A 135155-nucleotide genomic window follows, 5' to 3' on the forward strand; every position below is an offset into this window, starting at 1 on the left:
AAGATTATGATGTTTAAAAAAGTTGGGTTGGAAATGGTAGAGTAGAACACATTTAAGAAAGAAAGAAATTAAATAAACATTTTTTGGGATCAATAATATATGACCTCAGTCCATTAAGAAGGGATCATAACACAAAATTGTAGAGGTTTACTAAACAAATGCAGGAACTCCTTCATCCATATTCCTTGCATTGTATTTTTGAGAAGAGCTCAAACATGACTATCAACCCCAAACATAACATCAGTGACTGTGGGTTCCTTCCAGTATATGGCCATGGAAGCCTCGGCCGGCCAATATGGAGATGACCTCCGCTCCACCAAAAACGAAATTGCAGAGCTCAATCGTATGATTAGCCGCCTCCAGAATGAGATCGATGCAGTCAAAGCTCAGGTAGGTCATTCCGTTTTTACCTCTCCTACCATTGGTCATTGAGATGAAATGTTTTCCAAACATTTTCCTGAACACACGGTTTCCAACGTTCCGTTTGTAGCGTGCCAACCTGGAGACCCAGATCGCCGAGGCCGAGGAGCGCGGTGAGCTAGCCGTGAGGGACGCCAAGGCCCGAATCAAGGACTTGGAGGATGCCCTGCAGAGAGCCAAGCAGGACATGGCCCGCCAGATCCGCGAGTACCAGGAACTCATGAACCTCAAACTGACTCTTGACATTGAGATCGCCACATACAGGAAGCTGCTGGAAGGCGAGGAGATGAGGTACGTAGCTTGGCCACCCATCCACCTTCAAAATGCTTTTTGTGTTTTTCTTGTTCAATTTTTGTTTTCTGTTACAGGCTGGGCAACACAGATGCAACCATCCATATACAGACATCAACCGGTGGCTCTGGTAAGTATTTACATGATATTTTTCAGAACGTCCAGGTTTCAGGACAAACCTCGATTTCAAAAAAATAAACATGCTGTTTTATTTTGTGTTAATGTTACTGTGAGGCCTTTTTTATCTTTGTTTTCCATTTGTAAGGACAATCCACCTGATATTAAATTTTGTTTTTTATTATTTTACACTATTTGATTGATTGTTTTATTTTTGTGGAATTAGGGGCATGTTTTATATATTTTAAACCGGTTTGGGTATTAAAATGAGAAAAATAGCGCCTTAAAATTGGTTAATTGATTCGTCATTTAAAAGGTTCATACGAAATATTATTTTTATAGGTAAGAAACAACTGTTATCTAAATATTGTATTTATGTGACTTTTTTGGTATAATGTATAGTAAATATATTGTTATTATGATGATTTTTAAGGTATTTTGGGTTGTTTTTTGGGCTTACTTCTATAGAGCGAGCAGTAAGAACAACAGACTAAAATAATGGATGAATAAATAATTACAAACGATTAAATAGTATGGAAATCACTCAAAAAAACAAAGTACCCCTCGAAACAAATTACTTTCCCAAGTGATTAGAATACACTTAACACATGTAAATTTAACTAGTCTTTATGTTGTGAAAAAAAGAAAAAGAATACCTAATTTTCAACATGTTTTCATAGTATAATCTGAAAGGTCAAATGTATACCTATAACTTATATATTATTAAGACAAATAGTGAATATTGTTGCTCAATTTAAGTAATAGTTATCTCGTGTTGGTAATAAATGTCTGAATATGAGAAAAATGATCTGTTGTGGTCAATATCAGATTATACTGCTCAATTTAAAGATTGAAAAAAAAAAAACTGGAAAGTTTATTAAAAAGATGAAAGTGAAATAGAAATAATGATCTGATTTATTTATTTATTTATCTGGGTCAGGCTGGATCTCTGTTTGCAGCCCGTTTAAATTGTTCATGTTGGCTTTTCTTTTGTCTCTTTGTCATCAACAGGAGGTGGTGGAGGCGGCATGGGAATGGGTGGTGGCATGGGAGGAGGAATGGGCATGGGAGGAGGAATGGGCATGGGCGGAGGAATGGGCATGGGCGGAGGAATGAGCATGGGCGGAGGAATGAGCGGAGGCTACGGCAGCATGACCCGTATGAGCGTTGGAGGCGGCGGCGGCGGCGGCAGCAGCAGCATGATGACATCAAGGACCTCCACCATCTCTCGCCGTTGATTGCCGTCCTCCCTGGCCCTTTCTGTCTCTTCCTGTCCCTCTCAGGCCACTACTCAGGAAACACTTCCTTAGCTTTCACTTAACAATACATTTACTCTTCTTTTTCTTTCTTCACATTTTATGGTTTGAGCAAAAAACACACTCAAAGAGCAAGAGGTTCCATCACAACTCAAGCAGAAGCAAAGCCATCTGCAGAACACCAACAAAAGCTTTGCGCACCCATAAATCTGTCTCTTCTTGTGCTCGTGGTAGTCTTGTAGAAGACAAGCGCAGGCTTGTCTTTCATGACAGAGAAACGCTGCAATACAGCTAACATGCTAGACGCTGGAGGAGGTCCAGATGTCTTGTGTATTCCACATCAGCGACTCCTCATACATCACAGAGTTGCAGCAAATGCGTTTTGCATCAATTCTGCTTGACTATGAATGGAAAATTAAGAGTCTCATGGAGTCAACAAAGTTGTTCTCCACTCTGCCTGGAATAAAGGCCACATGATTTAAACTGATTTGGAATGTTTCTTGTCTATTTCTTTTAAAAAGTGAAGTTCATTCTGGGTGTTGGGGTATAAGTCACAAGCCAGAACGGAGACAGGACCCAATAGCGATCGTTTTACTCAGTTTTTATTGAGAAAGAGAGCAGTGCTTGCGATTCGATGATGGTCGGACACGGGTGGCTGATGGCAGAAACGCGGAAGTGGCACTTCGAGCGAGGATAGTCGTGGGTGGCAGGAAAGCTGGTCGGTAGCCAGGACAGGGGAGCAAGGGTGGTAATCAAGTACAGAAAAAAGGTCTAAATCAAGTATCAGGCAGGAAGCAGGGCAAAAAAGGTCGATGGCCGGGACGGAAGAGCAGGGCAGAAACGGGTCCAGAAATAGGTCGGCAACGGGTAACAGGCAGGAGAAAACAGAGCAAATGAAATGAAATGATCTGCATTTATATAGCGCTTTTCAAGTCAAGACTTCCCAAAGCGCTTTACAGTGTGCTTCACATTTCCCAATAGCGGCCGTGCAGCCATGTAAGGCGCTAACCTGCTTATTGGGGGTATTGGGGGTTCAGTGTCTTACCCAAGGACACTTCGACATGTAACACGGAGGAGCCGGGATTCGAACTCCGATCTCTTGATCCTAAGACGGGCCCTCTACCTCCTGAGCCACTGCCGCCCCAAGGAGCTTGTCGGAGGGCACGGTGCTTGCCTAGCAAAAGCGTAGGTTCGCAGGACGGTCTGACGCCAGTAACAGGGAGTCAGGGGGTTTAAAAACTGGCAATCAGCGACCAGGGCTGTTTGGGGCAGCCGCAGGTGCCCCGAATCAGTAATCATGATTATATATATATATATATATATATATATATATATATATATATATATATATATATATATATATATATATATATTGGCAGTATGGTCAACCTCTTGTTCAGGGATGTGCTGACTTCCTTGACTGGACATATCGACTGTCAGAGAGTCAGATTGGGCTTTAGAATTGCTGTGGAGTGAGTTATCCTTGTGGCTTTGAAAAAGCTTGTTGCTGACAGTGTGTCCTATTGTACCACAAGATGTCACCTCATAATGTAGTGCAGGGGGCACCACCCGTTTTGGAAGCTGAGAGCTTCTTTTTGCTACTGTTTGCCGTGAAGGGTTATTCTTCTGAAATACATTTCTCAAAAACAACCTATATTAATACTATGTTGTTAGTATACATATAAAAGGCATATTTAGAGAGGTTTTTTTCCGTTTATTTAATTCAATATTGTTTGTTATTCATCAAGTAGGTTTTTTTACGACTACGAGGCGGGAAGAAAAATGGTTCTTTATTTTGAACGTAAGTCATTATCTACGTCATTTTTAAGAGCAAGCCGAATGCTCATCTCAACACAGATCTAGACTAAAATCGGTCATTGATATTCAAAGGAGTGATTTAATGTGCCAAAAAGTATGTGTCACGTATGACTTTTGCGCTGAAGTAACATAATATTTGTACCTTTCTTATATACACTCACAGTTTTTGATACAATGTAGGCTACATGATGAAGTCAAGTAGTAATGCATTTTGCCTTGCATTCTCTACTGCTTTCTTTTTTTCGTTCTGTACGCAGTCAGTGGTAACTGAGAGACCATTTGGTTGAGTTTGGTTAATTTAAGACAAATTGGAGAGGTTCGTTTGAACAGCTGCTAAAAGCTTGTTTGAAATGATGCAATGCTGCTTCCTAGCGGTCAAAAGGAAATATCAAAACCGTTTAGCCACTTCTTTGAGAAAATCCCGATTATTTAGTCGTACAAGTCCAAGTTGAAAAGGTGTGTGTAAATACAATGCAGTGGTAAATTCCCCCGACTATAAAAATATTCAAAAATAAAAATCATATGTATGGGTAATTTACTTGACGCATGACGTTTGGTCGAAAAAGAACGACCAAGTCAACCTAGTACACAGAAACCCCAAGAGGTGGAACGTCACGCCCTGCAAGGCCTTCTCTGGTGGTCTAAAAAAATCATGTGATGTATGTATATTTCCTCCATAATTCAAACATTTTCTGTCAGCTTCCTTTTGATGCTTTCTTGCGAGTTGTCCAGATGTGTGTTTTGTCAGGACCAGAATGGAAACAGGACCCACTCGCGTCACGTTTACCACAAGTTTTGAATGAACAAGGAAGGGGCTTCGTGATCCAAAAACGGAAGTGGATCTTCCGTAGCGAGCGACGGCGGTGTCAGGGGCAGAGAGAGCAAGACATGGTCGGGGTCGGAAACAAGTCTTAAGCCAGGACGGGAGAGCAGACGTGGTCGGGATCAAAAACAGATCGTAATTCGGGATGGGAAAGCAGACGTGGTCGAGATCAAAACAGGTTGTAGCGGGAGATAAACAGGAGCAAAAAACGTGACAGGCATGAGTCAGGGTCGAAAAAAGCCTTGCCTTGAAAAACAGAGGTTCACAGACGGACTGACAAAAGAGGATTGACAGGACAGGGGAGCCAATCCTTCAACAAGCTGCAGCCGAAGCCACACGGGCGGGGCCAATTTGCCGCCATGGAAACCGTGATATGTTTTCATTCTCAAGCATTTAACTTATCAGATTTCAGCCTTTAGTTATTGCTAGGCTCAGAAATCTACCCGGAGGCCTTCACAAAATAATCTTAAGGGTGTGTCCCTTAAAATCAGTCTTCAAGAAAGCTGTAGGTTCCGCCAATAAGATTCAGAACACCTTGAGAAATGTCACCGGTTTCACAAACTATGCCTAGCTCTAGATCTCTATCTACCAAAGAGATCGGGCCAACGGCAGTTGAAACAAGGGAATATGTTGTCGTGTTTATTCATCAGGAATAGATCGGACAACTGGAATCTGGAAAAGGCTTTGTCCACTACTTTCAGACTAGATCCAAATATCGGGCCGAGTTAGTTTGTTCAGGTCGGGTCGAGCGTCTCTTGCTGACTTTTTTTACTATCCACCCGTCATTGTTGTTTTTGTTTATACAGTCATGTTTAACATAGATTTCGTTACAAAAGACAGGCTCGATGTGTCATAATTCCGCACAGCGCCCTTAATGGTTTTGAATATGAAAATGGGTCTGAATAAATATCTCCAAATGCTACTTTATGTGAATAAATAATGGTCAATTCTGGGTAATTTATTTTATTGGGTTTAATGAAGATTGGTTGTTGAATATCAAATGATAATAATTGTAATTTTTGGACTTGTTTTCAATGAACGCATTTAAACGTTTTTTTTTTTTTTTTTTTTTTTTTTTTAAAGTAAACCTAACTTTTGGTACCAAAAGAAAAAAAACCTCAAGTTATCTTAGTATTTAGTGCCTCCACGTGGTTAAAAGATGCATTTATTAAGGAAAAACTAAACAAATTAAAAAAAAAAAAAAAAAAAAAAAAAAAAAAAAAAAAAAAAAGCAAAAATACATGATCTATCGCAGGGGTCTCCAACGTAGTGCCCGTGGGCACCAGGGTACCCCCTAAGGTCAGCTGAGGTGCCTGCGGACCTTTTCTAAAAGTAGCTTACCGGTGCTGAGTCATTGTGATTTTCTAGTAAAATGATTTGTTCAGTGGTTGACATAGTCAAATGAACCCTACTGCCAACTGCTGAGATACGCAAACTGCTAAAGGTACGGAACCTTGCCTTTAAATCTGGTGACGAGGAGGCGCTGAGATCAGCGAGGGCTAACCTGAACCGTGCTATCAGACTAGCAAAGCGATCGCACAGTCAAAAAAATCCAGGACCGTTTCCTCAGCACAACCAACACCAGGGATATGTGGAAAGGCATTCAGGCCATCACCAGATACAAGCCAACCACCGCCCCAGTGCAGGACACTAGCATGGACTTTCTGAATGACCTCAACAACTTCTTTGGGATGTTCGAGGCACAAAATGGCACCCCTGCAGCGAAAGCGGTTCCACATCAGGACAAAAAAGCACTCCTCCTGGACTTAACTGACGTGAGGAAGAACCTGAGAAGGGTCAACACACGGAAGGCTCCAGGCCCGGACAACATTCCAGGGCGGGTCCTTAGGGATTGCGCCGATCAGCTGGCTTGTGTACTAACAGACATTTTCAACACCTTGCTAGACCAAGCCACTGTACCATCATGCTTCAAGATTGCCACCATCATCCCAGTCAAGATTGCCACCGTCATCCCAGTGCCAAAGAACCCCCAGATCTTATCATTCAACGATTACCGGCCCGTTGCACTGACTCCCATCATAATGAAGTGCTTTGAGAGACTGGTTAAAGAGCGCATCACCTCCAGTCTCCCCTCCTCACTCGACCCCTTTCAGTTTGCCTACCGGACAAACCGCTCCACCGGGGATGCCATCTCCTCTGCGCTTCACCTGAGCCTGACACACCTAGAGGAGAAGAACACCCATGTGCGGATGCTGTTCCTGGACTTCAGTTCAGCATTCAACACCATCATCCCACAACACCTGGTAGACAAAATGAGACTCCTGGGTTTTAACACCCCCCTGCGGAACTGGCTGCTGGACTTCCTCACTGACAGACCCCAGTCAGTGCGGATTGGTCAGAACATCTCCGATGTCATCACCCTCAGCACGGGCTCCCCCAAGGCTGTGTCCTGAGCCCCTTGCTGTTCACCCTGATGACACACGACTGCGTCCCTAGGTCAGCCACAAACCACATCGTGAAGTTTGCAGACGACACAACAGTGGTGGGCCTCATCAGGGACGACAACGACCTGGCCTACAGAGAGGAGGTGGAGCAGTTGGTGGGCTGGTGCAGGGACAACAGCATGGTCCTGAATGTTGACAAAACTAAAGAGATCATTATCGACTTCAGGAAAAACCAGCCCAACCATGCCCCACTTCTCATCAACAACAAGGCTGTGGAGGTTGTCAGCAGCATCAAGTTCCTAGGGGTGCACATCACAAACAAACTCACCTGGTCCGTGAACACTGCATCACTGGTGAAGAGGGCACAGCAGCGCCTGTACTTCCTGCGGAGGATGAGGAGAGCCCACCTGCCCCCACCCTCCCTCATCACATTCTACAGGGGCACCATAGAGAGTATCCTGACCAGCTGTATCTCTGTGTGGTGTGGAGGCTGCAGCGCTTCCGACTGGGGTAGTGTGAGGAGGGTGACGAGGACAGCAGAGAAAATCATCGGGACTTCTCTCCCCTCCATTCAGGACATTGGCCAGAAGCGCTGCCTATCCCAAGCTAAGAACATTATCAGGGACCCCTCTCACCCCCATCATGGACTGTCCACTCTGCTAGCCTCTGGGAAGAGGTACTGCAGTGTGCGGTGCAGGACCACCAGGTACCACAATAGTCTTGTCCCCCTGGCCATTAGACTGTTAAATGGTCAATCAAACACATAGTAAATCCAAACTGCTGCTAATCTATACATCTGTTGGTTTTGTTTGACTTTTTGCACTACTGGCAGTTCTTTATAGCTAGCCACTCCCTGCACATCTGTTTCTCTGCACTATTGTACTTACAGCGTTATTGTTACAGTGTTATTGTTACTGTTTACCTGACTTGTTTACCTGACTGCCCATTTTGCACATCTGGTTAGCTGCTCCTCTTGCACTATTTGCACTACTGTAAAATACTATACATAGCCATAATTATTTAGTATATTATTAGTACTAAATACTCCAACTCAATACAACATTTTATTTATATCTTTACATTTAAGGAAACTGTGCGGGTCAGATGTATCGACATTTCGTTCTGTATACACGTGTACTAGAATGACAATAAAGTAGATCTGAATCTGAATAATTAGCCCGGTCTTAACATAGTAGCACAATAGTAACAACATGATAATTTGTTATTTTAAAAATTCAGAACAAACCGAGTGCCCTTTGCGCTAATAAGTAACAAGTAGCTCTCAGCTTGAAAAAGGTAGGGGACCCATGATCTATTGTATAATCATGAATATTTTAAAATACTTTTAGGTTGAGAAATTACCATTTATTTTACATTACAACCTCACTCAAATTGGCAAATTTGACAGCCATCTTGCTGCTACAGGTACCCAGAACCATCAAATAGGCTAAGCATCAAAGCAAGTAAGTAGAACAAAGCATTGTGGTTCATATTTTTCAATGTGCTTTTTCTCTTTCATTCTTGGTTGGTCTAAATCAGGGGTGTCAAACATGTGGCTCGCGGGTCAGATTAGGCCCGCTAAGGGATCGAATCCGGTCCACGAGACAACACTGAGAGAAGCGCAAAAAAAAGAGCTGCAGGTCGAAATATGTCCAGTTGATGTTGTCAAAGCCAGGTGCCACTTACAAAGATGCTGTATATAAGAAAGGTACAAATATTTCTTTCTCCCTCTCTTCCTGTCTCTTCCTCCCCTTTTCTCACACTCTGTCGCTCTCCCTTTCACTCCTCCCGTCTCTCTTTTTCTCTTTCTTTGTTCCTTTTTTTCTCTTTCTCTTGGTGTCTTTTTACCTTATTTGCTATGTCTTCCTTTTTCATTTTCTCTCTCTCTTTTGCTTTCTCCTTCTCTCTTTCTTCACTTCTCTTTTCTCTCCTTCTCTCTTTCTATTGCTCTTTGGATTTCTTTCTGTCTCTCTTTCTTTTCCTTTCTCTCACTACTTCTTTTTATCTCTTTGTTTCTCATGTTCTCTCTCTCTCTCTCTCTCTCTCTCTCTCTCTCTCTCTCTCTCTCTCTCTCTCTCTCTCTTTCTCCCTTTCTCTTTCCTTGTCCCACACTCTCTCTTTTGCTCTCCCTCCCTTTCTCTTATTTATTTCTCTTTTTTTCTATTTATTTAATCTACGAGTCCGTCTTCCGAGAGAATATTTGTTCTATCGTCTGGCCCCCAGAGTTAAAATGGGTTCGACACCCCTGCTCTAAATAATCTGGTCTGTTTTTTTATAAAGCGCTTTTCAAGTCACTTAAGACCACGCAAAGCACTTTACAATGTGCTACACACTTACCCATTCACACACACTCACACACCGATAGCAGCGTCAGCCATGCAGGGCATGTACCTGCTTATCGGGGCATTAGGGACTCAGTGTCTTACCCAAGCACAATTCGACATATAGCACGGAAGAGCCGTGCACAACATCAAATAACGACATCTAATGGTCAAAAAATACACACTGTCCCTTTAAGCAAAATGTGATTATGTAAAGAGGGATAAATTACCGTAATCCGTTTTTTGGATGATTACAGTTAAATTACGAAAAAATCCAACACCATTCAGCCAGTTAACAGATCCAGTTTATTTATTATAAATAGCCAAGTCAAGTCTTGGAGGAGGACCGTATGACAAGAGCTTTAAACGCCTTATTTTTTTTGGAGGCAGGGGGAATATATTTTAGTATATTTTCAGAAATAAGCGCCATGATTATGTTTTAATACATTTTTTCTTATCTTTTAACGTGAAAAACCTCTAAATTGGGCATGCTGCAGCTCTAGACAAAAGAAAAACACGCTGTCAAAGATAAAGGTGAGGTAAAATCAACAATGCTTACAGCTACACACATATAGCTTTCATCTAACTGCAAGGTAGTTTAATCGAGTCATATTAATCTGAACCAAAGCTTGTTACTCTTCAATCTCCCTATATGGCTGTGTGACTAGGGTCATCCGGGTCAAACGTCATAATCTCCATGTGGATGAGACCTGTGAGGATGAAGAAGGGAAGAAACAGTTTCATCAAAAACTACAGTTCTCAAGTCCTAACCCTTTTCTTGTGTTAGGGTCACCACCAACTAGTTTTGGATTTTAATGTATAATGTACAAAAAACTTATACATTTGCATCAATTCTGACTGTGTTAGGAATGTCATTTTTGACAAAATCAATTAAAAAAAAACTCCAATTGAAATTGTTACATTTGTATTTTAGGGTTGGTTTTAACCCAGTGATATGAATGATAAAAACACTAGCCACAGCCAAAACCAAAATCTCACGTGGACTGGGCATATTGTGCATCAACTTTAAGTAACATCTCTGCAAAAAAGATATAAAAAGCATCCCTTTTTTGGCCACACATTAACAAATAATTGCATAGTAATGCAAGTTATTTAACACAGAGACTCTGAAGCAAATTTTGTTATTTATCAGTCTTGGTCCTTCTTGTCTGTTGTTTTGGTTCGGCAAATTCACAGTTACTGTTTTAACCTGTTGTGCTTTTCATTTTATATTTTTATCAAAATTCTATTGCTGAATAGGGGATTTTTGCCTCGTTCTTGAAGTAAATATATATGAGTCCAAAGAAACCCTATCTCAAAAGATTATCAAATAATGTTAAAATTGAAAAAATGCAGATGTGTTGTAATATAACAGGTAACAAAACAACCCTTTGTTTCTGTATATAATTCCTTCCAGTTTACTTTTAACATGTTTCAAAATGTAAGGGGTATATGTCCCAGAGACCCACAGTGAAAATAATAATAATAATTCATAGATAAGGAAGCCTGATAAGGTAACCATAAGGTGAGGAAAAAATATATGATGCATTGTTTTTAGTGTATTTTACAGCTGATATCAAACATGGGTTCTCCACACATAGGTTACCTGAAAACTGACACAAGAAGAGGGTTAAAACATCTTCAACAGTCTGACTTACTTTTCCACTCCCCGATGGTTAAATCAAGGTTCTCAAAGGAATCGTCATAGGGCTGAGAGTCGGGTTCGCTGTCCGGGTCATGGTATTCTGCCAAAAAAGGGTGCGCGAGTCCTTGTGTTGCTGTTAGCCTTGTGTCTGGATCCAGAAGCAGCATGCCCTCCAGGAGTGACAGAGCTATGTGCATCAAGAAGTCATGTCAAGTCAAGTCATGTTTATTTGTGTAGCCCTTAATCACAAAGAGTCTCAAAGGGCTCCAACGGACTTAAAAGCCGCTGGAGCTACACCTGAGGAGAGTGATATGTTTATAGTATTTAGAATTGAAGGTCCAAGAACCCCAAAAAGACCTTTAATCAGCGAACCCGGAAGCGGGTCAAACAGTCGGTTTGGCCGTATTCACCATCTGTTTAAGATTATCAAGTGACAGATGACTAAATTGGGAAAAAAATCCCTGGACAGTCACCATGTCGTTCATCTATAATTTTCAGACCTGTAATATGTGACGTATTTACATTGTCTTTAGAAATCTCATCCCGTATGTGTTGAATCTTAAAGAAGACCATAAAGTCGTGGGCTGAATGGGTGGAACTATCTGGAATAATCTGTTGCCACGTTAGCGATGCTACTGTGTTGAAAAGGATTTTGGGGTTATTCTTTTGTGCCGCAATCACCTTCGAAAAATGGGCTGTTTTTGCAGAGGCAAGGGCTGCTTTTTGCTTTAACAAGCTGTCACACCAGGTTTGACGGAAAACCTCGAGCTTGGTAGCGCGCCATTTTCTGTCAGATTTCCTGCAGTCTTGTTTAAGCGATGAAGTTTCATCAGTAAACCAAAGTGTGCGTCTTAGGTCGTGATTTAAGCCGTAAGGGCGCCACGGAATCCAGGACACTAGCCAGGGTAGCATTAAACTCAGTCATGAGTGAGTCAATAGAGCCTTTATATGAAAGGAAACAATGCAATTACTCCTGAAAGAAGATCAGAGAGCTCAGAAACTATGCCAGAGCAAATATTGCGGCAGCTAAAACCTTTACTTTCTTTAATACAACATTTAGCCAGCACCTAAAATGTAATTCAATCATGCAAACATGAGTGATTTCTTATACTGTTACCTGGTTAATCTGTCGAATATAACATTATAATAAAACTTTATCGCCGATTTGACAGGAATATTGTACCTGGCCAGGTAAATACAGCCAAATTTGGTTGAAATGGCAAACATCAGTAGTTGATTGGAAAAGACTACTGACAGAAGCTTTTGTAGCCTCCAAAACTGTAGCATGTACTCAAAAGGTATTACTTAGTTACATGTAAAGTTAAAGCACATTATATAAAGGAGTGTTTTTGAACCAGTGTGTGGTGGCACATTGATGTGCCAATGAGACCTTGTAAAGTGTGCTTTAGGATAGTGCCCATTTCATATTTTCCCTTGAACAGTATTTTTGCTTTTGTCCAGTTACTGAAACATTCATCCATATCGGTAGGTGGCAGAACATATAACAGGGAAACATATTAAATGACTTCATTGAGGAAGCTGCTTAGGTTTGCAGAAAAATAATAACAAAATGAAGAGCAAAACACTAGCACAAGATTTCACAGATTTTATTTTTATTTTTTTAACAGGAAATATTCTAGTTAAAAATTTTTATTTTAATTATATGTATTTTTTCTCATGTCAAATATAATTATTGTTATTTTTTTCTACCACAAAAAAATCTCAATATGAAAATATAATAAAATCCCAAACTAGAGAAAAATTATCAACCAAAACAAATTATTTGTATTACTTCCTGGGCCACAATGACCACATATTCCGCTTTACTGGACACAGTTTAGCTGGAGTCTATCTTGGCTGATTTTGGACAAAAAATCTGAGGACTGAGCTGAGTAGCACTGAACTACCGTAATTTAGGGACTACAAGCCGCAACTTTTGTTGCACAATTTCTGAGATACGGCTAACATATGCATTTTGCTTTTTACGGCCGCCAGGGGCCCGCAGGTAGAAAGGGTAAAGTGAGCCAGGTCGTGTCCAAGAAGATGCAAGTCACAACCGCCAATAAACACCATAGAAGAAGAGGTTCAACGTACGGTAACACACTTTCCCTGCGTGTGTTTGATATTGAAACTGTGACAACCCTTTCTGTGTACAATCTTTCTTTGAGAACAGCTCATGTTTCAATGTGGGCCGTTGCATCTTATAGTCAGGTGCAGGTTTACTATGGACAAAATGTTATTTCCTTTGTAAGGTGTCTCTTATATAAAAATATGGGTTATTTTTGTGTTAAATATCAGACATTGGGTGCGGCTTACAATCAGGTGTGAATTACGGTATTCCTTCATGTATCTACATTATTATTACTATCCATTGTGTACATAGTTTGTAGTCAAAGAGAGCAACCCACCTTTTTCCTCCAAAGACGGAAAGACTTCTTTGAAGGTTTTTTTCTTTTGCGGAGGGAGACCTTGAACGTAGGACTGTGCCTGGAAAACAAGGGCTCACATTCCTTCATTTTAAAATTGTGCCAGATATGAATTCAGGCGTACGGTAAAGATATAAAACTCACATCTTTACTTTGCATTTTCTGCACCAAGGTGGAGTCTGGTGTTCCAGTCAGACGGAGGATTTTTTTCAGTTGATCAATACTTGAGAAAGCGGGTTAAAGGAATCTCAGAGCGATGGAAATAGTCTATTATAACCTGACGGTAATTTCTGGACTATAAGGCGCACTGAAAACCCCCACATTTGCCAGAAATTTGAAAGTGTGCCTTTGAATCCTGTCCGCCTTATATACCAGAAAATACGCAACACATAGCGTGGTTTTCGAGTGCTCTCTTATGGTTAACATGTAAACAAAAGAGAAGCGCAGAACTTTGACAGCCGCTCAGACGCCAACTTTTGAACGCTTATTGCAAAGATTTTTGTTTATAGTTACGTTTTGTACAAAATAATAAACTCTTGTTTGAATTTGTATTAGCATGTCTTAGTTTAGAAATATATCTGTGTAGTTAGCAAGCTAATGTGATAAAAAAATTTTTTCAAATAAAAGCACCTAATAAAAGTCTGGTTATTAGAGATGTCGTTTACTACCTGACTAGCTGGCAAAAAGGGGATACTCCGGAGTGAGAACAGCACAGTAACCGTTTATGAATGAATTCATTTTAGGGGTGATTTATGTTCTATGAAATAATTTACATTTATTTAATTTAATTGAAATGTATTTATTTATTTTGTATGAATCCCTAGCTCAGACTGTAGTTTTAAATCCATGCCCTTATAGTTCAGTGCGCCTAAAATATGAAAAGTATTTACACAAAATACTATTTTGGAGGGTGCATCTTACAATCCAGTCTGCTCTATAGTGAGGAAAATATGGTGATATAAAAAGGGACACAAACAGTTTTACTCCAGGGATTTCTCCAGCGCTTTTAAGGCCCGGCACCCAGACGGATCTTTTCGAAGTAAAATAGCAACGTTTCTTACTTGTTTTCAATATATCACTCTACTGTCCTACATTCACTCGACAATTTCCAAAACTAAAACTCTGCCGAAACACGTAAGGAGCAGGTACAGTAATCCCTCATTTTTGCAGGGTTGATAGTCGAAACCCACAAAAAGAGGTACTTTACTTATTCTACTTACTTTATTTACTTTATTTACTTTATTTACTTTACTTACTTAACTTACTTTACTTACTTTACTTACTTTACTTACTTTACTTAACTTACTTCACTTACTTTACTGAACTTTCATTACATGACTTACTTACTTAACATACTACACTTAATTTGATTTACTTAACTTACTTTATTTAACTTGTTTTACTATACTGACTTCACTTACTTTACTGAACTTCCGTTACATAACTTTCTTACTTAGCGTACTACAATTAACTTGCTTTACTTAACTTACTTTACTTAATTTACCTCACTTACTGACTTAACTTACTTTACTTAACTTGTGTTGCATAATAAGACCTTTCAAAACAACAGATAAAAGTACTGTACTTGATAAACGTCAAAAATGTAAATTTGACCCAAAAATGTGAATCATATATTACCAGACGAAAAATTATCATTTTTTTTTTGGCTACTATTGTTTAGCGGGCTCTATTAAAAAATATAATCCACTTTACTTCACATGATTATTGACAACATCTTGTGGACTCTTTGGAAAACTGCTTTAACCTTCCTTAAGCATTTGAAAAAGTCCAACATTATTGGCGACAGAAAGCCTCTTCCTCTGCCTTTTGAGCCCGGTCGCAGTCCAGAGTGTTTTGTTGACATGATGACTCTTCGAGAAACATGAAATTTAAAAAGATTTGCACGTATGTCATGAAGCGTTTAGACCACAGAAAAGGGACAGAGCAATTGTTTAGCCAAATAACAATGCAGAACATTATGCAGGATGAAAATCCTTGAAGTAGAAGAACCTCAAAAAGTAAAGCGCAATACAGCGAGGGATTACTGTACTCTCTCCTTTTCAAACCTCCAGAATGAGAAGTAATGATGCAATGAGAAGTTTGTTTCTACAGTACAGCAATAGTTTCTTCATGTTTGAGGATATTGTCATGTCCAGGAAAAAGAACTTGGCCGGTGATCATCTCAGCCAGGATACAGGCAGCGGACCAAACATCCACTGCGACACATGAAGATAAATAACTTGCTGTGATATATTTCAAGGTGACCCTTTTGAAAAGACCAACATCAATTTTCCAACTAATTAACCCTCATTAGGGTCATGAAACAGAAGGCAACCTGTCAGAGCTGTGTTTGAGTAGCAGGAAAGATGAATTTGTTTTCAGAGTCTACCTGTCTGACTGTAGTGCATCCAGTTGAATATGATCTCTGGAGCTCGGTACCAACGCGTCACCACATAACCAGTCATCTCAGTCTCTGTCTGCCTTGCCAGCCCAAAGTCCAATATCTGAACAGATAAGACAAAGTTGCAATAAAGGCAATTTAAAGAACAAATATTTTGACCTGTGTGTAGTTTTTTTTTAATTTGAGTGTACCTTAAGCTCACAATTCTCATTCACAGCCAGGTTGCCAGGCTTTAAATCCTATTAGAGAAAGCATATTCAAAGAACTGCAAAACACACACAAGCTGTTTGGGCATAAAGCAAAACAATTTACTTGGAGTCTCATCTAAACAATTTTAATCCACTACCTCACTAGTCACTACAGAATAAATGTATAAAAGAGATGGCCACTCGGATTTTTTATTATAAAATATTTCTTTGAAAGCTGCTATACGGAAATTTGAACTTTTCTTGTGGTTGACGCCATCTTTTGGCTTGTGTCATCGTTTAAGCTTCTGTCAAGCTCCTTATGTTGCGCCTGCAAGTACTGTACGTGCAGTTCTTTGACCCCTCTCGAATAAACTCAGTTTTGTTCATCGTTTTGGTTATTTTGTATGCGTTTGGACTGTATTTTTAACAGGCATTTTCTTACTTTTACCATTTTTATGCTACACTAACAAAAAACTGCAATGACGATCATACAATCACTCGAAACCCCGACCCCTCTTTTCCTCCTACATAATGTGTAACATGTGCCAAAGAGCGTTGCTAAAGCAGATAGGCGCAGTGGGGAAAACTCGGCTCTTTGAACCCAGTTGGGCATTGTTAACACATATTTAACCGAGAAAATATTCTACTTTCAACTTTTAAGCACACCTCAAAAAACACACACTACCTGTAAATGATGTTTATTACAAAACAAAGGGTTAGTTTTATGTTTCATCCAGAACATGTAATACAATCCCACACATTTAAGTCCCAATTAAACTTTACTTAATCTGATATAAATAATAAATCCCGTCTGAAAAGCGACTCATAAGGAGTCATTTCTCCCCCAAAGCAATATGCGCCTCGTCCACTAGAAGACGTCATGGGTAGCTGTTTAGCCCGTCTATGCTCTGTCCCGAGGAAGTGCACAATTTTATCAGATTAGATTAAATTTATGTTGATATTGATCAGTGTATGCTTTCGTTTAGCAGCTTTTCAAAAACATTTCCACCAGCAAAGAATGTGCCACCAATGTAGGTAAATCTATTTCACAGACTGTACTGACCCGATGGATGATGCCAGCAGAATGGATGTACTGAAAAGAGGAGCAAAGAGTAAAACAAATTGATAGATACAAGTTCTTTTAAAGTAAATTGTAACATGTAATGGGTCAAAAGTCCATCTTTAAAAAGCATGTCGCTTTTAGAATTACATGAGTAATGTGTATGCAATAGAGCAGGGATGTCTATAAAGTGGCCCAGGGGACAGTTCTGGCCCGTGATCAATTTTTACTGGCCTGGGGCCTCTGTCATAAAAGTAATATGTGGCCCGCCAGTAATATTTCAAATAAATTTGTACCCCCCCAAAAAATCACTATTTCACCAGATGATGGCAGTAGCTCTTTGGCCACCCTGCCTTTGGCTTTCTGTGAAATTTTAGCCCACCCCATTTCCGACATTGGAGATTTAAATAAAAAAAGGAAAGTCGACTGTGAGGTCAGATGCTTCCAGGGCAAGTAGAAATTGGAGTATTTTTTCACCGAAATCTGAAACAGCTGCGTCTGCCTAATTTGCCAGGAGACTGTGACTGTTTTCAAAGAATATTATACCAAGAGGCACTGGAAACGAACGCTGTAAAAAGGTGAAGCAACTGAAACCTGTTTCAACGGCAAAGCAGCACTTTTTCATGAAACTCTGCGAGTCAAATAATAAATGTGACACTGATTGCCAAGTACTTTCATGGAGGGTGAATTTCCAGTATTAAAGCCTGTTCAAAGAATGCCAGGGTGAATAGTCAGCCCTCGCACCAAATCTGGCATGCTCTCTGAAAAGTTTAGACACCCCAGCATTAGTGGTAGGATTGGGTCTACAAAATCCAGCCCGACCCGACCCAGGCCTGCGGGTATTAAAGCTGGACCCAGGCCGAGCCTGACCAATTAAACTGATTTGATGGATTGAGCCGGAAGAAAATTCAATTTTTTTTATCTTATTTGTGAAGGCCCATTTTATTATACATTGTCACTTTAATATTGAGCACATTTGTTTCAACAACAGTCAAGTACACTTGCATCAACTGTCAATATAACCGATTTACCTTCAGTCCCCTTAGAAGCTGGTAGAAGAGGTACGTGGTAATGCGATCCGTTAATCTTCGCTTCTTCATGATGTGGCCAAGATCCTGTGCTACAAAAGGCATCGCCATATAACTAGATATTGGTAAAAGGGAAGGAAAAAGTCTTTATGAAAACAACTATGACTAATCAGCAACACAAAACAAAACATGCGTACGCTTGCACATGACACTGTGGTTAAACCTTCAATACTGGGCAAACATCCACAATGAACAAGCTGCAGCAGTTAACAGAAGAATGTGGTTGCTTCCTCACTCACAAGGTTTGGAATTTCTCCACCGAGGAATCAGGTGTGAAGACATTGAGGAGGGAGATCACCTTTGATAGAAAACAAAGGGGGTAGGAGAACTTTCACCACATTTTTCACATGATCTAAACTCTGGTATGAATCTCAGGATGGAAAAAAATATATCCCTCAAAATCTTTTTACGCCATTATTCCACACTTTTTTGATCAAAATATTTCAATGCACACCATCCATTATTTGCACCGTTTATCCTCAGTCGGGTCGTGGGGGTACTGGAGCCCATCCCAGCTGTCTACGGGCAGTGGGCAGGGGACACCCTGAACTAGTTGCCAGCCAGTCGCAGGGCACACAGAGACAGACAACTCACTCGCTCATTCACACATAGGGACAATTTGGACCAGCCAATTAACCTGACATGCGTGTTTTCGGAATGTGGGAGGAAACTGGAATGCTTGGAGGAAACCCACACAAGCACGGGGAGAACATGCAAACTCCACACAGGAAGGCTGATAGTTGGATCTGAACCTATGACCTCAGAACTGTGCCGTGGAGGCGCTAACCACTTAACTGCCGTGTCCCCTCATTGCACACCGCCTGTTAAATTCTTAAAGGTTAATTCCCTGGACCAATGACTGTATAAAGCAGGAGTCTCACACTCATTGCCCAGGGCCAACTGCGGCCCCAAGGATGATAGTTTGAGGCCCCTACCCTAAAATGAAAGAGAAAAGGACAGTGTGTATCATCTTCCCACAAGATATCGCAGTTTTTTTGAAAATGAGTGCTAAAAACACAATGGAAGAAGACAGAATACAGAAACTCTAAGTGACCAAAACGCACCTTATTACTTTTGAAAAGAAGAGAAATAAGTAGAGAAAAAAAGTTTGTAGTTTGTAGTCTTCCTTGGAATCGTTTTTGGTTGCACTACACATTACATCTACATATAGTGGAGAAATATAAAACACTGTCCCTTCAAGAACAGCGTAATGTTTTTATCAGTGCTGTTTTTTTATGGGAAACCCCATTTGGCCAAACCTCACCCAGATCCTAGCTTCCGCGGCCCCCAAAATAATTGAGTTTGAGACCCCTGGTATAAAGTTTTTCTCATCATTTGTGGTTGCAATGGCTAAGCAGGAAATAGAGGTTATTGAGTTTGTTATAAATTTGGATTTCTCCATTTTTTAATCAGCTCTTTAATGGTCGACGTTATAGTTATTTAGTTTTTTTAAATATAAAAATGTTAAAAAATAATATACAATATGAGAAAAAAGTACTGGGGGAACCAACATTGCTTTCCAACATCCCAACTTTTTCATTTTTATTTTGTAAAGTAAAATAGGACATTTCTAAAAATGAGCAAGGATGTGTGCAATATTATTTATTCTTTACTATATTTGATTGATTTTATTAAAATTTCTTTAATATAATCTTAAACAGCTTCATCAAACAAATTTAATATTTTAATATATTTCCCTGTACTACCCGATGATCAATTTAAATATGAACTGAAACCCAAACTCTAATGGGCTACCACCTACTAAAGGTATATGGAAGTTTGAATTTGGGTTTGTCTGTTGGACTCTGTTTTGTGCAAAAGTTTTGTGGAGTAGATCACGTGGGGCAGCTCTCAGGCAGTGGGAGGTGACCAGCTGTCTGGGGGCTGAGGCAGAGGAGGTTGACGCGCCATTCTTCCGGGAACGGGAGACCAATGGGACCCAGCCAAGTGGCGGAGGAGATGCTTTGCTGAGCAACTCGGAAGAAGAAGAGTCGGCTTTTGGAAGGAGAGGCGTGCCAGAGCTGTATTGATTTGTGTGTTAGAAATGAATCCACTCGTGAGTGAAAATGCCGGCTTCTGTGAACTTTCCATGCAGAAAAGAGTGCGCAAATTGTTTGGATGAGTGGTGATTGGGAAAGGTCACAAATTGGAGTCAGATGATTAATTGAAGTTTGTGTTGATTTAACAAGAAATTCCAACACTACTAATATGGATAAATATTATCCATATTATCCGGCTGTTCACTGGAAGAAAGCAAAGATACTGAACAATAGTATGCTTTTTTTCCCATGTTCAAATTGGCCATATTTTGTGGCTCACTAGACAAGGAGCCCCGGCACGCTGGTTAAAAACACTGCTTCACACAACCCGTTCTTTGTCAATTGTTTTGGCGAAATCCATTTCTCATCTCGCTTCAGCTGTACTCTGTTCGGTTTCTGTATAAGTGTATTTTTTTTTCCTCACGTGATTTTACTGTGCCCCTCCTTGTTGTTTTTGCTTTTTAGGTATTTTTTTTTATTGTTATCGTTGTATATGAGTGAATGTTTTGGATCTATATTTTTGGGGATTATGAATGTTTGAAGCACCCTGTCGCACACCACTTCAATTATATATGCATGTTAATGAAGTCATTTTCTAAATTTAAAAAAAGTTAAATTTGATTGGCAGTGATGTGGAATGAATAAGCAATCACATTTTGCAACATTGTTTCTGGGTTTATGACAAAGTTCTGGGTTGGCAGAAGTTTGTAAGCACACTGAAACAAACACACAGAACCATCACTTACAACCAAAATAGAATATGCTCTAGGAGTGACTCAATGTTTAATATTACCATTCCCTCGTATGTTTTTAATTTCCCCCTATGTTTCGGTCCGGAGCCTTCGCTCTGAAAATGCTGGTCTACTAGTGATCCCAAGAGCCAAGAAGAGAACCACAGGCTTGAGAGCATTCTTCATTAGGGCCCCGGTGTTTCGGAATACTCCGCCCTCTGAGAATCTATCTGCAACCTCAGTGGAACTGTTTGAATCAAGGCTTTAAAAAACACTTCTATTCTATAGATTATGAATGACTATTGAGCATATATGTGTATTATTTGTTACTGCAACATCTGTTGCAGCCTGGTCATCCTGGAAGGGGGATTACCTCATGTGCAGTCCCTTCCCGATGTTTCTTCATTTTCGTCATGTTGAGGTTTTTGGGTTTTTCCTTTGCCCTCATTTGGGTTTTATATCAGGGGATGGTGTAATAATAATCTGTAGTTCGCAATAATCTGTGGTCTGTGAAGCCCTTTGAGACTCTTTGTCATTAAGAGCTATACAAATTAACATGACTTGACCATGTTGTCGCTGTCATGTTAATAAAAACTTGTGGCAGAAATGTGTTTCTTAGTTCAATATACAAATTGGCCCTCAATATTTTTTAAGGCGTTTTTTTCAAAGAGTAATTTGTATTGTCTGCCAAATAAAAATGCATTGTTGCTTTCATGTAAAAAAGAAATATATATATATATATATATATATATATATATATATATATATATATATATATATGGATATATATATATACTTCCAAAATTCTTTTTTCAGGGGAAATATTGATTTATTTTTCATCCCCCTATAAAAACACAAATTCTAAGACGTACGTTTTCTTTAATACTTTCATACCTATATACTGATATACGTATTTAGCTTATAAGTAATGCTGACCTCATACTCTTGTCTTTTGTCCTTGAGGGAGAAGGATGAGTCTGGTAGTTGTACAGTGCATGCATTTTGAGCAATCATACCGACACCGACTAGAGTCTGCTGCATCTGTGGGAGCTGTCAACTGGACATTCTGTCATTAGCAAAATTTCATGTTAATGGTGCTTGTGTGTTGCCTGTTGATGCCCTTGCAACATCCATTGCAGCCTGGTCATCCTGGAAGGCGAGGTTACCTCATGGGAGCCCCCTTCACAGGGGTTTTTCAATATCCTCATGCTGAGGTATTTGAATTTTTCTTTGCCCTCATGCAGGTTTCAGATCAGGGGGTGTTGTAATGGGGATCTGTGCAGGCCTTAAGGAATATGCAAATAAGCACAACCTGACTTGTCTTTAATAATATGATGCTGTATGGGTCCCTTTTAGTCTAAACTCAACATTTTGTTTGCATGCAAATTTGAGTTGAGAAGCATTACTTGAAGTGTCCATTTTGAAAAATGAGTGTAAATGACATTGCAAATGACCAGTCTTCAGCTAATGAACAATCATGGCTCTGTATCAGATAGCAGGCGATTGGTTGTTATGTGACCCCATAGGCAACTTCAAACCCATCTTCACTTGACAGCATTTTCAAAATGATCGCCACCAGAAAAAGAGAAAAACATTGCTGATTTTTTTACTTGATTTACAAAACTAAAAACACAATGTTGATACAAATGCCATGTTTGGAATAGTGGGAGCCCATATATCTTATTGTAACAATAATAACAGGAAATCCCTTCCATTTTAAAATGACTAAGGGATTGAGCTAAATTGAGTGACAATACACAAATTCAAAATGGGTTGACTATTTTCATGCGAAAATGTACGTTTTTTCCTCTGTATTAGATATATCTAGCAACTGGGGCCTGAATGTAATTTGTAACTGTGTGTTGTTTTGGTGTGTCCTACCTTGGAATTGTCAGCAAGTGTGTTCTTTAGTTTATGTCTTTGAAACTTTTCTCAAAGGATCAAGGTTATTCTCAAGCTAAGCTTTCTTTTTTTCCTTTAAAAACAATATAATTCAAAAACATTTATAAACCGTTGTACTTATTTTTAGCATAACCAGGATTAGTCAGAAACCCAAACAGCTAAGTACTGTATACAGCATGCCATCGGGGCTGTGACAACAAACAGCACTCCCATCTTGGCCTGAAGCTAAAGTAAGATTATGGACTTTTGTTTGTTGAATTGTCAACAGAGTTAGCTTGTCCCCAAAACCAACTTATTTGAATAGGAAACAAATTGTAATTGATGTGCTTGCACCAAAACCCTAATCTCAATATCCAGCCTTGAGGACTGTACTTGCTCCAAACAATGGCCAGCTCAGAAGAAGATGGAATTTACAAAAGCAAACCTACATTCTCATGTTCAATGTGGCGAAGCAACCGGAGTTCTCTGTATGCCCGTTTGGTGTGGATGAGGGACTGGAAAGGGCGATAGAGCTTCTTAATAGCCACCTTCTCCTTGGTCCTCTGGTCTATGGCAGAGCTACCACAAACACATTACAGACAGGACATCAGAGACTGTAATTATCACCCGTGAAGAAAATGAGGCTGCTGATAAAGATTGGGATCTAAGTATGGATATAAAAATGTCTGCTTGTTTGTTTCGTTGTTTGTTTGTTGATTGGTTGGTTTGTCTGCGTGTATCTCCACCCAAGAAAATGGGGGGTGAGTTTAGATATAACTACGATCTTACCCTAGATGTGTTTTTTTGTTTTTGTTTTGTTGAATAAGGATGACTGAGCAGTTGCTTTCAAATTACAGTCTCCAGTTTTCTTCTTGAATTATTTGCATCTTGAGTGTAATCTTTAGGAAACAATGTATAAGTAGACAACTATATATTTAGGCTGTTCATAACCCCATTCCGGGATTATATTCTCCATCTGGACTCAGTCTTACTCTTTGGGTTTTCTATTCTTATGTGCCAATGACCACGCCAAAAATGGAAATGCCACAAAAAATGGTTTTACATCTCAATGTGGGTGATGCTTTTATGCTGCACAGCCATTCTAGTTATCAGTTAATGCTCTTTATCTTCAATCGATGAAAGATGTAATTGGTAAACTATTGTAATGGTGTACACTAAAGAAGAATGACATGGGTTTGCATTTAGAAAATGCAATTTCAACTATCTTATATGATTCTGTTTTTAATCGTACTGTGCATTTTTTCAGTAAGTAAGATCTGGCTGCGTATTAGAAAACTTATCATATCACCAAGCATTTGAACTCATCTGCAAATAAAAATTAATAAACATAACATTGAATAAATGATTGTATGAATGTACAGGGGTGTTGTGCAGGTGTGTTTAGAGAAATGCAAGTTTGTCCGTCTGTGGTTCATTAGATGCAGTATGTAGGCTAAGTGCTTCCCTGCTGGTGCAGGAGATTCTTGCTTATCAGTGGACCTGCTCTGACATGCTGAGTAGCCTGAGGCGCACAATAGCACTTCTGTTTGCAGAAGGTAGATAGCTGCGGGTGCAACAGTCTGATGAGTAGAATGCATATTTCTTTCCATGTACAGAATGTTCATAGAGAATTTGTGAGTCTCAGAGCTTTAATCATGACCTTTGGTCATTTATAACCAAGATTTACAAATAGCACATCCTTTATGGGCATAGTAGTGAATTTGTGTTATTAATGATTAACTCACAGAAAATTGAAAATAAATCCCTCTCTTTTTAACACATGTTACCTAACCTTAATCTTCAGTATATGTATTTGAGTTGAGTAAAGAGGACACCAAAATAAATATGAAATGAGGGATTTATGAATGATAGATTCTAATGCCGGTTCGACTCACCAAACTGTCCCATAGGCGCCGGAGCCAACTGCCCGCAGCCCCGAGTATCTTTGAGGGACTTCCCATGTGGTCTTCTGGATCTCCACTCTCTGGTAGCCTGGCCTAACTGGAGAGTCCATTCCTGAAATGTCCACTCCAAGTAGTCTGGTTTGTAAACAGCATGTAAGTGTAGCTAAAAAGGTGGGTTAGTAGGAAAGGTGGGAGGAGGAAAGACACACCTCTTTTCTCAGCCCAGTCTGGCAGACAGAGGCATTCTGGGGCCTTTTATCCTGGGCAATGTTCTTGCTTATGGGTCTATAAACACAGTTGAATCCTCGTTAATGAGAGGAATCTGCTTATCATGCAAAGGTACAGTAAAGTAAGCATCTGTACCAGCAGACTGTCAAAATCAAGCATAAACTAGCAGTTTGCACGGTTAATGTTGGGGGATGACACCATTAAAAGTGGGCTTGAGTACCAAATGAATTTAAGGGTACCTATCCATCCATTAATCCATATATGGAGACATAATAACGTACACTGACCTCAATTTTTACCCTTGCAATAATAATTTAAACATAGGCCAAACAAATTAGATTTTTTATTTCCTAACCTGCAAGTCTATTTTCCACAACAACCATTGACAAATATCAGGACACTAAACATCATATATACTACTGTAAGACAACTTTGACATTTTTTTTTTGAATCCGAATGATAAAAATCAATTAAAGAAAACTGATGGATTTGTATTATAAGAAAACAGATGCGGGGCAAGAATTTCTAATCTGAGGCCAGCAGAGGGCGACCACGCGCAACCTGGGAAATTATAATAACAATAATAATAATAAGCGGCTCTTTTTGTTCTTCTCGTTATTGTAACAATAAAAGGAAGACGGGAAGCTTACCAGTCGATGCCAGTACCACCAAAATGCGGTCTTTTTTTTCCAAACACATATATATAATTACATTTGCGTAACAAAACACGTACAAGATTTTTGAAATTGCGTTTGCTGGTTGAATGAAATTAAATAATGGTTGTGGTTGTTTCGCCCCCATTTTTGTGAGCAAATTAATTTAGGGTGACCTCAGTCCATTAAAGCCTAGGATGAGGAAAACATAAGACACAATTTAATTCGTGTGTGCCACGTGCGAAACAAAATGTTTCGATGACCCTTTCAAAATATACAAAGCTTTGTATAAAACCATACATATATTATCAGCAAATCCGACTATTGAGCGAGGGATGGAATACTTAAGGCAAGAATTAGAGAGTACATTCAATTACCGATCGTAAAGTCATCCTTTCCACTAGTTACTGTCACTGATAACCCCAAAAACCCAAGCCACAGTATCAAAGCGCTAGACAGAACGCCTCTAAGATTTTATTTTGAAATTACGATTTATAGTTTCCTGTCCCGCTTTGTCCCAGTACACGTACCTTGACAGCGCTTCATCTCACTACAGTAAATGATCAGGCTGGGCAGTGTACGCTCGCATCACAGCAACCTGCTTGACGGAAAGACTTTTGCATTAGTTTTCTTGTAAAAAGACGCGGTCCTACGTACTTTGGTTACTTTTTCTTCCCATTTTAGCAACTGACCGTTACCGTAAATATAAATGATTGAACCGACGAGCCGTTAATTGTTATTGAAGTGGATCTACCTTGCTCGTCTTGAGGTCAGAAGTGAGCGAATCTGCTTGTCTCAACGTTCTGGTCAGCCGAGTGAATTTTTGGGCTCAAAATAGAGGTAAGATCACTACATTTACTATCATTTTAAACAATACAGAATGAGTTATAAGAAAAAGAGTAACTTTTAGCGTTGCGGTTCACAGTTTCTGGTGCATCACTGAAAAGATCTTAGTTACAGAGTTTAAAAAGTAATTGCGTTACCACCAAATTACTGACGCCCAAAAGTATTGCGTTACTCTGAAAGTAACTATTTAGTTACAAATTCCCCTGTATATCTTAGTGCAGAAACTGACCCCCTAAAACGATTAAAAGTAGCCACAGGATAAAATTAATCCAAGAACGTGCACACCAACCTGTGGTAAAAGTGAACCCTTCATATTTCTTGCGTAATCATTAGATCTTAAAAACTAACAACGCTGAGACACTTCATATCAATTTTGTCTTGTGTCCTCAAACCATTCCAAGATTTCCTCCTCCATTTCTGGGTAATGCCTAAGTAGTTTCTTTTTCCCCCTCCAGGTATGGTGCATTGCGAAAATGATTTGAGTAAAAGTCAAATTCTGCTCTCTTTTACTGTAAATTATGTATTTACATTTGCCCCAAGCCGTGCTACAGTGCATACTATTCACTACTGGTGACACACAGCCAAATGTGTGCATTTAAAGTGACCCCTGATTTCAGAATTTCATTTTATAGTTGTAAATCTGGCTTGGATGTGAATGTGTGCGGTAGAGAGAATACCAATAGGGAGAAATTACAGTAAGCGTTTTCATACTCTATGCTTGAGACAGCACCCGCGTAAAGTTGTACTTTGTAGGTACATATTAACACGCCCACACATGGGTCGGTATTGTATCTAGCATTGTGTTGCTGGAATATTGTGGTTAGGATTACTCGGTTAGAAAAGAAGGAACTTTCTAAGAAGAGAAGGCATTGTATTTCATGATATGCTTTTAAAAAGTAGCGGATTAACGCACCGTGTCGTAACGACATTTGAGCTATATCATTTCATTAACAACGCATTACAGTACACATTACTTACAAAGGCAATTTCGTTCCATGAATACCGTATTTTCCGCACTATAGGGCGCACCGGGTTATAGGGCGCACCCCCCAAAAATAGTTTTCGGTCCTATATCTTCCATAGATAAGGTGCACCGGATTATAAGGCGCTACAATGGGAACGTCGACAAAACAGCCAGATGATTCAGTCAAACTGATTACCCCCTTAACATTCCCAAAGCTTGCAAAGAAGCAAATACGTGTCGTAGACATGTGCGGATGCGGTGTCCGTACGATGTCACTTAAATGCGTCATTTCAAATATCATTCGGAAGGTTGAAGTCTTGGGATTCAAGAAATGCCAACCATTCCTTAGTTTCTATTTTTTTTTTCGCTCGCAACTTTACTGTGCATATGACAATAAACACTTGGAATTGAGCTTAATTCACTCAACTCATCACAGCAACATCAAGATCGTTCTAAAACAAGATACGGGGAAAATATAAAGCCGCATAACTCACCTAAGTTCTCACGTTCAATAATGATACGCAATCATGGTCTTCTTACAACCGTGAGTGAAGTAAATCCAGGAGAGTAGAATATTTACAAATACAGACTAATGAAACATGTTTCTTTATGGCGTACTTTAGCAAGCTTGCTACGCCATTGCTAAACTCGGCCGATTGCAGGGTTTGTTTTGGCCATCTAGCCAATCCGAGGCTCCGAATAACTTCAGCCAATATCGATCGATTTAACGGATGATTGACACATCTTTTTCGGCCAATTGCAGGGTTTGTTTTGGCCCTCTAGCCAATCCGAGGCTCCGAATAACTTCAGCCAATAGCGATCGATTTAACGGATGATTGACACATTGGTTAGCCAATGAAACGCCGGTATATAAATCCCAGCATACACCGCGGACTTGCTACGCCATTGCTAAACTCGGCCGATTGCAGGGTTTGTTTTGGCCATCTAGCCAATCCGAGGCTCCGAATAACTTCAGCCAATAGTGATCGATTCAAATGATGATTGACACATTGGTTAGCCAATGAAACGCCGGTATATAAATCCCAGCATACACCGCGGACTACTCCACGTTCGGGGTAGAATCGAGTCGGCGGCTGTTGAGTAAGTTGCGAGACCCTGCGAATTTAATATTGAGCCATATATAAGGCGCACTGTGTTATAAGGCGCATGGTCAGCTTTTGAAAAAAAAAAAAGACTTTTAGGTGCGCCTTATAGTGCGGAAAATACAGTACTTTACTTTGTACCGTGTTACTCCCAGCACTGGCTGTTCATCATTTTCTAACTTGAATCCTCACCATTTTTTTGTCTTCAGTTTTGGTCTGCCATAGTAGTTGGCCACATACTGTATTGTGTTATTCACTTTTTTTCACAGCCCCTGAAAACAGACATAATTGATATTGCATCTATCTCGGGTGCTTATGCTTTTTGTGCACAGTGCGCGCACACATTACTCATTCTTTATGGACTCCCTCTTTTGTCAGCTGACAAAGGAATGTGTTAGGCGCGTGCACCGAATGCCTTGCTCCTTGTCCACCTGCTAACATTGCCTTCTGCTGTTCCATGTGCACACAGCTCCACTGACGCCCATTTGAAAAAACAGATATCTTATACAGACCCTTTCGTTTGTTTGTAAACATTGTGACGTATCCGGTGAGCGGGGCGTAGCCTGGAGGCAAAACAATACTTGAGCTGGTTAGAAGACAGAGGAAAAGAAGGCAGTCGTTGCTGTTAGGTCCCTTCATGTTATATGTGTTAGTGTACCAGAATCGGAGAAAAAATGGTGATCATAAATTGTTTTACAGGAGCTCAGCAGACTAGACTTGTGGTTAGATGCATTCAAGTGAAAAGACCGAATGCTCGGGTTTGCTCTACACACTTTGCATTAGGTAAGAGGAATTCAATAGTCAAGATTGTTGCTACCTAGCCCGTATTTCATATTATATTGTCAAAATATCTTGTTATTTTCTTATCTTCAGCTAACTGTTAGTGTGTAGACCTAAATGCCATACGTAAGCCTTGTAACCACTGCATGGGTCAAAAATAAAAATCGGAATGCATTTCAAACAATCGTTGGGCACACAATCAATTTATTAGATACATTTGCAGTGTTCTCGTTTGCCCGCGTCCCTGCGTCCTAGACGCATCATTTTTTGCTGGGGACGCATCGTGTCAAATCAACGTGCGTCCCCGGGACGCAACTTTTTTGGACACAAAATTGTCATTATTCCCCGATTACTTTTTTTTTATTAACAAAGATTTACCGCACTCCAAACTTTTCGTCAGGCAGATCCGCCATTGTTGTTATGGTCTCGCGCAGATCTCGGTAAACAAAATTTCGTTGCTTCGAGATGACGTCATTGTTGTGGCGGTTGTCGAGTGAAAGAGAAGTATGCCCCCGGAAAAACAGTTGGTATTCGGTGCAAATCAACAAAAAATTGGTAATTTTTTGAGTGTCAGTAATAAGTCGAAACATAATAGAAAGTGGTAACAACGGCAATAATTCCGGCACAAAAAAAACGGCGGAGAAATTCTTCAGAAGATCGCGCAGGCAAGGGAAAACGTGCGTTGAAGCGAACTATTCGACGAAAGAAAATAAACAAAAGAATACTTCTATCAAGAAAAGGACTTTTCTGCGAAAATGGACTAAATTATATTCCTGGCTAGCAATGAGGAGCATGATAATGAAGGATACATGTTCTGTGATGCGTGTACCCAGCAACACAACAACACCAGCTTATTAGGGTGCATCTTACCAAACAATTGGACCTTGAGAAAGCATTACAACTGTGGTGGGACAGCAAACCACGAAGAATATATGAAATGAAAAATCTGAAGTGATTAAAACTGCATGAATATATAGACTAATATTTCAGCAATATTATTTTGCATAATGTACAATATTTTTGAGACCTGAAAAATCTGAAGTGATAACTGCTTTGTATAACCAATTAAGTGTGATGATTAAAATTGAATGAAAATAGATTTATGTTATGTTTTTGTCGCCGATTTACAATTTAAACCTCGATAACACCAAATTTTGGGGACCCATAGATCTCTGTCGGGACCCATAGATTTTTGGGCATGCGAGTCCCCGGGACCCATCACTTTTCAGAGGTAAGATGAACACTGCATTTGATTATTCAGTCATTGTTTTTTATTCAGTAGAAGCATCTCTTGATGGCATTTAGGCTTCACGCTAACAGCTAGCTGAAGCTAAGAAAATAACTAGATGCTTTGCCGATATAATAAGTAATATGGACTCGATCGCAACAATCAAAACATTTTATTTCTCTTACCTGAAGTGTGAGCTGCAAACCCGAGCATCTGATGAGTGCGTCCCTCCAATCTTTTCGCTTGAGTGCATTTAACCACAACTCTCTTCTTTTTCTTAGATCATGAGTGTCCGCTGGGACCCTGCAAAACTTCAATTTAGGATTACTAATGTTTTTTTAATTCTATTCTTGCACACAAACGCACAACATGACGAAATTTTAACACCGAACTAGCAGAAACAAAAGATTGGTTTCTTCAGTGTTTTGACCGGTGCAATTTCCTTTTGCCTCCACTTTTAACTGGGATGTCCCGCATGACCTAGGCTATGAAAGGGTCTGTAATGCATTATCTATTACGTTTGTTGACGTTTACCTTCTGATAATTTAAGTACACTACACAATTTTCGCTTTTATCAATTGTTTACGTACCTATGTTTATCTATTCAAACTAACTGCTTCAGGGTGCATAAGAATTAGGGATTTATGAATCCGATAGAATCCTGCCTCAAGAGTTGTTGAACTCAGTTTGGCTCTGGGGCCGAATTCAGACTTTCTAAACTCAGGTGTGCCGCATCAGTAAAATAATGTCTATTCCAAATCTTTAGCTTAGTCACTTGAATATTATACTTTATAATTCAGCATACATTAGTAACCTACCCTACATATTATAATCACAGATAACAAGGGATCTTTTCTGAACACTACCACTTTACGCCAGGACTACTGCTTCTTGCCTGGCACTGCAGCTTGGTGGTTAGCGTGCAGCTACACACTGAAAAGGTTCAGGGTTCAAGTCTGCTACCGCAGCCTCACTGTGTGGAGTTTGCATGTTCTCCCCGTGTCTGCGTGGGTTTCCTCCGGGCACTCTGGTTTCCTCCCACATTCCACCCAACACACCAACCAACTACTTTAAGAATCACTTACAATTCTTGCAAATTGTTAAAGTGGAACGGTCCAACATTCTATGATAAGTCTTAAGACAACAAAACTACTGTATTCACACGTGTATTATGCTCACGCTTAATTTTTTATTTAAAAAAAATCGGTATAAAATTTGGTTTTACTTTTTCCCAGCTTAAACTAAGCATTTTAGGTCACGAACATTATCTTGGGAACTATTGAAATGGTCGTCGAACCTGCTGATTTTTAACCACCAAACCCACTGGGGTCTTGGAAAACACAGGAAAAGGCATTCGATTGTATCTCTTCATCACACTGTTTTTATTCACTGTACCATGTTTCTTAATAGGTCGGGCCTTAATTTAAATCAATTATTGTGCCTGAATTGGAATTTGAAAGACATTAAATAAATACATTGTAGATTTTATTTTGGTATTGTGTTCATCGTTGACAATATATGATTTTAATCATGGCCCCGTGTATTCATGTACCGTGAATAAAACAGTGTGATGATGAGATAAAAATGTGTTTTCTATAACCCCAATAGCTCTAGTGGTTAAGAATCGTCACGTTCACCCCCGCGATCCAGGTTTGCATCCCGTTTCATCAAATGTTGTGCAGATGTAGTCAACGATATTTTTTGACTGATCAATCATTGCTCAAATACGGCAATGTACTACCCTAAAGAATGTCGCACACCCGAACGTTTGAGTTCTTTTTTTCGGTAAAAAAAAACCAGTGCGCGTTATACAGGAAAAAATACAGTTAACTATATGTTGATGACTTGCAAAGAGGTGTGTTAAGCCCGAAAATCCATTCACCACCTTTCAAATATTCTTGTCCTGGAATATGCCACCCCTATTCCTGCTTTTTCTGTGCTCACTTATGATCAGTGTGTTCAAGCTTACAGAAATTTTGGGATAACTGTCCACCTGCGAACTGACGGTCCGTTCCAAAAGTGGTAGATCACATTACTCACTCTTGACTTATATAAAGGATAAAGAGAGCAAGAAAATGCAAATTTCAACCGTCAAAATGAGTGTTTTTGTGTGTGTCTCTGTGAATTTGACTCATTTCATGTATGTCACGTTTGCCCTGTCAGCTGCTTGGATGGCAACCAATCCACATACTTATGCAATTATTTAACAATTGTCGCCTCCTTCTGTTCAGGGCTTTTCACATTATACCACTGCACAGTTGTCAATAGGTCGCATGCAGGAAGTGGTTTGGTTACCATCTGGACCTCCAACCCCATAGACACACTACACACACAGCAGTAGGTTGAAAGGCACTTAAACTGGCAGCTGGTCACTGAAAAGTGATGCGCCACAGCTGAAACGACCATATTCTGGGCTATTTTATGAATCATAAAAATAAGACTGTCAAAGAATGAACAGAACAGTCAACTGGCTCTTATAAATTATAGTGTCTCAGCCAGACATGCTCCCTTTGAACTGCATCAGGACAACGAATGATGAGGGAATTGTAATGCTTTTGAAAAGAAGCCTCCCTTGCATCTGTTCAATCTCAGGTGTCACTGAGGGGGCATGTCAAATGTTTTAGTAGTTCATTTAATCAGCCATTCGGCTTCAAGCCATATTAATTCAAAGTGTTTAGGAATTTAGTTATTGTGGGCTTTTATTGATCAGCTTTTTGTGTTTAGGAATTTGTGAAGTGATGTGCTAAAGCACTATTTTATAACATATTTTTTTCAGGGCGTGAAGCACGCAGACTGATTTGCATTTTCCACATGTGAAAAAATGAAAGTCAGTATGTGTGCATCTCCACTAATTTAATGAAGAAGTTTAGAAATATATGTATTATTTCTGATCATTTGAAATATGAATGCATTTTTTTGATCCAGGTTCAGCATTTTATTATTGTTTCAAACAAAGTTATCTTTTATCTTCTGTTGTCTAATATGCTGCTGTCAGTCATAATTAGGTATTTTCAAATTGAATGTTTAAAAAGAAAGTGGATCATCATTAAATCCTGCAGGTGCATTTTTAAGGTTATTTACAAGGATTCCAAACATCAAACCCTATTTAGCCAAACTCCTTGTCTGTTCACATCACTTCCGTAAGATAAATATTGACTAATTTGTGCTCACAATTATATTTATATGATCTGAACACTTGGCTATGTAATGTCTTCCAAATATCATTACTGTACATGATAAGTTAGGGTGGGACGATATGCCAAAAATATACCACGAGATTTTAAAACTTACAATATTGATTTTATCACGATTTTTTGTTGTTGTTGTCTTTGACCAAATTTTTCATTTCATGTTGAGCTGCAAGGGAAATCACGTATATACTCTAAACCTGGACATATTTTTTGAATTGTGTACCAAATTGTTCAGGATGTTGGTTGACCATGTGTCATGGTTCTGTGGTTTTCAACAACAATATATTTACACCCAAAAGTATAGTATTGTATTTTTAGCTTCATCACTAAGAGGAACAAGACTTATTTTTATTTATTTATTTGTCATTATAAGCATCAGTCATGATTCTATATATTGTGTTATAATTCCCAACAAAGAACCATAAACATGCAATTGAACTTTGAGAACTGTATGACCACTATAGGGGGGTATACGTTGGGTCTGGATATTAAAACTATTTTGGGCGTTAGCTAACTAGCCCTTGCAGCAGCTGGTGGTCTTGCACGTTGCATTCCGTTTGTGCTACAGGGCGGTGTAGGAGTGCAGAATTTGCTATTGCTGTAGTACTACAGTGGCCACAGGCACTGCTGGTTTGATAAGGAAACCTTGATATCATAGTTTCTTCCCCTGCAAAAATGCTCTTCAAATAGTTTATTTAGTTATGCACGCTGCTGTGCATGGTCTTTTCATGTAATGATAAGATTTAATAATTTCAGTGAAGATGTTGTCCCATTGCAAGCATGACGAATACTTCTCTTTCTTAGCCGCACGTTTCATTGATGCACAACTGGATCCCTTGAAAAATATAAACTGCCATTGCAAGCTACCAGCACACAAAGAAGTACGGTGATATATTGTGCTTTGTTTCAGTTTTTACTTAAAACATTCCATTAACTTGTTCATAGTGTTCATTCTGCAGTGTTTCCCATTCCATACTAAATATTTTATTGCTTAATCCTATATATTACATATAATATGTATGTATATATTACATATAATATATATATATATATATATATATATATATACACACAGTGGGACCTCGCTACTTCGCGGTTCCTCGTTCGCGGGTTCAGAGCTTTGCGAGTCTAAAAAAATGATAATAAAATAAAATAATAATTAAAAAAAATCTTTTTTTTTTTTAAGCATTTTTGAAGGGGCGTCGCTACTTTGTGGTTCCTCGTTCGCGGGTTCAGAGCTTCGCGGGTCTAAAGAATAATAATAATGAAATAAAATAATAAAAATAAAAAAAATTAAAAAAACATTTTTTGAGCATTTTTTTAAAGCATTTTTTTAAGCATTTTTGAAGGGGCGTCGCTACTTCGCGGATTTTCACTTTTCGCGGGTGGTTTTGGTCCCCATTAACCGCGATAACCGAGGGATTACTGTAATATTTTCTTCCTCTCACTCATCCATTTATCAATTTTGCCTATCCTCACTAGCTATCTTTGGGTAGAGGACAACTATAACTGGTTGCTATCCAGTCGCAAGTTTCACAGAGACAGTAAATTCACCTGCTCATTCACACCTAGGGACAATTTGAATTTGCCAATGAATCTGCCATGCATGTTGTACCTGGAGGAAACCCACACAGGCACCATAAGATTCAAACTCTGCATGGGGAGGCCAGTAGCTGCAATTGAACCCTGAACTTCTGCACTGTGGGGCTGACACACTATCCACTCATCCGCCGTGCTGCCTCCTCTCACTCCGTTTTGGTTAATTGGTTAATATGAGTGTTTTTGTTCCCTGAGCAGAGGATGAGGCATCGGTTTGGGGGGGATGTTGAACTGCCGCAACAGCACATTAAGCATCAAAATGGTTCGAGAGAGATTGCAATACAGAAGACATAAAATAAATTTAGAAATAGAGTCAAAGATGGAAAATAATTTGGACAATGGCCCTTGATCCCCTAAGACTGTCCACCCACCGGGTACTCACAAAATTAGATGGGAAACACTGTTCTGGGTATAGCATGTGCTCTTACGCAATGTTAATGTGCAATGTTACCCAACTACTGTACAACAAAATAATTCTTTAATTTTGTTTATAACTTATTGTTACCAAAGGAATATTTGAGCTTTGGCTATTCAAAATATATTTTGCTTTTCTGCTTGTCCTATCTCTACACATCTCACGTTTACAGAATAATGAGTTTTGTATACGTTGTTAATCTTTGTCATATCAGATCACTTTGTGCTTCCATTTAATCAGCATTTGCAAGATGGACAAGATTAAACCTTTGCAATGTAATCCAATTTTCAAAAATGATCTGTTTATAGTCAGACTGATGAAATAGTTGAAATAGTGTGTGGTTCCATTATAAAGCTTTTGCCTTTCCACCATCCCCAATCTATATGGCCCAGTCCCAAGACACCCAGTCTTAAGCAGTACCACCATCTCTAGAAAAAAAACAAGTTTCAATTCTAACTCTTTCTAATATTTGCATTCTGTATATATTTATTAACAATTTATCCGGCTCACTTATTTGGTGCTCTGCAGGCAGTATGCCATGCTTATTCTAATGTTTCTTAAGATCGGGGTACACAATTATTCCCTGCCAAATAATGTTTCCGTATTGTATTTTTGTGAAATTGTTATTTAAAATTCAATTTTCTTGACCTGACTTTAATAATGAACTGGCATTAACAATAAATTAAAGTAAAATCCTTTGTTCTTCAGCCCCTTGGGTCATTTCCCCTAGCAAGATCAGTTGCCTGAAGCAAGGAATGTAAACCTGCTTTCCTCTAAGCCTTTGGCCGTAATACCCACTGCCAAACCCCAGAACAGTTGCTATTGCAGAACCATGTCAGCGTTTGGACTACACAGCTGGAGAATTCCGTTCTGTCAAAAAGAACCTCCGTTTCCATTTTCAACCTACTGTTACAGGCAGCTGTCAGTCATATTTATTGTCACACATAAATGACACCCCCTACTCTAAGTACCATACATGGCTCATTTCCCCCCATAAATTACCATTTGTCTTTGGAATCAATATTATTTACACAAGAGGCGGAATTGAATCCTGGGAATTGATTAATAAAAATCTCCAACTGAACTGCGTTACCCCTGACAATACAGAAAATGGATTTAGGATTATGTGTGGACGAACAAAGCAAGTATTAGTCCAACACTGCATCTGCCTCATTTGCTGTGAAAGTTCACTTTGTCTTTATGTTGCCTATAAGCATCAAAAATAATTCGAGAGCTTCAATCTAGATGCTAAAGGTTTTACTTTGTATTGACCTCAAGTCTCTTCGGACAACTCCGAGGAAGAGGATGAACAGGAATCATCTTCCCTCAGGCCCACATCTGTTTTGGATTCTTGTTAAAAATGTTGGTGTTGACTTGACTGGCTACTCATGGTATTGTAATTAAAGCTCTGCGTTTTGGTTTTGTGGTGTATATATATGTAGTGATCAACATTGCAGTATTGAAATTTTGTTTTTGTACTTCATGTAAAATATTCAGAATCAGAATTACCTTTATTGTCATTGTATTTCTACATTGTGATTAAGGTTAATGCTTCAATTGGAAAAAAAATTAACATAAAGACTCATGAATAGAAAAAAATACTTATAGTGTGTTCACCTCTGATATAAAGTATTTACATGTGAAATGAGAATTATGCAGTCTTGTGGCAACTGAAAAATCTTCCATTGCACCAAGTTATGGAAATTAAGTCTAGTGTAAATAAGTAAACAGTACAATGTAAAACCTTTTCTGCAATAAAATACTTCTTCTGCAATCTAGTAAGTGTAAACTACATAACCGGGAGTTTGCACTTAAAACTGTAACAACTGTGGCAACTGAAAAATCTTCCTTTGAAAAAAGTAATGGAAATGAAGTCAAGAATATTTGACGGACAGCGTTTTGGGTAGTCTGTTGTGGGAAAATGTATTAGTCAGTGTAGATAATTTCATATGTTTCCCCGTTCTTAAGAGGATTATTGTAATGTTTACATCTGGGAATCAGCTTACGCACTACTTTGTCGTTGTGCTGTTGGAGGTAATAAAAATCCTCCCAGGTCTTACATTGATTAATAAAAAAGCAGTGGGGGAAGTAATGGTGTTGGTGATTAAGCTTTAAAACCTCCAGGCCGCCTGCCACCCAGAAAGAAATCAACAAAGTTTTTGCTTAGTTTAGTGCTATTTGAACCACTGTTTTAATTGAAAATTCCAGAGAAAAACCCTGAGGCTTTTCTTTTTGTTTTGCGATAAATTAAACATTCTTTGTAACACTCGTCTCCTTTCTTTCAGAGCAACAGGTCTTTGTCCAACTTACTACATTTGTACCACAAAATAAAAAAAATCAATAAATAATAATCATTTACATAAAGCATAAATAAATCACATAAATCTGTGGACATTTTATTTTTACTTTATAGTTATTAGGCAGCTTCAATATTGTACACAACAGGGTCATTTCTGAATAAAAGCAATGAGATGCAGGAATATAACCGTATGATCAATCTGTCACACAAAAGCTGTACAAAACAAAAATCATTTTGGAGGCCCCCACTCCCTACATCCTAATCATTCAAAAACTGCTGGGTTGCTGCAAGTGGTGCAGTCTGGAAACTTACTGTTTTTGTGAAGCGACTGAAAAGTAAATCTGAGAAACATGATTGGTTGGGCCCATACTACTCTAAAAATACAGCCTACACAGCCTGAAACTATGATTCAAACTACATCAGGGTTTGCAGTTTCAAAATTCACTTTCATGAATAAACCTGAACACTTGCACTTTCTCATAGTGTCTTTAAAGTTTATGCTATTTGCACAGGCAGCGTGCTAAATGAATACTGTACCAACACATTCCATTCATTCTTTCAGTATTCCCAACATACTCATAACGCTGATGTGATTGTTATTTGATACCATGTCATATCTCATTAAGGTGGATGTTTTTTTTTGCGTTTTGGATATTTATATACCCCGTTACTGCTTATGAATGGTAATTTTTTTTCTAGGTTTTGATTGTGTGCTATTCTTTTGGCAGTATTTTGTCTGCATGTATAGTTTAGGTAGTATATTTGTGTATTGCGTAAATTTCAAGAACTTGAATTTTGTTTCACTACAGTGCTCAGGCATTTTTTGTTTGGTATGCATGTCATACTTTTGCTTGCAGGGATTATTTTACTGCTACTCTGACTTCCTACCACAAAGCAGCACCAAATCACCCATTGGTGTAATCTATTAGTGTATTTGTGTGAATGTCCTTCTTTCTTCAACATTTCACGTTCATTCTGGAAATAAATAAAGACATAAATTAATAAATTATCCTCCCTTTCATCCAAAGTCACCTTTTATATCCATCCATCCATTGTCTGTACCGCTTATCTACACTAAGGACGCAAGGGTTCTGCAGACAATCCCAGCTGACTTCGGGCAGTGGGCAGATTGTACCCTGCACTGGTTGCCATTCAGACGCAGGGCACACAGAGACAGACATTCATGTGCTCATCATACCAAGGGACAATTAGGATTCACCAATCAACCTGCCATTCGTGTTATGGAATGTGGTAGGAAACTGGAGTGTACAGGAAGAACATGCAAACTGCACAGGGAGGCTGTGGTAGCTGGAATTGAACCCTGGACCTGCGCACCATAGGGCTTCATGCTAACCACCCATCCGCCGTCCCTCTCAGTCACCTTATAGGGTCCACGTAATTGATGATAAAGGTAGTAGTATCCTCCCCCAGTTCATATATTACATGCGGTGCGTTCCACTTTTCCATTAACTGCAGGAAAACAGGAAATACTTAATCCATTTAGTTTAAAATGTATCTGGAAGGCTGGTATCGAACCTGGAAAGTAGGCTTAAATAACACATTTTTCAGGCTCATGGGATATTCAGTTGCTAACTGTTTTTATCGAACAAAGTTGGGTAGCAGATACTATTATTTTGTAAAAATAAAACCATAAGGTAAATAATTTAATTCTATGGACAATAAAGTACCTGTTTTTTTCTCGTTTGTGCTATTATAAACACACAATGAGTATTTATTGCCATTTTAAACATTTCATGAGAGAAATTGCAGATTTCTATGATGTTCTGTCACAATTGCATTGGGTGTGGTTATTTACTTGTGTTCAATTCTTATTACTACTAGTGAGGTGATATGTTCAGAACTGGCAATTTGGGTTATGTAATTTTGTGTATGCTGCTTGGTCCTCATGTTTGAAGCCATTGTCCCAGGTTAACCCGGAGTGCTATAAACAGCATAGACAATGATTAAAATGACAGCTATACTATGTACATGTTTTTATATCCAGGTATGTGTGTGGTCCTCTGCCTTCTACCTGCTGATAGCAACGTCATGCTTTTTATTGTACAGTATTATAATTCACACAAAGGTGGTGGACCGAAACCTTAAAAAAAGAGCAAAAGCTGTTCTCATAGTACACATGTGTTTACACTTAGTAAGGGGGAATTTAGTAGGACAGTCTTGATACAATTCACAACAAAGAAATCAACAATAAAAACACGATCATGCATATATTTGTATAAATGAATAATTGCCTTAACAACATGACTTGTGTAGTATAAATTACCACTATTGATCCAATTGTAGAATTAGAATTGGACAATAATAATGTTTTGTTGTATATTGGTGTTGTTTTTGTGCCAGCTATTTTGGGTATTACATTTTTGACATGTTTTACCATCTCATAACATTGAGATAAAGGAAAACATTTTCACTCCTTTTTGACTAATTTACCTAGAACTGACTATCTGTGTGGTAATGGTCACAGATCTGTTCATTGTGTGTTCCCATTATGTATACACTAATATAAGACTGCAACTCGGGACTTTTTTAATAATCAATTAATCAGTTGATTATTATTTAAATTAACTGATGAATCAGATTTGTTTTTTGTTTTTTTTTTACATTTCTTCCTCAATTCAAATATTAATGATTTGAATTGATAGAAAAAATAAAAGTCTTTGGAAAATAGCCTAACATTAAACAAAAATACATACAAATGTATGCTGTACATATGCAAATATATGCGATACTCTTTAAATGAGTACTTAGTGATGTGTTCAAATAGTTTGTTTCCTTTCTTAACTAATGATTGGTGTGTGCTCTTTTTATGTATGCTGTGGATGAATAAAAAGCCACAACCAAATAAACAAAGAAAACTCTCAACTTGGAGTTACTTGCCCATATATTAAATTGCCTCTCTTTAAAGCTGGTTGCTTAACTTCTGGCAACTTTTTATATTCCATCTCGTTGTACAGTGAATGTTTTTATACAGCACTTTGAGTTGCATTTCAGTGTCTGAAAAGTGCTATATAGATACATTTCGATTTGGATCAAGATAACCTCGTTATATACGAAATACGATCCGGGAGCACCCTCTGCCAGACCAAATGGTACTACATGTTTATCGCAGAATCGAGAGGAAATTCAACGCACTCACTTACCGTAAATTACGGAATATAGAGCGCACCTGATCATAAGCCGCACCCACCACATTTTAAGAGGAAAACCGATTTTGTACTTACACAAGCCGCACCTGTATATAAGCCGCATGCGCCCACATTAAAACATTTTACACAAACACAATACTAACCCAAACCTGACTTTAAGTCCCGCGATTGAAACTGAATTTAAATGTTCTTCATTAAAGTACACAGTCCAAAATTCACAGCCGGCAAAATGAACGGAAAATGATACCGTACTTAACGTTTGATGCAGACCTGCGGAGTCCGGGTAATCCAAGGAAAGTGTATATTTTCACAGGTAAGGGTGGGAAAAATATATATCCACTATTGTCCGCCGCGCCCACAAACACGTCTCACCTTTACTCCACTTCCCGTCAGCCCCCGTTGTTTTCGCCCCTTCTTTTTGATTCGCCCGTGGAAAACATATCAGAATAAGTCTCTAAAATAAATACATTACAAAAATATACAGTTGCAAATACATATTATACATGGTTACACACATTAACAAAGAAAGATAGTACACCGAGAGAGTTTTCAAAGCTTTAATAATAATAATATAATTTTCATCCCAAACGATGCCTGTGACCGGTAGCAACACGCTAGCAACACGCTCGCAACACAGTAAACGGGTCTGTTAAAAAAACATACCGTACTTGTAAAAATCACAGTAAACCGTCCTCATCTTCCTCCTTAAAACTGAAGCCATCAAAGTTGGACTCGCGCTGTTACTTTCGCTGGAACTTTCATCCACTCCTGATTCTGTGCCCTCCTCTCCGTCACGCAGTAGACCGGCTTTTCGGAACCCGTTGGTGATGGTGGATTGTTTTATGCTGCCCCAACGCTGTCAGGATACACTGGCAGACTTGCGAAAGAGTTGCCTTTCGCACGCGGCCAGTTTTAGTGAAAGATTTCTCGACGCTAGTCAAGCCAAGAAGTTGCAGTCTTCCTCGGCGCATATATTCCACCGGTCTAAATCTTACCTTTTGTACTCGAGCGCCGCTGGCGGCAGTTAGAAAAATTACATAAATTGGCCGCATCACTGAATAAGCCGCAGGGTTGAACGTTTGGGGAAAAAAGTAGCGGCTTACAGTCCGGAATTTACGGTATTTGCATTGAATTAACGCACTGAGTGATGCATAAATCAAGCGACAACAAATTGAGGATGAAATTCATTGCCAACACATTTTATAATTATTTATATCAATTCATTATTGCAGCCCTACAGTAATAATACTTTAAAGCTTTAAGACTTAAGCTCAAGTAAGATCTGTGTTCACATTGGGCAAGCAACCAATGACCTTCAATTGTGCCTCTGATGCTAGGATAAAAGGTTGAAAGACTGGCGTCTGCCCTGCCAGAAGTCTATGGCCAAAAATATAGATGCACAGATTGTCATTGCTAGCAAGATTCACAGCAACATTTGCACTTTTATGATCCAAGGTCAGTTTGGATGGACTCTAGCGAGAGGAGGTAGAACATAGAACGCATAAATAAGTTAACTTAGCTAACATACATGCTACCCTTTTTTACATTAAAATGTTACAGATTGTATTGTGCATTAGATTTTCTACTAAAATACAATCCGTCTCCAGAAAATGTGCTTGTTTCAAACTGAAAGTGGCAAACTCTTAACAAAACAGAAATCTGATGTGATCGTTGGTGGTGCTTTATTCTCGCAAAAATAGTTGTTCTCACTCTATAAAAAATAGCTGTAGACTAAAATACAAGTCCTGAGTCAATATTTGTTGTTGTTGTCTAAACTCTAAAAGGCGATAGATTCTTTTTTTGAAGATTCAGCGAGGCGTTTTAAGGGGAGGAAAGCAATAGTCTAATGCACATGTGTCAAACTCATGGCCATGGGCCAAATGTGGCCTGCCACATCATTTAAAGTGTTCCGCCACATCATTTTATGTGCCCCCTAAGATCTTGAGATATCAGAGCCTCTGAAAAATAAACGGGTCAAAAGAGTGCTTTGACCGAAATGTATATACCTCACAATACCTGTTGACTAGGATATCTGCGAAGTGATGGCTTTAGACGTCAGGATTTCCATATTGTGTCAGAGTGAAATAAAAGAAAAAAATGATCCCTAAAAATGTCAAACAAGATTATGTTATACAGTGATACCTCTACATGTGAGATTAATTTGCTCCCTAACCGTGCTCGTACCTAGAATAGCTTGGATATATAGTGAATGTTTCCCATTAGAAATAACTGAAAACCAATTAATTTGTTTCCAGTCTCCCAGAAGCATCCATGTAAACCCCAAATAGCTATAAAATACATCCCCCTGATCACAAAAACACAGTAATAAGATAATAATATATTACTTTAAAGCCCTGGTCTCTATTGGTAATGTCTTGAAATTCTTGTATTCACGGATTTTGTCCTGTATATAGTGCAAAGTTTTTGCTTGAAAGACATCTCATATTTGAAATTTCTCGTTGCTCGAGTATTTTGTATGTAGGTGTATCACTGTATATGTGTGGTGGCATTGTCTTCAATGCAACTGTAATGTTTGTCATTTGAACAGGTAACAAATTCAGTGTTCCTTTAAATAAAGGAGTACAGTAATTACATTTTTTACATACCAATTCTTGTACATTTAGATACATTTACAGGTATAAGTTACATCAGGCTCTTTGAGGACAGCCATTACACTGAGGTGGCTTTTAGTGTAAATGAGTTTCACACCCCAACGCGTAAAACAGTAGTATTTGTGAGTATGAGCTAATCAAAACCTTATGAGATCCTCATATGTGCCCTGAGAGATCCCCTGCTACCGAACTCCTCTGAGTTTTAGTCACAGATCCCTACTAAGTGAGTTAGCTGCACTTGACAATCTTCAACAGATTTTGGTTATGAGACTTAACCAGAATGTATCTAATTAAAAAATAGTTTCTAAATACCAAATGAGTGCATTTATCAACAGAAATCAAAATGTTTGCATTTGGTCCATTGCGAAGGAACGGTAAGAACGTGTGATGCATCACTTCATACCGAATGTTTTTTTCTCTAGCTTAATGACACTTCCTCTCTCAAGCCTAACCTTGACAGGCCTAGTCTTTATGCCTCCCACTCCTCCTTTTCTCCCTCCCAGCTGCCATTTGTTGCTTTTTTTTTTTTTCTCGTTTTTCAGGGTGCACAGTTTGACCCCAGTTGCCCTTGACACTTGCATTTGTGTGGCGTCAGCCAATCAATAGACACTACTATGGCCTGGTGTCAGATGTTGGATCCACTAATTAAAACCAACAACAAGCCACAAAAGACGACAATGGACATTATTTAGGCGCATGTGTGTGCCAGGGTGATGGATGTTAAGGATAAAATATGCACCAGATTCACATGCTGGTCAATAGCCTTCGTTGGGAGTAAAAAGCAACTACAAGAATATTTCACTATAAGGAGCAACTAAAAACCTTAATTTGGTCAGAAATTTTAAAGTGCGCTTTATAACATGGTGCACCTTATGGTGGCTAAGATTGGAAATGCATACAGTAATTATTGGTAGATAGATAGACAGATACTTTATTCATCCCCGAAGGGAAATTCACATTTCCAGCAGCATCCCTGAGCTGAGAACAATACAATAATAAAGCACAAAGAATACAATATACAAATACCCAGTGTGACGTGCAAATGCCCACTGTAGCGTGTTATATAGAATAACTAAATAGTGCTACACAGAATACATATTGCAATAAGATTCGGTAATATGCAATGTAGGTGGTGTGGTTTACTGTGGGCTTTTACTCTGCCGGGTAGAGTTAAAGAGCCTCATGGCATGAGTAAGAAAAGATCTCTTCAGTCTGTCCGTAGTACAAGACAGTGACAGCAGTCTGTCGCTGAAACTGCTCTTCTGTCTGGAGATAATACTGTGTAGTGGATGCGATGGATTGTCCATGATTGACCGCAGCTTTTCCAGTGCCCGTCTCTCAGCTACTGTTGTTAGGCTGTCCAGCTCTTTGCCCACAACAGAGCTCGCTTTCCTAGCCAGTTTATTGAGACGAGAGGCATCCTTCTTCTTGACGCTGCCTCCCCAACACGCTGTCGCATAGAAGAGGGCGCTGGCCACAACTGTCTCATAGAATATTTTCAGGAGCTTTTTGCAGATTTTGAAGGAGGCCAGCCTTCTGAGGAAGTAAAGTCGGCTTTGCCCTTTCCTACATAGAGCTTCTGTGTTGGCAGTCCAGTCCAGTTTGTTGTCCAGCTGCACACCCAGGTATTTGTAGGTCTGGACAAATTCTACACATTCTCCTTTGATGGTTACAGGAACCGGGTGAGTTCTGGTTCTCCTGAAGTCCACCACCATCTCCCTGGTCTTGGTATTTGGTATTGGTATTGTCATACAAGGTTTTATAGCAATATCATATTCGAGCAAACATAGCTCAAATCAGGAAACATAACTGAACTAGATTGCAAAACATTGGATTCAACGGTAATCAAACCCGCTAGGTTAAACAGTCATTCCAATCCTTCACCTGTTCGCCAATAACCTCTCGGTTTAATATGAATGCAGACGTAAAAATTGTGTCGTATTTTGTTGAAAGACTCTATTTTTGTTGATTTTTTTAACGTTTGTTGGTGAAATTTTGCACAGTGCATGCTGATTGAACAGTCTCTCTACTTCCCCACCAATTTCCTCTCAGAAAATGGAGAAAACAGTCATTCTACAAAATACTACACAACCTCTTTTACATACACATACATATTAAACGGTGAGATTATTAACACACACGTGAAGAAGTGAATAGATTATTTAACCTGTTAGAATGCACTATGCAAATAAGTGTTGTGGGGCGGTAGCAATAATGCGATGATGTGATAAGTTCTAGTGCCTTTTTGTATGTGATCTGTACCGCTTAAAGTCTAGTGGTAATGTGTTGGTGCTCTCACTGCCACTAGGTTCTATTCCCATTTCATACAATGTTTTGCGATATGAGTTAGTGCCACATATTAATGCATTGCATTAACATGTACCCGGACTCATGGAAGCTCTTATTGTAGTCTCAATATCATGAGCCCTATCATCCGGTGCGCCTTATGTATGTAAAGTATATGACAAAGACTATTTTTGGAGGGGGGTACCTTTTAGTGCAAAAATACAGTATTATAGTGTTCTTGTTCGAATTCCCTAAGCACTTTTTAAAAAAAATCTGACACTTACTCCATTTTCAGTGTGTTTCTTCTTTCCTCTTTACTCATCCGTTTGTTAAATCCCACTGCTATGCTTAATCATTAATGATCCCAGGTGTCCAAGTGCCTCACGGGACATTATAATTTGCTAGCCCATCCTTATGTGGGCTGCTCCACATTTGGAGTCTCTCACACACACACATCCAAACCTTCTGTGTCACCACCCCTCTTTTGCTTTTCAAGAAATGTGTTAAACCATATTGCTTTCCCAAATCTGCTGCCCGCCTTGTCTGTTTCTTATCTCTGCTTACTGCTTTCTACCCCCACTGGACGAGGGGAGCATCGGCCTCATTTAAAAAAGCAACGGGGCTCCCCAAGCCATTATCCATATTAGTGTTGGGTCTATGCCCATGCCTTCTTCGAACAAAGACATCTTAATACTTTGTGGAGCGGTTTGGTTGGAATTTGTCAGGCCTGAGCAATCTGTAGTGCTGCATCGTGTAGTACACACAGTCCAGCAGTGCGGCCATCATATAACACAGTTTTCTGGCATCACTTTTTTCTTAATTTATTGATCCAGCCTAACTCTTTCAATTTAAAGCCCTTCAAGACAGAAGAGCCCAATTAAAGCTGATAGAAACACAGGTGGGCTTTCATATTATAGAGATGACAGGTAAAAGAAAAGGCTGTTGTCCTTATGATTAATGACATCCAGAATCCTCTGCCTGCTCTCTTCCAGGTTTCATCGGGTGTTTAACCCTTTGGCAATAACTCCTTTGTCTCCGGATCACAATCTTACACTTCTGAGCTTTAACACAGACAAGCTCTATTCATCAATCATCTTTGATTTTCTGCCAGTGATTCACATAGTCGGGCAATGTCGAGTGTGAGCCTTTTCACACTGTGCATGCATGTGTACACCTTAGTGTGTTTGTGTGTTGCATATTGAACAAAATGGAGAAAGCGCAGTCTATTAAGAATTTGACAACTAAGGACCTCCCACTCAACAACAGCTTCTTTCGATTGTCCTTTCTCTTCCGGACCAGGGAAGCCTAGAAGGGTTGAAGCTGGGTGTGAAGGTGTGGGAATTATTTTACTTTCTAACTCAGCTTGCTGACGTAAGGCTAGAATATTACACCCTTCCGTACTCAAAAAAAAATGATACTCATTTGTCAATGTAGTTGTAAGCAAAAATGAGGTAAGGGTTTCTTCATTTAGCATAGCCATTGCTATGTGTATTAATGGTCTCTAACCAGTACAAATCCCTGCAACTTATCCTATATTTTATTGAATGGTTTTATGGCTGTGTAGGGATTGTTGAGGCATTACACTATTCTATGTTGTTAAACGCTTTGTCACGGACTTTTCGGAAATGCTACGTTACAAATTACCCAATAAAAAATGGAGGGTAGGAGTTGTGCAAAATCTTTAAAAAACACAGAATTTTACAGTTCTTGAATGGAGTGCCAGTATTCCATCTTTGTTTTTTTTTTTACATTATTGCTTAGTACAGTGATTTGTTTCATCTCATGGAACATTTCTTTGGTTATTGTACATCAGTTTTAAGGTCATAAATCAATCATGCAAGCCTTTAAAATGATAACACTGAAAGCAGGATGTATGGACCAGTGGCTTCCCAATAAGCCTTTGGAGGCTTTAATGTGCTTTCAACAATAAAAGGTGAATAAGGGAAAGCCCAACGCTGTTGCTTTTTGGGGGATCTGAGAGGATTATGTCTGCATGGGTGCCCTGGACTCAGATAAAACATTGTCTGGGTTGAAACACTGTGTATGCCAGTAAATGGTTAGGACCAAGAATTTATTGTCATTAATTTATTTTTGAGGCAAAACATTTGACTTTTTCCTGTTGTTCTGTTTGATTATCATTAAAATAGGTTGTTGCTGACCCTTGGCCGCTTTTGCTTGATAACAATGTTCTAGGAATGACACAAACAATTGTCACATTATTATTTTATTCTTACCCAGAGTGTAGACAGTCTGGTGGTTGAACAACTGTGCCTTCATCAGACTGCCAATGGGGTTAAAAGTTCACCACCGCTCCCAGATTTGCTCAAAGCCCAGATTGGCACTCCTCATATATAAATAAATAAGGCGAATCACAGTACTGTAAAATACATCACAAAATGCTTTAGAGAGACCTCTTATTGTTGTTTTTTATTATGCTCTTATGCCAAATGGATTTTGTTTATTGAATTGTTACCAATTATAAAACATTCTCTTCGCACAGTTAATTATTCATAACTTGTTGGTTAAAGCAAAAATGAGTAATGTGTTGGAAAGTCCTTGCTTAATCAATGTTTTTGTCCCAGCTCATACATTTTTTGATTAACTTTAGATGTGGATGTTAAGTGTGTTCAGTATTAGACTATATTACTACAAACACTATCATATTTCTTGGGGGTGGGACGATATGCTTTTGTCACAATTCGATGATATCACGATAAAAAGGTGCCGATTCAATTGATATCAGAATTCTTGATCATTGAGATTCTAGATGTACAGTATTGCGAGTCGATATCACTGGAATGAGATTTGATTTTCTTTCTTAAAAAAAACAAGCAACCTAGATTGTACCCTTTGGGGACAAAAAAACCCATGAATGATCTTCAAACAATGCACATCCATACTTTGGATTTGAAATTTATGGGCGCCGGCCTTAGCTCTCGTTCCTCGCTTACTTCCTCCATTTTCCACTTCGGTTTGATTTCCCGCATTTTTACGTACTGGACGTCACAAAAATATATTCCAGGGATAAATGTTGATTTAAAAGATCATAGGAAATAAAATCATTATATATACTTGAATTGTTTTTTTTTTATTTTTTCCCACCACAGTGTTTGCTTTCCATGAGATTAACATTCATCAATTATATCAATTTTAATTTTACTATATAATAGGGGTTTAAAATGATATACTTGTGTATGTACTTATGTACTTTGTCTATACAACTTTCTAAAAGTTAATTTGAATTCTTTTGGGATTGTGTTTTAATTATTATTTTTGTTTGGCACCACAATAACAGTAGTTTAAAAGGAAATAAAAGATTAAAAAAATTAACTCACTTGGATTCAATGATGCAGGTTTACTTTCTCTCAAACATGTTATTTTAAACCTTACATCACAAAAGGTTACACTAAAAATTTTACGTGACTGTACATTTCAGTTTTTTATTTTTTTATTTTTTTATTTCAGTTGCTTAATCCTGGTCGTTAATGCACCAGTTTCCATCTCAAAGGGCCACAATCGAACTCACACAGGATCCAACGCCTGGGTAAACATATAGAAAATGCTTAGTATCTAGATAGATTCTCAAGATAGCAGCCATGGTGGCCAGAGATGGAGAGAAGGGTCAAGAATTTAGTGATGGGGATACAACAAAGAAAGACGAATGACTGGTTCCTCTTAAAATTTTCCGGTTCGCTCTGGGCCATGTGCTCTAAAGCCTGCTCATGAATAAAAGAAAAAATATTACTTCAAAATCTCCGCTGCTAAGTTCCTGTGGGGAAGGATGTGAATTCTTCAAACTCTTTCACAAGCTCCTGAGACTTGTTCATAACCATATAATTGATTTTTACTGGATGTTCGTCTGAAAGCAGACAGAGCATATTAGCAATAATGTTCTGGTTGTGTGTCACTAGCCCTGAGGGTTTGATATCAGTGTTCATTTTTTCATTGTAGAGTCTGAAATTCAATCAAGCAACAGCAAACTAGGAGTGATGTTTCACAGAACACCACCATAAAATTAACTGACCATATAATGTTATAAAAACAAGTTAAGTAGCATAAATGCCTTTGGGGACATGTGTTTTGGTTGACCACAGACACTGTGACGAGCCGATTAAAATGCCCACAGACCAGAAAAGCAAAACGTCCACCCTGGGTTTGTTCAACCAAGTCTGGTTGTCAGGACAACACAGGGTGACAAAGGGCTCTCTCACACGATTGAGTGCCCTGAAAGGAGAGGTGGGCTTGCGTTTGTGTGTGTGTGTGAGAGCGCGACAGAGAATGACATGGAGTGATGTTGCCTGTACAAGTGGTAGGTGGTAATGTATGCAGACCATCCACAATCAAATGAGTTGGCAATCACGCCTCCTTAGCATTCTGCGATACAATGACCTTATCAGCCTGTCCTTGATGATGTCATGTTTCACTTGAAATAATGGCCAGACTTTTTAAAAGATGTTTTGTAATGGGGAAATGTATATACAGGAGTTTTTTTTTTCTCAGACTGTATTGAATACCTCCAATGTATTTTGATGACATGTTCAACTGATAGTTGGAGATCTCTATTACTGTGTTTTAAGCACTATTAGATGCACCAGGTTAAAAGGCACCCCCCCAAAAAACACTCATTTGTCATAGAAGTGTGAATTTCCCTACGGGGATGAATAAAGTATCTATCTATCTATCTAACTATCTAACTATCTAACTATCTAACTAACTAACTAACTAACTAGATTTTTCATTTATAAGGCGCATGGAATTGAGGCTATAGTAAAAGCCGTTGAGCTCTCTATACACAATAAGTGACGTTGATTAAAATCGCAAATTGGCCACAAATTTGAACAGGCACCTTATAATCCGCGGTTCCTTAAGTGCGGACAGAATTGCAAAAGTGTAACCATATTTTTACAAGTTGTACCGCTTACCACATTTGCACACCAATGGTGGCAACGGTGATCAAACCAGGTAGCACTGGTTGGAGCACTGAATCCTAACTACAAGGGGGCTAGGGGATGGATGGTTGTTCACAGTTGCATACATCGAATGCAAAAGGAATCAAATCTGAATCGCGGCGGCGAACACGTCTGACTTTATCCACTAGGTCACTAGGGACACAGACGACACATAAAAAGTCATGAGGTCTCATCCCACTACCACATAATACAAGGTATGTTGGAGTTGAACTTTTTCTCTGCTCCAACGAGGCGCTGTAAGTGACAAACGTTTTAAAAATGACCGGGTTACTTCCCACAATGGATTTCTCTTCATACGGTTCAGAATCTCCTGCACTGCGTAGAGTTTGCGATAGAGTACTGTACTCTGACAATATTATCGTGTCTCGGCCCAATAACAGCATCAACAATTTGGAACAGGGACCAAAAATAGTGTGATGATAAGCTAAAACAATGCCTTTTAAATGTGCCCTCTGTATCACTTGTTGTCTCAAGGATAGGATCCAGTGCACTACTTGCAGCATTCCGGGTTCCATTCCTGTTGCATACAATGTTATACAATTGTATGCAATTGTGATCAGTGATATATTTCAACTGATCAATCAAAGTGCAATTGCAGCACGTTTTATTTTTTTGTGCAACCATAACCTTTACTGTAGTTTTAATTCCATCCATCAATAATCTGCACCGCTTATCCTCAACATGATCGCGGGGAGTTAATTCCATGCGCCCTATAGTCTGATGCGCCTTATATGTTTAAAGAATATCACGAAAGACTATTTTTGCCCATGCGGATAATACGATATTATACATTGTTCTGATGATCATTATTTTACTTATTATTATTGGCCCATCATGCAACAATCATGACCTAGATAATTGACAAAATCTTATGAGTGATCCAATGTATTCACAGAAAAAAAGGCCTGTAGACATCCAATACTTCAACCATTCTTCATCAACAATAAACCACAATAAAAAAAACAAGTCATTTGGACAGCTACCATACCATTCATCAATAAAATCTTATTTCAAAAACAAAACTTGAAACACACACACCTTTAATATATTCACCATCAATAAATGGTTTTCTGTGCTTTGCTATGCAGTGAGCTGTGGCGTTTTTAGCAGTGACAAATGTTTTCAGGGTCTGTGTTTGTTTGCCGGGACACAGCGCGTTTAATTTTCTCCACCTTGCCAGACTTGTCCTTGAATTCAGGTTCATGTTTCGTCTTGTAATGACGCATAACACCTGACGTGCCAGGTACAACGCTCTCGAGGCATAATACACAAACAAGCACGGTCATTTTTTGCACAAAGCCTCATTCGTCAGTCCACGCTGGCTGGAAAGAACGAGATGTTTTTGCTCGAAGAGCCGTCATGATTCGTTAATTTATTGCTCGCCGGTGTTTCTGTGGGTGGGATCTTTCCTCCTTTTGCGCGGTACGGCGCAGACACACACGAAGCAGAGGAGGAGGAGCTACCGTAACGCCTCTAAATAACACGACGTGCAAATGAAAATATCTAAATTTCACCTAAAAATATGCATTTAAAAGATATATATATATTTTGTCGTGTGCTCGCTTGCCACTGGTTAACCCCTTGCGTGCCACTCCTGGCACGCGTGCCATAGGTTGCTGACCCTTGCTTTAGAGTGAAACAATCCCGCTATAAATCAGCCTCAGTCAGTGTGTGTGTGTGTGTGTGTGTGTGTGTGTGTCTCTTTATGTTCATTTGAAAAATAGTGTTTGTGTCCGTGCACTTGCGTGGATCCGCGTGTCACCTCGCTTTTCACGGGAAGTAGCTTTTATCCCGTGTCCGCTCATTCTGACCTCTCGGCCAGAGAGCAGTGAAAGGGACACTATTCCCTCCAGCGGTAGTGCACAGAGAGTCCCTTGAGCCGACCGGAGGGGCAGCGAGAGAGAAACCCTTCTATATCTGCATGTGAACTGAAGATAGAGAGAGCTGACCATTGACGGTAAAGAAATTGACGGAAATGGAGAGAGGCCAAGCAGGGCCACATCTGCCTCTCATAATGTTAGTGCTTTCACTTATCTAACTGCTCACACACAAACGCTTGGTCATGATTCTATTAGAACATGAAAGTCAGTATAATAATAATCTTTCCTGTTTTGGGGCAGTTATGAGAAAAGTATCTTTACAACATTGACTAACTGCTTATAGCTCCAATTTTACTTGAGTCTTCATTGATAACTACAGCCACTGAAATAGGCCCTGATCAGAGGAGAGAGCTTAAGCCCAAGCCCAACCTGGCCTGAATTTTAGGCCTGCTCGGGAAAAAAATATCAATCATTATGTTTGGGCCAGCCTTTTTTATTATTATTCACCCGTCATTGTTCTTTTTCTCTCTGCCTCACTTGATTCTTAAAGCATACTGCTGCTGTGGTTTATGGTCCTATTTTTAACAGCCTTAAAATGTTCCCGTCAACACCAGTCAACAAAAATCTGTCAATGATGGCAAATCTGCTACCAAGACAGCATCTGGTTACTTAGTTTTGTCGTAGACTACTGTGCTTGCTGGTTGCCAAAATGGCCATACACTATCCGGCCGGTATGGGTTGCGGTTCCAGACATTGAATTAAAAAAAATAGAGTTTCCTGGAAAAAAGTGAGTAGCATCCGTTGGAAAAAAATTGCATTAGCCGGTGGTGATTGTAAGTACGGGTGGAAGTAATTTTTGCATGTGGTAGGTAAGTTAAATGTTACTTGTTTTCTATAATGTAAAATACGTATATTCCATGCCCTTTCCGTTGCTTTACAATTAAGACCAAACAGTATATCTGTTTTAATACCCTCATGAATATAAATACATCTAAAGAAATGTCACTTTTATGGCACTAGTTTTTTGATGTTGCCAAGACTCTGTCTGCTAATTGATTGTGACCAGATACCTCTTGCAATGACGTAACCATTACAGTCCAGTATTTCTGAACATACTGCAGAAAGCCAGTATTTACTTAGTGATGATCTCCTTTGTGCTGTGAAACAGATCTTTCGAACGTATTTTTGTCCAACTTAAAAAAGTTTTTTTTTCTTTTTTTATTATCAGTGTTTTCCATGCAGCCATAATGCTTATGATGTATATTTAATTTTGTTTTTCATGTCTTTATTACTTTTGCCATAAAACACTGATGGTTCAAAACCATGCTATGTCCCTTGTACTAGAATATCTATTTGAACAGGCTTTATTGGCATTGCAGTAAACACAAGATTAGACCTAGCATTTCAGGATCAACTTGATGAAAGACTTTATAGAAAAATATAGGATAAATGTAGTGCTTGTAGACTGGTCTAAGTTGTAAGTGAATTAGAACAGCGCAAGATGATAGATTTGTCATAGTGCAATGTCTCCCATCTAGAACATTGTGAAAAAATTAAGGAAATATGATTTTTTTTTGTTTACTTTGGAAGGTTTTTTTGTTCACAGTTTTGTGTGCTTGTTTAAGGAGGTGATAGCTCTGGGGAAGAAAGTGCCTTTGAGCTGGTTAGTCCTTGTTTTAAGGGATCTGTAGCATCTGCCAGAGTGCAGCAGGTCAAAGAAGTGTCTTTAATAAAATCATTGTCTGATTTGGTAGAGAGCAGCCGATGATTTTGTGGGTTGTGTTGATGACCCTAAAAATAAAATAGTGTTCATTTGTTAATATAAATAAATGTAAAGTGTATTATTTTTTTCTCATCTCATTTTTCCTTTAGTGATTACATTTTTTCTCTTGGTTATTTTCCTTTTGTGACTTTTTTATGTATTTTCCCCCATTTTAAGTTATCCCATGCATAATTTTACCTAATAATTTGTTATGTATGGATTAAAGCAACAAAAACAAACGGAAAGAGCCGTCTCTATTTAACTGACTCACTGATCAGAAGATTTCAAATTCCCTGCAACCACATACAACATACAACCACTTCTTTTTAAAGTAACTGAAATAGTTACTTTCCCTTATAACTACTTACTTTTACTATAGTGTAATTAAGTTACTAACACAGTTACTTTTTGGAAGAGGTACTAGTATCTATTACAAACTACTTTTTTAAAGTAACGAGCCCGACACGGGTGTAGACTGACAGCCAATGTCAAAGTTAGGTTGGATTTGATAAAGCTAAATTAACCACGTTGAGAAGAAAGCATGATGTAGATAGGTTTGATACATTTTGATACATAAAAGAGGTTCCTGGGTTTGTTAACTGCTTGACCAAGCTCAGTTTTCCCAAGTTTATCATGGTGGTGTGCCATGGAGCTAGTAATGGCAAATACTGTTACCACTGAGCCTAATATATTACAACAGATCCCTCTAAACTACATTAAACATCATCTTGCTTTTTTTATATCTACGTAGCTGTTTGTAAGTTCATATCTGTTCTGTATTTTCTGACTAAGTGCTTCCTTTAGCTAAATCCAACCAGACATGTCACTTTAATGTACTCTGATTTAGATCAACAATTGTTACTGTAAGTGTGCAGATTCTGGAACCCCAACCCAAACCACCTCAACACAATCAAACATGGCTAAGCGCCAATGCTCCAATCCCAAAGTCTTCCAGTGCTAAGCAACTGCTGACCCTCACATATTTTCTGGGGTTATTGTCATTCAGTGGGCTGCCACGGCTCATTATCAGCTTTAGTGATGAATCTGCATAGCAGAGTCTCTCAATGACTTATGAATGTGAAGGGACAGTGTTGGGCAAGAGGTTTTGTTGAGTACATTACAGAAGTTCATAGATATGTTTTTATTCCCAAAGCAAAGGTCGATCGTGATTAAAACAAAACAAATTTATATCTCTACAATTGTGAACACAAACAATGTATAAATGTTCTTGTATTCCATCACAAAACAAGTGATTATTGTGTGTTATTGAGAGAGGAAATCTTTCCACTCGTTAAAAGAACCTTCCTTTTGTTATATTAAAATGTTAATAACTTCCAATTGTTGAAGTCAGATGTAATTCTTACTGCAACTAATGACTATTTTAATACTTGACTAGTCACCACTTATTTCAGGCAGGGTGTTCCCTGCCCACTGCCTGAAGATAGCTGGAATGGGCTCCAGCACCCCCGCGACCCTACTGAGGATAAGCGGTGCAGATAATGGATGGATGGATGGATGGATGGATAATAAACATAAGAAAAATGGGTACAGTGAAAAACACATTTATTATGGAACTGTAGCAAATATACACACTGTTTTTTGAAATAAAATAAAAAATACCTTATCTAAAACCAAATAGGCACAGAACTTCGGACTGCATGCATTAAGACTAATAGGTTTGTCGGGCACAGTTTGGCATAACGTTCATGCTCTTTTTTTTAGCAAAATGTACTCGTATAAAATGTATCATGCTTGTCATCAAAATTGTATTGGCTTGATGTTACTTGAATCTTACAGAGGAGAGTCAGACTCCTTTTTGTTTAACTGTTCGACGTGTTTTCTCTTTAAGTGATCGTACATTATCAAGGTACTGCCATAGTGCTTTGCAAACTTTGCAAGTAGTCTATTTATTCACCGTATCAAGGCTAAAATGCTTCCAAACTTTAGAAGTTTTGGTATGCAAACTTAATGTTGACACAGTCATTTCTTTATGTCACCACTTGATACAGAAACACTGTTGCGCGTGAGCCACTCTCAACAGAGATTATAATCATTAAGAAGTCTCACTCTGTCGGAAAAACATCTCTGGTGGCATTAATCAACAATGGAATTTCTAGCATCTTGCTTCTATTTCCCCTTTTAGAGCCAAGCTGTAATTATTGATTTCAAATGCTTAATCCAGTGCTTCTCAATTAGTCGCTCCCCCATTCAGAGGAAGAAACAACCTCCCAGCACCCTGGACTAACTTACAACAAAAAATAGATTTATCAACTGTAACAGAAAATATTTAAAGGGCATCTAAATTTCAAAAAATGAAATAAAAGTCCTGAAACTATAAACATTTCTGAATGACCATGTCATCCCATATACTGAAAAATAAAATGAAGTAAAATTAAAAAATGATGTCTTCAAACTGATCACTAAATTTAAAAACCTTAAATACAAAAATATATAAAATAATTAGTGCTGATTATTAATTATCATTGTTATTATTTTATCAAAATACGACATGAATGAACACCGCGACCCTTGTGAGTACAAAACGAATGAATCGGCACATTTTTCAGTAGAGCTTTTTAAAGCAGGACCAAGCAACTCTCTGTTCCTGCTCATTTGTTATGCCAAGAACACTCACTGGTTTACTGGTGTAAGTGTCACAACCCGCACCAAGGACGTAGATTCGGGCTTGTCATTAGTGAGGACCAAATCATAACAAGTGTCACAAAAAATAGAAGAAAGGTGCCGCCAATACATTTGTTGAATGTGTCAGAGGTTCAGAAAAGAACATTCTTTAACCATTTCTGCGCTTCTTTGACTAATCTATCTTTTTTTAAGTGATCACATTATTTTGGTGGGGACAAAATAATGATAACTCGATATTGGTGGGAATATGTCACCCAAGGCAAATCTGTCTTTCGGCACGATTCGCTGGAAAAAAACTTATGCGTGATTAGGGCGTAATGTCTTGATGGGAAGCTTCATTTATTTGGCTTTGTGTTGTCCGTTGCCAACATTTTTAACATAGCAAGCTTGCTGGTCTTTGCTTGTCTCCAGCTGGGGTCACAGTAAAGCCTAATATGCTCTTCGCCAAACCTCTTCGTCTTGGACTGCGGATTCGGGAGAAAACGTGTGTCTGTCTCTTCACCCCGTCGCTCTTTGCCTGTCTCTTCATCTGTGTTATTTTTTTCTTAATGGGCTCACTTGAGGGTCCACTCTACTCAATGCTTATACTCCGTGCTTTATGCTTTATGGAGGCTTATTGTGAACAAACCTCTTGGCCAAGAGAGCGCCACTGCTCCCTTGGTGTAGTGGAGGAGCAATTGCACTTGTTTCTGGGCAAATTGGGAAAAAAAAGTTCTCTGAACTCTAACGTGCCTGCGCCTCCCTTCTCACCACTGAGAAGCACTGACTTAATCCATCAAAGAGTAAGACTGAGTACAGATTGAGAGAGTAGAATTTATTCCTGTAAAGCTGCTGGGTCAGCAAAACAAAAATGCTGATTCAGCTTTTTGGGGCCGTTTTCACATGTGGGGTGACCTACCTGACTGCTTTTGAAATAGTGTTGATATTCAATGTCGATTGGGCCCGTGAAAATGGGATGCCTTTCTGGAAAAAAATGCTGAGTCATCAAAACCAAAAGCGCTTTATATTCGGAGTGTGTGGGGAGGGGTATTTTTACCGGTAGAGTGACCTTCATGCTTGCTTGTGTAGACTGTGATCCTTTTTAAACTAAGTCTGGCTGACTGGGAAGAGTAGAATGTCGTTATGGGAAAGCTGAGTCAGGAAAACGAAAATGCCAAGTCAGGTTTTTTTAGCAGTCTTCACAACTGGGGTAACCTACCTGACTGCATATGATGAATGTTGGTAATATCTAAATACCTTTCCCCTTTTCTTGGCTTGACAGACAAACAAAGAAAACAAACAGATGCACATACTTCCAAAACCAAACCAAAACATTATCACCACCCTTTGTTCATGAGTGATGAAAAAAGGTCAAATTCCCAAACTAATCATCCACTCTGTACATTCTTTTCATGTTCCAAGTAGTCCACAAAAAAAATCCTCTCTAATAGTAGCTCATAAATGGTCAAAAAAAGGATGTTCCCATGGTTTCTGGGTCTTTTGTAAACTATAAATAAGTTGACTGGTGCATGTTCACTGATCAAAGAGCAGGTGAGGACGTCAGCATTCTATGGATATTTCCCAACAACGTATTGTTACATGCAATATTTGATTGTACTAAGTGACCCCAAAGTGAGAAATGTCTTATGAAGGTATTTCATTGAACTGAGCCCTGTCAATATAATATTTAAAAGCCAGTGACAGCAGGCATTTCGGTTTGTACCTATAATTATTCAGCACATGAATAAATGAAGAACTAGTCTTTGAGCCAACACACCCTTCCTTACCAGGGGGGTTGGATGTAGCACTTGCAGCTGCTCTAAGATGGCCTCCGGTCATGCTCTTCTCTAGAGGAGACAGTCTTTCAACCCCTCCATTCTAATCCCACCCCTTCTTTGTCCTGATTTTTGCAATGAGTAAAGTTAGGCAAGATAGAGAGAGGCATGTCTCATGTTTTTGCAATAATGTCACAATTGTTTGTTATTTTTTACCAATTACAATTTTGTCATATACAATTTGATTCCCATTCATTTTTAGTGTGGAGCTTTAAATAACATAGGTTAGCAATGACTATCAATGCAAAATATTATCCTTGTGTTATCCGTCCCTAAGTGGTTTAAAGGTTTAGGTGAAATTGTGTGGTGCTTTGGATTTATTTGTTCTTCTGACCATTTTCCAAGTTTAGTTGAATGGATAAGGTTTAATAATTAAATAGATTTGAACACACTGGGATGCGCTCAGTGTCAACAAAATACCCACTCACTGTAGTTCAGTCATGTTTTTTTTAAGAATTGAATGAAAGTTGTTTTGAAGAACACTGCCTATGCCGTCTAAACTGTAATTGGATGGTGGTTAAAAGAACATAATGTGATTCGATTATTTTAACACCTTGCACAATCAATTTATAAATGTTTGTTCGATTTTCTCCCCTGAGCAGAATGACTAATTTTATCCACCATGTATTTTCTTTCAGACAGAAGAAGAAATGGTTATGACTAGGCGGTGGGACTATTCGACTTAACAAAGAACATTGATGGTAAGACAATTTTATATTAAAACCATGTTATACCATTGAAATTCTTGAAGGAAAAAAAAAAGATTTTTTGAAAAACTTTTGCATTAGATCAGGACAATGATTTTTTTATGAATGAAAGTTTTTAAGGAATCACTTTAGTGGACTTTGCATATTAGTCAGTGTATTTTGTCCGAGTGATGTTTTTCAGTTTGTCAGTTTCAAATGCGTATACAATTTTCATTTGTGAATCCTTAATTTGCTGTTGTCAGTGGTAGTTTTAAAAATGTGGCTGACAAAATTGAAATTCTTACTTGAAGAATATGCTTTGAGTTTTTCTCTTTTCATATTTTCTCTACAAACAAAGCATTAGTTCCAAACGGATCCTGACGTGATTACAAAGTCTTACCATAAAACTAAAACACCACAAATAAATAAAAGTTTTGAAATGTGTTTCCGTTTCCCCCCTCAGAATATCTGCCATGCTACATGGGAAGGCGCAGAGCTCCTCCCTACTCTTTTTTTTCCTCATCATCATTGTCACAATTGTCCACGGTCAAACTTACCCACGTTTCTCTCGTGATGACACAGAATTTCAACACCTGGTGCTTCACCCAGACCCATCAATAGGAAAAGTTTATATTGGGGCCAGGGACCACCTGTTTCAGTTAGATGGATTGGATGGGCTTCGATTAGAACAAGAAGAGAAGACTGGTCCTGTAACTGACAGCAAAGACTGCATCCCTCCTGTCACTGAGTCCAACTGTCCCCAGGCAAGGAGAACCAGTAACCATAACAAGTTGCTACTCGTGGATCCAAAAGGACTGGAATTGATCACCTGCGGTAGTGTTTACCAAGGTACTTGCCAAAAACGGAGCCTGACATCAATCAATGAGGTTCTTTTCTCCACTGAAAGGCCTATGGACACTCAATACGTGGCAGCTAATGATCCATTTGTGTCTACCGTGGGGCTTGTGGTGGGACTTCGAGGGGAGGAAAAGTCGGTGATGTATGTGGGCCGGGGCTACACTGCCAGCCAGCCACCAATCTCCACCAGACACCTTTCAACGGATCCAATTTTCTCTTATGAAGAGACGGCTAAGTTGGCTGTAGCTGGGCGTCTGTCGGAATATGATCATCATTTTGTCGCAACTTTCACACGCGGAATGTATGTGTACTTTCTGTTTTACCGACGGGACATAAAGTCGTCATCGAGGGAATATCAGACCTATGCAGCAAGAGTTTGCCTTGACGATACTTCTTACTATTCTTACGTGGAAGTTCCTCTTGTTTGTCGGTCCCCATCCGTTCCTTCCAGAGTTTACAACCTTCTCCAAGCAGCCCAGGTACATTTCTTTATTCTCCTTCAAATGTGTGGGTTGAAAAAGAAATATACTACACTTACGTTGTTGTCCACCCTTTCCTAAAGGTGGGACAAGGTACAGACAGAGAGGGTGAGGAATTGTTGGGGGTCTTCTCTACTCGGGTCAGCTCCACAAACCAAAATCCCTTGGATGGCTCAGCTTTGTGCATCTTCCCTTTGGATACACTTGACAGACGCATCGACTCCATTAGAGACCTATGTTACACTCAAGACGGGATGCTGGAGGATGGAAAAGAAGTGGCCTACATAGAGTATGAGGTCAAGTCCAGCTGTGCCAACTTACTTAGGGTATGCACCGTTGGATTAAAAACAAGTGAAATATATGTTTTCCTGTCTGTACTTTTGCTTTATTGAAGAGTGGTACCTTTTTTTACCCAACTATTGTAATAGCTTGCACAGTAGTAAGTTAATGCAGTCCAGGACATCTTCATAAATCTTTTCTTGCCAGTTACCTAAAGTACCACTGGATTGCATCAATTGGATTCAGTGGACAGAAAGGGTAAATATTGTAAAAATTCAACCAGACAACAGAGTCTACCAGCATTACTGGAATTAGACTACCATAGTATATGCAATGAAGTGATTTTTAGCCAAGTCTTTTAATTAGGCCACACGACTAAAGCCCAAATGCCCCAGAAGTAGATTTAGCCAGCTGAACCCCTCTGGTTCAAGCCTTCTGCTGTCCACAGATTCTTACATGTTGGCAGCCCTCAAAATCATTGAATAGGATCATTAGAGATCAGTAAACCAAGGCAACTTGGAATGCGCTGCAAAGCAATGTAATGAAGTCTGGCAAGGACAAACAAAGTCACCAACATTATATGAAATGAAATGAAATGATCTGCATTTATATAGCGCTTTTCAAGTCAATGACTTCCCAAAGCGCTTTACAATGTGCTTCACATTTCCCAATAGCGGCCTTGCAGCCATGTAAGGCGCTAACCTGCTTATTGGGGGTATTAGGGGTTCAGTGTCTCACCCAAGGACACTTCGACATGTAACACAGACGAGCCGGGATTCGAACTGGGATCCCTTGATCCCAAGACGAGCGCTCTACCTCCTGAGCTACTGCCGCCCCTATATAAGGGTAAATGAAAGAAAAAGGGGAGGATGTTGGAGAAACACTGCAATTCTGAATATAACTAAGGAATTGTGTAGCACAGGATTAATAAATAAAATCAACTTCCATAGAATTCCGAATTATAAGGCGAACATAAAAAACGCAATTTGGCCAGAAATATGTAAGTGTACTTTATAACCCAGTGCGCCTCATATACCGCAGAATACTGTGGATAAGATTTATTACCCTGCAAGGATTTACGGAATATTACCTTATTATAGCAATGACTTTGAACTAATTGATCAAATTGATAACCATTGCTAACCTATATTGCAAAACATTGTATGCAACGGTAAACAACCTGTGTGGTAGCAGTAAGAGCACCAACATTACGACTAGACCACCAGTGGTCCAGACGACATATGACAAGACCTTAGAATTTCCCTCATTATCACACTGCTTTTACTTTTAGTGCCAGGAACTTTAATTTCCATAGTGAATTCTGATTGGTTTCTCCACTCCTCCACCAACGAATATTAGAGAAGGGAGATAACAGAAAGTCTTTCAACATAATGCTATACAAGCTCTGTTGATCATAGACTGTTTTTGGCAGTGCGCCTTATGGTGCAGAAAATATGGTACACAGTCATTTACAGCAATAAGTTCCAAAGCATTTGCTGACAGTAACACAACAGGAAGTGGTGGCCAAAGATAGGCTTACAATACATTTTTAAAAAGTTATGCATCTTTACATGTTCAAAAACACTTTGAATTGAATTTAACTCCTGAATTTTCAACTGTTTTCCTTTATTGTCATGTGTATATTGTAGAACACCCTGCAAGCATATCCTTGTGGTTCTGATCATACCCCAAGTCCAATGGCAAGCAGAGTGCCTGTTGTAGCCAAAGCTGTGTGGCAAACCTTCTCGACTCACCTCACTGCTATAGCCGTCAGTGTGAGGTACGACCACAGTATTGCTTTCCTGGGAGACTCCAAAGGGACACTCCATAAGGTAACTCACCTTATTCACTTGTACCTAAGTTCACTTTATGTTCACAACCTCTTTAAACTTAAAATTTTTAATACCCAACCTTATTCCTGATGGGTTAAAATTATTAATTCAAATTATTTGGAAATCGTTAATGGTCCAGCGTTGCAGGGCATTCTCCTTGGACAGGGTTGTTGGGGCTGTGGCATGAATTAGAAACAATTGCATAAATCAAGGTGTTTGTTCATGTTGAAGATTGGAAATTGCTTCTCAGAGTGGTCATTGGCTAGGAGCTGCTGCACACAATTTGGCTGCCATAGGGTGTTAGAGACCCCATGAAAATAGACTCCACAAGAGCAGATTTTGTTGGAATTTAATTCTGGGTGCCTTGACACAAAACCTAGTTAGAGACACTCATGAAGGACTAAAAAACAACTGTGTAAATTATTATGAATAACGGTTCAGCTGTTTCACAGCCTATTAGTCTCTCTCTCTCTTACACACACACAAAACGTGTTCAAACGCTCTGTCTTTTTCTGTCTCTGTCTGTCTGTGTGTAGCTGTTTAGATTTTTTGGATAATTTTTGTAAATGTTTAAAATCACTATCTAAAATTGGATGTTCCCAAGAAACTTACTTAGCTATTTTGAATGTTCTTAATACACTTTTCACCAAATTGAAGACGCTTTGCACCTGTTAAAACATTAGCAAAAGATGTCTGCTACAGTATACTGCTCACCTTGAAGATTCCAGTCATTCCGTTCTTGATTGTACTCCAGCCAACACAAGCAAACGCGACCTCCGTACCCTGTGCCGTTTCCATTTGGTTTTGATTATGTCCAATTTATTGTGTGAGTGTTACTTTTAGACAATGCAATTTTGAAATAATCCATTAAATTAAGAATCTATTTTACAGAAATATTATTTCAATACATTAATCAATCCCATGACCTCTGAAGCGGTTTACCACAACCTGTAAAGCAAGCTTCACACACATCAAATAAGGACTTGTTGTGTTTAATAGATCAAGGAAGATTACATTTATAAAATCTGCATTGATACATTAAAACCACCAAGGACTATAAAGCAATTTTGACAGCCATTATGTGTTGAGTGCATCCTTATAATGGGAATCCTGCTCACAACCATCACTTGGCCTCCGGATGGAAAAGATAAAAAAACAGTCTTCTAATCTAATAAACCTGACGTAATATGAGTGTTGGAAGGCCACGGAAATATTTGAAACCAGAGGTGTCCTCTTGTGCCTCTATTACATTTTCAATGCTAACTATATTCATACCCATTCGGTCTATGATATTAAGTTTAGTTATGGTAAGATCTGAACTGCAATTTCCAAAAGGTGTTCAACTCTTTAAGAAATTAAAATTTACTAAAAACAAGTTTTTTCCAATTGCCACATACTCACAATAAGCTGTTTTAATATATATATATATATATATATATATATATATATATATATATATATATATATATATATATATATATATATATATATATATATATATATATATATATATATATATATATATATATATATATATTTTTTTTTTTTTTTTTTTTTTAAATATTCTGGAATATGTGTGTTTGCTTCCATTGTTTCAAATGTTCTTTTCTTTTCCTCTTATAATCTCTCTCAGGTGTATCTGGGCCAAGATAACCAAGTGGAGGTATATGCCAATGTGACTATCCAACCCAATTATCCTATTAACCGAGACCTTTTACTGGACCAGAAGGGAGCCCACATTTACGTCATGACCAAAGATTCTGTAAGTTCCATTAAAAAAGGCCAAACTGTGAAAGATAAAATAGATCACTCATCCTTTACTGTTGCCGCGAATAATTAGGAGTGGGTTATACATTTTAACCTGTGAACCACATTTTTCTTTATCATGACAATGTTTAACAATTTTTGAAATTGACCTTTGTTGTCGAATTATGTCCCGCTTGGGTGAACATTTGATTTGTTGTCTGTTTTGATTGAATTCTCCATCATCCTCCAATGTGTATCGGAACTAAGCAACTATATCTTTGGATTCTTGTATCCCTAACATGTAATTGTAATGTAATGTAATCCATTTTATTTAGCCGATTATGGTTCAAATGTGGCTGACAGTAGGGTTAACATGCAAACTGTTCCTTTAAATTCAGAGGAAGTTCAGGATGTGGATACAATTCCAACCCATATAACTCTCTCAAACTTCAGCCATTGGCTTTGTGGGTGAAAAAGTCTTTGCTCTTCATGATATGACCATAGTCAATAGTTTAACAGCTGTAGCCCTGTCCAGTGTGGCGGCCATTCAACTAATGACCCGCATCTCATTGCATGAGGCTTAAAGTGGCTAATCACTCACCGGCAGATAATTGATTTTCACAATTGTCTACGCTTTAATGCTTTGTCTAGCTGCCCCTCCTGTACGATAGATATGGCACGTAGCATAATAGCAAAATAGGAGGAGCTGGCAGTGGAGGCCTTCTGCGTTTGATTCAACAGATGGGGCAAGGTGAGGGCGGGGGGTTGACAAAAGTATTGATCAGAGAGAGTGGGCTATTTTGGGGACACACTCTGTGTATAACACTGCCAGATGTGATTATATGGGAAACTGAATTAACAATTGCAATTAAAGATTTCCAAAGCCTTTTGCCTCACGACACAACTCACTTTTCTGTTTGATGAAAACTTGCAATATTTCCATCGTTAAAGTTTGTCGCCACAAAGTTACCAGTTTATTAATGGTCATTCTTCATTATTAACTTTTGAAAATTCTATTTACCTGACATGTTGAGCTGGCATGGTTCTTATGATACATTTCTTTGCACTTGAACATGATCCCAAATTTTCAAATAAGATATATAGTTTAGACTAGATTTCATCTATTAGCCGTCTTAGGGAAATTAACTTTCCCTCACTGTACCAGAGAGGAAACAGGAATTACATTACAAAAATATCAGAAAGACAAAAATATATGACGGTGTGGTACAATAAAGATGGACTGATTGAATAGGTCAGCATGGTTGTTGTTTTGGAGGGTGATTGCAGTGGGCACCAGTGTTTTCCTAAGGCGGGCCCTCCTGAATCTTAATGTCCTGTATCTGCGGCTTAATGGTAGTGGGATCAAGTGTTGGTGTAGTGGGTTATAGGGTACATTTCTGCACATTTCTGGCCCATTTGGGGGTTTTGGGTGCACCCTGTAGTCTGTAAAATACAGTGTGTACAGTGGGGCTTCAGAGCTTCGCGGTCTGTAATGATTATTTTTATTTATTTGTATTTTTTTTTTGAAGGTTCGCTACTTCGCAGATTTTCACTTTTTGCGGGGTTTTTCGGCGGAACGTCAGCGGACGCAGGATAAGGCAGCCGGCTGGATGGGACGGGGGGAAGTCGGAGGAGGTCACTCTCGGGCCGCGCGACAGAGCGAGTTCTGCAGATGCAGCGTCACCCTAATAAGGATAAGCGTTGCAGATAATGAGATGAGATTTTTTTTTTTTTGGAAGGGTGTCGCTAGATTTTCACTTTTTGCGGGTGGTTTTGTTCTCCATTAACCGGGTCTAAAAAAATAATAAAAAAAAAAAAAGTTTTTTTTTTTTTTTTTTTTTTGAAGGTGCGCCGCTTCTTCGCGGATTTTCACTTATTGCGGGTGGTTTTGGTCCCCATTAACCACGATAATATTTAGTTAAGAGAAAAATTCTCCGTTGGTCAAAGTCTGCTGCTCTCCTCAATCTCACAAGAATGAGCTCATATGCAGGAAATATTCTGATAGTTTTAGTAAAACAACCAGAAAGGAAAACTACAGTTAAAATAACAAGAAAACCTTACTTTAAAACATCTGTATTTCTAAGATTTGGAGGCATTTTCTGTGTTTTAAAACTGCATTTTTCTACAAAGGGACCAATCTAAAAATGATGAAAGTAACAGAAACACACCTTGGTTCAAACAATATGATGTGGATTTCAGGTAGAGAAGCGTCCTGTGGCAGAATGTGGAGCATACTCGGACTGCCAGTCTTGCCTGTCTGCCAATGACCCATACTGTGGTTGGTGTGTCTTGGAAGGGAGGTGAGTGGCCAACAAAGCCACAATTAAATACTCTAAACTCCATTTTTCTCGCTTTTCGCTCTTTCAATTCACATGGATTTTTTCAGGTGTGGTCAACGTTGGGAGTGTCGGCGGAATTCAATCAAGGGTCAGTGGCTGTGGAGTTTCAACCAAACACAGCAGTGCCTCAGCATCCAGCTCCTCAGCATGTACAACATCAGCCACGGAGAAAAAACTAATGTAATTTTTTGGGGGAATTCATAGTTACATATATTAAAGATAGTGCTAAATGCAGGGGTACCGCTTTTGGGGAACACTTCTCAACACAAGAAGTTTGGAATAAAAGTTTTATTTGCAACAAAAATCTTGCTGGCAATACAAAGGAAAATCCAGTTTAACAACAGTCCCAGAGGCAACCGCTCCAGAATGCTGATCACTCATGACCGCTTACCGCCAGCTTCAGCTCGTCCAGTTTGCGCATGCAAACTACTATGGGAAAAAGCTAAAATATGTGCTGTAAAATGTTTTATGTGTACGTTCGTTTAAAGTTAAAGTAACTTTAATTTTAAGTGTACAATAAGTGCTTACGTCTCTTGATCTCTGACATATCAACCTTCGCCAACTGCTCCCCTTATTAATGAATCCTCCTTAATATGCGATCATAAAACCTTACAAACACAATACGCAACCTTTTCACAGACTATGGGACAATATTGGCAATCTATGATGACCTTGTCATCGGCTACCAGAGACCGAGAAGATCCGGTTTAGAACCAAAATGGGCAGAACGCGAATGGCCTTTTTGTTTATTTTCTTTACCGAATAAAATTTGTTATGTAACATACATAATTTGAAATGATCAGTAAACCTATGAAATACAGGGATAATGTATAAGCTGACAGGTATGCATGACTCCTCTGTGCACCCTCCCTTCCCTCCGCACCAACATTGCTCATGATAAACTTTTGCATTTTATTTCATTCTTATCATCATATATATTTTACTACTGTATTTTTTTATGTTTAATTACTATTGAAAAGTGTTTCTAGTGATCAGGAAGATGTGTCTCATAGATATTTAGGGTTCAGTTTGATACTTTTGGGTAAACTGGAGCAAACCAATTAGTTTTTAATCATTTAATATTGGGAAAAATTGGCTCATTGCACAAGCAATCCAAGTTAAGAGCACAATACCAAGACTACCGTAATATTCGGAGTATAAGGCGCACCTGATTATAAGCCGCACGCAATACATTTTTAAAGGAGAAAATATTTTGTACATAAGCCGCACCTGAATATATGCCACATATGCTCACATTGAAACATTCGATTTTTACAAAGAAAGACCGTACAAAGAAAGAACTTTAATAATATACGGTAACTTAACAATTTGTCGCCCTGCTAGTGGGCTGCCAGACTTTTGTCACCAGTCACCAAAATACACCATGCCATAGATCATTGGAAACTCTTTGGATTCAAGATATGATGACCATTTCAAAACATACTCATCAGCGAAACATCACGATCGGTCTGAAACAAGATACCAGAAAACTATAAAGCTGAGGTGGTTCACCAGTACGTCCCCTGGACGTCTTCAACTTTTTTGAATGTCCGCGAAAATGGCTTTGTTAATGAAGGACAATCTATAGAATCTAACCGTGTACAATATTTACTCCAAAGCACATGAAAGTGCGGACAGATAAATAGGAATTTGCCTGAAAACATTACTGCTTTGTTAAACATTGCTTCTTGAAATTTGCTTGTTTCGCCACTTTTTTTTGTTTACAAATAAACAGACTCGTAAAATGGTACCCAATATAGTAGTTAGCGCTCCCCTTTCGCTTGACACCTTTTCTATTAGGGTCTGTAAAAAGTATCAGCTTACTGTCAGAATTTTACGGTAACTTAGCTTGTATAAAGATGTATCATTCTTTACATCTACAAAATAGCTAACACAAAGTTTGTTTTTTTCCCTAGGTTTAGACATAGTCTTGCTGAGTCTCAACTATTTTTTGGGCCGGGGGTATGTGATACAATTGTTTTAATTGTTCAACATTTACCGTGAAGTGGTCAGTGATTTGGTTGCCAATGAAATGATGAGAGAAAGAAAAATACTTTGCTGAACAAGACTTTGGACATATGTTATTGTGATATAAACCATGATATAATGCAATTTAGTCATGCCAAGATTTCTTCCATCTACAATGAGTTTTTTTTTTCTCCGGATGGAAACTCTAGTAAACTGAAGACCAGACTAGACTGCAAGCCAATGGGATGGAAAAAATGTTTTTCAGTTTGCGGATAAATCTGATACGCTAATCGCTAGCATACCAATCATTTTGAATTTATGACACATTTAAATAACTTATATCATACTTACCTCAAAACACTTTAATATCTGAAAAGACAGATTATATAATAGAATAGAATAGAATATACCTTTATTGTCATTGTTACAAAATGGGTTGAACATATTGTGACAACAAAATTGGACGTGACACTCCAGTTCACATTTAACAGTGAGGATAAAAGAAAACAAAGAAGATAAAGGAACAAAGAAGATAAGATTATGATTTACACAATAAAAGGAACAAAGAAGATAAAGGTTATAATTTACACAATATTTACACAAGAAATGTGGGCATGTAGGATGTTACATACAGTTTTGGGATCGTAATAGTGCAATATGCGTTGGTGCAAAAATAGTCAACATTGTGCAAATTATATTTTGATATCAGGGTTGAACTACAGTTAACCTAGAACATTCCAAATGATATCTTCCTCTTTCACAGGTGTCAGTGTCAGTTGAAGGACTCCCTAGTTTAGGAGAAGAAGAGGCTTATTCTTGCTTCTTCCATGAAACAGAAACTCCTGCCTTGTTTACGAGCACCGGTGTTATATGCCCCACCCCCGATGCCAGCAGTCTACCAACCATTCCAAATGGTGACGGTGAGCTCAGTTTTTCATTTTCTAATGAAAATTGAGATATTTCCAACATAGTTTGAAAAACACCCGTGAATGGATAAAAACAAAAAAAATTAATTGTTTTATTTCCATTGTGGTCTCTTCACCAACCCTGTGAGTCGAGGCTACAAAAATCTCAGTTCAAGTATTATTTCACTTTGTTTTGTAAGGACCAGGCATGAACTAAATACACCTGTCAACACTTGGCCTCTAATCAATAAAACCAATTCGTATTGTTGTTATTCAGAGTTCGTGATGGTGATCCTTTCCTTACGTTTCCTCAACGTAACAGTAGCAGAGACCGAATTCACCTTGTACAACTGTGGCCTTGTGCAGAAGCTATCGGAACGTAGGCCGTGAGTACACACACACGCTCACAAATAATGTGCGGACACAGACACACTGCATGTGTCTAAAGAACATAATTACATTCGGTTTCTTGTCTGAGTGAGGGTTTTTTGTACATATATATACAGTGGAACCTCGGTTTTCGAACGCCTCTCAGTTTGATCAAATCGGAGTCCGACCAAAAATTTCGAGAAACTCTTGCTTCGCTGTTTGGTCAAAAAATTGGAGTTCGAACGCCGGTAATGCGTGGGTGCGTACGCAAGGGTGCGATGCTGAGCGGCGTATGGGTGTAGATCGCTCTTTTCGTGACGAACTGTTATCGCGTGCGGACGTGCTTCGTTTTGCTTTCACTTTTAATATAGGTGTACCAAGTGTTTTAGCCCCTAATTATGCCTCCGAAGCAAGTCAGTGCAAGCAGCAAAGTTGCTACAGGTGAAAAAAGAAAAGTAATGCGTACAACTATTGCTATTGATCTTGCCTGCGCCTTCTGCTGACCACCACAAAGATAAAAAATCCTTTTTATAATTATTTTCTTTATCCTTTTTTTTTATTTTTACACGTTCATGTTAGCGTAATCTTTCATACGGAAGATTACAATAACGTAAACATTCAGGGTGTTCGAACAGAGCCCAACTTTCAGGGTGTTGGAACGGAGCCCCCTTTCCAATGAACCGCTCACCACTTGTTGTGGAGACCCGGGTGCTAAGTGACTTGTAAACGACCTGATTTTTATTTTTGCACGTTCATGTTAGCGTAATCTTTCGTACGGAAGATTACGATAACGCGGACGTACGATTAGCCTGGGTTAGCTTTATGTTTACGTTAAACATTCAAGGTAAACATTCAGGGTGTTGGAACGGATTAAAACGATTTACATTATTTTTAATGGGAAAAATGATTTCGGTGATCGAACAAATCGGTTTTCGAACAGGGTTCTGGAACGGATTATGGTCGAGAACCGAGGTTCCACTGTGTGTATATATATATATATATATATATATATATATATATATGTCAATACCAAGTACCGTATTTTCCGCACTATAAGGCGCACCGGGTTATAGGGCGCACCCCGAAAAAATAGTTTTTGGTCCTATTTTTGACATATATAAGACGCACCGGATTATAAGGCGCTACAATGGGAACGTGGACAAAACAGTCAAATAGTTCAGTCCAACTTATTACCCCCTTAACATTCCGAAAGCTTGCAAAGACGCAAATACGTGTCGAGAACACGTGCGAATGCGGTGTCCGTAAGATGTCACTCAAATGCATCGTTCCATCATTCGGAAGGTTAAAGTCTTGGGATTCAAGAAATGATAACCATTCCTTCGTATCTATTTTCTTTTTCGCTCGCAACTTTACTGTGCATATGACAATAAACACTTGGAATTGAGTTTAATTTAAAAATAGACACTCCATTCTATCCATTATCTGCACCGCTTATCACAGAAACATCGAGTTCAGTCTGAAATAAGACAATATAAAACCGGGAATAGCTCACCGAAGTCATTGTGTTCATAATAATGTGCAGGCAATGTCCTCTTATATCCGTGAGGGTAGTAAATCCAGGAGAATACAATATTTACAAATACAGAATAGAAAAAAATGCTTTCTCTATGCCATCGGCCACATGCTATACGCATTCATCTTTTTCGGCCAATTGCAGGCTTTGTTTCGCTGTTTAAGCCAATGGCAGCCTGTACATTATAAAAAGGATCCGCCTCTTGACCTCCGAATAACTTTAGCCAATAGTGATCGATTCAACTGATGATTGACACATCTTTTTCGGCCAATTGCAGGCTTTGTTTGCCGTTTGAGCCAATGGCAGTCTGTAAATGATAAAAAGGATCCGCCTCTTGACCTCCGAATAACTTTAGCCAATAGTGATCGATTCAACTGATGATTGACACATTTTTTTCGGCCAATTGCAGGCTTTGTTTGCCGTTTGAGCCAATGGCAGTCTGTAAATGATAAGAAGGATCCGCCTCTTGACCTCCGAATAACTTTAGCCAATAGTGATGGATTCAACTGATGATTGACACATTGGTTAGCCAATGAAACGCCGGTAAATAAATCCCACCATCCACCGCGTACTACTTGGCGTTCGGGGGAAAATCGAGTCGGCGGCTGCAAGTTAGTTGGAAAACTTAATGTTGATCCATAAATAAGGCGCATTGTATTATAAGGCGCATGGTCAGCTTTTGAAAAAAATAAAGGCTTTTAGGTGCGCCTTATAGTGCGGAAAATACGGTACAATACATGTAGTTCTCTTTTAACATTTGTTTTTTCATAATACTCTGACTAATATAAACAACTGTTTAAATAAATATTTTGTTGTAGATATGTAAATGTATTATTTTAATTCAGTGGTTCGCAACTACGGGGCCGCAGACCGGCACCAGACTAATGTAAAGAAAAAAGTTGCCCATTTTTACCTTATAACATATTTACTTGTGTGTAACACACGTTTTTTGTCCCCAAAATTAACACGAAGTTTGGCTGCGGGTTATATGGTAGAACATATGTTTTTATACAGCACTTTGAGTGGCAATTCATTGGCTGAAAGGTGCTTTACAAATACATTTTAATACAAATTATTTTGATTTTATATTATGGTATTAGAGCAATGATTGTTCCGTCAAAAAATATCACTGACCACAATTTGCACTGCATTTGATGTAAGGGGAATCTAACCTGGATCGCATCGGTGCAAACGCGGAACATTAACTGTTAGACAACGAGGGATGTGGAGAACATGTGAAAAGGCTTTACATTTTATCTCATCATCACACTATTTTTTACTGTTGATGTCCCTATGTATTTAGCAATGTGGCCCCATTTATTGACAATTTAAACTATGAACACAATACCAAAAATAAATTTACAATTTATTTATGTTGTATCCTTCTAAGTCCAATTCATCATCAGATACACCAAATGTTGTGTTTTTTTGTTTTTATTTATATATTTTCAGGTCAGTACTGTAAGTAAAAATTGTGTGATAATGAGATAAAACCTAATGGCCTCTTCTACTTCATGTCCATCCCCAGTGGACTAGTAAATACAGTACAGTGTATTTAGGCTTTATATTATTGTTGTCATTATTGTATTTTGTATTACTGCTAATGCTGTTATTGGGATGGACCGTGAGAATATTGTCAGACATTGCACCATTATGTGGTACAAAAAAGGTTGGGGACCACTGCTCTAATTACGATAATTTAATGCATCGCTTTTATTGTTGTTTTTTTGACTAGATGCCAAGGGTGTGTTAGTAGTCGCTGGGGGTGTAACTGGTGTATCCATGAGCATGTGTGCACACATAAGCACACCTGCAGCAAAGGAGTCACCATCTACAATCAAAATGTGAGTTGCCATTTTCAAAAAGGCTCAGCTCAGTATCACCAACTTGCATTTTGCCATAAATGTGCGTCCTTGTGCCTTATTTCATTTGCTTCGCCTCTGTACATGTTCCATTTCCAGTCTTGCTTTATTATTTTGAATTCTTCAGTCTCATGTATCCTAATTTTGTCCCCCTGCTTTTGTTCTTGCCCTTTCCCGCTTGTTCTTTTACGCTTCTTCATCAACAAGTTCAAACCTCCGACACTCACCATTCCACCAACCACCAGAATAAAGACCACTTTAACTTTGACGACTGCCACATCTACAACAACAGCGATGGCGACGCAGCTGCCGTCCTCCATCACGCCTGCTACGTACATTGCAGCTGCCGCCACAGAAACAACTCCTACTGCTTTAAAAAGCGAGGCCACACCACGACTTTCCATGGACACCAAGTCCCATTTCTTTGGAACCATCAACCAGGACACCAGTTCGCGTTTAGAAACCAGCATCACAGACGGTTCTCTCTTTGACACTGTCACAACTTCTAATGAAGAAGTGGACGCAACTAGAGATTTTTCTGAGGATGAGGCAACAAATTGGCTGCTAAAAATTGCAGACAATGCTGAGAACATCTCTTACACCAGAATACCTAGCAGCACATTTGCTCCTACAAACTCTGAAATCGTAGAACCCTCCATTGAGGCAGCAGGCTCTTCCTCTCAGAAAATCTCAACCACATCCGGTGAAGTTGCAACTTTGACGGAACTTAGAAGCATAATCGTTGCTGAGGAAATCCCAGTAGTAAGCTCTGAAAAGAGTCAAACTTTGACATGGAAGTGGCAAAAGCATGACAATAGGGTACATCCTGATAGAAGCCTTTTTTTCAACAGTGAACAAAACAAAAATACCACCTTTACACTATCACCTGACATGGGGTTTGAATCCAGCTCAGAGTTTGATGAAAATAAGCAGGCAGATTCTTCTGTTTTTTACTCAATGGTGAGTTCAGAAGCATTACTTGGAGATGTTCAGTAGTCACACAAATTCAACGAAATTATTCCCAATGGAAGCACACTAGTATTTTTGGTTCCAGCTCCTTATTAGATTCCAAACATGTGAAATAAAATTGTGCTGAAACTTTAAACCTTAAGATAATTGCATTTTAAATTATTAAATGGGCCAAATTAATTTCACCTCTAGGGCTAAAATTCAATTTTTGCATTTATTTATATCTTTCAAGACTGCCGTGACAAAAACAGCGTGAGATTGAAGTCAAACCTAATGCCTTTTTACTACTTGTTCTACATCCCTAGTTATCTAGTGATTACACAGTAGATAAAGGCTTATGATTGTTATTTTCACTTGTTATTTTTGGGCCACGAGACTATGGTCAGACATTAAACTAGTTTGTTGTACAGAAAAGGATGGAGGCCGCTGCTTAAAGTGGTCAATTTGAGTTTACATTTACATGCAAACTTGAACTCGCATCACTGAAAATGTGTCAACAACGTAGCTAGCCTGACTATAAGAAAAACGTGGTCCTTTACCACAATCTGTGTTTTCATATTCACATATTTATCTAACAATTTGTTTAGGTATTTTCTTGCCCAAAAATTGTTATTGATTGAATTTCAAATCCAGTATGTCTTTGTCATATTCAAATATCTTCCAGGACTGTCCGTGCGTGGAGAAAGTTCAGGACCCCTCCCTCCTTCCTGTAAACGTAGAGAGAAAGATTACACTAGTGGGACAACACCTTAACCTTTTTCAAGTAGGTTTGGCTCCTTTTTTTCTTACATTAGTTTCCAGATATATGTCAGTTATTAATGAAAGTGTTCTCTCAAAACATGTTTTACTTTTAGGATAAAACATTGGACTACGATTGTGTGCTGAACATTGAGAATCGCTCAGTGGTGGTCGAGGCATCCGTGGAGCCAAATGCCAATCAGCCATCAGTTTTTTTAATAACCTGCAAACCACATCGGGTCAGAATATTTTGTGTCCACCTTTGTTACAAACTGCATCCGCATTCAAATGTAAATTTCTCTCTAACGTCAACAAAACGGACCTCTTTTAAAAAAATAAAACAGAGAAATCACACATCGTTATTCATGCATTTTTGTTTCCAAACCCATTATATGTTTTGAACAGACGGAAAACATAAGCTTATACTGTCTATAACATATACTATTATTTCACAATTTTTTTTTCAGTTTGCTTATTCTGCCTTGATGGAAGAATATCCAGCTATGATCAACGTGCGAAGGAAAGATAACTTTCTCATTGACAGTACCGATGATCTTTTTGGTGAGGACTAATTCCTTAGGTGTCACAATCAATCTAACACTTGTACACTTGTTAACCTAATGATGGCCATTTTCTTTATTTAGCAAATACGTTCCTCTTTCTTTCCTGCTTTAGTGACGCTGTATAATTGTTCTATGGGAAGATCTGACTGTAGCAGATGTCGCACAGCCGACCCGGAATACGGATGCGTCTGGTGCGGGAGTCCTGCTAGCTCCGAGTGTGTTTATCATGGTTCCTGCACCAATGATGTCAAGCAAACTTGTCCTGCTCCTGTTATTCATTTTGTGAGAAGTTTTTTATCTTGCTCTGGGTAGGGGATTCTGTAGCTTTCATTCAAATGTATTACTTTTCAGGCAAAATATTAGGACAGCAAGTTTATTTAACCTTTGTCGTCAAAAGGAACAAGCTGTTTTCAATTATTGATCAATTAAGTCGAGTCATGTTTGTTTGTATAGCCCTTAATCAGAAGTCGTCTCAAAGGGCTGCACAGACCACAGATTATTGTAAACCACAGACTATTATTACACCAATCCCCTGATCTAAAACCCACATGAGGGCATGGAAAAACTCAAAAGCCTCAACATGAGGAAAGTGAAGAAACCTTGAGGAGGGACCGCACATGAGGTAATCCCCCTTCCAAGGATGACCAGCAATGTGCAATGTGGATGTTGCAATAACAAACAATACAGATATTCTCAATATGAGGTCATTCATAAGCTATAAAAAAGAAGTGTGTTTTAAGCCTAGATTTAAACAGTTACACTGAGGTTGCAGATCGAAGACCATTCCACAGCACCGGGGCCCGAATGGAGAATGCTCTCAAACCTGCGGTTCTCTTCTTGGCTTTTGGGCAATGTTCCTTCTAAGCTGCGTGTGTGCGCAATTGCGCACTACCCAGAGCTTTTCCGCGCACAAGAAAATCTAGCCAGCTCACAAAAATGAGGGCTCGAAATTGCTAATTAAAAAGCGAATTAAATCAAAGTTACAGTGCATGAAGGTAAAAATATACGGATTCCCCTGACACTGTGTTCTAAATGCGGTATTTTGAAGTCAATGTCAAAGTAAAACGAAGTTGAGTGAAGTCAGTATAGTTTTTGGAGAACCGGCTTCTTCGCCTCGGCTCACTAAAAAGAACCGGCTCTGTCGGGTCCCAAGCGGCTCTTCAGGTTGTTTTTGCTTCTTTAATCCCTACACGACCAAATAGTATGTAAAATTGTGCACAAAATGACTTAAAGGGAGTCGGGGAATAGAACAAAAAAAGAAAAATAAATACCAAAATGAAAAAGTAGTGAAAAGCTAAAAAAAAACGAAACAAAAGGAGAGAAAAAGAAAAAAAGAGCGGGAAAATTCAGAAAAAAAAGCCAGAAGAAAAGAAAGAAGCAAATCAAGGGAAAAATGGTAATCGAGAACAAAAAAGCAAGAAAAAAAGTAACAGCTAGGAAAAAATAAACACAATGAGATATTTTCAAAAAGGAATTTAAAAAAAGGAGAAAAAAAACAGGGAAAAAGAGGAAAAGGTTTGTATTTCATTCAAATAATTTCCAATTATATCAAATTAATCTTGTTGCCAAAATTGTACTTCCACTAAAAAATGTAATTAAATATAGTTCTGTATCGTGCAACCGACTAAATAAGCCCCCAAAAATGTTACTATTATGTGACAAAAGATACCAGGAATAAAAGAAATGGAAATCTTGTGAAAGAATTGTAAACACAAATGACGTTTGTAGGCCCTGCAACCTTTGCAATCGCACATTAGTCAATTCATTTAAAAGTGAAAAATAATTTTGCATTGCCGGAAACTCAGCAAAATGTAACGTGATGTCAAGTTTTGGACATGTTTGATAATGATTTAATAATAATAATAATTAATAATTTCCTTGTATTGTCATTCTATGTAACAATGCACACAGAACGAAATGTCGATACACCTGACCCGTACAGTTAAACTGTAGCGAAGCCGATGCAGCCGCAGCCAAACAGGGCGCAGCCATTTTTAGTCATTAGGTGAGCAAACCCCCCATTCCACCCCTTAATGCTGAGCGCCAAGCAGGGAGGCAATGAGTACCAATGTTGTAAGTCTTAGGTATGACTCGGCCGAGGCGCGAACCAGCGACCTCCCAGTCTCAAAGCGGGCGCCCTACCATCTAGGCTAGTTGCCACACTTGGGGTTGCTGTTGCTCACTGTTTGAGACTGGGAGGTCGGTGGTTCGCGCCCCGGCCGAGTCATTCCTAAGACTTAAAAAGTGGTCGGCGGCGCCCTCTGTTGGCTGCGGCTGCATCGGCTCGCTACAACGGGTCAGATGCAATCGACATTTCGTTCTGTGTACATTGTTACACAGAATGACAATACAAGGAAATTATTATTATTATTATTATTGTTTCAAGCGTTGCTCACCGACTTTGTGTGAACGCTCAGACCCGTGGGAAGATTAGAGGGAGCATTGCTCTTAGGATCACTAGTACACCAGCATTTTCAGAGCGAAGGCTCCAAGCCGGAACATTAAATCTGAATGAAATGAGGGCGCAAGTCCATGCATGATTTTTTTATACTAACAACAGAACCTTAAAATCACATATTAAGGTAACAGGGAGCCAATGCAGGTTAGCTAAAATCAGGGTAATGTGATAAAACTTTCTTGTCTTATTTAAAAGCCTCGCTGCAGCATTTTATACTAGTTGAAAGCTCTTGATTTTGGATTTCGGGAGACTGGAGAGTAGTGCATTACAGTAATCCAGACTGGGGGTAACTAATGCATGTATTTTAATCCCTGCATCCGACTGAGACGGCATAGGGCGAATTTTAGCAATGTTGCGGGGATGGAAAAAAGCTGTTCTAGTAATATTCTTAACGTGTGTTTAAAAGGACTGATTGGGGTCAAATATGACACCTACATTTTTGACCGAGTCACTCTGGGTGAAATATTTATTAAACTTGTTGTTCGCAATATCATTCTTATGCCAAATATATATTAAAATTCATGCCTGTAAGCATATTTGTTGGTATTAATTAATTACTTCTGGAGTGTTTCCATTTGCTGTTCATGGTTTGTGTTTTATGATATTGGCCGAGTTTTATTTTCTTATGGTTATACAAGTAATTTTTAGAGGACTTAATTCTTATTTGTGACACTTTCCCTATAATTAACCAATTTACAGACGTATGGCAAAATTTACCACAAAATTAAAATATATTTAAGAAAGATTTTCCATACATAAGGCGCACGGGACCATAAGATGCGACAGTATGAACGTCAATAAAGCAGGTCAGTCAAACTTTATTAACCCTTTAATGGCGGGCCGTCCGACTGTTGAGAAGCAAATATGTGACACAGACACAATGTCTGTATGATGTCACTAGTCACTGAAATATGTCAGGCCACATGTCATTGGAAAGCTTAAAACTGATGGCATTCAAGAGACGCCGTCCATTCAAAAATATACTCATCACAGAAACATTACGATCAATCTGAAACAAGATTCACGAAAAATATAAAGCCGGTGTAGCACACCAAAGACATCGTCTTGCAGCCATCACATTCGATGATGATACGCAACCATGGTCTCCTTCCGTCTGTGAAGTGAATCCAACCGTCTAGAATATTTACGTTCTCCAAAACACGCAATGATGACAACAAATTTGAAAAAATCCGTTGAAAAGCATCTCTGCATTGATGGCTGTTGCTTGTTGCTAGGTGTCTGTTTAGCACCTTTCTCCTGGCCGTAGACTAACCTAACTTGTGATTCACATATTTTTCGGCCAATTGCAGGCTTTGTTTTACCCCCGTACCAGCGTATACGGGGCTGTAAATGCTAAAAAGGACTTGCCTCCTTTACTTTTGAATAACCTTAGCCAATAGTGACCGATTCAAATGATGATTGACACATTGGTTGGGAAATAAAACGCTGGTGTATGTATAATATGTATATATATATATTATATCCCGGCATGCACTGGGCACTACTTTGGGGGAAATCAGGCCTGCGGTGCTTACCGTAATTGCAAGACCTATTGCGACACAATGTTTATCCATATATGAGGCGCACTATATTATAAGGAGCATGGTCAACTTTTGAAAAAACTGAAGACTTTAGGTGCGGCTAATAGTGCGGAAAAATATGGTAGTCCAGGGTTCAGTAACTGAAAATGTTGAGAGTCATAGCAGACCTAAGAATCAAAAAACTAAAATGTGTGGACCCACAAAAAATGGAAGCCTTGTATAACACTTTTTCAAAAAGATTAAAAAAAGATTAAAAATTCATCCATCCATCCATTATCTGTACCACTTATCCTCACTCGTTTTGGCTGAAGCCCATCCCAGCTATTATTGGGGAATGGGCAGGGAACACTCTAAACTGGTTGACAGCCAGTGGCAGGGCACCTATGACAGACAACTCACTCACTAGGGGACCATTTGGACTGGCCAATTAACCTAACATGCATGTTTTTGGAATGTGGGAGGAAACCAGAGTGCCCGGAGGAAACACACGCAAGCACGGGGAGATCATGAAAACTCCGCAGAGGAATGCTGGTAACTGGATTCTAACCCATGACCTCAGAACTGTGCGACAGATGCACTAACTAGTCAGCTGCCGTGCTGCCCGATCCAAATTCAGATCACAGGAACATTTGTGGCCTGGAGAAGAATGGGCGCCACCAGGCTGTACTTGCACCAGACACGCCACAGAAAATTGTACACTTACGGCCAAAGTGGTTAAGGGATACACACCTCACCCACCCATTCCGAACAAAATACACCCAACTCATACAGTTTTCGCAAATTATAACATTTAAATTATTGGATGTGCAATAGTCAATAATTTAGCTACATTATATGAATACTATACATTAAATGTAATAACTTATAAAAAAATATTTAAAAAATCACTGGTTTCATATCTATTGTAAACATTTTTTACAACTTTGAATAATGTTACGAATGTTTAGTCATCTTTTTTTTTTTTTTTTTAAAAAAGCCCCACGCTGGCAATCAGGGCAACACTAAAGAGACACACGTGGCTAAGAAGCTGCAGGTTGCAAAATAGTTAACAAATTATTCTAGATTTCTTTTTTACTTCTTGATATTTTTTTAAATTAGAACTAAACTGTGTAGAAAAGTGAATTTATTATTTCAAATACCTTTTTTACCGGAACCCGTTAGGAATCTATCTATCTACCTTGGTCATATCCCTCAAGAGCAGCTGTCACAGAACATTAAAAACGCAAAGTAGGAAAAGTAGTCCATTAAGTTTACCATTGACTCAGGATCATTACCTTATGTTCTATCGATCATAGCGCCTCTCTTCTGGATGTTTTTCTTGGCGTGGTATATTGAGCTAATATTTTAAACAGGCAAGGCTGCTGTGAATTTGATAAGTGTGATCTTAAATCAGAAAGTTGACAACTATGTCCTTTGTCTTGTATGTTAGTTGGATCCTATTTCTGGTCCTGTGGAAGGAGGAACTTTGGTGACTATTTCAGGCTCTAATCTTGGCCAGAGGGCAGAGGATATCCACAACTCTGTTTCACTTGCTAGAGTTCCCTGCAATGTCATCCATAGCAGATATGAGATTTCTTCCAGGTGAGTAGCATGTGCCAAATATGAAATGACATGCACCTTTCACTGTTATCGTATTTCCCACACTATAAGGCACAAGGGACTATAAGGTCCACTCCCAAAAATTAGGCTTTTGTCATACATTTTTCATACATAAGGACTGTAAGGCACATGAAATTAAAACTAAAGTAATAGCTAGTGTTGCATTAAAATAAATACATTAAAATTAAAAAAAAATCATACAACACAGATTAACATTATGACTTCTTGTTTACTACTAAAATAAATTAATTCATTAATGGTTATTGTGCTCTTCTCATTCCGAAGTATCCTCTTTTGCACCAGGTATACAGCTAATGAACAACGTCCCGAATGACCTTTTATTAAGTTGCTGTCTATTTGTACAATGGCCTCAACCATTACTCTTATTAGGTCGCCGTCCAAACGAATAACAAAGTACATAAAAGTTACGTTAGCTTGTTTATAATACAGATACAGTCTAAGCTAAATGATGCTGACAGTAATTCAAACAAGAACATGTAATTTTGTACCAAACCTAACCATAAACAAAAATCTTCATTCAAGTAATCACAATACGTTTCATGCTTGCAGCCAATTACTATCCAAAGCACCAACAAAAGATTTGCAATAAGCATTTGAAAGTTGGCACCTTAGCTGTCATCGATGTTCTGTGCTTGTTTTGTTTTCTTTTAGTAATAAACAATTAACATGAGGGCACTCCAGGACTACTCTATGTGTAATTTGAACCATGCAATTCCAATTTTATCTACTGTATGTTCTGGTATATAAGGCTCTCAGAATTATAAGGCACACTTTAATATTAAGGTGTTCCCTATAGTCCAGTATATTCACTACATTTTTGTTGAAGGGTTGTGTGTGAGACTACAAGCAGCGGAGGAGAAAAGAGTGGACTGGCCTCTGTCAAAGTAAAGGGGGGAGGACTTGGAGTGTCTACTCAGCGCTTCAGTTTTCAGGTATGTGCTTTTTTATTAAATAAAGCTTGAAATGCACGTTGGTGCCACTTAACATTATAGCATATGAGCAGTGTTCTCGTTTGCCCGCGTCCCTGCGTCCTAGACGCATCATTTTTGCTGGGGATGCATAGTGTCAAGTCAACGTGCGTCCCCGGGACGCAACTCTTTTGACGCAAAATTGTCATTATTACCCGATTACATTTTTTTAAACAAAGATTTACCGCCCTCCAAACTTTTCGGCGGGCAGATCCGCCATTGTTATTTTGGTCTCGCGGTTCGAGATTTCGTCTGCACGCTGATCTCAGCAATCAAGATCTCGTTGCTTCAAGATTACGTCATTGTTGTGGTGCTTGTCGTCGAGGGAAGTTGGAAATAAACACAAAATGTGTAATTTCTTCAGTGTCAGTAATAAGTCGAAACTTAACGCAGAAAGTGGAAACCACAGCAATAATTCCGGCACAAAAAAACGGCGGAGGAATTTTTCGGAAGATTGCGAAGGCAAGGAAAACACGTGTGTTGAAGCAAACGATTCGACGAAAGAAAGCAAACAAAAGTATACTAGCAAGAAAAGGACTTTTCTGCCAAAATGGACTAAACTATATTCCTGGTTACGCTATGAGGAGGATGATAATGGATTGGACCTTGAGAAGGCATTACAACTGTGGCGGGACAGCAAACCATGAAGAATATATCAACTGAAAAATCTGAAGTGATAATTTCTTTGTATTACCAATTAACTGATGATTAAAACTGCACGAATATATAGACTAACATTTCAGCAATATTAGTTTGTATAATGTACAATATTTTTGTGAAGTGAAAAGTCTGAAGTGATAACTGCTTTGTATTACCAATTAACTGTGATGATTAAAACTGAATGAAAATATAGATTAATATAATTATTTCAGCAATAATATTTTGTATAATGTACAATATTGTTGTGAACTGAAAAATCTTGAAGTGATAACTGATTTGTATTACCAATAAACTGTGATGATTAAAACTGAATGAATATATAGATTTATATTATATATTTGTCGCCGATTTACAATTTCAACCTCGATAACATTAAATTTTGGGGACCCATAGATCTCTGTTGGGACCCATAGATTTTTGAGCATGCAAGTCCCCGGGACCCATCCCTTTTCACAGGTAAAATGAACACTCTATGAGTAGCCTGCTTTTCAATCAAGGTACCTCTTCTATCCCTAGTTGCATTAACAAGAAAAGGATGCCTGGGTCTAATTAATTAGCACGACGTAATAAGAAAATTGATGGGTGCAGGCTGTAAAATGCCTCCAGTGTTTCCCAGAATCCTCCCTTGCCTCTTTTATCTTGACAATAAATCACCCGCATCACAGCGTGTTAATGAACTATTGAAACAGACTGAATATTTGTAATTCCCCTTTCCCTCTTTTCATACGGGATTTTTGTATTTTCTGGTGCCAGAATCCCAAACTGAGTGGTCTTTCTCCCCTGAGAGGACCTAAAGCTGGAGGCTCGTCCATCACCATCAAAGGTCAAAGCCTTAAGACGGGACAACCAAGTGATATCAGTGTTCTCATTGGAGGCATACCATGTAGGGTGTAAGTGTTAAACAAAACAAGTATAGCCATGGTTATGTTAAATGTAACTTTTGATTGTTTCAACTGAGTGGTGGATATTCTTGATTGGAATGTGCTTGCTCTCTTTGTTCAGGACAAGCATCGACGAGGACCACATCTGCTGTTTGACCAGAGGCAGTAACAGAACAGGCGAACATAGCATCGTTGTACGCTTTGGAGTGGCAGAACGCCATCTACAGGGCGTTGTATATCATTACACACCCAACCCCAACATTTCCTGGGCTGCACCTTCGAGAAGCTTTCTCAGGTGCTTTTTAGTATATATAGATGACATGTTTGTTTTAGTTTGATGAAGACTTTAGTTTTTGCATATGGCAAATGTTTTGCCGAGACTTGTTTTTCCTTGATGAATTGAAAAAGTGAGCTTCAGTAGAATTAAATAAAATAAATCATTTTTAATGTTTATTGTTCCAAAAATACATTAATGGTATTTCTAAATTGTTAATTATTTAAAAGAGGATTATTATCCAATATTGTTTAGAAAACACCAATGGACGCTATATTTTGTGAAAAAACACTGGGGTGATCGAAAGGGTTCAATGTGACTAACAAGCGATGGGATGACTTTTGTAACGTTTGATAACCTCTGTGTTTGTAGTGCATTGCACAACACTAGTTAAGTATATTGTTTTTTATTTTTCCACCTAAGATGTTAAACTTCTCTTTTGCCTGTCTGTTTTGAGTTTGTTTGGAGTCCGATTGTATATTCGTTTTGTATGAAAATTGTTGAAAACTAAAAAAAATAACATTGGGTCAAAAAAGAGCATTATTAGAAAAAATGATATTGCCATCGATCATCTCCTAAAATCCTGCCATCACATCAATGCAATGTGTTAAATAGAAATTTACTGAAAGATCACGTGAAGACCATTCAGCCTTAAATGCAAGCAATATCAGCTCAAATAAATGTTTGCAGTCTACATCCATTGAAATGATACATTTGTCTGGATTATAGGTGACTGAGGCTAATCGGTGCCTAATCTGTGCCAACTGACTTTTTGAGAACATTTTGTCAAATTCTTCTGTTAATCATTTTTCTTACAGCGGAGGCAGAATCATCCAAGTGTCAGGTCAAAACTTAGATGTGGTTCAAGACCCCAAAATTCGGGTCACCCTCAGCCCGCCTGATTCTCTTCCTCCAAGAAAGAGGCGAAGCGCCGATCAATTGAAAGGACAAAATCGACCTATACAACTCAAAAGACGGCGGAGGATCATCCCAGAAGCAGACTGCTCCCGGGGCGCACTTTGCCATGTCAAACAGGTTTGGAAAGTAGCAAACATCTTCCTTTTTTCTAGAAATGAACATTTGTCATATTGCTTGTTCTTCATCTTGCCCTCCACTTACTGCAGTATGAGTCTCGCTGTACAGTGAATAGCTCCTTCCTCATCTTGTGCCCGACGCCGGCTGTGGGACTGGAGGCTAAAAGAGCTCGGGTGAAAGTTCATTTCCTCCTGGATAGCCTTCATTTCGACTTTAACACTGTGGGCGGTGAACCCTTCTGCTACGAACCCAACCCAAGGCTGTACATGCTGAACCGCAAAAACCCTGACAAACCTTACCACCACAAACCTGGCAGCATCATCTCTGTTGAGGTTAGTAGTGACGACATAATGTACGCCAGGAGTGTCAAACATACAGCCCCAAGGCGGGTTCAGGCCCCGCCAAGTGATTTAATCAGTCCAGCAAGACTATGCTGGGCGAAGCACTAGAATAAAATGAGCCGCATCACGTCAAAGGATGACCTGCAGTTTTAAATATGGAGACTTGAAAAGCAGACTACCCACTGTGGCTGTATTTGCTGACTACCATTTATCAACCATAAAAGATTTGAGGAAACACTCATTCCAACGTTATTTTATTATAAATAAAACGATTGCACTCACGTGTGCTGCGTTGATATCTTGCTCAAATGTACTACTAATCTACACTTTTCATCTACAGTGAATGAAAATGATTGGTTCCCACCCCGATTGATAAATACACAATTAAAAATTACACCTGGGTGTCTTTTGCAGAAGTTTAAAGATGCTATAGCTCCTTGCTATAGCATATATGAAATCTAACACCAAAATTCCTAAATTTAAGTATACATTTTTATTTTTTAAAATGTAAAATCCATCATGTCAAATATTTTTAGTCTATTATTGTAAATACATACACCCAATATTAATATTATCCATCCATGATCTGTACCGCTTATCATCACTATGGTCGCAGGGGTGCTGGAGCCCATCACAGCCATCTTCCGGCAGTGGGCAGGGGACACCCTGAACTGGTCACCAGCCAGTCGCAGGGCACTCAGAGACAAACAACCATTTACCCGCCCTTTCACACTTAGGGGCAATTTGGACCGGCCGATTAACCTGACATGCATGTTTTTGGAATGTGGGAGGAAACCAGAGTACCCACGCAGGCACGAGGAAAACATGCAAACTCCACACAGGGAGGTTGTGGTAGCTGGAATTAAACCCTGGACCTCGATGGGGCTGCATGCTAACCACCCATCCGCCATGTCCTGATTAATATTATACATATTACAATTTTACTAGAAAGCACCTTACAGTGCCACTAGGGTTACCATACACAGAATAAAACTGTGATATCATTATAAACTGACAATAAATACAATTAGTGCTATTTTGGTCACTTTCCAGTTTGCACAAGTTTTTCTGAATTGATTTAATTGTGGTGGAAACAAATTCAACTGTCGTTCTGCTTTTTTTTTTCATATTGCACAGTTGATTGACACTATAAGAGATTCATCTCAGTGAAGGAAAATAAATATTGAAGGGAAAAAAGCCTCCATGATCGTTTTATAATCAATATTGTTTTTCATAATTATGATGTAACAGATGTGTCATAGATTAATGCAGGCACCTTGAGAGTGTTTATTTCTACCATGTGTGTCCTAAACTCAAATGAGTTAGACACCCCTGGTTTACATGATGTTAATCATATGAGCTATATATAGAGAATTTGAGTGCATGATGAATACACGTTCCTGGCAAGTGGCCGATGGTTTCACTAAATATAATGGAACAAAGGCAAATTTGTGGACATATCTTGTGTTTTCCAAATTACTCAAGTGTGCACCACGGCTTTTGCACACATTGATGATTTATTATTTACATTTCAATTATTAGTTAATTTGTCAGAGACAATGTGATCATACCTACTTACAAATAAAACGTTTACGGCTGATATTGAGGATGTAAACTTTTAAGAATATTAATTTAAAATTTCTGTACCATGTGTGTGCATTGTATTCTATTAAATTACATTTACATCGTCACATTGGAATCTGGTGTTTTTGTGCTATATTCATTGGAAAATGTTAATCTCAGAGCACAAAATAAACAAGTGTAATATTGGTTAAACATATTTTGTGCACTTATCTTCTCTAATTTATATTCCCTCTGATTTATATTACAAGTGTAAAAATAAGTTGTTGGTTTTTTCAATTTAATTTTTTTCTATGACGATTTTTTCAAACATTTCTCCATAGGGAGAGAATCTAGACCTGGCCATCTACAAACACGAAGTCGAGGCTCGGATCGGTGATGGTGTATGTTCAGTGAAGACGCTGACCCATAATCATTTGTACTGTGAACCACCAGCAAAGCAGCCGTCAGTTAGCACCAGCCAGGATAAGGAAATTACAGACAGCCTGCCTGAGTTCACTGTAAGTAACCAGCACAGTTCTCTGTCTCCACGCTTGCACACCTAAACTGTTTTTTTTTTTTTTTGATTTTATGAATTTATAGATATGTAACATAGGGATGTCAAACTCAGTTCGGCTCTGGGGCAGGATTCAGACTTTCTGTTCTCGGGCGGGCCGGACCAGAAAAAGAATGTCAAACTCCAAATGTTTAGCTATTTATTTTCAGTATTATGTTTTATCAGCGTATGAGTATGGATGTTAAGACGGGACTGTATGAGAGTGTGATTGTGCCGACTGTGTTGTATGGTGCAGAGACTTGGGGCCTGAATGCAGATTTGAGAAGGAAATTAAATGTTTTTGATATGAAGTGTTTGAGGAGTATGTTAGGAGTGACAAGATTGGATAGATTGAGAAATGAAATTGTGAGAGACAGAACTGGAGTAGTAGTGGAACTGAGCAAGCGTGTGGATAAGAGAGTACTCGGTTGGTTTGGACACATGGAGAGGATGGATGAGGAGCGAATGTTGAAGAGGATCTACAGAGCAGAAGTAAATGTAAGGAGACCAAAAGGAAGGCCGCGATTGACATGGATGGATGGTGTTATGAGTGCACTGTAAGAAAGCGGTCTAAATCTAGTGGAAGCTAGAGCTCTTGTTGGTGATGGGAATGAGTAGAGAGGTGCTGTAAAAGGATAGTGGGATGTTTAGACGTGTTCTAAGGGATGGGCAGGGCACCTGTATGATGCAGCAGGGGTAAACCAGTGAAAGCTGTCGGGCCCTGCTGTTGAACAGAAGAGTGTGTTGTGTCACCATGGCCCGAGTGACACGGCCGCTTTCTTGTGTCCAGTTTCATCTGGAGGGAGGAAAGCATGACCAACTTGGGTGCCGAGGTGCTTAACGTTTGGGCATTTGGGTTGGCCATGGTCCAAAAAACTTGGTGTGTTTTTTTGCTACTTTTTCCTTTTTTTTTATTTTCTTCGTTTTTGAATGTGTTTGTCTTGCTGTCGGTCACACCTCTTAAGGGATATGACCAGGGTAGATAGATATGTTTTATCAATTGGCCTACGTTGGTAACCTGCCATAATATTATCACGACGGATGACAAGGGATCTTTTCTAAACATAATAAATACATACCTGCCAACATTACTGCTTTACGCGTGAGACTACTGAATTTCGCCCCTAAAAACGTCTACTGCTTTTTAAAAAAAAGAACAAAAAAAAAACACTTTTTCAAATTTTAACAATAAAAAAATATTTCTAGACTTAATACTAGTATTTTATTCTATGTCAGCGCTTTTTAGGGCAGCGAGGCTAAGTCTTTGTGCGTGAATAAGCCGCTCCAATGATTGCATTAAATTTACGCTTTGGTAAACATTTGCCCTTTCCAGTTTTGAACGAGTACATTTTTTGTTTTTTTCCCAAGATTCTGCAGATTGATTGTGTTTTGCACATAAAAATGGATTGCGCGATAAAATCTACTGCTTTTTAAATGTCTAAGTGTTGACATGTATGGATTTATTCACAAACAGTGGGGAAAGATTTTCATGTTTGGCATTGAATTGGTTAACGGGTTTATTTTAACAGTTAGGTAATTGCAGTTATACAGCTGAACCAACTCCCCATGCTATCCAAACTCAACAGTGCAAACTCACTCTTGTGTTTTATTTTAGGTAAGAATGGGCAACATGAACTTCTCTTTGGGTAAAGTTCAGTTTGACAGCAATGCCGTGTCCATATTCCCCTTGGAGGCCCAGGTGGGAGTTGGGGTCGGAGCGTCTATTGTGGTTCTGATTGTATTCATTATAGTCCTCATTTACAGGTATACAATCAAATGCAATTTTGTTAACAGCTTCTCTTACAAGTCACTGTATCCATGCATTTTTATAGGTTAAACACACTTGCTATTTTACCTGGCAGCCTGGACTTACTGTTAATCGGATGTACTTGTTTTTTTTACCAGGAAGAAGAGCAAACAGGCAATGAGGGACTACAAAAAGGTCCAGATTCAGTTGGAGAATCTTGAGACCAGTGTACGAGACCGCTGCAAGAAAGAGTTCACAGGTATGGATTTTCATATTCAGTGTGGTTTTAAAATGTCCTAATTTGTATTTTTCTCCAATCAGACCTAATGACAGAGATGATGGACATGTCCAGTGATTTGGTGGGTTCTGGTATTCCCTTTCTGGAATACAAGTCCTACGCGGAGCGCATTTTCTTTCCAGGCCACCAGGAGTCACCACTGAGACAAGATTTGGATGTCCCTGAAAGCAGAAGACAAACTGTAGAGCAAGGACTTGTGCAGTTGTCTAATCTGCTCAACAGTAAATTGTTTCTCACCAAGGTTAGCATCAACAGTTCGTGCATCAACAGTTCGTGCTTCAACGTTTTAGTAACATTTATGTATTGTCTTTTTTAATAATTCACCGATTTACTTTCGTGGCAACATCGAGTGACCACAATACATGTAATGGAACTATCATAATGGTTATTTGAGCTGTGTCTTTCACACGTCTTGGGTCTTCCCACAATATTCCTAGCCACATTGGAAAGAGACATTTACTTTTGACCAGGGGAAAGTGTAAATTTAATGAGAAGTGGCTGTCTGACGAAGGTTTTTTGTCATGTCAAAAGCTGTGCCTGGCAATGTTTACGCGGCACGATGTATTGTGTGCAAGAATTTTTTTTTATTGTTTCAACTGTGATGTTTTTTTTTTTGTAGTTGTAGTTGAATTGGTCTTAAATTTCATTTTCAAGGGCAAAAAAAAGTCTTAAAAAGTCTTGAATTTAACTTCCCTTCAGCTGTAGGAACCTTGTTTTAGCCTTTTCTTTTGCTTTTTTAATAGCTAATTGCGATTCAACACAGTTGCTCGCAACGCCCGGCAACCTAAAGGCATATGGAAATCCAACAAACACACTATATTATGTGCTATTTTGAGAAATGACAAAAGACCCAAAATGTGTAAAAATAAGGGATCTAACTATTATAGACACTATTTATACTATGCTGCCCTCTAGCGTTATGTGAAAATAGATTTTCATAAACAGTACATTTGGGAATAATATGAATCAGCAGTGGGCAAACTGCAGTCCGTTAGCCACATGTAGTCAGTATTTTTAACCCAGCCCACAAAACAAAAACGCTAAACATTATGTTTTACATAAAATGGTTGAAACAATATTTACTAATAAAAATTGGAGATTTTGTGCCAGTCTTTTGCCCAGTTTCCTTTCATGTGTCTCCCGCTGATTTTTTTTTATGAAGCACCAATTTGTACGATGTTTAAGAAACAAGGCCAACATTTGTATAGCTTGCTATATTTTTGCTATACTTGATCATTTGTTCTATCAAGTATTTCATTTATTTATTAAGAGATATATCAGTTTACGTGCTTAGAAAAACTTCTGAACAAGCCTTATAGCATTTTCAATACATATTATCAATTTTGATGCTTAAAAAAGGAGCATAATAGACCGTACTTAATTTTTTCAATTTATAGTGTTTCAAAACCAATTTGATGAAATGGTTTATTCATATGCAAGAAAAAAAAATATGCACATGTCGACATCTGCCTGTTTATTTATAAATGCACTTTATTACTAATATTCTCCAAAGGATTATGTCTTTTTTTTTTTTTTTTTTTTTTTTCATGAATGGAATCAAAAAAAGGAAAGAAATACTAGAAATTTGAGATACATATTTTGTATTGATAATATTAGAAGAAATGGATAGGTCTCCATTTTCTTTTTCCTTGTGTGATGCCAAGGTATCTGATTTGAGACTGTATCGACAGAATACACCATACAAAAAAAATGAAATCAATTTATTTTTTTCCTCCTGGCCCTTCTGTCAAATTCCTGAACCCTGATGGTTGGTAAAAAAGTTAATATTTTGATTACTGAAAATGTTGCGGCTAGTAACATGTTTATTTTTTTTCTTAATAGATTTTATATTATGCTTGTGAATATGTGGGAGTTCTTGATTAATCTAGTACGTGAGTGTGAGTGGAATGAAATAAATGCAAACCTTCACCACGCCACTTTTCTTTTCTGGCAGTTTATTCACACGCTGGAAGCCCAGCAGACATTTTCCCCAAGGGACCGGGCTTTTGTTGCCTCTTTGCTGACTGTGGCCCTCCATGGTAAACTGGAGTACTTCACTGACATCTTGAAGACTCTCCTGAATGATCTGGTAGAGCAATATGTTGCCAAAAACCCAAAGCTGATGCTGAGACGGTCAGAAGATTGGCAAAGCTATCTTATTTTCTTTTGTTGAAATAGCATTGTCAAGTAACAATTATTATTCTGTTTCAGAACTGAATCAGTGGTTGAGAAGCTTTTGACAAACTGGATGTCCATTTGTCTGTTTAACTTTTTGCGGGTACGTACCATGTAGATATGTTTCATGTTTCAGAATCCAAAAATGTGTCTCCTTTTTAAAGGACATATTTAAGATGCAACTTATTGTTTTTGTCTCATATTCTCAATAGATTGATAGACATCTAGTCAAGTCAAGTCACATTTATTTATATAGCCCTTAATCACAAAAATGTCTCAAAAGACTGCACAGGATTACAATTACACCATTACCTGATCTTAAACCAACATGCGGGCAAGGAAAAACTCAAAACCTCAGCGTGAGGAGAAAAGAAACCTTGAGAAGAGGCCTCACAAGTGATAATTCCCCTTCCAGGATGACCAGGGTGGAATAGATTTAGCATTGAGTTACAGTACACAAACAATAGTAAACATAAATAAAAGAGAGCACTAGGTAAACATCTCCCCTTATGAGCCAAAAAGAAAATGGATTCTCGCTCAGTGCAATCGTCAAAACGTCTCAAAATATACACCTGATTCTTTCTGACATTATTAACCCACCATAATTCTTCTTGGGCAGGAATCAGCAGGAGAGTCCTTCTACATGCTGTTCAGGGCAATAAAGCATCAGGTGGACAAGGGACCTGTGGATGCTGTGACAGGAAAAGCAAAGTACACCTTGAATGACAACCGGCTGCTGCGGGAGGATGTCGAGTACCGCAGCCTGGTCAGAAAACACACTTAAAGCATCATTAACAAAAGAGTGCACACTCGGTTTGCCCTTATTGTCGAATTTTCAACAGCGAAGATCTTAATATGGGAAAATGTGTCCTGTGAACTTTCACATTCATAAGCCATATCTAAGAGGTGCCCCAAAGCCATTTTGGAACAGTAGTCTAATAGCGCGGTACTTGTATAGAGAAAGAATTCTCAAAACAGATATTTTGACAAACAAAGACCTGAATAGGGTGTGAAACCATGAGAGAAACACATCTTGTGAGGTTTTAAATGGGTTGGACACATTTATGAGATTCTCAAAGGCCAATTTGGCTTAGGGATATAAACAATCAGCTGCACTTTTAAAAGGATTGTTTTGAAAAGATTCATCTGAAATTTCGGTTCAAAAGACTCACACGCTAAGCATTGGAGTGAAAAGTATGGTGTTATAGTATAAATTTATACATGATCACATTTAGACTTTTTTGGGGGATATTGATACACAGGAGGGGATTCCCAGCCCCCTCGCTCAACCCTACAGATGTGTTGCAACATCTAGTTAGAAGTCATTAAATGACCAAACGCCCCAATTCCAAACCTGATGCCGAGCACCAAGCAGGGAGGCAATTGGTAGCAATGTTTTAAGTCTGAGGTATGACCTGGCCGAGGCTAGAACCAGCAACCTCCCAGTCTCGGGGCGGGCGCCGTACCCCCAAGGCCACCGAGCTGGTAATATATATAAAATAATTAATAAGAGCATTACTAATAAAATGTGTAGATTGATGCCCCTCTTGTTCTCAGTTTCCATTCATAGCCCTCCCCTCGTTTAAAAAAGAGTTTTTATGAACCAATAATGTGTCGTGTATTTTGGTATCATATTTTACTTATCACTAGTTATGTTCCACCTCGGTTTCAGATGTTAATCGGGCCAAGCCAAGTATTTAAGTGAAAAATATGGCGACTGCAACAAAGAAAGCAATGGAGGTCAGGCTCATTTGCTTTCGTGCATATCTAGGCCCTCTACCAAAACGAGAACACCTCTTCCACCAAGAGGCTTACTGTCTTCTTGACCATTTTATCTTCTTGATTGTGAAAGTGAAAGAACAGAGTTAGCACTTCCTTCAAAGAGGGCAGCTGCTTTCACATCATTGGCTGGGGCTTCAGCAGGCCAATGAGTCAGACCTCCTTTTCCTCACTTATTGCATTCGCAGTCGCCATACTTCTCACTCCAATACATGGCTTGGTCCAAACAATATCTGAAACTAAGCTGAAACAAAATTAATGATAAATAAATTATGATACTAAAATACTGTTTACCACACATGTGACTCGCTGGATTTTTCGATGACTTGCACCGATCCGAGGCTTTGGAACCCACATTTCAAATGCACTTTCTGAAATGAAAATAAAGCACTGTTCTGTTCGCATATATTTCCGGGCCAAATTGGCCTTGGGGCGCCTCTTAAATATGTCCATCCAACTGAAACTTTTTAGGATGTGTTTTATCATGGTTTCAAGCCATATTCAGGCCATCGCTCGTGGAAATATTTATCTTGGCAATGCTCCCTACGCACAGTATAAAGTGCATCCTGATGTACACTGTTGATTGATATGTTGCAGGAGTGTTATGATCCAATCTGATTAACTATTGTCTTGACTGAGCCTAAATTCACACATCATGTTCCTCATCTCATCTCATCTCATCTCATCTCATCTCATCTCATCTCATTAGCCGCATCGCTTATCCTCAGTAGGGTCGCGGGGGTGCTGGAGCCCATCCCAGCAATCATCGGGCAGTGGGCAGGGGACACCCTGAACTGGTTGCCAGCCAATCGCAGGGCACACGGGGACACTCACTCGCTCATTCACACCTAGGGACAATTTGGACCAGCCAATTCACCTGAAATGCTTGTTTTTGGAATGTGGGAGGAAACCGGAGTGCCCGGAGGAAACCCACGCAAGCACGGGGAGAACATACAAACTCCGCACAGGAAGTCTGGAGCTGGATTTGAACCCACGCAGGAGGTTCCCATGACATGAACTGTGCCGCACACGCGCTAACCACTTCGCCGCCGTGCTGCCCACATCATGTTCCTGACAATTTCAAACTTTGTTTTAGAATAGAATAGAATATACATTTATTATCATTGTTACAAAATGAGTTGAACATATTGTGAGAACAAAATTGGGCGTGGCACTCCAGTTACACATTTAGACTGTCGTAAGATAAAAGATAAAAAGAATTCGGATCTATATGAATACAAAATATTTACACAAGAAAGTGTGGCCACATAAAGTTTGAACTATGGGTATTTATTGTTTTATCCATGCAGATTCTAAATGTTGTGACGCCAGCTGCTTTTGCTATTGGAGGAACTTCTACTCAGACGGTACCTGCCAAGGTCCTGGATTGTGACACAATCACCCAAGTCAAGGAGAAACTTTTGGACCAAACTTGGAAAGGGACAGCCGTCTTCCGGAGGCCTCATGCCGACTCTTTACACCTTGGTAAATTTTTATTGGTTTTCTTTATCATATATTTATAAATTATATTTATTGGTTTTAAGAAAACAAGACCATAACTATATTAGTTATAACGATTTTGCCTGAAACCAATTACCTATAGTAATCATTGTTATATTATTGCTAATTAATAAGAATCAAAACTTTTTTTATTTTGCGTACAAATAAACTAACTGTGCCATAATTTACATTTTTTTCAAGTATATATTTACTCATTTGAAGTATTATTTTTCTAATTTTGTCAGGAAATATCTTTTAACGTTTGTCATGTCAGATAATTTTCTGACAATGGGGTGAAAAATCTATTTCCAGCAAAGGCATAATGTGATAAAAAATGTTTCTTTTTTTTGTGATCTTTGTCACTTGTCGGCCTGCAATGCTCTTTGAGGTGCAAATGGGGCCCAAATTATGTGAGTGGAACATAGGTAAAGGAAAAAAATGACTGAATTGAGTATACAAAACCCAGTATTATGGCTGGTTTTATTGTTTTCAAAATGGGAATAGGTAATCATCGTTTTAAATTGCGCTAAAGATTTTGTTCTAAAATGTCGAACTATGGTGTTAGACAATAAGACCTTAAGGTACCCTCTTTATAATTTTTTGAATAATGCACTCCATCATTTTAATAGGTTCCCAAAAAATTCGAAAAAGGAAAACAAAATACTAAATGCATCCACATTATCATCTAATATGCATTTGTTTACTTTAGTTCCTTTTTCTAATTTACAAAAGACTTTTGGCGGCTCTACCTCAGTGATGTAAATGTACCTATTTATATAGCGCTTTTCAAGTCACTGAAGACCTCTCAAAGCGCTTTATAATGTGCTTCACATTCACCCACCGATAGCAGGGTCAACCATGCAAGGCAACTACCTGCTTATTCAGTGTCTTGCCCAAGAACGCTTCGACATATAACACGGATGAGCCAGGAATCGAATCTGCGACGTGTGCAAATCGTTTCAATTTGCACATGCTTTCATGGGATTGGCATAATTTAATGTGATTATTACTTTTTACCCAGAGTGGCGCTCAGGTGTGGCTGGTCACCTCATCCTGTCTGATGAAGACCTTACATCAGTTGTGCAAGGATCATGGAAGCGCCTCAACACATTGCAACATTACAAGGTTAGTTTTACATAAATATTCTGCAAATTCACAACAATCTAACGTGACCTGACTAAATACAGTTGGCAAATATCGGGAAATGGAGTTACATGTATTAAGCTTCCAGTTCTTAATGCCAACTCAGCGCCGTGAATCGTTTGTTTTCCGCCATGTGGTTGTGCAGGTCCCTGATGGAGCCACTGTTGCCCTCATTCCCAGAAGCATCAAAAATCACCTCCATGACAGCCACGATTACATGCCTGGAGAGAGTAAGTCTGTTTCTATCCATTAATAGTGGGATATTATAAAATACACCTGGATGCTGTCAGCGTGGAAAATAAATAATAAGCAGGTAACCACACGAGGTCGCTGTTTGGCCATTTAAGTCATCTGGGTAAAAACAGTGCAAATGGTGCTGCAGAATGCGATTTCCACGCAGACTTTTAATTCTACGTGACGTTTGACACCTGACTAAACTGTCAAAATTATATGTATAGATAAATGATTTCACTAGTGATAAACCACTACAAATGTGTTAAGATAGCTATTTGCCTGATGTGATTCCATCACGCTTATTGTATTTTTCGGATTTTCGTGCAATATTTTAGTTGTTGAATTGTCTAAGTACCTTTTTGGGTTGCATTTAATCAGAGACTCCTATGCTGGATGATGGTGAGGAAGGAGGTGTTAAGCTGTGGCATTTGGTGAAATCCAATGAGGAGTCGGAGCTTCCCAAACGCAGGAGGGGCAGCATGAGGGAAAAGGGCGGTGAGCGGGCCAAGGCCATCCCTGAAATTTACCTTACACGACTTCTCTCCATGAAGGTAAGCCAATAAGGAACCCTTATAGCAGAGATATCAAACTTGGTTTGGATGAGGGCCAGGTCCAGACTGTGTCCTTCAGGCGGCCCGGATCGCTTTGTTTTTAGTATTCTGCTTTATCATGCAGCCTACTTTAGTACCCTACATATTTTAATCACGGATTAGAAGGGATCTTTTCTAAGCATAACCTAATATTTACAAACAATGGGATTAATAGACATTCCCTTTTCTTTGAATGCATTAATTTATTTGATTTAACAGTTGGGTGAATTTTGTTTTACACAACAATCCACTTCATTACGCTATGTAAACTCAAGTGGGAGCTATGAAAAACATATAATATTTACCTTAATTGTCATACTCATTTGAAATGCATACAAAAAGAAATTAAAAATAAAAGAGCTGGACTTACTAAAGTTGAGAGTATATTCTCCCTCGTCCATCGCCTGAAGTGGAACTGAGGGGGCCAAGCTGAGTGGGCCCAGCTCTTAACCGACCCTAAAAGCAACTATTTCCCACCTTAGTCCTTAGTGACTCATCCCCCTTTGCGAATCGCGGTTTGGCTTCAGAACCTAATCCCAGTCGCCGGGTATGCAACACAAGGGTTTAAAGTCTGCACTATATCTCTAGATGGACACATCACGTTTCGAATTTTATCTTTTGCTGGACGTCTTACACATTTATTGCCTCCAGCACACAGAGGGAGCATTTATTTAAAAACTTTTGACAAAAATGACCCAGAGACTCACTTCTTTTTTTTTTTGACATACTTAGGAATGTAAGTCATCCAATGGGCCCTGAAGAGTGTAAACCTAAAGTTTCTAAAAGCCATGTAAAAATGTTATGAACAACAATGATTTTTCATCCAGACACAGCATGGTAAAGTGGTTACAATTGATTTTCAGTAAAACCAAAGTCAGATCTGTTCTGTTTTCAGCCCGTGCACACCATTGCTGACTGAAATGTTTGATGTATAGTACTTTCTTTTGGGTTGACTCTTACAGGGCACATTGCAGAAGTTTGTTGATGATTTATTCACGGCCATCCTCAGCACCAGTCGTCCTGTTCCTCTTGCTGTCAAATACTTTTTTGACTTGTTGGATGATCAAGCCCTACAGCACAACATCAGCGACCCGGAAACTATCCATATATGGAAAACCAACAGGTGATAAGAGATCTGATATAATTTAATAAGTCTTTATTGAATGCTCATCCCCCTGAGATTTGATCTGCAACCTCAGTGGAACTGTTTAAATCTTCTGTTCTATAGCATATCAAAAACCTATATTTATGTTGACAATAGCTGTGTATAATTTGTCATTGCAACATCCATTGCAGCCTGGTCATCCTTGAAGGGGGATTACCTCATGTGCGGTCCCTTCTCAAGGTTTCGTCATTTTCCTCATGTTGAGGTTTTTGAGTTTTTCCTTCCCCTCATGTAGGTTTTAGATCAGGGCATGGTGTAATAATAGTCTCTCATTTGCAATAATCTGTGTTCTGTGCAGCCCTTTGAGACTCTTTGTGATTAAGGGCTATACAAATAAACATGACTTAATGCATTGTTGCAAAAAAACCTGAACACAGACTCTTAAATTGCAATGGATTAACCATAAATCAAACGGCAAATGCACATTTTTGGATTGAGATTTTTATTCTTTTTCCACTGCTCTTCGTTTACAAAATTATAATGTGTTTAAAAATCAACAGATTTGCTGAGCGATTGACAAAACAGAAGGAAAAATGGGGCTGACGGTAAAAAGCCATAGCTTATCTAGGTCCTGTCCCCTTGACAATCAAAACTATTTTCACAGTAATCATGTAATGTAATCAGATTTTTGTAACAATGGATTTTATATAACATAAATCACATCTTATGATCACACACGACAGATAAACTTATACGTGTATATATGTATATATATATATATATATATATATGAGTTTTTTTGTTTTCCTTTCCCTTTTTTGTTTTCATTTCGTTGACTCATTTTAATCATTTTTCTTTGAAATTCCCCCCCATCTTTGAACACGCCTCAATTTGGTGTTCGATTAATCCGTACAAATAGAGCCAAAAGTCAATCTTGATTCGATAAAACCAGTTTAGCTGGTCTGTCACTCAGCAGTTTCCATTTTGACGTCAAGGACCTCGAACTTGTTATCACATTTGTTGTAGAGGTTAACTTTCAGCTTGTTCAAGGCGTTTGAGCACGTTTGCCAGGTTCGGCGAGTCGGTTGGCCAGGGAGGCATCACGGCGTTGAAGTAAGGCCTTAGTCGTGCCTGTTTGATCTCTGAGCTCTGTCTCTGTTCAGACATTTTCCTCAGCCATTTCAACAAACTCCATTTACAAACACAAAAGAAATTCCTCTGATAAGCATGAAAAACAGCAGGTAAACATCTTCAATGTCCTCGATGTCCAGTTGTGTCAAACACAGTATTTATTATTACAGTAATGGAGATTAAATTCGCTTGGGTATTTTCCTGAAGGGCAAGGTTTTTCCATTATTTTAAGCTGTTTCGGTAGAATATATCCTATCCATTGCACCTAATTCTCCATTTAGAAAATCCATTTTGGAAACACTGATCTTGTCATTGGAACAGGAGAATATCAGGCGAACAGAAGCGAGTCCATTGTCTGAGCTCTGTGCAGCGCTTAGCACAGGTATAACATACAGTGATAAGACTTTGCCTTGGTCTTGCTTTAACAATCACGTATTGTGCGTGTTTGGTCAAGTTGGACCTTGATAAAGTACACTCAGTAATATAACATAGACAATAGCAATTGTTGACCTTGTTTGGAGCTATAAAATGAGGTTTTGTGTGTGAAGAGTCAATATATATTGATTCTAGTATAATATTTTTTGGTTTGAACAAATTTATTGAAACTAAAAACAGAAAACAATCATGACAATCTCAACAGCAATTAAGCACATTCACAATATTATATTCCAATATTACGTTTTTAACAGCAAACACAAAGTGAGGTTTGAACAAACCTTCTCGAAAATCAAACATATTCACAATTTCATTATATAACATCTTTGTTAGTGTCAATAGATCCGTCCAGACCAAAGTCGATTGTCCTCGGTCTGAACAAATCCACCGACACCAACAGCAGCAAAACACAGCCATCAAGCATATACCCTTTAATTTGTCTTGCTTTATAGTTTCTCTGAAAGATGAAAAGGCTTGAGAAGTCCTTTAAGTCTTTGTCTAAGCTTTGCCACAGTGTTGGTCCATGGCAAACAATGCAGTAAGAGCTGAATGTTTTCTCTGAAAGTAGAGTTGTAGGTTTGCAGGGAAGCTTCTGTTTGCAGCTTTTTACATCATCTGGGTGGTTAGATATTTGATTACATTTTCCTCTATGAATAAATTATGTGTACAGTATGTGCCCTATAAGTAGATTTAAAAATGATTATTGTTTTTTTATTTCTTGAATAGTGAATTTAAGGTTGAGGGATGTGTTAAATAATGTAGTATTTTTTTTTTTTGGTTTGAACAAATTTATTGACACTAAAAACAGAAAACAATCATGACAATCTCAACAGCAATTAAGCACATTCACAATATTATATTCCAATATTACGTTTTTAACAGCAAACACAAAGTGAGGTTTGAACAAACCTTCTCGAAAATCAAACATATTCACAATTTCATTATATAACATCTTTGTTTTTTTTTTTGTTTTTTTTTTTGGTTTGAACAAATTTATTGACACTAAAAACAGAAAACAATCATGACAATCTCAACAGCAATTAAGCACATTCACAATATTATATTCCAATATTACGCTTTTAACAGCAAACACAAAGTGAGGTTTGAACAAACCTTCTCGAAAATCAAACATATTCACAATTTCATTATATAACATCTTTGTTAGTGTCAATAGATCCGTCCAGGCCAAAGTCGATTGTCCTCGGTCTGAACAAATCCACTGACACCAACAGCAGCAAAACACAGCCATCAAGCATATTCACATTTTTTTTATATTTGACAATATGACGTGACGATATGACGTTTTAACATTTTTTCCTGACATTTTCAACATCAATGAAACAATTTCAGAATTATTTTCTTTTAACAGTAGTTAACCAGCGTGTAAAAGGCAATACTATTGTGCAAGGGCATAGCTCTGCCATCCCACCCTCCCAAGCAGCATTCTTCCAGTCCTCTGTGTGGGTCCTTTCCATTCTGCGTGGGTCCTCTCCCTTCTGGGTTCCAATACCTAGGCCGTTGCTGCCGGGACTCCCACAGTGTAGCTCCGGCTCCCCCCTCCGGGTGGGTACAGACGAGTCTTCTTTATGGCTGCGTCCTAGGCCCGCCGCTCGCAGATTGTATGGTATCTGCAGCCATTTGGAGCACAGCCACGGGGGGGATCTGCCTGCACCTCCATACCAGCAGGTTTCTGGAGGTCCAGATGGCGTCCTTGATGGCGGCGAGAGTGAGCCAGTCCCTGGCAAAGTCGTTCAGATGCCTCCTCGACCGACTCACCCCGTAAAGCACGTACTGTGCATCAGGGACCTCTCCTGCTGGCAAGTCCGGGAACTTTCCTAGTTGTTCGGCCATTGTCCACAAGACCTTGGCAGCGCTGCACTCACAAAAAAGGTGCCTCACCGACTCCTGGGCGCCACAGCCAGGTCGAGGGCACGTCGAAGTCGCTGACATTCCTCTGTGGTGCATTACAGCTCTGACTGGGAGAACTTCATGAGCCACCATCCATGACAAGTCTCGTAGTCTGTTTGGGAGGGCAGGATGATTGACGTTGCTCCAAACCGTTGTGGATTCGCCAAACGCAAGCCCCCGCACAGGGCTTACTGTAGCTCGCTCTTGCACAATAGCAATAAGGGCCCTGTGGTTTTGTAAAGTGTGACATTCTTGTGTTTCCAAATCAAACTTCTTCAAAAAATCCCGGATAAAGAGATGTGTTGGTGGCAAGTTAAACGAAACTGGAATCAAACGATTGTCTGGTACAAGCTTTAGCTTCCGCAAATATGAGCCCATCCAAAAACGGGTCATTGCTTGACTTTTCGGGTTGTTGGGTGGGCCCACAGCGTTTTGGAAGTGGAGAGAGACATATTTGCTTCCCAGGAAAAGCTGGAGGTCAGGCACTCCTTTCCCCCCTTTTTCCTTTTTCTTTTTCATTGTATCTCTTTTTATCCTTTCCCACTTTGAGCCCCAGACAAAGCGAAAGATGGCTCGGTCCATTTGTAACAGCACGTTTCTTTTAGGCATAAAAATTAAACTGATTGACAAAAGCATTGGGAGGATGATCGCTTTGATGATTAGGACCTTCCCCTCTATTGTCAGTTTTCTTAGTGACCAAAAAACAAGTTTTTGCTTAACTTTCCTTGTCACGTCATCCCAGTTGGTCTCGCCTCCTCCATCCACATTGAATTTTATCCCTAGGATTTTCTGGTCTGTCTTTAACACCGTCAGCGGGAGTCCTGCCTTTTCTGTCTCTTTCCACATTCCATAAAACTTCACTTGTGATTTTTCTCTATTTAGCCTTGACCCAGACGCCCTCCCAAACAGGTCAGTCAAGTCAAGGGCTCTTTCAACAGATGCGCGGTCAGTACACAAAATATTAAAATCATCCATGTACAAAACACACTTGGTAATTTGTCCCCCACTTCCTGGGATATTGATGCCTTCGACAAATCTATCTTTTCTTAACATTTGTGCCAAAGGTTCAATGCAAAGAACATAGAGAAGGGGAGACATAGGGCAACCTTGACGTACACCGCAGTTGATCTCGATTGCTTCCGATAAATTCCCGTTAATCATGAATTTGCTGTAGATGTCTCGGTATAGCAGTCCTACCCAATTGATGTATTTTTGGGGAAAACCACATTTTTGCAATACCCTGAAGAGGTATTGGTGCGAGACTCGATCAAAGGCTTTTTCAAAGTCTAGGTTTAGGACCGCTAGTCGCATGTTTCTGTCTCTTGCATAACAAATGGTGTCACGGATCAGCATGAGACTGTCGCTGATCTTCCTTCCCACAATGGCACAGGTTTGGTCTGGATCAACCAAGTCTCCCAAGACAACAGACATTCGTGTTGCTAGAAGCTTGCTGAAAATTTTACAGTCCACGTTTAAAAGCGTTATGGGTCGCCAGTTTTTTAAGTCAATTTTGTCTCCTTTTTTGTGCAATAGAGTAACTATCCCGATTCTGAAACTGTCTGGCATATGGTCTCGACTGGAAAATTCGTTAAAAACAGTTAACAGATCTGGTGCTAAAATATCCCAAAAAGTCCGGTAAAATTCGAGGTTGAGTCCGTCCTCCCCGGGTGATTTGCCTTTTTTCATAGTCTTTATGCAATCATTCAGTTGGTCTTGGGTAAAGTCTGATGTTAAAAAGGGGTCTTGACGCACTGATCTTGAAATATGATCTAATACATGCCCCATTTCATTCTCATATGTTTCTTTCTTTTCAAATAATTTTTTGTAGTAGTCTTCGACCAATCTGGTTATTTCACTACATTCCTTTGTTATTTGCCCGTTTTCGTTTTGAAGTTTAAAAATCCCCTCATTTTTGCCCATAATTTTTTTAAAAAAGTAGCGTGTACATTTTTCCCCTTCTTCTATTTCTCTTTCTCTGCTTCTTATTATGATGCCTTTGCTCTTTATTTCCGCCAAAGCGTTTAGTTCTTGTTTGATCTCTTTGATTTCATCATTAAAGTCCATCCCCTTTTCTGTTAGGATGAAATAGCGTTGGAGTCTTCTTTGTAGTCCTGACATGCGTTTCATCTCTTTGAGTTTCTTGTTTTTCCCTGCATTTTTAAAAAAGGTCTGTGTTCGTTTCTTTGTCATTTCCCACCATTGTGCTCGTGAATCATACGAGTCTTGAAGGGTCTGCCAGTCTTTGTACAGCTCCCTGTATTGTGCGGCTAGAGCCTCATCCTCCAGCAGGGAGCAGTTTAACTTCCACAAACCCTTCCCAACAGTCATACCTGAAGGAAATGAGAAAGAGCAGGACAGTAGCAAGTGATCCGAAAAAAAAACTGGAATTAATCTTGCATCACTCTGTGCTAAACCCCTCGTAAAGATGTAGTCTATTCGAGAGGCTCTGGCATTGTCACTACTGAACCAGGTGAAGCCCTCCTCTCCTGGATGTATGGATTTGAAACAGTCCACCAGTTTAAATGTCCGGCACATGTCTTGTAATAAAGTTGATGTTTTATCTACTTTAAACTCCTCATCATTCCTCTTTCTATCCTTCCTACTTAGGATGCAATTAAAATCTCCTCCCACGATTAGTGGTTGATGGCCTAGCATATGCGACTGGATGTCCTCTAAAAGTTCGTACCTGAGTTGTCTGTCGGCATGGCCGTATATGTTAATGAGGTTAAAATCATTCCCTATATAAGAAAGTCTTGCTAAGATTGCGCGTCCGTCTCTTATCACAGTACTCCCCTTTATGATGAGTTGAGGGTTGTTTATTAAAATGGCTACCCCATCGTTACGGTTTTCATTCGAGCCACTCCATAATGACGGATATGGCCAAATCTCTTCCCACTGTTTATAATTTTTTAGAAAGGGGATGCAGCATTCCTGTAGTAAAAACACATCCGTTCTGATAGTTTTTAAGAACGATAAAACACTGTGAGCCTTAACCTTTGATCTCACACTTCTCACATTGATAGTAGAGAATGTAATGTTCATAATTGTTGTTAAAGTATTTAAACTAGTTAGACAAAACCGGGGGATCTGAGTCCATTCTTTGGTGATCATCGAGATCATCGAGAGTGTCACCTGTGTCAGACACATCACTTAAGAGTAGTACCTCATTTTGAGACTCACCGGGGAAAACTCTGGGACCCTCTGACTCTCTGTCTGTGGTTCCAGGTCTTCCCCTTTTTTCTGGGTTAGGGGGTGAGCCAGAGGACCTATCAAAGGGTCTCTTACTTCCTTGCCCACTAAGGGTCAGATTTTTTCCCTCCCCGACTTCCTCCGTCTCAACTTCATACAGTTCCCTTGTGGGCTTATTCACCGGCAATCGGCTTTCTTCTAAATCTCTTATCTTTGTTTCTGGTTTTTTCACCACTCCCAATTTTGTCTTACTTTTACTCCTCTTTCCAGTGCCCGTATGGGTTTTTGGAGAGTCATTCGCCTTTTCGATTTGTTTGACTTCTCCAAATCCCGACATATGACAACATATGGAGCGTTTTGTTTTAAGATTTTTGAGCACTCGAGTATGGAAATACTTCTAGCTGCCTTTTTTGTATTGTGGTTGAGAATTAAAATTTAGTTTTTCATCAAGTAATATTTTGAGCACTTTGTGATCGGTATTTTTTTCAATTTTGTTAATTTTGTCCATGCAAATATTAATGTCATAATTATGTTTTTCTTCCAAACTGTATATATTTTGTTTTATTTATATTTAGGGTTATTTAGTTTATGTTAAAGCATGTGTGTAGTTTGTTTAATGAGAAAATGATTTTTTTGATGGTTTTTGTGCTTTGTTTGCTCTATGACAAAGCTGATGCGCATTATTTTCTGGGCGAACAGTTTACCCCTGCGATTTTGGATCAACATCCTGAAGAATCCGCAGTTCATCTTCAACGTGCAGACCTCAGACCACGTGGAGGCTGTGCTGTTTGTCATCGCTCAGACTTTTATGGACTCCTGCACAATTGCTGACCACAAACTGGGACGGGTAAGCTCATAGCAGTCAAGCAATATAAAACTGCTGGTGTGAGCAGTCTAAAATCTCCCCATCGCTATGTCCCTGCAATTACTGCATATTTACCGGTCATATTATTAGGCACGCCTGCACAATCTTATTAAAACAAACTGCAAGTCACACTTTTTTCTTAGAGATGCCAGTACAGTGACATGTGCATAAGACTGACTAATACTTGAAAAACATATAATACATAACAATAGAAATATCTAAAGGCTAAAAATACTTTACAAAAAAACTATAGTTTAATGTCTTACGAATAAAAATATTATTGTAAAATTAAAAATGAAATTTAAATGAACAAAAACATATCCCAATCATACATTTTTGGTGAAAAAAACAGTTTTTAAAGTAACTATATAATAAGATAAACACAATTTCAATTGAGCATAAATATCTATTAGTGAAGGAAAAGTAGTGTACTTGGACATTTTTCTTATGTCTTTAATGCAATTTTTTTTCTTACCGAATTTGCATTTTTGAGATAGTGCGTTTTATAATTTGGAGTTATTCATAGTCTGGTACTTTCGGTCAGTGTTTCCCCCTTTTTTTGAATCAGGTTTTAGTTCAGACCAACCATTATAGATGTTAAAAAATCCTTGTCTTGACAAAATATAAGACAAACTTAGTTGAGAGGTTAAAGTTATTCTCATCCTTTGTAGCAGTGGTGGCTCAGGAATAAGGGCGGTTGAATAATTTTAGTAACAAATATTATTGTTATTTTGTAGTGTTTACACATACACGGTTCATACAATTGCTTGAGATCCTTGAAAATCTTTGAATTTTTCTCAACAAGTCTGCTTTAAAATGACGGCTACACTGCTCTCTGGTGGCTTCGCTTTGCCATTGCATTTTTTCTTCCCTCATGATTAACGGCAGCATTCATTTGTGTGGCGTTGTCCTATGAACTGTCTTTGCTCCCAAGGGGGCAGGTGAAGTCTGGACCTAAACTGGGCACTATGAAATGTTTATTAGCGCAATGATTTCATGTTTCACGAATCCCTTAGCTTTTAGGGTCGTAGGGGAAGCCCCTCTTGCGGTGGGTCTTGGACAAGTACAGCCTGGCGGCGCCCATGATTAGCAATTACGGAATCTTTATTATGGGCCATGCAAAAACACACGGTAGTGTTTCCCAGTTGTATATTGTAATGGTAAGAACTTCCCTCATTTGTACCCAACGTTTATTTGTGGATAGATTTGTCACAAAAAAAAATCATTTTACAATTTGCCCAAGACTTAAAAAGCTATATGTCTTGATAAATGCACATGCAAGATAAAAAATCAGATATTTAAATCACAGATATATTTGTGGCTCTACAAATCTTTTAATACCAGATTTATGCTTTTGATGATACTGGAAAAATTGTTCAAATTTTTGGCTGTGAAGGTTCTTAAAACGTGCTTCAATTTGGCCACAGATAAGCTGTATGAACCATGAACATGTATAGCGTATTTAGATGCGTTAATTCATAAAATGTTCTTTACTAAGAAAGCGTTAAAACAAGATTCTTGTATCTTTCTTTCTTTTACAATAAAATTTTGAATGTGTTCTTTAAAATGAATACCAAAATTGTTTACTTATCTCCTGAACAGCTTATGGCTGTATAAAGATTAGGCCATGCAATGTATTATCAACATCATACATTGTTAACCAGCCAACCTAAATTTGCTGCCACTTTCCTATAAAGACAAATCTATGTGTCCTTGACCATGGCACAGTTTTGGAATAATGGGATTTGCTGATATACATTAGATTCAATTGGACAATTTCCTTCTCCACACCAAAGAAGTTTTATTGTAACACATTCAACAGAGGGTGTGTACCCAAAACTAAAATCTGTGAGTGTGTTTCTCTCCCACGGAATTTCAAGTTGACATTGACAAATTTATTTTATTTACAGAATTTTACATAGACATAAAGTAGTTTGATCCCTGTCAATAATACTAATAAATGTGAAGCTCAGACAAAAGGAGCCTTGTATCACCTCCCAGACTGTTTATCCAGGACACACTTTCAATTTGTCTTCTTTCCACAGGACTCCCCCATCAACAAGTTGCTGTACGCCAGAGACATTCCGCGCTACAAACAGATGGTGGAGAGGTATGAAACGTCGGGCAGGCAGTCAGACCGTTGACTCGGGGCACTTTATAACGGTGGGGGGTGGGGTGGGGCTGGGTGGGGGGACCGGGGACAATCTGTCAGGGCCAGACAGTGCGTAGACTGTGCCTGCGAGGCTTCCTTGCTCGGATGCTCTCCAAGCAGACACGCCACACTCACTGCTGTCTGCTGCACATTACACTGATTGGGACTTTAAGGGTCATTAGATGTTTTTGAAGGTGTCCCCTGAAATATTTTTTTATTCAATTAGGCACCGAATCCAACCACCACAATTATGCAAATATGTTGCAAAGTTGACCCATCAGGCTTGTTTGCTGTAAAACTGTGACATCATTGAAGGGAACACAACACTTTCAAAATGTCAAATCCCATTAACTCATTTATTGCCATCATGTATAAATATCTTTTCAGAAGCATTGCTCCTAAGTGCCCAAACATAAAAATATGTCTTCTTATTTTAAAAAGTACTATGAAGGGTTTGGCATAGCTTGTCGGGAAGTGTCAGGTGTCTGGGAATAATTTCAGGACGATTATTCACCATTTGATGCCAGGAATGGCTTTGATCAGATCTTTGTCCACACATGCAAGAAACCCAACTCAGTGTTGCTTCCTGTATTAGGCCAATGAGTGCGTATGGGTCGCCCCTTAAGGCGAGTAGGCATAGTGAAGCAGTGTGGTTAGAGACGCGATATATGGACATATCGTAATAGGCAGGTAACGCTTCAAAAAGTTCTTGAAAGTTCATGCATCAGTTTAGTGTTCTTGCAATAAAATGTATTTGCCAGCAAAAAGCCTTTGTGTTTGTTTTTGTTTTCTAATTGCACTTTACGGTCCAGAAAATACGGCACTATTTTTCATCTCTACATGTCCATCTTTGTGTCCGTGCAGGTATTATGCAGACATCCGTCAGACCATCTCAGCAAGTGACCAGGAGATGAACTCGGCTCTGGCGGAGCTCTCCCGTGTACGTTACCTTCTTCCATGTCGTCCCATGTTAGAAAGTGTTGTCCATGCTTGAAGGCTGTGAATCATTCATAGCACTTTCCTTTTGAGATGAGTGTGGCGTGAAAATGAATTATGAATGGAAACCAATGCGGCTCTTTCACCCACTTGACGGTTTATCTCTGTTTTTGTCCGTCTAACGTAGAACTATGCTGGCGAGGTCAATTTCCTGGTGGCTTTGCATGAGCTGTACAAGTACATAAACAAGTACTACGATCAAGTGAGTATGTAAAAAAAAACGTCATCATAATAATCTCACTACATTCTTGCAAGCAACAGCATGCAGTTAAAAATATGATAGGGTTCGTAAGGGTGCTTGAAATCTTTGAAAATGCTCGAGTTTTAATGCGTTTTCAAAGATTAAAAAGTGCTTGAATTTTGGGTGAAGTTCTTGTCTGAAATTGTTGCCGTGTTTTTCAACTAGTTTGCTGAAAACTGAGCGGGGGCTGCAACCGCATTTTAGGCAGGCCTGCCTGGCGGCTGTTTATTTGCACTCGTGTCCACCAAAAAGTGAACATCACTGGTGCAGCTGCAATCTGTTATCCCCTTTCGCATATATCTGCAAGTCTGGACCCATAGAGAGCATTTTTCTTGAGTCCGGCGTTACTGTATTTCTGCCTTAAATGAAAATCATTCTTGCAGCTGCAATCCATTATCTCTAATCCCATATTGATGCGAGCAGGGACTGACATAATGCAATCTTGTTCGGAGGCGTGCCGTTCTTACCCGCACTTTTTTATTCAAGTTAAGGGCACTGCATGCCTACTTATACCCGTTCTTTCCGGCTTAAATAAACAGCACTTTTGAAGCCGCGACTTGTCATCCCCAATCCCATTTTGATGCAAGATGGAATTGGCGGAAGGCATTTTTGTCTGTACTTGTGACATTATTGCCTGCCTAATAGGAAATACATGGTTGTAGCATTAATCCCCGGTTGACCATTGCTGTGGTTTGGTGCCAGAGGAACACATTTTTTTGGCGGGGTTCAGATGGTGGAAGCTTGGCATTGTGGGTTGCTTTGAACCAACTGCACTGTTTGAACGCGATCCATTATCCATAATCGACTTTCTCTGAGAGCCGGGACAGGGAGATTGACCTAAGAACAGTATTTGAGGCGGAGTGTTTGAATTAAAATTCAGTGAAGTTTGCGCTGGCGGCAGTAGTTGCCTGTTGGAAGATACTGCAAAGGACAAATGAAACCAAATATCTGTGTGGTTTTTTTCTAGCCATTCAGGGCCATATGTGGCGGCTCTTTCTTTACCATTCCGCCTAAAATGAACAGCACCAATGTGGCCGTGATTTGTTATCCCTGTCGACTGTCAAGCGCAGGCAGTTAGAGCGCCTGTTAAAAATGGGGGAGCCCACTTTGCTGAGCTTTGCATATTGCAGGGGGTTCTATTCCCTATTTACTGCGGAAAACAATGGATTACAGTATTGTGTTATAACGTTCTGTTAGTAAATTTTACTGTATTTATTTGTGGAGAATGCACACCCCTGATTTTGGTTTAAAAAATTGCTATGACATTTGTTTTACCTTTTTAAACTTTTAATCGAAGCTCAAACTAATAATTGTGACAAGCGTTGTTGAATGCGTGCGGTCATAATTAATTTCATTTATTAACAACGTAAACTATGAACTCAATACCAGCATAAAATGAACAGTGCATTTCTGTAATGTCCTTCAATGTCCGATTCATCATTAGATACACAAAGGCTTTTTTCCCCTCATCTTTTTTCTTTTTTTTTTTTTTCTTTCTGCGTTTATACGTTTAGGCAAGACTTTCTGTTTTCTCCATTCTCTAACATTCGTCTCTGATACCGTGAACAAAAATAGTGAGATAACAAGATAAAATTGAATGATATCATCTATATCACAGGGGTTCCTGTGGTTAAGATTCAACGCTCTCACCACTGTGACCCAGGTTTGATTCCCATTTGAACTAATGTTAATGTTGTTAATGTTGTTGTTGGTCAGTGATATGTTTTGACTCATCAATCATTGCACAAATACGGTATATAACGGGCACCCTAACTTTGAGTTATTTTTAGGTACGAAAAATGCGCGTTTCACACAAATCAAGTTGATACATTTGACATTTGTACTTTCAATTTTAAATGTTCTATCCAATGCACAATCAGATCATCACAGCGCTGGAGGAGGACTGCACAGCCCAGAAAATGCAACTAGGATACAGGCTCCAACAGATAGCTGCCGCGGTGGAAAACAAAGTCACAGATTTATGATCCGACACCTTTGAACTAAGACCGGATGAAACTAACTCTTGGAGAACAGAACAATTTTATACACGGACAAAAAGGTGGCCTTGTGAAGACTTTAAGAAAGGGAAAGAATATGGAAATAAATCTGCTCTCCTTGTTGGATCTTGACAAAAAAATTACAACATTCCTAAAAATGCACAATGTAAACGTGTCAGCTCAAGGGAGACACAATGAAAAGAATGTCCAAGGGTTTTTGATTTGAAAGGTTTCCCCGAAGTGTACGTCTCGCAAAAAAAAAAAAAAAAGTTTTTTGATGAATTTGTGTCTGGCATTGTTCAATAGTTGATTCGAGTCTTATTCAATTCAATGCGGTCTCCTCTGTCAATTGAGACCTACTATATTAATTGTCACCATTTCCATGAGCGGTTCTGGAAACGGCAAATGTGAAAAGTTTTTGAAAGTTTACCCGAAGGTTTAAAAAAAAAAACTCCTGAAAACATATCCGTCCAACATGTAATATACTTAATTTGTTCTGCCCTCTCTTTTGTTCAATTTAGCAAAACCAAAAATTAATCAACATGATTCTAACTGTTTACAATTTGCAATTTGTCTTTTTGCTAAAGATGGTGTCTTGCTGAACCGCCCTACCCTGTTGTGACGTCCTTCCATAGGCTGATCTGACCGCAGTTTTGTTTTCTTTGTAACCAAGTAAAACCATCAACACTGAAACTCGGAATTATTGTAAACAGAACTTTTACCGGAGATGTAAAACGAGGGTTAGCATCAGAGGTAAGATCGGGCCTAAAGATTTCAGCCCGACTCAGGCCCGTGGGTATTGAAGCCTGACCCAGCCCGAGTACAACCAATCAACTTAATTTGAGGGGCTGAGCCCGAAGCAGACTCCAAATTTCATAGTTTATGCAAGGACTCGGGAGGAGGACAGGTGATTTTGGCCGGCATGCATACATACACTGCGTGATTACCATATTCAACAAACACCCTTCTAAAAAGCTACCATATAAGCACGCCAAGCTTAAAAGCTATGTCAGAAAGCTGTATTTTGAAGCAGTTCATTTTCGAATAAGATGAAAAGAAGACGAAAATTGTAAGTATTCATCCCTTTCAAAGGCTCATATGATAGGTAGGGAAAGAAACATGCACATTTCCCTTGAAATCGCTGCGCACTGGGCATTGGTAGGATATCTCGATTGGTAGGAAGGAATTTCAAACCAGCAGTCCGTTTTTTATACCTGGAAAAGAAGTTCAAGCAAACTTCAATGATTTTTTTGTCTTAAAGAAGATTTCTGGTTTGTTTTTAGTTTTTGAGTCTAGGTTGACACTTGGAGGATTGAGACCACTTTTGTGTTTTGCTATTGGTGCTCTTCATGCAAATGTGCTGGCTCACTTTGTCGTCATTAAGGCTTTTGTGATTAATTTGATGATTTGTTATCATTGCCCTACCGTAGGTATTGAAGCCCAACAGAGCCCAAGTTAACTTGATTTGAGCGACAGAGCCTGGAAAAAAAAAAGAATTTTCATATTTGTGAAGACCAGGCTGGGCTTCCCTCTTGCTGATTTTTATTTTCATTTTTATTATTCACCCAAAATTGTTTCATGTTTCTTTTTCTTTGTGTTGTGAATGATCTGCGTGATGGATTCAGTCCCCCTCTCGCGGTGTGTCGTGTACGCCGCAGAACGCATCGCAGAGTGTGCTGCCTAGAGCACTGCAGTGTGCGAGATGGAGACTAATTTCATCATGCGTTGCAGAGAATAAGAAACAATGAACAAAGATTGGTGCATGATTAAAAAAAACAGAGAAAGAGAAACCCGAACGTAATGAGTGATATTTTAGGACTCGATTCGACCCGAATTTTGGGTCAGAATCGGGCTTAAGATCTACTCCAAACTAAAGCATATTTATTAAATGTGCGTGAATCGTGTCCTCTTTAAAGCTGACATTTTATTTGGCTGATTTGTAACGTCTTACATACGGTTGATGAAAGTACCGTTGTTCCTTTATGAATTGTTTTGCTATGAATTGGTTTAATTTATTGTTTGTCTATTTATTAGTTGATGGCGATAAACGTTTGTGTTTTTTGTTGCTGAGAAATGCCTTTAAAGACTTTTATTTTCAACACAAAAGAAGAGCTACACTATGTTACACGTTTTATTTGAAGATGTAAGCTCTTGCTGTAACAAATAAAAAGGTCACTTTTCTTTTTTTTATGTGCTGCTGATTCATTTTGCAAGCCCTCATTGTACATACACGTTTTTGTTGCTTGTAGCTCGAGTGCAGATGCAACGTCACTCTTAATTGTGCCCTCTCCTTAGGTATTCCTGGTCTAACAATGGCTCAATGTGTCCAAATAAAGTGTTTCTGGTTCTAACAATGCTTTTGAGTTTTTTTTTTCCTCTACGTACCCCTCTGAGTACAAATTAAGTCAGTTTTATTTAGTTTTTTTCATACTATGCATTAAAATTAAGTCTACATAGATGGTCAAAGTGTATTCATTCCAACTAAACGAATAATGTGATGATTAAAATAATGTAATTGGGTAATAAGTAAAACAGTAATACTGTGGCGTATGATGTGATTATTGCTCATAATTTGATTAATTGTATTCCTGCCTATTAGGTGGTATCATTTGAGGTGTCCCTAAAACAGTTGAAAGTTAAATATTTTCTCTTTTAAGTATATAGTGTAATAGCAATGCCCAACTGAGTTTAAGGAGCCCTTATGCTTTATTTTCCACTGTGCCTATCTCCTTTTACTTTAGCAAAGCTGTTCGGGGTATTTCACATTAGTTAGGAGTAATGGGGGTTGGGAGTGTTGTGGAGCGACATGCTTGTCCCTGCAGGTTTTTTTCGGTTTATTTTTGTAAGTGTGGTATGAAAAGGATGAAAGTAAATTACCTGTCAACCTCAGCCAATTGTTCCCCTTATTAACGGTTGCAATGACCCTTATTAAGCAATAATAAACCTTACAAACACAACGTGGCACTTATTTACCCACAGCAAGACCGACTATCTAGAACTACAATGCTAGCACTCTTAGATTACATTGTCGTCTGCTATCAGTGACCAGGACGATCAGTATTATAGAAAGTTGTAAGCCGAGAAATTTGCATTTATTCTGTATAACATTAACCTCACTTAGAGACAGCTGAGATGATTGTTCCCCATCTTTCTGCTTAGGGTACCACAAAAAATGGTGCAGTTTGATCCCTTGGAGTCCGTAGTTTCTGTTCTTCCTTGCGCTTTGTAGCACTCGTTTTCAGTCGTTCAACACAATACAGCGACATCTAGTTGTCCCTTTATGTAATTGCTGCCCATGCACATTGTGGATTAGTTTATTACTGATTTATTTATTTTCATATTCATTCTTGATGGTTTTATTCTCATTTAGTGTAGCCTTTTTTAAGGTTTGTTCTAGAATGGTGGAATATTTTTACCGCACCATATGACTTAAAGGGACAGTGTCTATTATGTAGTGCCTAATAGTGGTACAAAAACTTTTTGCTGCCACATACTGATATGGTAAGATCAATTGCAGAGACCCCTCACTACTTCACGCTTAGGTTATCGCTGGTTCACTGCTTTGCGGATTTACAATTTAATGTAATTTGATTGGCTTTATTTATATTGAAATCAAAGTAATATACAGTGTATTTTGAGCAGACAGAGCAAATACTATCACCAGGGCAGGCGTTGTGTGGGCGTGACTGTTGGCTGGTGGTGGCTGTCAGTCAAGCAGCCAGGCTGGTGCACAAGTCAAAGTGTACACTCAAAGCAAACTGGGAAGCATGGCAACAGCTAGAAATTCATTCATGAAATTGGACAATGATGAAAATCAGGAAACCGCAAAAAATGGTGATCACCAGCTCCCTGTATTGTTATCGGGTCCGGGGAGAGACTGAGCAGCGTTGGTAGAGGCTGCAGGTACGGCCTACTGTTACGGCTAGAATAACTTTTGTATCCCCAAAAGCCTGTAGCTCAAGGGTTGGCTCTTCATGAATGCATATGGCTTGGAGATAAAATTCTGATTTTGCAAATTTTCTCTATTTTGTTCTTAAGTCTGGTAGGCGCAGCAATGATTTTGGTACATGATAAGACAAAGCTAAACTGGAACGGAAAATGGTTGGATCCGGTATATACAGGGTACAATCCCAACTACAGTTTACAGCCAAGGCCTCACACCAACAGGCCTCGCTTTGGCTGTGCGTTGCTAAGGAATCCTTTACAATATAATATAAAGTTCATATGGATCCTCTTTCTCTTCCTATAAAACTAGCCTAAAATTCCAATCTAAGACGTACCCAAAGTAAATTGAATGATTTTCTTAAATCATTCGGGGAATATGGCTGGTTTTGGTCTTTTTTGAAAGGGAAACTCTAGTATTGTCCCCAAATGAAATAATAACTGCAAGTTCTACTAATGTTAAGTACTCTTAGTTGAAACACACAGAACGGTTTTAATCTTTTTATCAAATGCCTGCAAAAGAGTGCAGGATGGACATCTTAGCTGGAAAACAGGTAAGACAATATGGTGAAGCCGTTGGGGACAAAATCGAATACCAGGAGAACTCTACCTGTTATTTCCGTGAAAAAAAAATATGGTAACTTCCGGAAGGAGAAGAGTTTAATGTGATATATTTGTTAATATGGGACACTGGCTCTGGTATTATTATTATTTCTTAAATTTGATCAAATCATCTAACATCACACAGTAAAATAAAATGCATAGAAGAATTACATTTTGTCTGGAGATCAGGTTTGGCGTCTCTTGAATTTTGTCTTAAAATATATAGCGTGGCTCTCTCCCCCACCAACCTAACCGCTGCCCCATCCAAAACAAATTATGCCTTCTTCTTCTATGTCTTCTCCCAAACTTCTACTGTAGTTCTTCAATGCTAGATCTGTTACCCATGTTACAGATGACCTGGAGTAACAACTCGTGGATGCCGCTACATTCAGGACAGTTGTATTTTAATCATCCTAATTAGAGGTTACCTGATGCTAGCGTGCAGCTAACCAGCCACTCTCTAAATTGCTTTCTTGCACTGAAATGAAAAGCCCTCCAATTTCGTTGTACTTTTGTATAACAGGCAATAAAGATAATTAATTCGACTGGAAAACTGTGTTCTGTGTTTCTATTAGTAGGTCTATTAGTTGTTCTGTTACAGTCGTATAATTTTGGTCGGTAAGGAAGTCATCTCGAGGTAAGTTGGACCCTTGGGGGTTTTTATGAAGATGCTACTTTGCTGATTGTCACTTTTCTCGAAGGGTTCTGGTCTCCATTAACTCCAATAATCGAGGGATTACTATATATCAAGGAGAAAATTGGGCAATTTGCTGCGGCACACTGGACAAGGTCTCACGGCACACTGGTCAAAAACTGTATTGGAAACTTTGACCTAATTTCCTTCAGTTGTCATGCAATATAAAGGGTAGGAATACAGCCTTCTTCTATAGGCGTTTATCTACAACGGTGCAACTCTGAAGTGAGACTGTTTGGCCTTGATGGAGAAATACGCTTATTACATTTGCTTTTGTTGTCTCTACCTACCTACCTACTTGTGTGCAAATGTTTGCGCGCATCACGAAAAAATCTGGGTTATATCATTGTGCCGAGTCCTACTGATGCCGGAAGCAGCTGAAGCTCAAGGAATCCGAAAACCCAAGAGAATGTGTTTATGGTAGGACAATGTCCCTATTACATCTCGCTGATTTGCACATGCTATTATAATATGATTCTTCCGAGTGAAGTTGTGTACTGTTGTTAAGATCATCACCATAACCCCCTCTTGCCCTTACATCACCCCTGTCCTTCAGCAACTCCTGGCTCCCAATCTACCATGGAATCAACAACAAAATCCTGCTCTACACCTACATGGCCAAATCAGAACCTTACCCCTCCCTACCTCTCCGACCTCCTTCACATTGCCATGCCATCCAGCAACCTAAGATCATCTTCCTCCCTCCATCTCACTGTACTTCCATGGGGAGCAGAGCTTTCAGCCTCTCTGCCCCCCAGTATGGAACTCATTGCCACCTGACTTCTGAAATTCTGCGACCCTGTCCACCTACAAATCCGGACTCTAAACTCACCTTTTCAGACTTGCCTATTCTTGAAGATATGCCCCACACACAGCCCCTTCTAACTACCGTAAATTCCGGACTATAGAGCGCACCTGTTTATAAACCGCACCCACCACATTTCGGGAGGAAAACCGATTTTGTACATACACAAGCTGCCCATGTATATTAGCCGCATGCGCCCACGTTGAAATAAGTATTTCAAACTTGAAATTAACCAATACCCGATCAAGTCCAAAAAACACAGCCGGAAAATTATACCGGTAGTTAGGATGTAATGCAGACCTGCAGAGTCCGGGTGCCCGTTGAAAGTAATCCAAGGAAAAAAGTGTATATTTCCAAAGGTAAGTGCACAAACACGTCTCAACTTTACTCCCCTTCCCGTCAGCCCGCGTTTGCCCCGCCCTTTCTTTCTCATTTGCTCGTACAAAACATATCAGAATAAGTTTCTAAAATAAATCTATTACAAAAATATACAGTTGCAAATACATTTTATACACGCTTATACATATTTACAAAGAAAGACGGTACACCGAGAGAGTTTTCAAAGCTTTGATAATAATATTATAACTTTCATCCCAAACTGTGCCTGTGAAGGGTAACAAAACGCTACTAGTAACACGCTCTCAACACAGTAAACATACAGTGCATCCGAAAAGTATTCACAGCGCTTCACTTTTTCCACATTTTGTTAGGTTACAGCCTCATTCCAAATTGTATTAATTTAATCTCTTATCTCAAAATTCTACACAAAATACTCCATTATGACAATGTGAAAAGTTTTTTTTTTAACTTTTTTTGAATTTATTAAAAATAGAAAAATAAGAAATCACATTTACATAAGTATTCACAGCCTTTGCCATGAAGCTCAAAATTGAGCTCATGTGCATCTTTTTTCCACTGATCATCCTTGAGATCTTTCTACGGCTTAATTGGAGTCCACCTGCAGTAAATTCAGTTGATTGGACATGATTTGGAAAGGCACACACCTGTCTATATAAGGTCCCATAGTTGAGTGTGCATGTCAGAGCACAAACACCAAGCATGAAGTCAAAAGAACTGTCTGTAGACCTGCGAGACAGGATTGTCTTGAGGCACAAATCTGGGGAAGGATACAGAAAAAATTCTGCTGCTTTGAAGGTCCCAATGAGCACAGTGGCCTCCATTATTCATAAATGGAAGACATTTGGAACCACCAGGACTCTTCCTAGAGCTGGCCGGCCTTCTAAACTGAGCGATCGGGGAAGAAGGGCCTTAGTCAGGGAGGTGACCAAGAACCCGATGGTCACTCTGTCAGAGCTCCAGCGTTCCTCTGTGGAGAGAGGAGAGCCTTCCAGAAGGACAACAATCTCTGCAGCAATCCGTCAATCAGGCCTGAATTGTAGAGTGGCCAGACGAAAGCCACTCCTTAGTAAAAGGAACATGGAAGCCCGTCTGGAATTTGCCAAAAAGCACCTGAATGACTCTCAGACCATGAGAAACAAAATTCTCTGGTCTGATGAGACAAAGATTGAACTCTTTTGTGTGAATGCCAGGCGCCATGTTTGGAGGAAACCAGGCACCGCTCATCACCAGGCCAATACCATCCCAACAGTGAAGCATGGTGGTGGCAGCGACCTTAGGTGTCCTGAAAGGCTCTTCGAAATACAATGTATTATTATTATTATTATTATTATAAATCTCAGGGAACTGTTTAACTCCAGCACTAGTTTTACCTGTCACAACCCAGCTCTGACGCCAACACGCTGAGGAACAAAACCAAAAACTTGTTGCATCCATATTGTTATTTTCTTCAAATCACTACGTTTTTATATGAAGTCATCACAATGAAAACACCCCAAGACAATTTCTATTTGTTCAATAATAGACAGAAGGAAATACACTTTGGTTGCTAATACAACAAGGGGAGCAAAAGCTTAGCTTCGATGTGACATACGGAAGCTTCTCTGCAGCTATCGCTTTAAGGCAGAATGAGGGACCAATAGGAATCGAACATGAACACACAAACAAAATCTAGTACTGATATTCACCGTCGTAAACATTTTGATTAAGAAAATTAAAAAAGTAAATGATCACAAATGGGTTTATGCCCTGCCTGGAAAAGTCAGAGTTAATATTTGTTAGATGTTCACCCGCGTTAATGTCATGCGACTGTTGAGGCAACTCAACCAAATTCTTTGTGAAGGCCCGGTAGACACGGGAGAGGATTTATGGACTCCCACATCACTTCGAAGAAAGACAAAAAAGCGGGGGAGAAAAAAAACTTCCTTCGAAAACATTTCTGAGACTTTGGCTGTGTCACTAAATATTACCATGCTAAATCGGAGCCTAGCGAATGTTGACCACTATTACAACATGTTCTGTATGGTCCACAGACACTTCAGACTAATTAAAGCTCTTGACTGGAAGAATGTGATATAATGGGACCACACTTGGGCTGTAACAAACTATTAGTTCCATAATCGATAAATCGGTCGATTCTTTTTTCAATTAATCGACGAAACGATCGTAAAAAATCTGTGTCACGGTAGCCATGGTGCCCAATTGGCCCAGCCCGTGGGGCACCAGCTGTGGCTCGTTGAGAGATTGAATTTCCGTCTATATTAAGCTGAGCGCTCTCTTGCTTTTTTTCAGCCCGTCAAACGAACTTCTGCCCCACAAGACGGGTTTTGACTTGGTCCTGTTTTCCTGTTGATATCTTCAGTCCAGTCTTGTTCCTGTTTATTTTTGTCATATTTAATTTCGGGCTCCATTTTTGTTTCAGTCTATTTTGGTCCTGTTTGTTATTTTCTCCAGTTTTCGCTCCCGTCTAGTTTCTCCTGTTATTATATCCTGATTTGTTGCCAATCCTGTCGGTCCCTTCCTGTCCGGTATCAACCCCATCTGTCCAATAACACTCGGGCAATTGGAATCAGTCTCGTCGGTCTTTGGCTTCCTGTGCTTCCACGCCAGACCGGCTTCCTAACGTGCATGACTCCCCATTTCCCGTAAAATAAAAGGCTTGTGTGAGAACGTCACTCGATTGGGTCCTGTATCTGATCTGGTTCTTACAGTTTTCCTCTAAAACCAGTCTTGAGGCACCCTTTGCCGGCTCAAAAGTACAAGTTTGTTGCTGGATTAAGAACATATCGCACAATAACATGCGGTATCGAGTCATCCTCTTCCGGATCAAAATGAAAGTACAAGCATGTCCTTTCAATGTCGGTAGGAAATTTAATGCACTCTTATTTGCATTGATTTGATGTGCTGAGTGGCACATAAATCGCGCCACGCAAGAAATCAAAAATGAAATCCTTTGCCAATGCTTTCAGTCATGGATTCTATCGATTTGTTGTTGCAGCCCCTTCCATACATACACTATTATAATGATGCAGTTCCCAAAGTAGATTTTAAGTCTTTGTTTATAAAGTTACTTGATTGGAAACAAAATTCTGCCATGTCTTTCTGTCTATTTATTAATTCATTTAGATATTTATACAGTTTTTCATACATATGAATCATTACTTATAAGGGTTTGACAGCTGTATAAAACCCACCCTTATATATAGAAAAGGATAATTCAAAAATAAATCAGCAATTAAATTTCGAACCATACTTGTTAATATCACCAGTGAAACATGAGGGAACAATGTATATTTAAACAAAAGCTTGTTTCAAAATAATGTTTGAATATTTTCAACGGTCATCAACAAAGCCCAGAAAATTATCAGCTGTTCTCTGCCCAGTTTAGAGGGCATTGCTGGCTTACGATACTGTAGCACAGCCAACAGGATTCTTTTTCCCCGGCCACCATCTCTGCCCTCTGGCTTCTTAAGACAGGGAACAACAAGTTCTTCCCCAGGGCGATTACCACCCTAAACAAGCCCGAACAAGGTTGTTAAAAAAAGAAAATCTTACCTGTGTATAAAGCACGGTATTCATATCTTATTTCTTGTCCCTTTTGGGAATTTTAACGTTTCTAAGTGTTATTGCAATACTTTTCATTGCACAATTGAGATAATGCACTATTTTTTTCAACTTTTCTTGAGGGACTACCTTTTTTGTCTTATTTTCCTCTTATCACGTGTTTATTCCTGTGTTCTAGACTGATTTCATTGTTAACAATGTCCTCTACATTGTCGATGACATTAAAGACAGTTCTGATTTTAGTTTTCTCATTCAATGGCTAATGATCACCCAAAGCAGAAAAACACAGGCACATTTTAGTTTGTCTTTAAAATTACGAAAACAGTTTTTTGTGCTTTGCCGTCTGTACTAAGGGCCTGGTCACACAGCCGTTTGCGTCTGTATCGCGGGTAAAATTTTGCGATTTTTTTTTTTTTGCCCGTGGTTGCCCGCGGTAGAAAATGCGCAAAATTGGCTAACCTGCTGTTTATCCGTGGTATGCCCGCAAAACAGACGCTGGCGACCGTTCCGCTTCCTCATCGTGTCAATTCCACGTCTTTTCCGCGTGTGGACCACGGATATAAAAGCTGCCGAGCCGGGCTGTAGAAATCATAACCGCTCGAGACACAGTCCCGTGAAGATCAAGATTTCAAGCTATGGCACCGAAGAAGAAGCCAATATGTTATTATTGTAATAGTTTTTAATTTTTATTTTATCATCTTGTTATGAAATGAAAAGAAATGTCAAGAAATAAAAATGGATTTAAGACAGGGTCACTACGGTGACGGGGATCCATGTTCACCCCTTGACGTCTCGAGCACAACTGACGTGTGCTCGGCAAATCGCGCTGTATATACGCGGAGAAAGGCGTTTGACCGTCACACGCGTTACACACGCTAATTCACGTGATTCAGCCGCGATACAGACGCAGAACAAACGTGCTATGACCGTGCTCCACCCCCGATTACCCGCTAAAATTGCGCGTCCTACCCGCGTGTAACCACGCCCTGGCCGCGGCCGTAGCACGTCGTTCCGCATCTGCACCGCGTCATTACCTCGTGTGTACCACGTGTGCCGCCCGTGGCTACCCGTGGTCCAAAGTTTTGAGCAGCGCGAAACTTTTTCGCGCGGCCAACCGCGTGTGAATTTCTTGCCGCGTATAAAGCACGGCTGTATCTCGTCTGTATCGCGATCTCAAAGCGTCCAACAGCGTCTGCTTCACGGGCAGAAATTTCTGGCCGTGATTCAGCCTCGATACGCTCGTGAAAGACTGTGTGACCGGGCCCTAAGAAAAGGCGAATGACGGCTGGTGCGGCAACCGACTCCTGCCAACGAAACGGCTTCGTGAGCCGACTCTAAGAAGTGTGAGCCGCCTACCCACTGATCGAGAGCTGGTTCCTTTCGAGACGCTATTTTTCTCTTGTGATCGGTCAAAATGCATTTTTTTCAGGGACTCTGTACTGTTGACTTGGAAATTGTTGAGCGTAAAAAAGGTCCAAATGGTTTTACAGATCCCTCCCATTGGACTTACGTAAAACGGTAGATATGAAAAAAAAAATTCGGTATGTCAAAAAATATCCGGACATTGCTTGTTAGTTAGATTTTGTATTGTGTGCACCTTTATCCGAGTAGAGGACTGTACTGTAGTGCTTGTTCCTGCCGCATGGCGCTGTGAGAGGTCACCCAAAATCCACACCGAAGAAGAAACCCTGCTTTTACTTCCTAGTTCGTGTGTAAACATTCTATAATGTATCTCCAGGGCGCTAAGAACTTTGACGTTTTCATTTTTTAATATATTGTGCATCCATTTCTTATGGTTGGTTTAAAGTGTAAGGAAAAGGCAAGCCATTTCTTTTGAAACAAAAGTGGTATAAGAAAGCTTGATGCGGTTGAGAAAATGGTCGGAACACTTTTTTTCGGCCACTCTTTATCACAAAGGAGGACCTCTTGACGCGCAAGTCCCAAAAGTAAGTAAAACCTCATTTTATTTATCTTTATAGAGCATATTATTTTATGAAATGATTATTTTTTTTAGTACAAAATATAGCACTAAAGCAACTTATGCACAAATTCAACTTACGAACGATTGTAGGTCTGGGAGCATATGTATGTTTGATCCTATTAGATTTATGAATATTTAAATTTATGTTTTCTATGTTTTTCAGAATCAACAAGTAAATGTTAATATTGCTTTATAACCCCTCTTTATGTTATGTTAGGCTGCGTCCTAAGCCCCTTGCTGTTCACCTTGATGACACACGACTGCGTCCCTAGGTCCGCCACAAACCACATCGTGAAGTATGCTGACGACACAACGGTGGTGGGCCTCATCAGGGATGACAACGACCTGGCCTACAGAGAGGAAGTGGAGCAGTTGGTGGGCTGGTGCAAGGACAACAGCCTGGTCCTGAATGTTGACAAGACTAAAGAGATCATTGTCGACTTTAGGAAAAACCAGCCCAACCATGCCCCACTTTGCATCAACAACAAGGCTGTGGAGGTTGTCAGCAGTATCAAGTTCCTAGGGGTGCACATCACAAACAAACTCACCTGGTCCGTGAACACTGCATCTCTGGTTAAGAGGGCACAGCAGCGCCTGTACTTCCTGCGGAGGATGAGGAGAGCCCACCTGCCCCCACCATCCCTCATCACTTTCTACAGGGGCACCATAGAGAGTATCCTGACCAGCTGTATCTCTGTGTGGTGTGGAGGCTGCAGCGCTACCGACTGGGGTAGTGTGAGGAGGGTAACGAGGACAGCGGAGAAAATAATCGGGACTACACTTCCCTCCATTCAGGACATTGGCCAGAAGCGCTGCTTATCCCATGCTAAGAACATTACCGGGGACCCCTCTCACCCCCATCATGGACTATTCACTCTGCTAGCCTCTGGGAAGAGGTACTGCAGTGTGCGGTGCAGGACCACCAGGCTCCGCAATAGTCTAGTCCCCCTGGCCATTAGACTGTTAAATGGTCAATCTAACATATAGTTAACTTAAATCTAAACGGCTGCTAATTTGACTTTTGCACTAGTGGCAGTTTTTTTTATAGCTTGCCACTCCTTGCACATTTGATCTCTGCACTATTGTTACTTACAGTGTTATTACTTACAGTGTTATTGTTTACAATATAATGGTACTGTGTACCTGACTTGTTAACCTGACTGCCCATCTTGCACATCTGGTTAGCGTCTCTTCTTGCACTATCGGCACTATGGTAAATAACACAATACAGCTTTATTTATATCTGTACACTGAAGGACACTGAGGGAAACTGTGGGAGTCAGATCCATCGACATTTCGTTCTGTATACACGTGTACTAGAATGACAATAAAGTAGATCTGAATCTGAATCTGAATCTGAATCTGAATAATACAGAATAAATGGTAATATATGTTTTAAGCATCAAAAACAACATGAAGAGACATTTGGGACGCGGAAGAGCGGGGCTCTTTTTATTGAGCCAAGCCGAAAAAGCCAGTTCTCTAACAGAAGTCAGAATATCCATCTCTTCAACTGACAATTAGAGTGAGATTTGATTTATCAAACACACTTTCATGGGTTCAGATCCAGCTGCCAGGCTTTCTGTGTGGAGTATGCATGTTCTCTCTGTGCTTGCGTGGGTTTTCTCCGGAATGCAAAGTAACATGCATTGGCCAGTTCAAATTGTCTCCTAGGTGGGAATGAGCGAGCGAATTGTCTGTCCGGCAACCAGACCTGTGTTTCATTAAGACTCTGTTTAAATGCACCTGCTATGCAATGTGCTCAGAGGTCGGTGAAAGGAGACACCGGAGATAAGACAGCAATATAAAGACCAAAGAACACACCAGGCATGTAAGGGATAAAGTTGTGAAAAAGTTATAAGCAGGAATGGTATACAAGATAAACTTCTCAACATTGACACTACCTTAAGACACCTAGGATGGGCTCCAGCACTCCCGCGACCCTACTGAGGAGAAACGGTTCAGATAATGGATGGAGGAAGGTGGCTAACATTGTGCAATCAAAATTAAGAGGTTTTACAGCAACTACCTGCCTTCTCCTCTATTCAACTGACTAAAACACTGCTCAAAAAATTTCAGGTTCTTTGACATACAACCTCTTTTTAAAGTAACGGAAATTGTTGATTTCCCAGGCAACTTGTTACTGTCAATCACTATTGAATTACCCTATAGTAACTCATAAGTTAGTAACGTGCCCAACACTTTGCACTAATGATGGTTCTAGAGACAACGTGAAGTACGGTGGTTGCAAGCCTCGGACTGCACAGAAGAACAAAGCTGATTAGCCAAGGCTCAACTTGGTAACATTTGTTCAACGGGTGGCGCTCTTGAGCCAATGCCGTCCTTTCAACTGGGCTCGTGTGCGAGTTGAGATTTATTTAGTGGTGTGACTCACCTCCAAAACTGGATGCTCTCCTTCTAATGTTAACACTAACAGTCTCTTGTCCGGATGAACCTCAATTTTCATGTCCGCGTTCCTTTCGTGAACCCTTTAGAGTTCATGACGCACACTGACGGCACACTTCATTAGATGTGCTTTTGTGCCATCAAAAACAGTTTTTTTCCCCAGTATCTTCTTTGAAAGGGTGCTTCTTGTGTTTAATCCGTGACGCAAAGTCAGGGGAGGCAGGCAAGGCTGTATAGGAAATATAAAATAAAACAAGATTTTAAACTGGGCCTTCACTTTAGTCTGAACGACACATTTTGTTCCCAGGGATTCCCTGTTGTTGAATTAAAAAAGCTTAACATGGTTTTGTATTTTATATTTTTTGCACATCTGAGAATACCTTAATTTATGTTTCATGTGTCTTTTGTAAAATATGTTTTACATAACGAATGTAAAGTTTATTCTTGTGTTACAAAGTGTATTTGTTGTTTACAACAAATAGTCAATATTTTCTATTTGTTGTATGTTTTACAGAGATTCCGAGTTGCTTAACTTTAAGATTGCTTAGTATTAAAATGTTAAAATGAATATCACAACACAGCGACATCTGGTGCTAGAGTGAAAAAAATGTTACTATAATTGAGTAAAAAGATACATTTAAATTATTAATTTATTTTGTGCGTAACATTCGATATTATTGTGAATACACCGAATAAAGGGATCCTCAAAAACCTGTCTTTGTTTTTTCTTTTTCTTCATTTCTTTTTTTGCTTTGCTTTCCCCCTTTTCGGGTTAGTTTATGAATAATGTCACACAGGACCAAAAAAGAGCATAGATCATTAACTAACAAGTATTGATTGACAAAATGTAACTAAGATCACATGGTGCAAATTTTTAGGCCAGCTGAGAAGGCCTTGCAGGGACTCACGGCCCACCATTAATTAATATAGTTTTACAGTTTCGAAGTGCGTTCTCTTTTAACGCCTAATTTTCACATTATATTATGTATATTTATTAATGCAATTAATATGTAACCTATTGCTGTGCTGAGTATAGATGCAGAGTGAGGCACACAATGCTCTTGCCTCATGGTTCTGATGTGGTGCACACCTCATCCCCAAACACTAAAATTAGTGATTGTATTAGCAAGCTAACAGTAAGTCAAGCCATCCAGGAATGTGTTTCTCATTACCAATGCATAATGATTTTGTTCAACAAGTAGCAAAGCATGGACTTCATCTGTAAGTTAAAGGGACAGTATGCAATATTTACTGCCTCCTAGTGGTACAAAAACACATTCATTGAGTCAAAAAAAGCATTGATTTGAATACTAGTCATGCCAATGTTTTTTTTTTAATATAGGTAGAGAAATTTGTATTTCTTTTACATAGTTGAATCCCTTTTTAAGGTTGCTGCCATGTTTGTCTGGCAGCTCTTTGGCTCGGGTTTCAGTTCGAATTCGTCAAATATTACACATTGGGGCTTCAAGGTAAAACAACACGTTTTTTATGCTACAGTTTTTATGCTGCTCTCTTGCTCTGCCCGTCAAATTATGAATAAGATGTAGGTTAGCTTATTTGTAAATCTGACAAAAAACGAAAACGTGTGAATCTGAAAATGTGTTTCATTAACATTGTTTCGCTACTTAACATTTTCGGTAGTTAATGGAGCTGTACTGAATTTGAAACTTTGTTACTCTCTGCTGCCACCTACTGGCTTAAAGTCAATTTTGCAACTCCAGTCATCTTATTGATGATGCACATGCAAACTCGAATAAAGTCTTCTTTTTCAACTTTTTGGGGGTTTGGGGTGACGTTTGAACCCTAGCCTTTACTTACTTTCACTATTTTCATGCCACATAGACTAATAGAATTTTTTTTTTTTAAATCTGTGGGGACGAGCACTTTCAGGACTTCCCTCAGCACCCATTCCTCGTAACTAATATGTTCCGCCTCGGACAGCTTAGATAAAATTAAGATAAGAAGCAGATGGGCGCATTGGAAAATAAAACATAAGGACTGGGGATTGTTACCACATACTTAAGAGGAAATATTTAACTTATAAGGACACCTGAAACCTCGCCTCCCATCTTTAAGAGGTAATGTTTACTTCAGAAAATACAATCATAGGATAATGCTTAGTTGGAAATACAATGCTGTGCTTAATTATTATGAAACCAACCATCCATCCATCCATCCATCCATCCATCCATTATCTGCATCGCTTATCCTCAGTAGGGTCGCAGCTATCTTCGGGCAGTGGGCAGGGGACACCCTGAACCGGTTGCCAGCCAGTCGCAGGGAACACAGAGACAGACAAGTCACCCGCTCATTCACACCTAGGGACAATTTGGACCAGCCAATTAACCTGACATGCATGTTTTTGGAATGTGGGAGGCCACCGGAGTGCCAGGCAAGCACAGGGAGAACATGAAAACTCCACACAGGAGGTTCGATCTCATGACCTCAGAACTGTGCCGCACATGTGCTAACCACTGTGCCGCCGTGCTAATTATGAAATCAATTTATTGAATTTTCATGTACTATTATATTCAAAAATGTTTATCAACAAGCCATCAATCAAAATGGCATACAAGAAAGATGCTGTTTTGAATGTAAATTTTTTTTTTTTTATTCCACCCTCTTGAAACGTGTTTAACAGAAATCGTCAATGAGTTGTATAACTATTCACACACAAGAATCAAACAGACAATATACCTTTAAAATCCAAATCAGCATCGTGTCAGCATAAAACCATAAAGCAACAAAAGTCATTTCAGATAGTAGCTGACGACAAAATGAAATTTATGAGCTCTTTTTTGTGATGAGAAAAAAATTAAAAATCTAACAAGAAGTCAATGAGTGAAGTTCATGATATGGCAGAATAGCCTTCATAGGAAAATACAGGAAATGAAAACTTCAACATAAACACAGTAAAGTTTCTGACGAATACACTCCACGGAATCCTTTTTTTTTTTCAACACAAAACAAAGCAAATTTCAGAAATAGCATAACAAAATATTTTTCTCCTTTCTTGTGTAACACGTCACATTTCGGCAACATTTAAAAAAAAAAAAACATCTACAAGAAAAAAAACATCACCAGAGGTTAATTAACCTGTAGCCCTAAAAAAAAAAAACAAAAAAAAAAATAAGGGAAATTATCCCCTCCCATCAGCCTAGAATAAAGTTTTTATACACAATATTGCATGACAATTCCATTCAATACCATTTACATGGACAGCAATGGGGAAATCAGAATAATACAGGGGGGATTCAAAATATTTGATATTCTTTGAATAGTAATAATCAATTATAATAATAAATATATGTATTTCCCTGAACTAGCTCATGCAGGTAATTTGTACACACAGTGCCCAGTAAAAGTATTTGCCACCCAAGATTTTTTGTCACATTGCCACATATCAGGCTTTGAACTTAAAGTAAACTGAAAATAATTTCTAAGAATTAACAGCACATGAGACTCAGTCAGGAAGTGGAAGCAAATTATTTCAACATTTTGTACTATATTTACAACGGAAAAACAGAAATGTTGCTGTTACAAAAATATCCCTGTTCTCTCATCAGAGCCAACAGACTATAGAAGTCCCCTGATGACTTCTGAGTGATCCAATGTCAACCTAAGCAACTTACAGTGAGAAACAGAATGTACCTGTGTGTTATTAAGACTCAGTTTAAATGCACCTGCTTTGCAATGGGTTTAGAGATCAGTGAAAAGAGACACTGGAGAAAAGACAGCAATATAAAGACCGAAGAACACACCTGGCATGTCCGGGATAAAGTTGTGAAAAAGTTATAAGCAGTAAAGGGATCCAAGGTAAGTTGCTCAACATTTACACATCTCTCGCATCACTGTGTGAGCAAAACCAACAAAAGCTATCAAGACCTGTGTGTCCATCTAAACCTTTGTCTCAAACCAGAGGAAAACTAATCAGAGAAGCAACCAAGAGACTCATGATCGCTTTGGATGACCAACTGGTACACAAAGCTGAGCTGGTACAATTTGTGCATAAAGAGCATTTGTGTAAAGATCTGAAAAATGATGTACACAAATGATCACCATCAAACCTAACTTGAACTCTTTTGTTTGGAAGAAGTGCCAAATATTTCTATTTGATCATGTGCCAAATTTAAAGAGACATACACCCAAAATGCTTGTGGTTCTGATCGCAGCAAAAGGAAGTTATACAATGTATGAACTCAAAGGGGGCCAATATTTATGCAATGCCTACTTTTCTGTTTTTTTTTGTTATTACAATATAAAATGTTCAATAAAACAGTTTTTTTTTCACGGTTGTGTCTCACATGCTGTTGATTTCTCAATAAGTTTAAAGCATGGAATATGGCAATATGTGAAAAAGTCATAGGGGGGCAATACTTTGGCAAGGCACTGTACTTTCCTTGATATTTACATCTCAAAGGATATCACATGTTTTGAAACACCCTGTCCTTTTTCTCCCCCGACACTTTTTTTTCCGTCTTCGAATGAAAGATAATGGAATTCAATTCAAAGTAGAGTGACAAAAACCACCAATCAGAATAAATCATCGAACAATCGTTAGCTCCGTTCGCGCGACTCCAAAACAAACTGCGCGATCCGCGCAATCTCACGTCGCTTCGGAGTCTTTTGGTAGAAAATATCTCTACAGTGTCACTACTTGTTTTGCTGGTTCTGCACCACATCAGGATCAAAAGTTCCTGGAGGCACCTGGAGAAATAGAAAGATGTGCTCATTGGTGTTAAAATAGCGTCAGTTCCTTGGGTCAGCTCCTCCGGGTTTGACAAAAAGGAACCCATGATCAGCAAAACTTCCAAATAGGACTACTTAAACAATTATTTTTTTAAATATTTGTTTTGTGACATCTCAGAGCCTTAAAAGCATTCCGAAATGAGAAGAAGGTAAGAAAACCCTCATACAGTGGTACATCTTCTTACAAGCTCAATTTTCCAAGATCGTGCTCGCGGCCATTGCTCGTGTAACGAGCAACTGTTCCCGATATGAAATAACTGTCTGTCCTCCCAAAAGCATTCACGTGAAACCCTATATAGATATAAAACACATCTTCCTGATCACTAAAACACATTTAAACAGTAACCAAACATAAAAAAATTGAGTAAAAAGATGAAAAAGATGATAATTCCATCTCCATTTTGATAATTTCATTTTGTGTACGCCCGATAACAATTTATAAATGGGATTTCATTTTTTGTCTTTTTTTACAAACAACCAATCTTGTCATGCCCTTTTCGGCTCTATTACAGATCGTCTCTGTCACCGGTAGTACACAACGACATCATTGTAGATTGCAAATATTGTTGTCTTTCTTGCTGTGATTAAATGGGTGACGTGCTGTATTTGTAAGGTTTATTATCGCTTAATAAGGAGGATTTGTAATCATCAAAAGGGGAGCAACTGGCTGAGGTATGAACTCGAGAAACTGTAACTTTAAATACTTGTACACTCAAAACATTTCTACAGCACAAACTTTGTCTTCTATTGTTCTACCTGTAGTAGTTTGCATCGCAAACGGAATGAGCTTATGCTGGCGGCTAGCTCTCACGAGCGGTCTCTAATGTTGGCCTCGGGGACTGCTCGTAACCTGGATTTTCCTTCCTACGGCTCGGTTGATTTTTGTTTAAAAACAACTTGTACACCGAAATTCTCGTGTCTAGAGGTGCTCGTATAAAGACGTACCGCTGTATATTCTCAATCAAGACATAACATCAGCTTCATTACGCTAAGAACGGAGAAGGAAAACCTTCGTGCATTGGTGTTATCACGTTACCATACTTCTCTACGAAGTGACAAGCGAGGAAAACCAGCGCATTTTCGACCTGGTCAAGCTGCCTTGATGTATTCCAACAATGGTTTACACACAGTTCATCGGTGGTTTTAAATCAAGGCAAAGTTTAATGAGGTGTGAGAGCATTAGGGCTAGTTTTCGTATTGCCTGCTTGACCCCGCATGGAAACTGAAAAACCGTCCGTCCAAAAGCCTCGAAAGGAGCCCAGAAAGGGCCAGATCAGAGCCTCTGCAGGACACATTTCGCATTTCCCTTAAGAGCTGTTAATACAGTGCTGCGTATACAGCTTCCTGAGAGTTAGCTAGCTAGCACCCAAAAAGTACAACACATCTAGGAGTAAATCTAGCTATCTGCTCATGACTGTACCTGGACTCTAGAACAGAAAGTTTAAGGATGGATAAAAGCTGCACCTGAAGAGTGGGCTACTGTGTGACTTGTTTAAAGTTGGCTTTGTGGTTTATGAACAGTAAACATGCATGACGGCCGTTTACGTGCCCACAACTGTTATGTTTGCAAAGCATCCACAATCAAGTACAGTGGACCTTCACAACTTGTTCAACTCTCCAGAACTGATCATCACCATTTGCATGATTATTTGTGTGGATTTCATTCTTAACAGTGTAGATGGTATGATTAGTAGTCAGCAAACAACAGGCCGTGGACCGGTCGCGAGACGTGTGTCGTTTGGTACCAGGCTAAACAGAAAGGAAAAAAAAATACGCCTCGTTTTTTGCTTATACCATATTTGTTCGTGCATACATACATGCATTTTTTTAACCCCAGAAGCTCTAAAAGTCTGGGTGCGCAACATACCAAGATTTTCTGGTGGTACATCAGCGCAATAGATTGATAATTGTGTAGGTGATAAATATCTCTGACAAAATTTGCTCAGCATTGGATGCAACGGGAATCAAAGCCAGATTGAGGCAGTGAATGCGCCACTAGGATTGTTTTTAGATTATTTTTTACTCACGGTGCCATGTCTTACAATGATGTCATGGAGAATTATTGGGCTATAGGTAGGACAAAACAACATTAGACTATGTGGTACCGTAAGTAAAAATAGCACGATGATGAGATAAAATGTAATGCCTTTTCCAATGTCATCTAGATCCTTAGTGGTCGATTGAATACCCAGGGGAATTTGGCTCATTACTATTATTATTATCATTATATTATTATTATTATTATTACTATTAATATTATCGGGCCGGGCCGATATAGTCAGCATTAAACTAGTCTGTGGGACAATAAAGGTTGCCAACCACTTAGTTAAATTGAAATGATTTAAAATAAAGTACTCTATCAATTATTTAAGCAGATTGCTTCTTGTGAATAAATAGATAGATAGATAGATAGATAGATAGATAGATAGATAGATACTTTGTTCATCCCCGAAGGGAAATTCACATTTAATACATACAATATAAAAAATCATCTTGTATGAACAGTAAAAATACAATTCTGTATTATTGTATCTTATCGTATCTGATATTACTTGTATTATTTCATCATTGGATTTCAGTTTTGTTTTTCACATTTCAGTGAAGATTGTTTTCTCTTTGATCCATCCTCGATTCTTAAAGGGACAGTGTGTACTTTTTGACTATTAGATTTTGCAAATGAGCGTTAAAAAACAGTAGGAAGAATACGAACTAACCAAGTAACCAAAACGCATCATTTTACTTCTTTTTGTTTGCCCACCCTTTTTAAGTTTTATGGGTACCCATAGATAACAATTATTTCAACTTTCTTTTGGTGAGGCTCATGTTATATGAAATAAAGGTAAATGTATTGACCTTAGAATGGTTGTAAAAATGCATGTTTCAATTAGAATTCATGTAATTTGCTTAACAATCTATCAATTTTTTGCTCCACTTACTCTCAGTAGGGCGTACTGGAGCCCATCCCATTCACACCTAGGGAAAATTTGTACTGGCAAATAAACCTTACGTACATGTTTTTGGAATGTGGGAAGAAACCGTAGTGCCCGGAGAAAACTCACGCAAGCACGGGGAGAACATGCAACCTCCTCATAGGAAGGCTGGTCACTGGACTGGAACCCACCTCCAAAACTGTGCCGCTGATGCGCTAACCCGTTAGCTGCTGTGTTGCCCTAATTAGCTTATCATTTTTATCATTTTTTTAAATGAAATTTTTACACTAGGATGCGGTAAATATACACTGCCCCTTTAAGATAGGAGTATATATTACTAAACACAGAGAAAACGAATAACAAAGGAAAACATTATGGAATCAACACATTTAGTCAGGTTTACACTTATGAGTGCTGGCCAAAGTTATATCACTAAAACTGATGACAAAAACAGATGATAAATGAACGAACTAATGAATCAATTAATGAATAAATAAATAAATGAATAAATAAATAAATAAATAAATAAATAAATAAATAAATAAATAAATCTTTGATGAACTACTAGGACTATGGCTGAAAATAATGAAAGGCCAAGCTTTTGTTAACATCGGACATAAAATGGGTTCGTACTATGAATATAACACATATCATTATTTATTCATTAATTATCTGATGAGGATTAGCTTTCAAATTCAATGTTGTATACAGGTTGATTTATTTTCCATTTTTTGCATATTTCTGTTGCTTTCATTGTGTATTGTCATTTTCTCTGATTGCCTTATTGTCTTTGTGTCCTTTGTGCAAGGATAAGCTAACCTAAGCAGTCAAAAAGCTGTAAATTGCTTGCTATTACCTAACAATTTCAATCAACTGAATTGTATGTAAATTTCAATGTAATGAACAATCCCCCATTCCCCCCTTCCCCTCGCATTGCAGCATTTGATCAAACTCGCCGCCTTGTTTCCTGCAAAATCACACAAACTAACACGCATGCCACAAGCTTGTTTCAAATGTCCTGTTGCATCCACAGCTAAAAAATTGAGCTACATGTTTACTTGGAGCAGCAGCAGCATCACAAAGCTTCTAACGTTTGTGTTTGTTATTGGAAATACGGTAATCCTTTCACCAAGGATCAAGAGTCTTTTTTTCTTTAGTAGATTCCAAGAAAGGTGCAAATTCAGGGTTTGTCCATTTGCGTGATGCATGAACCTTAATTACAAAAAATGTCTACAAGACACTGATATTTCTGCCTAACTCGGCAGCACTTTTTTGAGCATTTGGGACAAGAAATATAAGACAACTTGATGATTGAACACCGATTTAGAGGAGTCTTCGTGAAAAATGAAATTATTGCTTCATAGTATTTAGTTAAAAATTCCAATTTTGTTGTACTGACAATTCAGAGTTAATCAATTAAGCAT

General features: G+C 38.9%; 3 protein-coding genes across 6 annotated transcripts in view; 2 read left to right on the forward strand and 1 right to left on the reverse strand.

The window, feature by feature from the left end:
* LOC148369788 (keratin, type II cytoskeletal 8-like) overlaps nt 1-2571 on the forward strand; it is a 5612-nt gene extending 3041 nt beyond the window's left edge. Inside the window, exons 6-9 of the mRNA XM_088331983.1 lie at nt 265-390; nt 491-711; nt 789-841; nt 1840-2571. Of these exons, the coding sequence (XP_088188109.1) occupies nt 265-390; nt 491-711; nt 789-841; nt 1840-2066 (627 nt within the window). The 3' untranslated portion in view covers nt 2067-2571. The remainder of the gene's footprint in view (nt 1-264; nt 391-490; nt 712-788; nt 842-1839) is intronic.
* Nucleotides 2572-9734: 7163 nt separating this feature from the next.
* Nucleotides 9735-28224, reverse strand: LOC148369789 (mitogen-activated protein kinase 12). 4 transcript variants are annotated; one of them, XM_088331987.1, is made up of 14 exons: nt 28000-28224; nt 25024-25099; nt 24806-24949; nt 23360-23489; nt 18499-18557; nt 18203-18314; nt 17175-17204; nt 16115-16162; nt 15912-16026; nt 15667-15738; nt 13667-13746; nt 13505-13583; nt 11110-11283; nt 9735-10161 (listed from the first exon to the last, which is right to left on the reverse strand). In XM_088331987.1, exons 3-14 carry the CDS (start codon nt 24922-24924, stop codon nt 10100-10102), a joined length of 1080 nt encoding a protein of 359 aa, XP_088188113.1. In that variant the 5' UTR covers nt 24925-24949; nt 25024-25099; nt 28000-28224; the 3' UTR covers nt 9735-10099. The 4 variants fall into 4 exon arrangements, with proteins under 4 accessions (XP_088188113.1, XP_088188112.1, XP_088188111.1 ...); XM_088331986.1 differs by lacking the exon at nt 28000-28224 and adding an exon at nt 26226-26241; XM_088331985.1 differs by lacking the exon at nt 28000-28224 and adding an exon at nt 26073-26156.
* LOC148369790 (plexin-B1-like) lies at nt 26265-114048 on the forward strand. Its single transcript, XM_088331984.1, has 39 exons — nt 26265-26535; nt 59833-59895; nt 60344-61217; nt 61301-61543; nt 63146-63328; nt 64962-65090; nt 67274-67374; nt 67461-67593; nt 70145-70301; nt 70564-70672; nt 73925-74033; nt 74259-75011; nt 75685-75783; nt 75875-75997; nt 76226-76319; nt 76434-76603; nt 81750-81901; nt 82767-82872; nt 84322-84458; nt 84571-84744; nt 85542-85758; nt 85848-86090; nt 88004-88180; nt 89831-89979; nt 90121-90221; nt 90284-90501; nt 92215-92393; nt 92472-92538; nt 93055-93201; nt 95525-95699; nt 96736-96839; nt 97003-97087; nt 97470-97642; nt 98644-98804; nt 106149-106296; nt 108360-108424; nt 109331-109406; nt 109590-109664; nt 111584-114048. Exons 3-39 carry the CDS (start codon nt 60354-60356, stop codon nt 111686-111688), a joined length of 6501 nt encoding a protein of 2166 aa, XP_088188110.1. The 5' UTR covers nt 26265-26535; nt 59833-59895; nt 60344-60353; the 3' UTR covers nt 111689-114048.
* The last annotated feature ends 21107 nt before the right edge of the window (nt 114049-135155 follow it).

This window comes from Urocampus carinirostris, chromosome 3, assembly GCF_059441175.1.
Source record: "Urocampus carinirostris isolate Australia breed hairy pipefish chromosome 3, RoL_Ucar_1.0, whole genome shotgun sequence".
NCBI classification, from domain to species: Eukaryota; Metazoa; Chordata; class Actinopteri; order Syngnathiformes; family Syngnathidae; genus Urocampus; species Urocampus carinirostris.

Bases quoted from the DNA above. Each gene is read 5' to 3' on its own strand.
- LOC148369789 (XM_088331987.1), bottom strand. From the start codon at position 24,924: ATGGACTCTCCAGTTAGGCCAGGCTACCAGAGAGTGGAGATCCAGAAG. The intron at 15,739-15,911 runs GTAGACTCTGAA...CATGTGTCGCAG, and splicing joins GATGCACTACAGTCAGACAG to TGGATGTTTGGTCCGCTGCC. The intron at 13,747-15,666 runs ATATCCTCAAAC...CCGCTTTCTCAA, and splicing joins TCTTTTTCCTGGACATGACA to GTATTGATCAACTGAAAAAA.
- LOC148369790 (XM_088331984.1), top strand. From the start codon at position 60,354: ATGCTACATGGGAAGGCGCAGAGCTCCTCCCTACTCTTTTTTTTCCTC. The intron at 85,759-85,847 runs GTTTGGAAAGTA...CACTTACTGCAG, and splicing joins CACTTTGCCATGTCAAACAG to TATGAGTCTCGCTGTACAGT. The intron at 97,088-97,469 runs GTAAGTCTGTTT...GCATTTAATCAG, and splicing joins CGATTACATGCCTGGAGAGA to AGACTCCTATGCTGGATGAT.